The sequence below is a fragment of the Talpa europaea genome (assembly GCF_964194135.1).
Source record: "Talpa europaea genome assembly, contig: HAP1_SCAFFOLD_117, whole genome shotgun sequence".
Lineage (NCBI taxonomy): Eukaryota > Metazoa > Chordata > Mammalia > Eulipotyphla > Talpidae > Talpa > Talpa europaea.
Genome location: NW_028168002.1, coordinates 11,513 through 147,484, shown reverse-complemented (window position 1 = coordinate 147,484; position 135,972 = coordinate 11,513). Strand labels below are relative to the sequence as shown.

Below are 135,972 nucleotides of genomic sequence, written 5' to 3'. Positions count from 1 at the left end.
GATTTTTGACAGAAAACTTTTGTGTTCTCAAGTGACTTGCCATGAAATATTTTGGTTAACTTAAGTGTCAGTTGTGCACCTGTGTGGCACCAGGCTTTAGTTATTTTGATATATAAAATTGTTTCTTGTTGTGAAAACAAACTGAGTCAATTTGGGTATATTGATACCTCATAGACAGTATTCTCATAAAATTGTTTCACCTTTTCAACATAAATGTACACAAATAAGATTATTCTGAAATACATAAGACTTCTTAAAAACCTAATAAGCCAGTCATTTCAAGCTAAATTTACTGAGGCTATAAAAAGGTATACTAATCTAGACCCTAAAAAGGACAAACAATTTAACGGTCTCTGTCTTCTTCATTAGTCAGCCTTGCTCTGACATCAGGTGCAAACTCCAGAGACTAAATCAAGGGCCTAAAATCCTTGTAACACTTTTAAACATGGCCTTCAAGGCCTACAGTAATATGGAAGGGACTAACTAGACTAAAAAGAAAGGGAGAAAGGCAAGAGAAGGGCCAGTCAATGGCAGTTGCCATTGTTAGTACCCTGACACCTCAGACTCACCCAAGGCCCCATGCGCCCTAGGGCATTTGGGACCTCAACCTCTTAATGGGCTACCAGCTTGCTTCCACTGCCTGCAACCAGGGCACCTCAGCTGCAAGAAGCTGTCCCCAGGGCCATGCCTTCTGTGCCATCACACAGGGCACGAAAAAAGGGACTGTCCCACTCTCCAGAGAGGGAGGGGCCAGCCCAAACCACGGGCCAGGATGGAGGACAGGCTTGACCGTCAGCTGCCTCTGACTATGAAGAACCGGGTGCAGGAGAAGATCTTCTCTGAAGAAGCCCAGAGGTGAGAGAGACTCCCCCGTTTACTGTTTATATGGACAAGCCTCGGGTGACCCTAAAAGTGCAGACATAAAAATCACCTTTTTGGTAATTAAGGGGCCACTTACTCTGCCTTACTCCAATTCTTTTGACTGACCTACTGGTCCATTGTCCCCCTCACTAGTACAGATGGCCAGCCTGAGCCAGGACACTTTACAACACTGCTACCTTGCTCACTACAAGGCTACCTGTTTATACATTTTTTTAGTTTTGTTTTCCTAACTTCCTCTATTAGGATGGAGAAAATTGTAACTAAATTCCAAACTAGCAGCCTCCACAGCCACTATTGGCTCTCCTAGCTGCTGCTACTAAACATAAAATGGTACTAAAGTCCTAGGTCTCACGAATTCTGTCATTTTGGCTACAGCACCTCCAGGTGTTTAGGGCACTAGCCCAACATTGCTCCTTAAAATCTCTAGTCTCAGTGGTAATACAAAATCACAAAACCCTGGACCTGCTTAGGGCTAAAGTAGGGGGAGTTTGTGCCCTCTTAAATGAAACATGTTGCTTTTGAATAAATACTTCTCACGAGGTAGAAAAAAATTAAAAATACTAAAAAAAAATATATGGATTGTGGATGATCTCAAAAGACAGGCAAGACAAGGGCTTAGCTGAACACAGACAATCTTTGATTCTATAAAAGGACAACTTCTGTCCTGGCTACTCCCTTTTCTCGTTCCCTTACTAATTCTCTTTATTGTTCTTTTGTTTGGGCCCTGCATCCTTAATACTCTCCTCGGAATCATCTCCGCTTGCCTGGAGGCCATCAAGCTCCAAATGGTCCTGCAAATAAAACCCAAAATAACGTCTCCAAGGTCCATCTTCCGGGGGTCCCTTAAATCATCATCCTACTGTGGAACCCTAACTGTCTCCCCACGTCGCCCACTCTCAGCAGGAAGCAGTCATTGATCACACCTACGTCCCTTTTCCCTAACTGCAGTTAGGGCTCCATTTGTAAAAGTGGGGAATGAGACAGGGCAAGCTAGGGTTATTAGGCAGTTTTAGGGACAGTGCAGGAGGGGACCTCTGAAGAATTTAGGGAGGCTTCAGAGATAAGGACAACCAAAGAAATATAACCAATTCCATTAGGAAAACAAACACTCCAGGACGACGAATAATATTAATACTGTTAACGGTGGTCCTGGTTTCCTTCAGGTGATAAAGTGAGGTGGAGACTGGAGAAATGGAGAGTGGTTTAATTTATGGTCACATTAGAAGGGCAGCTGTTTAACTTCAATGCAGGGATGCCCATCCAGAGGACTGGGCCATACATTTAAAGATGCAACTAATGGGGAAAGAGAAAGCTGTTAGATAAGGAATGGGAAGATCCCACACTCAGTAGCAAATTGAGTGAGACAGCCGAGAACTGACCAATCACAGAGAGACTGGGGCAGCTTTAGAATAATGAGGGAAAAAAGGTCTATATTCCCTGAGACACGACTCCACTTTGGCTTCCTTGCCACTCCCAGGCCTGGTTCCCTGGCCTGGGAGTCCCACTTTATTTCTGCTCTTTTTCTCCTCAATAAACTTTTTCTTCTTCTAAACAAACCTGCCTTTGCTTGCTTGCTTGCCTGAGCGTCTGCGAAGTTCCTGCTGCGGCTTCGTGAGACACCAGCCCGTGTGGGGTCTAGTGGCTGGGGCTCAGCGCTGCCCTGTAGCCTGGAATCCGTTCCTGGCTGGGAGACTAGGCCTGACAATTCCGGCATCACATCGAACGAGTCGCTCTCCCGCAGCGTGGAGTGCAAGGCGGGGGCAGGAGAGCCTCCCGGCACCCGTGACGGACACCTGGACCTAGCAAGTTGGGCGTGCCCCTGGGCAGGAGGCAGCGCGCTCCATCCTGGAAGGACCTGAGCCTCAGGAGCCAGTGCATGGAGTCACCATGGGGTGCCTTCTCCTGCGCCTGTTCTCTGTGACTCACAACACTATTTAATGTAGCATGTACGTTGCTTTCAATGAACAGTGTGTGTCCAAAACGATACGGTACAGCTGACGACCCCCAAGGGGCACAAAGCATTTCTACCTTCTGAACCTTCTGAGAGGACCTGTTGAGAAAGAGATCCATAGTGGTTTCTGGAAGGCAGCGTGGGAGTTCAGTTCCTGACAGGATTTAGTCTGCTTAGAGATGCCAGAGCAGAGTGGGTGGTGGGGGGAGGGTGAGAAACATCAGGGCTCCCTGAAGCAAGGCCCCAGGGTATGACTAGTGGTAGTTGTGTCCCTTTCCTGCAGGGATCACACACCCTCAGCACTTCCGATGGGGTCACCCTTGGGGGTGGGGCACCTGCCTGCCATGTTTTCCGGGAGTGGCGTTCTTGGCATACTTCTAAGTTCTCTGATAGCAGGCATTGCCTGTAGCCCCTCGTTTTCTCTGAAGAAGGAAATGTGGGTGGTGGGAGGGCTATCTAGGACTAGATGGAGGGGTTGAATCCTGCAATAAAATTAACCTAGTGAATTCTGGCAAGAGGGAAAATGATTTTGAGTGATTTGGGAAAGTTACCTTATCCTTCCCAAAAGATGAATAAAGATCAAATGTACCATACGGACATGTGTGTGCCCATTGTTTTTTCAATTAGAATGTGTTTATCATTTGTTGCAGATGCTTTTGCACACTACTAAGACATATAATTTTTGTGATGATATTTGTCATGGTAAAAGTTCTGAGTAGTGTCATGAGGATCGGGAGCTGAAGATGGGGTGTCCTTCGTGACTAGAATGTCCGTACCTTTGTCCCTAGTGGGCACCTGTTTGGGTTTTGCTGCTTTCATTCTGCAGAAATCGATGATCAAGGCCATGGGTGCTCCATTCTGGGGACCAACAGTCATTAGAAAAGCGGGGGACATGATCAGTTCATGGTTGGGCCATAGCCAAAGCCTGCACTCGGGGCCCAGGTGTGGGCTGCTGCTCCCTTCCACGCCGGGCCTCGTAATTCTGGAGTGAGACACCGTCTCTCCCACACATACTTATTTACTTTGCTCATTTATATCAGACAAAATGTTTCAGAATTAAAGCACAGTTGCTTATGCTGTCTTTCAACAGGAAATCTGATAGGGCCTCCCCCGTTGCGAAGCTGGCAGCCTCTGCAAAGCAGGTTAGTTTTCCTTCCTCCGGCAGGGGTCGAGGGGGGTTCCCACAAAACAAACAAACAAAAACAAATGTAGAAAAACAAACAAGGGAAAACAAACATAGACAAACAAAAACACAAACAAAAACTAACAAGACTAATAAAAACTAACAAAAACAAACTAATGAAAACAAACAATCAAAAACAAACAGAAACAAACAAACACAAACACTCACAAAAACAAGCAAAACCAAAACCAAATACAAACGCTAACAAAAATTAACAAAAACAAACACTAACAAAAACAAACAGAAACTAACAAAAACTAAAAAACAAACACAAACAAAAACAAACACAAACAAACAGAACAAAAACAAATAAAAACACACAAACACTCACAAAAACAAGCAAAAACAAAAACTAACAAAAACTAGCATAAACAAACAAATCAAACAAACAAAAACAAACACAAACAAAAACAAACAAACAAAACAAACACAAACAACAAAAACAAACAAACAAAAACAAACAGGCACACCAGGGTATTTCCACGGAGGGTGCCTTGATCAGCCTCTTTTAAAAAGCTCCTGGGCGATGAATTGGGCACCCGGAGGGACCCCAGGTACGGGGGAGGGGAGGGACCAGGGCCCACGGGAGGCGGGGTGCAGGGGGGAAGGAAGAAATAGAACGCTACATAAATGAACCCCCCCAAAGGTTAACAGACCTGAACACAATTGTTGATGGGAAGCAGACAGCAATTTGGCTTTAAAATCTTGTTTCAAATTCAGAAAACCCGGAAGGCAACTGAAGCCACAGGCACATCCCGGGGATTCCCGGCCAGGAAAGCCTGGTGCTAACTGTCAGCGCCTGATCATTATCAGCTGTTGCCAATTAAACTGAGAGGTTCGCTTCTTACTGTCCGTTTCCCTGGGGGCAGGAACACAGAAGGGGGATCTACCTTCTCTTGACAGAAGTGCCCGTTGCCCGCAGCCATCTAGGGCCTCTGGTCCACCACAGTGGCCTCGTAGCCACGCCAAGAATGAAGTACTCAGCTCATTTCCACCTTAGAGTTGAATAAACTGAGTCACAAAAAGACTGAGTAGCATCTCCTGGACTGTGACGGTGGAAATGAGAACCCATGAGGTGTGTCTCCAGGGTCTGGACTTATTTGTTCCCTGAGCCCTTCTTCACACTTCTCTTGTCTCTGCCTCTCCAGCCAAGATACCAGAATGTTGAATTTTAGTTCCTCCTCCTCACATGACTGTTTCCACCCTCGCTGCACCATAGAATCGCTTGGGGGGCGAGGGGTTTGAAAACAGTGAGGTATCACTGGGAGGCAAGACTGTGTTCACTCACAGGGCCTCTGGGTGTGAGTGGGGACGGTGGCAGTTGGGAGAGCACACGCCAGCTGAGTTCTCTCTTGGAAGCATTTCCCCTTGAGGCTTGAGTTCAGTTTTTAGGTTTCATCAAAGGGAATACATGTGCAATTCCTTTGTGAGAACTTTCATTCTGCAGTACGTTGCGGGCTTCTGTGGTGTGGGATAGCTTAGGGGGTTCAGCTTGCCTGAGTGCTCTCGGCAGAGCTGCTGTGGAAGGAGAAAGCACTGGCGGGGAGCTGACTGGGTGCGGAGCTCAGGACTCACCCAGTCAAGGTACTGGATGTGGTCATGGGATGATGAACTCCTGGCCCCACTTAGCCCAACTCAGAGGCTTCATGGAGAATTTCAAGGAGTGTTCTGTGGCCTTGAAGTGCTGAGCTACCCGTGCCTCTGGTCTGTAACCGTCCCCACAGAGACGGGGCTGGCGCTGACGCAGTGGTGGACATCAGTGTCATTGGCACTTCCCCCCCATGACCTCGCCAAGCCAGGGCCACGGCACACTGGAGCAACCAAGCACGGGGTGAGGGATCTTGTGTCACCCGCAGGCCGCGGACGGAGCGCACTATGTCAGTGAGGAGAGAGGATGCGTGGGGATGAGCTGTGTGGAAGGAGCTGCTGGGAGAGACTCTGAGTTGGGCTAAAACTTCAGCCCACGTGCCGCGGAGCCCAGACCTAAACAGGTGTCTACAGCTGCATAAGGACAAGCAGAACTTCAGCTCACCCGACTTTCTTACCAACATGGTTTACTCACATCTTTACAAATCTATTGCAAACTTTAATTTCTTACAAAATTTTGCATACTCCCAGCATTAGTTCAGTATTCCCAGACCATTTGACTACCTTGGCGACGTCACCCTTTCCCTGTAAAATTATGGTTATTCTTAATTATTTCTAACTTGCATATTAAAAGATTCTGAGAGTATTTTTCTCCTAGATTTCGTTATCTGATGTGAAATCTAGCTAAAGTTTTCTCCACTTTGGTTTTTGGACTACCGTTTCCTTGGTTTGAGAAACTTCTTTAGTGACACTGAGTGCTGTGTACAATCTGACTCCTCCTATGTGCCACAGAATGGCTCTGGGAATAAGGGTTCTGTTGGCTTTTAATTGAATCGCTTCTGTGTGAATTGCCTGTTAATCCTCAAGCACATTCATCGCTCACATCCTGGGTTAGCAGTGACTCGTTCACTGAGCTTGGTTGTACATACGTGACTGGTGCTTGGCTGAATATTTGTCCACATGGATGACACTCCCAGGCGGTCTGACCTGTGTCAATCCTCTAGTACGTTTCAAACGTACAACTGCTGCTGAAGACAACCTCGTTCTTTCTATGTACAGTGGGTGTTCTCTCAGGTCATCGAAGGTCAGGCCAATGACTGAAGGTTTTGATGTCATACGTGTGTATTCACGGCCACATACATGTGCATATGTCAAGTTAGGAAGACTAGAGGATCTTCCACATCAGTTGCAGTATCCCTTCAGTGTATGAGTCTTCTGGTGTGTTTCAACATTAAAGCTATGGTTGCCGTCTCTTAAATATAATGAATCATCATTGTATGTCATCTCAGGTCAGAATATTCACTAAAAGCACTCATGTTCTCTCCACTGTGGATTCCCTCATGTCGTCTAAGGGCAGAACACTGACTGAAGGATTTCCCACATTGATGACATTCATATGGTTTCTCTCCAGTGTGAGTTCCCCCGTGTCGTCGAAGGGCAGAACACTTACTGAAGGCTTTCCCACACAGGTGACATCCACACGGCTGTTCTCCAGTGTGCGTTCTTGCATGCTGCCTGAGGTTAGAGGACTGACTGAAGGCTTTCCCGCACAGGGGACATTCATACGGTTTCTCTCCAGTGTGAGTCAGATTGTGCTTTCTAAGGTCAGAGCTTCGAATGAAGGCATTCCCACAGATGCGGCATTCATAAGGTTTCTCTCCAGCGTGAGTCATCTCGTGCCGTCTCAGACTGGAGCAGGTACTGAAGGCTTTCCCGCACAGATGGCATTCACAGGCTTTACCTTGACTGTGAATGTGCTTGTGCTGATGAAGGCATGGCCGGCCACCAAGGGATTTCCGACACTGCTTGCTGATACAGGGTTTCTTTTCCGTGGGAGCCGATAAATGTTCGTTCAGTGTGGAGAACTAGGATGAATCTCCCATACTGTTACATTCAGAGGGAATCTGCTTTTGGGAAGGAGAGGAAAGGCTATTAATGGTTTTCCATATACATCCATACATTCATTATTTTATATATATATATATATAAAATCATTTAGTGATGCCTTCAATTAAAATCATTCCAGTGTTAATTCCTAACGAGTTGCATTTCCCTCCTGCACACGTTTTTGCAGCATCCTAACTGCAGCTTGTAGACTGATTTTGAAGGCGTCATTGTGTTTCAAAGAATAGGCAAAGGGGCCTCCCCAGTGGCCCAGCGGTTGAGCGCTGGGTTGCGAAGCTGCCCTTAGCCTCTGCTGCGCCGGTTCCATCCCCGGCTGCTCCCCGGCCACCAGAGGAGGGTCCCACATGGCGCGCAGACCTCTCCTGCCGCCCGCTGCTCCCCTCAGCAGTGTACTTCGGTCCTTCTGCCTGCTCTGCTCCCCGCTCTGGCTCTGGTGGATTCTCTCATCCTCCCACGCTTCTGACTGTACCAGTGCTTGTATAAATAAATAAATAAATCTTTAAAAAAAAAAACTAGGCAAAGACTAGGCATAGGAACAGTGTGTAGTTGTCCATATTTTTTTAATATCTTGGGTTATAATTTTGAGCTCATTAATTTTTTCACTAAACTCATACTATCCAAAACGTTTTGGATAGTATCTCAACTTAATGTACTTTAGGATAATAGATTCACTTATTAACATACTACTGCCATGTCTCTAATTTGAATGATTAGTGTCACTCCCCATGTGACTTACCATTGCCTTGATGGTAGATGCGTCCTTCCTGCTGATATGGACTCTCCTGGGTTCTAAAAAGGTCCCGGGGTTGGAACAAGACAAAACCTGCAGGCTGTGGATCTGCCCTGTAGATCTCAGACCCTGTAGATCTGAGCATCTGGTCAGGAGGGCAGGGAAGGGCAGGCGATCGCCGGGGGGGGGGGCGGGGGGACTTGGTGGCGCCCCCCCACCCCAGCAGGGCTAGTGGCAGAACGATGGGGAGGGGCATGGATGCTGCCCGCGCCTCCTCCCGCCCCTCCCCTAACTCCATCTCAGACCAGTGCATGGGAACAGGCTCAGCTCTCCTCGGCCCAGTCTCAGCTCCCTCTGGCCGGCACGGAGCAGGCTGCTGCCTGTTCCAAACGTGCAAACGCCAGCTTTTCTGACACACGTGGAGACGTTCCCATCGGCTCTGCAGATCACGCTGATGGCCCAGCGTCTTCCTGTATCATCTCTGTGCCCCAAAGAGGCGCAGCACAGACGCCAGCACACGGGGCCTGGGCCGGTCCTCCCAGGGAGCCAATGGCCGTCTCCCACGGGACTGTTCCCCGGGAGACGTGGAACATTGTCATCGACTGGAAAGATTTGTTCATTGGGATTAGGAAGCACATTGTCTCCTTCTGCTTCTATGCACCCCAGACACGGCCATAGCAGGGTCGGGGGTTCGGTTCTGCTCGTTGAGGACAAGCGTGGGCACAGCCTGGTGAACTCAGACCTCACTGCTCGGGTGACGTCTGCCCCGTCTCACTTCTAAATCCATCCCCTGTGTCAGGAGCCCTGGGGCGTGGATGGTTGAGCTTGGCCCCGAGGACGTGATTTCGCCTTCCAGTAATGATTCACCAGCTGACTGAGGGCTCTGCTCTGTGCCCTCAGCCAGGGGAGCGATTCACAGGCACCTGAAGTGTGTGTGGATGGATGGCTGCGGCGAGGCCGAGTGCCTTTCCTTTGAGGTGAAGGTCGGGCGCTGCAGAAGAGAATTTGCGCCGCTCTGCGGCAAAAGAAAGAGTAAAAATTGATGCTGAGCAGCAGTTATGGACATGAAGGCGCCATGGTGCCCCGGACTCGGCTCCACGCAGGCGCCTCCCTGCCCCACCTCCAGCACCGCTTTCTGGGTTCTCTGACGCCGACTGTCCCCTTGGGAGGGCGTGAGCGCCCGCTGGCCTCTGCAGCCCAAGCACCTGGAATCAGGTGGAGGAAGTGGGTGACTCACAGATAAAACAGAGGAGATGGCGCCCTCGGCCTGGGCCCACAGGCGCTGGGGCTACATCAGCCCGGCTCACAAAGATGCCTGGATTGGGGCCAAGATCCTGGTCTCTGGGGTAGCAGGACACCCAGTTTACTGCGCCTCAGGGTGCCACTGGCCCACACTCCTCTCTGCGGTACAGACGGGCGCACTGAGAACACCGTCACCCCCGAGCATCAGGTCCCACGAGGACATGGCCTGTGCTGTCACACTAACACTGCCAGGTGCCTGCTCAGCAGGCCGGGTCCCAACCCGACCCCACCCCCGTCCGGGCCCAGGCCAAGGAGATCACAGCTGTAACTGTGTAATGAGAGAAAGTCTGCATAACAGAGAAGAAGTGTTACTAACACAACACAACCAGAAGGACGCAAGGGTCGCCATGCCAACGGTAAGTGGGTGTGAGTCCTAATCATTCAAACTGCAGATCCGGCAATAAGGTAAGGTGCCTGCAGGAGTGTAATGGAGTTGGAATTAAGCACATTCTGGGGAAAAGTTTGGTAGTTTGAAATCAGTGAAGAAATTAAGCTCAAAATAAATGAGCTCAAGGCAAAACCTCCGTTCTAAAAATACAGTCAACTGCATCAACATTTCTCATGGTAGGAATATGATATCTCAAAGGATAATATTGTCTGCCTGCAGGTGAGTGACCCAGTATGTGTGCGAGATGAGACCTAGAGACTGTCACGCCCAGGTTGCTAGTGGACAAATGAAGGCAAGGACATAGGCTGGCAAACCACTAAGAGTCTTTTTTCTCTTCTCCCAAACAGCCACGTCTCACTCCAGAGGCTCCCGTTGGACACATTGACGTGGGTGACGAGTTTATTCACAGAGCTGAGTTCAATCAACGTGTTTTAATTCGCGTGGGACAGAAGCCTCATATCACAACAGGGCAGGGAAAATCACTCCGCAAAGAATTGTCCTTTCAACCACACAAACAATTTCACACTAGAGGAAAATTACGTGAGTGCCACGAGTATGGGGAGCTCCTTCGTCCTTACCTTCACCTCAAGAAACACAAGACAATGCACACTGGAGAAAAAAACATGTAACTGTCATTGAGGTGGGCACAAATGTTTGCAAAGCTCTGACCTTAGAAGCCACAATAACACCCAGACCCGACGACGAGGTGCAGACCACACGCACGCCATTCGCGTGAGAAAGTGTTCAGCCACAGCTCTTACTGTGAACAGCAAGAGAAAACTCACACTGTGGAGAAACCCTCTAAATGCCGTGCATGTGAGAAGGCGTTCAGTCCTTTTTTACCTTAGAAGCCACGAAAAAATCCGCCCTGCAGAGAAGCAGGATGCCTGTCCACAGGGCGGGAAATCCTTCAGCCAAAGCTCTGGCCTTAGCCAGCACAACAGAATTCATAGTGGAGAAACACTACACAAGCGTAGCAAACCTAAAAGCAGCATGGAAAACTCTCCAGCGAAATTGTACGCAGGAAAAAAGGACATCAGTGAGCACAAGGCAGTGGCTGAGGATGTTGAATGTAAAAATTTCTAAGAAATTGAACCTTTTCAAAACAATGCAAGCTGTTGCAAATGCAGCTCAAGGCTGGCGTGAGGTCATCTCCGGGCAACCCCTCTGTGAGGCTTCCTCCCCAGGAGACGCGCAGCCCTTGCTGCATCTCTCCTTCCTCCAAACCCGCGTCCACCCTTAGCAGCCCGGCCCTCCTCCGGCCGCCCCGCCGCCCCCTCTCACTCTCCAAGCCTTAGAGGCAATTTTTAGCCCATCAGGCCAGGGGCAACATTCACCAAGTCTTGTTTAAAGATGTTGGTGGCACCTGAGCATCTGTCTCCGGCCCTGGGGGCAGCCTGGAGCCACCTCAAAGAGCAGCACCGTGTTCCCGGCCTGAGAAAGCTCCTTGGCTTCGGTCCCGCTTCTGACTGGAGATAAATGGAGGCAGAGTCACTTCTAAGGCCACACGTCACATCTCGCTCAGGGAGCCCTGCCTGGCCGAGCCACAGAGGCGGTGCCCCGCGCAGTCCTGCAAATTGTACTCAACTAAGACAAAGCCCCCAAACTACCAGCTCCCCTGGGAGCGGCTGGAAACGACACACACAGTGTAGCTGCGCGAGCGGGGCTCCTGGGAATCGCTCTCCTGGATGAGCTGCCGCCTAAGGGCGGGTGGGGGTGGGGAGCACCAGGGACTCTGAAGGGCAGCCTCAGAGCATGACCCTTGACACCTTTCTGGGGGGCGTCGTCACCCCAAATCTGCACCTGGGCAGGGACCCCGAGGGGGAGGAGCACTGGGCCTGAGTGCCCTGGGCTTGGGCGAGGGAGGGTCTCTCTGGCTTCCCTGTGGGGTGAAGCAGAATCGGGTCCAGCCTGGGCTTCACTGTGTGAATCTGGGGGAGTCCCTGGGGTGGGCCCAGGGCGTGCGGAAGGCGCCCTGCCCCGGCCCCCCACCCCGCGCTGACATGTGGCCGGGGTGGTGGTGGCCAAGGGATCGTCGGGCACCTTCCCCCGCTTGTTTTGACCCGAACACGAATCAGTTTCCTGCTCTTTGTAAAGTCTTTGAAAGTGAAATTTGTGTCGGTCTTGACCTTCCACGCGTCGCCCGTCGCGAGTGCGTTGGCACACATCCCCCCACACACACTCATTTGCACACAAGAGTGTGTTACTGAGAGTGAAGAGGAGCTGTTGAGACACCGTCTTATTAGAGTCCAGCCCCCAGCAGGAGGCTGCCCGGTGCTGGCCGCCCCAGGCTGGGCAGGGGAAGGACAGGGCGGCTCCCGCGGCCGCGGCTCCAGCTCTCTGGAGGCCCGGGGGCAGCCAGCTCATGGGTGAGCCCCAGGGCACGCCCAGGAATCCTCGTGGTCTGTCTCCCCCGCTGTCACGGGGTCCCCGTTGCTCAGGACGTCGGGGTTGAGGAGCCGGGGTGGGAGGGAAGGGGCGGGACGACAGCCGGGCGCAGCCATCTCGCGGCTGCAGCAGGAGAGCCCAGCGCCGGACAGGCCCGCTCTGAGCTCCGGGCCAGGCTAGTGAGGACACAGCGCCCCCCTTCCCCAGGGCCCCACTTTTCGTCGGCTCGTCATGCCCAGGACCTGTCATAGCAACCAGCCGCCTCCCTCGCCCACCACCCACACAGCACAGGGGGCAACGGAAGAGGAAAGTCAGGGGACACACCTGGGCCCACCCAACGCTGCCCCATCCCCAGCGACCCCACTCCTGGGACAGGCCCGGGCTGCTCCAAATACCTGTAGGCCCGGCCCGCGCCCCGTTTATAGCCCCTGGCCCCGCTCGCCCTGAAGCCCCAGAACCCCCCCCGGGTCACCAGCCTGCTGGGCAGCGCTGGGCGTGGCCCTTCCGGGCCGGCATCTCCAGGGGAGTCTGGCGCCGGGTGACCCTCTCCGTGGACACGCAGGACCCCTCAGCCCTCGGCGTCCAGGGCGCCCTGAGAAAGCGTGGTGGGGCTTGGGCTGACCTCTGCCTTCGCCCCCCGTCCGTCATGAGGCGCCTGCTGGGACGTGTCCACCCGGGCGCACCCTGGAGACCCAGGGTCTGGGGGCGGGGGCCGCAGTGGGGCCCGGGCAGAGCCGACGCTGCTTCCCACCAAGGGAAGCCCGAGAGGACACGGGGCCTCGGCCAGAATTCACGGAGTTGGGGTCGTTCATTTTCTGAAGCATCGAGAGATCAAAGTGACCCACTGCCAGTGGTGCGGACCCAAGGGCCGCCTGCCCACCACCCTTCCTTCCAGCGAGCGCCCACGGGGGACAGCCCAGCCACAGATCTCCCCAACCTGAGCCCTCCACGGAACAGCGGCAGCCCAGCCGCCCTGTGCCCCACCCAGTCACACCCCGGTTCTGAGGGCGAGAGCCCGGGGCCAGGCCTGGCAGCAGGTGCCAGAGGTCACGCCCTGGGGCCTCTCCAGGGAGCTCAGGGCCTCCCTCCCTCAATCACTGCCCCTCACCCCTGGTTTGGGGATTGTGCATCCAGGCGTCCCCCAGGGCCATGTGGCCACACCCAGCACCTCCGGCTGCAGGGGCCTCCCGGGGGCCTTGGTGGACACTGAGTGGATCCTGTCTGTCCCGGCCAGCGCCCGCCCCACTGTGAGGATGGCGGGGCCCCGAGGGGCGCTGTCTCCCCAACACCCGTTCTGCATCTTCCCACCTCGCAGGCCCAGGCCAGGCCCTCGGCTCGGCGTCCGGACCTCCTGGGTCCCGATCAGAGAAACCTCGTCACGTCTGTCTTGAGCTGTGCAGCTTCCCTTGAAGATATTTTTTAATCCCGAATCCTTGGGAATGAATGATGTAGCCGCCTGTGTCCATCCCGCGGGATGCTCCTGAGTGCAGCGGGGCCTCCTGCAGCTCCCCGAGAGTCTGCTCCTGCCCTTTGCGCCCCGGCCAGAGGAGTCACCCCAGCCCCACAGGTGTCCGGAGCCAACTCCGGGCTTCTCTGACTCTCTCCTGTCCCTGCCAGCTCGTGCTGATGCTGCTCTGACATGCGGGGGCAGGTGGGGTGACGCCAGTGGAGGGTCCGAGCCGCAATTTGTCCTCCCCAGCCCTATTCGGGTCCCGAGCCCGGGACGCTGAGGGGGTCGGAAGGGGCCTGATGACTGTCCCTGTCCAGCCGTGGGCAGCTGGGGCCCGAAGTGCCTCGTCAGGCCCCACCTGTGCCAGGTCGGGGCCCGGCAGACGGGAGGCGGGGAGGGGTCACACGGCGCCTGACTCCCGGGGGAGATGGAAGGGCCACGCCCAGCACTGCCCAGCAGGCCGGTGACCCTGGGGGGCGGGGGCGGGGCCTCGGCCCGGGGCGGGGCCAGGGGCTATAAAAGGGGCCCGGGCCGGGCCTGCAGGTCATTCGGAGCCAGCGGTCCCGATGCCCGCATCGTCCAGCGGCTCTTCCTGACCCCGGCAGGGTAGACTCCGGACCTCGCCGCGAATTGGAGCTTCAGCCTCAGGACTGGACGCGCTCGCAGCCTCTGGACCAGGCGCGGGGACCAGGAGCGCTGACCTGCCTTCCACCGAGACAGACGCTCGTCCCTCCGGCCAGGCGCGCGCGGCATGGCTCCGGGGCCTGCGGAGACGACCGGCTGCCAGGGCCGCCTCGGGCGCCGGCTGGGGCCCGGCCAGGTGGGGGCCGGTCTGCGCAACCTGGGGAACACCTGCTACGCCAACGCGGCCCTGCAGTGCCTGACCTACACGCCCCCGCTGGCCGGCTACCTGCTGTCCCGGCCGCGCGCGCCCTCCTGCCCCCGGCGGCTGTCCTGCACGCTCTGCGCCATGCGGGCGCACGTCTCCCGCGCCCTCCTGCACCCCGGAGAGGTGGTGTCGCCCGTGAAGGAGCTGCTCGCCGGCTTCCATGCCTGCCGCCAGGAAGATGCCCACGAGTTCCTGATGGCCACCTTGGACGCCATGCAGGGCGGGTGTGTGAGCGAGCTGGCGGCCGCGCACCCACAGCCCCAGGACAGCACCCTGGTGCGGCGGCTCTTCGGGGGCTACTGGAGGTCCCAGATCCAGTGCGTGCGCTGCTGCGGAGTCTCCACCACGCTGGAGCCCTACCTGGACATCGCCCTGGACATCCAGGCCGCCGACAGCGTGGAGCAGGCTCTGCAGGACTTGGTGAAGCCGGAAAGCCTGGACGGCCCCGACGCGTACCACTGCGCTGCCTGTGGCCTCAGGGGGCCCGCCGCCAAGACGCTGGCTCTGCATGCCCCTCCCCAGGTCCTCATCCTCATGCTCAAGCGCTTCGGCGGCCCCACAGGCGGCAAGGTGGCCAAGCCCGTGCGCTACCCACAGCGCCTGGACCTGCAGGCCTTGCTGTCCGAGCAGAAGGCGGGGGCCCTGGAGTACGAACTCTATGCGGTGCTGGTGCACGCAGGCTGGGGGTGTCACCAGGGACACTACTTCTGCTACGTGAGGCCTGGGAAGGACCGGTGGTATCGCATGGACGACTCTGAGGTCACCTCATGCAGTGTCTCCTCCGCCCTGAGCCAACAGGCCTACGTGCTCTTTTACATGCAGAAGAAGGAACTGGACAGGGCCAGCGAGCAGGACTCCCCTGGCGGGCCACCCCCAACGCTGACCACCACAGGTGTGGACCCGCTTCCTCAGGCCCATCGGGAGCCTGTAGGAGACCGGCCTCCTGCGGTCCCCGAGCCCCAGGAGCCTGCGCGAGAGACCCCGACCCGGCCGGTCACCTTGGACCAGTGGAGAAAGCGTCAGGAGCACGAGCGACCCAAGCCTGCCCTCAAGCTCAGGGAGGTGGACCGTGCCCTGCCCGCTGACGCGGTTGTGATCCACCGGCCCAGACAGCCCACGGGGACCAGAGCGGGCCCTGCCCAGCACGACACTGGCCTGCCGCAGCTTTCAGCCTGGGCACATGCTGCTCAAGGGCCAGCCCCCGTGGGCAGAGCCCCTGGCATGGGAGGAAGAACCAGAGCCACCAAGGGGAAGAACAGGAAGGCCCAGAGGGTCCTGCTTGCCTTCTAGACATGGACACCCATCTCCGGTTGTCCAGGCCAATGTGACAAGAGCACATGAACACCCAGCATCCTGCGTGTCCCATGGGAGGCCCACCCCGCCAGAGCCACCCAGACCCAGTGCTCCTCACCCTCAGCACCTTGGACATGACCCCGGAATGCTCCTTCCCCTGCCCAGCAGGAATGTGTTTCTCAAGCGCTCCCCAGCTCCGTGTGGGCCAGGTGCAGGGGCACAATGGAATCCCACTCCTGGCACGGGGTTCCCTAGTTTTGGTCGCCCCTGATCCTCCAACTGTGGCGGGGGAAGAAAGGGCAGAGCCCCGGGCTGGGCACAGGTGGCCCACACAGCACACTCAGCATTGTCTTAGGATGAGTTTTGCTGCAAAGCTACTCAGCTGTCCCCAATGGAAACCTGTTCTGCATCCAACGAGTCGCTCTCCCGCGGCGTGGAGTACAAGGCGGGAGCAGGAGAGCCTCCCAGCACCCGTCACGGACACCTGGACCTAGCAAGTTGGGCGTGCCCCCTGGCAGGAGGCAGCGCGCTCCATGTTGGAAGGACCTGAGCCTCAGGAGTCAGTGCATGGAGTCACGATGGGGTGCCTTCTCCTACGCCTGTTCTCTGTGAACTCACAACACTGTTTAATGTAGCATGTACATTGCTTTCAATTAACAGTTTGTGTCCAAAACGATACGGTACAGCTGACGACCCCCAAGAGGCACAAAGCATTTCTACCTTCTGAACCTTCTGAGAAGACTTGTTGAGAGAGAGATCCATAGTGGTTTCTGGAAGGCAGCGTGGGAGTTCAGTTCCTGATAGGATTTAGTCTGCTTAGACATGCCAGAGCAGAGTGGGTGGTGGGGTGAGGGTGAGAAACATCAGGGCTCCCTGAAGCAAGGCCCCAGGGTATGACTAGTGGTAGTTGTGTCCCTTTCCTGCAGGGATCACACACCCTCAGCACCTCCGATGGGGACACCCTTGGGGGTGGGGCACCTGCCTGCTGTGTTTTATGGGAGTGGTGTTCTTGGCATACTTCTAAGTTCTCTGATAGCAGGCATTGCCTTTAGCCCCTCGTTTTCTCTGAAGAAGGGAGTGTGGGTGGTGGGAGGGCTATCTAGGACTAGATGGAGGGTTTGAATCCTGTGATAAATATAACCTAGTGACATCTGGCAAGAGGGAAAGTGATTTTGAGTGATTTGGGAAAGTTACCTTATCCTTCCCAAAAGATGAATAAAGATCAAATGTACCATAGGTGACTTGTGTGTGCCCATTGTTTTTTTAATCAGAATGTGTTTATCATTTCTTGCAGATGCTTTTGCCCGCTACTAAGACATATAATTTTTGTGATGATATTTGTCATGGTAAAAGTTCTGAGTAGTGTTGATACCGGAATTGTCAGGTCTAGTCCTCCAGCCAGGAACGGATCCCAGGCTGCAGGGCAGTGCTGAGCCCCAGCCGCTAGACCCCCCAGGGTTGGTGTCTCACGAAGCCGCAGCAGGAACTTCGCAGACGCTCAGGCAAGCAAGCGAGAAGAGGCACGTTCGTTTATAGAAAGAAAAAGTTTATTGAGGAGGAAAAGAGCAGAAATAAAGTGGGAACCAGGCCTGGGAGGGGCAAGGAAGCCAAAGTAGAGTCGTGTCTTAGGGAATATGTACCTTTTTTTCCCTCATTATTCTAAAGCTGCCCCAGTCTCTTTGTGATTGGTCAGTTCTCGGCTGTCTCACTCAATTTGCTACTGAGTGGGGATCTTCACATTCCTTATCTAACAGCTTTCTCTTTCCCCATTAGTTGCATCTTTAAATGTATGGCCCCGTCCTCTGGATGGGCATCCCTGCATTGAAGTTAAACAGCTGCCCTTCTAATGTGACCATAAATTAAACCACTCTCCATTTCTCCAATCTCCGCCTCCCTTTATCACCTGAAGAAAACCAGGACCATCATTAACAGTATTAATATTATTCGTGGTCCTGGGGTGTTTGTTTTCCTAATGGAATTGGTTCTATTTCTTTGGTTGTCCTTATCTCTGAAGCCTCCCTAAATTCTTCAGAGGTCCTCTCCTGCACTGTCCCTAAAAACTGCCTAATAACCCTAGCTTGCCCTGTCTCATTCCCCCCTTTTACAAATGGAGCCCTAACTGCAGTTAGGGAAAAGGGACTTAGGTCTGATCAATGACTGCTTCCTGCTGAGAGTGGGCGACGTGGGGAGACAGTTAGGGTTCCACAGTAGGATGATGATTTAAGGGACCCCGGAAGATGGACCGTGGAGACGTCATTTTGGGTTTTATTTGCAGGACCATTTGGAGCTTGATGGCTGTGGCCGGGCTGTCCCCCGTGGGTGCTCACATGAAGGAAGGGGGTGGGCAGGCGGCCCTGGTCCGCACCCCTGGCAGTGGGTCACTTTGAACTATCGAGGCTTCAGAACATGAATGACCCGATCATCGTTAAATCTGGACGAGGCCCCGCGTCCTCTCGGGCTTCCCTTGGGGGGAAGCATTGTCGGCTCAGCCCAGCCCCACTGCGAACCCCGCCACTAGAGCCGCGAGCCCTCAGGAATCCGGAGCGTGTCCCCCTCACCACAGGGCTCCCGGGGGGGCCCTTCGGCGCCCATCCCAGCAGGCGCCTCATGACCGTCGGCGGGTGAAGCCAGAGGTCAGCCCAGGCCCCACGGAGCTTTCTCGGGTCGCCCTGGACGCCGAGAACTGCGTAGGTCGTGGGTGTCCACGGAGAGGGTCACCAGGCGTAGGACTACCCAGGAGATGCGGGTCCGGAGGGGCCACGCCCAGCGCTGCCCAGCAGGACAGCTACCCGGAGTGGGGCGATGCAGGGCTTCTGGGTGGGCGGGGCCAGGGGCGATAAAGGAGGCTCGGGCCGGGCCTGCAGGTATTTAGAGAGGGGGGTCGCTGGGGATGGGGCAATGTTCGGTGGGCCCAGGTGTGTCCCCTGACTTTCCTCTTCCATCGCCCACTGTGCTGCGGGGGTGGTGGGTGAGGGAGGCGACCAGTCGCTATTACAGGCCCTGGGCATGACGAGCCGACGAAATGCAGGGCCCTGGGGAAGAGGGGGCGCTGTGTCCTCACTCACCCGGCCCGGAGCTCGGAGCGGGCCGGGCCGGAGCCAGGCTGTCCTCCCACCACCCACATTCCCTCCCACCACCCACATTCCCTTCTTCAGAGAAAACGAGGGGCTACAGGCAATGCCTGCTATCAGAGAACTTAGAAGTATGCCAAGAACGCCACTCCCGGAAAACATGGCAGGCAGGTGCCCCACCCCCAAGGGTGACCCCATCGGAAGTGCTGAGGGTGTGTGATCCCTGCAGGAAAGGGACACAACTACCACTAGTCATACCCTGGGGCCTTGCTTCAGGGAGCCCTGATGTTTCTCACCCTCACCCCACCACCCACTCTGCTCTGGCATCTCTAAGCAGACTAAATCCTATCAGGAACTGAACTCCCACGCTGCCTTCCAGAAACCACTATGGATCTCTCTCTCAACAAGTCTTCTCAGAAGGTTCAGAAGGTAGAAATGCTTTGTGCCCCTTGGGTTCCTCAGCTGTACCGTATCGTTTTGGACACAAACTGTTCATTGAAAGCAACGTACATGCTACATTAAACAGTGTTGTGAGTTCACAGAGAACAGGCGCAGGAGAAGGCACCCCATGGTGACTCCATGTACTGGCTCCTGAGGCTCAGGTCCTTCCAGGATGGAGCGCGCTGCCTCCTGCCCCGGGGCACGCCCAACTTGCTAGGTCCAGGTGTCCGTCACGGGTGCCGGGAGGCTCTCCTGCTCCCGCCTTGTACTCCACGCTGCGGGAGAGCGACTCGTTGGATGCAGAACAGGTTTCCATTGGGGACAGCTGAGTAGCTTTGCAGTAAAACTCATCCTAGGACAATGCTGAGTGTGCTGTGTGGGCCACCTGCGCCCAGCCCGGGGCTCTGTCCTTTCTTCCCCCGCCACAGTTGGAGGATCAGGTGCGTCCAAAACTAGGGAACACCATGCCAGGAGTGGGATTCCATTGGGCTCCTGCACCTGGCCCACACTGAGCTGGGGAGCGCTTGGGAATCCCATTGCTGCTGGGCAGGGGAAGGAGCAATCCGGGGTCCTGTCCAAGGTGCTGAGGGTGAGGAGCACTGGGTTTGGGTGGCTGTGGCGGGGTGGGTCTCCCCTGGGACACGCAGGATGCTGGGTGTTCATGTGCTCTTGTCACATTGGCCTGGACGACCAGAGATGGGAGTCGGTGTCTAGAAGGCAAGCAGGACCCTCTGGGCCTTCCTGATCTTCCCCTTGGTAGCTCTGGTTCTTCCTCCCATGCCAGGGGCACTGCCCATGGGGGCTAGCCCTTGAGCAGCATGTGCCCAGGCTGAAAGCTGCGGCTGGCCAGTGTCGCGCTGGGCAGGACCCGCTCTGGACCCCGCGGGCTGCCTGGGCCGGTGGATCACGACCGCGTCGGCGGGCAGGGCACGGTCCACCTCCCTGAGCTTGAGGGCAGGCTTGGGTCGCTCGTGCTCCTGATGCTTTCTCCACTGGTCCAAGGTGACCGGCCGGGTCGGGGTCTCTCGTGCAGGCTCCTGGGGCTCGGGGACCGCAGGAGGCCTGTCTCCCACAGGCTCCCGATGGGCCTCAGGGAGCAGGTCCACACCTGTGGTGGTCAGCGTTGCGTGTGGCCCACCAGGGGAGTCCTGCTCGCTAGCCCTGTCCAGTTCCTTCTTCTGGATGTAGAAGAGCACGTAGGCCTGTTGGCTCAGGGCAGAGGAGACATTGCAGGAGGTGACATGAGAGTCGTCCATGCGATACCACCGGTCCTTCCCAGGCCTCACGTAGCAGAAGTAGTGTCCCTGGTGACACCCCCAGCCTGCGTGGACCAGCACCGCATAGAGTTCGTACTCCAGGGCCCCCGCCTTCTTCTCGGACAGCACGGCCTGCAGGTCCAGGCGCTGTGGGTAGCGCACGGGCTTGGCCACCTTGCCGCCTGTGGGGCCGCCGACGCGCTTGAGCATGAGAATGAGGACCTGGGGAGGGGCGTGCAGAGCCAGCGTCTTGGCGGCGGGCCCCCTGTCGCCACAGGCAGCGCAGTGGTACGCGTCGGGCCCGTCCAGGCTTTCCGGCTTCACCAAGTCCTGCAGAGCCTGCTCCACGCTGTTGGCGGCCTGGATGTCCAGGGCGATGTCCAGGTAGGGCTCCAGCGTGGTGGAGACTCCGCAGCAGCGCACGCACTGGATCTGGGACCTCCAGTAGCCCCCGAAGAGCCGCCGCACCAGGGTGCTGTCCTGGGGCTGTGGGTGCGCGGCCGCCAGCTCGCTCACACACCCGCCCTGCATGGCGCCCACGGTGGCCATCAGGAACTCGTGGGCATCTTCCTGGCGCCAGGCATGGAAGCCGGCGAGCAGCTCCTTCACGGGCGACACCACCTCCCCGGGGTGCAGGAGGGCGCGGGAGACGTGCGCCCGCATGGCGCAGATCGTGCAGGACAGCCGCAGGGGGCAGCAGGGCACGCGCGGCCGGGACAGCAGGTAGCCGGCCAGCGGGGGCGTGTAGGTCAGGCACTGCAGGGCCGCGTTGGCGTAGCAGGTGTTCCCCATGTTGCGCAGCCCGGCCCCAACCTGGCCGGACCCCAGCCGGCGACCGAGGCGGCCCTGGCAGCCGGTCGTCTCCGCAGGCCCCGGGGCCATGCCGCGCGCGCCTGGCCGGAGGGACGAGCGGCTTCTTGGAGGGGAGGCAGGTCAGCGCTCCCGGGTCCGCGCGCCTGCTCCAGAGGCTGCGAGCGCGTCCAGTCCTGAGGCCGAAGCTCCGAGTCGCGGCGAGGTCCGGAGTCTACCCTGCCGGGGTCAGGAAGAGCCGCTGGAGGATGCGCGCTTCAGGACCGCTGGCTCCGAATGACCTGCAGGCCCGGCCCGGGCCCCTTTTATAGCCCCTGGCCCCGCCCCGCGACGAGGCCCCGCCCCCGACCCCCACAGGTCACCGGCCTGCTGGGCAGCGCTGGGCGTGGCCCTTCCGGGCCAGCAGCTCCCCGGGGAGTCCGGCGCTGGGTCACACCCCCCCGACTCCAGTCTGCGGGGCCGGACCTGGCACAGGTGCAGTCTGACGAGGCACTCAGCGCCCCAGCTGCCCACGGCTGGACAGGGACAGTCATCAGGCCCCTTCCAACCCCCTCAGCGTCCTGGGCTCGGGACCCGAATAGGGCTGGGGACGACAAATTGCGGCTCGGACCCTCCACTGGCGTCACCCCACCTGTCCCCGCATGTCAGAGCAGCATCAGCACGAGCTGGCAGTGACAGGAGAGAGTCAGAGAAGCCCGGAGTTGGCTCCGGACACCTGTGGGGCTGGGGTGACTCCTCTGGCCGGGGCGCAAAGGGCAGGAGCAGACTCTCGTGGAGCTTGCAGGAGGCCCCGCTGCACTCAGGAGCAGCCCGCGGGATGGACACAGGCGGCTACATCATTCATTCCCAAGGATTCGGGATTAAAAAATATCTTCAAGGGAAATTGCACACTCAAGACAGTCGTGACGAGGTTTCTCTGATCGGGTCCCAGGAGGTCCAGACGCCGAGCCGAGGGCCTGGCCTGGGCCTGCGAGGTGGGAAGATGCAGAGCGGGTGTTGGGGAGACAGAGCCCCTCGGGGCCCGCCATCCTCACAGTGGGGCGGGCGCTGGCCGGGACAGACAGGATCCACTCAGTGTCCACCGCGGTCCCCGGGAGGCCCCTGCAGCCGGAGGTGCTGGGTGTGGCCACATGGCCCGGGGACGCCTGGAGCCACAAACCCCGCCCCAGGGGGTTGGGGCAGTGATGGAGGGAGGGAGGCACAGCGCTCCTTGGAGAGGCCCCAGGGCGTGACCTCTGGCACCTGCCTCTGGGAGTGGCCCCTGGGATATTGCCCTCAGAACCGGGATGTGGCTGGGGGGATGTGGGGGGGTTGGGCTGCCGCCGTTCCGTGGAGGGCTCGGGTTGGGGGGAGCTGTGGCCGGGGCTGTCCCCCCGTGGGCGCTGGCAGGAAGGAAGTGGGTGGGCAGGCAGCCCTTGGGTCCGCACCCCTGGCAGTGGGTCACTTTGATCTCTCGAGGCTTCAGAAAATGAACGACCCGAACTCCCTGAAATCTGGCCGAGGCCCCGCGTCCTCTCGGGCTTCCCTTGGGGGGAAGCAGCGTCGGCTCTGCCCAGACCCACTGCAGCCCCCACCCCTAGACCCGTGCGCGCTCAGGAATCCGGAGCGTGTCCCCATCACCCCGGGGCTCCGGGGTGCGCCCAGGTGCGCCCGTCCCAGCAGGCGCCTCATGACCGTCAGGGGGTGAAGACAGAGGTCAGCCCAAGCCCCACCGCGCTTTCTCAGGGCGCCCTGGACGCCTAGGGCTGGGGGTCGTGGGTGCCCACGGAGAGGGTCACCCGGCGCCAGACTCCCCAGGAGATGCGGGTCTGGAGGGGCCACGCCCAGCGCTGCCCAGCAGGCTGGTGACCCGGGAAGGGGGGGTCGGGGGCTTCAGGGCGAGCGGGGCCAGGGGCTATAAAGGAGGCGCGGGCCGGGCCTGCAGGTATTTGGATCAACCCCGGCCCGTCCCAGGAGGGGGGTCGCTGGGGATGGGGCAGCGTTGGGTGGCCCAGGTGTGTCCCCTGACTTTCCTCTTCCATCGCACCCTGTGCTGCGGGGGTGGTGGGCGAGGGAGGCGGCCAGTCGCTATGACAGGTCCTGGGCATGACGTGCCGACGAAAAGGGGGGCCCTGGGGAAGGGGGGCGCTGTGTCCTCACTAGCCCGGCCCGGAGCTCGGAGAGGGCCTGGCTGGCGCCGGGCTGTCCTGCTGCAGCTGCGAGATGGCTGCGCCCGGCTGTCGTCCCGCCCCTTCCCTCCCACCCCGGCTCCTCAACCCCGACGTCCTGAGCCACGGGGACCCCGTGACAGCGGGGGAGACAGACCCCGAGGATTCCCGGGCGTGCGCTGGGGCTCCCTCAGGGGGCTGGCTGCCCCCGGGCCTCCAGAGCGCTGGAGCCGCGGCCGCGGGAGCCGCCCTGTCCTTCCCCTGCCCAGCCTGGGACGGCCAGCACCGGGCAGCCTCCTGCTGGGGGCTGGACTCTAATAAGACGGTGTCTCACCAGTTCCTCTTCACTCTCAGTAACACACTCTTGTGTGCAAATGAGTGAGTGTGGGGGGATGTGTGCCAACGCACTCGCGACGCGTGGAAGGTAAAGCCCGACACAAATTTCACTTTCAAAGACTTTACTAAGAGCAGGAAACTGATTCGTGTTCGGCTCAAAACAAGCGGGGGCAGGTGCCCGACGATCCCTCGGCCACCACCACCCCGGCCACATGTCAGCGCGGGGTGGGGCGCCGGGGTAGGGCGCCCTCCGCACGCCCTGGGCCCACCCCAGGGACTCCCCCAGATTCACACAGTGAAGCCCAGGCTGGTCCCGATTCTGCTTCACCCCACAGGGAAGCCAGAGAGACCCTCCCTCGCCCAAGCCCAGGGCACTCAGGCCCAGTGCTCCTCCCCCTCGGGGTCCCTGCCCAGGTGCAGAGTTGGGGTGACCACGCCCCCAGAAAGGTGTCAAGAGACCTGCCCCAAGGCCGCCCTTCAGCTTCCCTGGTGCTCCCCACCCCCACCCGCCCTGCGGTGGCAGCTCCTCCAAGAGAGCGATTCCCAGGAGCCCCCATTGCGCTGTGACACTATGTGTGTCGTTTCCAGCCGCTCCCAGGGAGCTGGTAGTTTGGGGGCTTTGTCTTAGTTGAGTACAATTTTCAGGACTGCCCGGGGCACCGCCTCTGTGGCTCGGCCGGGCAGGGCTCCCTGAGCGAGCTATGACGTGTTGCCTCCATTTATCTCCAGTCAGAAGCGGGTCCGACGCCAAGGACCTTTCTCAGGCCGGGAACACGGTGCTGCTCATTGTGGTGGCTCCAGGCTGCCCCCAGGGCCAGAGACAGATGCTCAGATGCCACCCACATCTTTAAACAAGACTTGGTGAATGTTGCCCCTGGCCTGATGGGCTAAAAATTGCCTCTAAGGCTTGGAGAGTGAGAGGGGGCGGCGGGGCGGCCGGAGGAGGGCCGGGCTGCTAAGGGTGGACGCGGGTTTGGAGGAGGAGACATGCAGCAAGGGCTGTGCGTCTCCTGGGGAGGAAGCCTCACAGAGGGGTTGCCCGGAGATGACCTCACGCCAGCTGTGAGCTGCATTTGCAACAGCTTGCATTGTTTTGAAAAGGTTAAATTTTCTACAAATTTCTTCATTCAACATCCTCAGCCACTGCCTTCAGCTCACTGATGTCCTTTTTTCCTACGTGCAATCTCGCTGGAGAGTTTTCCATGCTGCTTTTAGGTTTGCTACCTCATTGTTAGAATCTCAGTGTTGACCAAATGTAGGGAATTCCTTCAGTTTTCCCTTCCTCCATGACACCGGGGTGTTTGGAATCGCCTCACCCAGACGCCTGTCAGAGATGCTCCGTGAATCAACAATTTCTGTTGATCTTACATGGGACAGTCCCCCAGTCTGAACTGTCTGTCGGGACTCTTCGTCCTGCTTCAAAGACTCTTTTATACCCGGAGGTGTTTTATCCTCTTCTTGCTGTTTGAACCTTTGCTCCTTCGATGGCTTTTCTTGAGCACGTCAGGCTGGCAGGTGGCTGAATCTTCGTTCACAGTGATTGTGAGACTAGCGTTTCTCCCGAGCGGAGCTTGCCCAGGACGGAAATAATTTTGGAAGAATGAGGTGCTCCCTGCACAAGTCCTCCAGACATGTCAAAGATTGGAGCTGTTGGTGACACCGTCCCCACAGCTCTGCTTGCAGCGTGCCTGCACCTGCGATGTCAGGTTGGCGAGCGGCACCCTGACAGCACATCTGTGCATGTGCGAAACCACCGGTCACTGCTCTGACCTGGGAGAACTCACCTGCAAACCTGACCTCTTGACGGCAGAGTGTGGGAGTGGGAGGATCCTCCCTGCTCACCCCAGGAGTGCAGTGCTGATTCATGCAGGGTGAGAGCCCTTGGAGGGTTAAATACTCCTGCTGGGACTGGATTTTGCTTCTGCTTTATCATGCACTGTCCACCAGGCAGGTGACTTCCTGCAGGCCTGAGAGACTCTCCCTTCAGGGTTGGGTCCCCTGGTGTCGCCAAATGGCTCAGCGGTGGCTGAAGGCTCTCCCGCCCAGCAGACACGCGTGCGGCCGCTCTCCAGGGTGGGTCTCTCATGGCTTCTAAGGTGAGCGCGTTGACTGAAGGCTTTCCGCAGCGGCGGCCCTCGTGGGGTTTCTCGCCTGCGTGTGTTCTGCTGGGGCGCCGGAGCTCAGAGCCGTGATGGAAGGCCTCCCCGCAGAGCAGACGCTTGTGTGGTGTTTCTCCACTATGAATTCTGTTGTGCTGGCTAAGGCCAGAGCTTTGGTTGAAGGATTTCCTGCCCTGTAGACAGGCATCCTGCTTCTCTGCAGGGCGGATTTTCTCCTGGCTTCTAAGGTAAGAAAAATGACTGAACGCCTTCTCACATGCGCGGCATTTAGAGGGTTTCTCCACAGTGTGAGTTTTCTCTTGCTGTTCACAGTAAGAGCTGTGGCTGAACACTTTCTCACGCGAATGGCGTGCGTGTGCTCTGCTACCTCGTCGTCGGGTCTGGGTGTTATTGAGGCTTCTAAGGTCAGAGCTTTGCAAACATTTGTGCCCACCTCAATGACAGTTACATGTTTTTTTCTGCAGGGTGCGTTGTCTTGTGTTTCTTGAGGTGAAGGTAAGGACGAAGGAGCTCCCCATACTCGTGGCACTCACGTAAATTTCCTCTAGTGTCAAATTGTTTGTGTGGTTCAAAGGACAGGTCTTTGCGGAGTGATTTTCCATGCCCTGTTGTGATATGAGTCTTTTGTCCCACGCGAATTAAAACACATTGATTGAACTCAGCTCTGTGAGTAAACTCGTCACCCACGTCAATGTGTCCAACGGGAGCCTCTGGAGTGAGATGTGACTGTTTGGGAGAAGAGAAAAAAGACTCTTAATGGTTTGCCAGCCTATGTCCTTGCCTTCATTTGTCCACTAGCAACCTGGGCGTGACAGTCTCTAGGGCTCGTCTCCAACACGTACTGGGTCACTCACCTGCAGGCAGACAATATTATCCTTTGAGATATTATATTCCTACCATGAGAAATGTTGATGCAGTTGACTGTATTTTTAGAACTGAGGTTTTGCCTTGAGCTCATTTATTTTGAGCTTAATTTCTTCACTGATTTCAAACTACCAAACTTTTCCCCAGAAAGTGCTTAATTCCAACTCCATTACACTCCTGCAGGCACCTTACCTTATTGCTGGATCTGCAGTTTGAATGATTAGGACTTACACCCACTTACCGTTGGCATGGCGACCCTTGTGTCCTTCTGGTTGTGTTGTGTTAGTAACACTTCTTCTCTGTTATGGAGACTTTCTCTCATTACACAGTTACAGCTGTGATCTTCTTGGCCTGGGCCCGGGCGGGGGGGGGGTGCTGGGGAGGTGGGTTTTGGGGTTGGGACCTGGCCTGCCGAGCGGGCACCTGGCAGTGTTAGTGTGACAGCAGAGGCCGTGTCCTCGTGGGACCTGATGCTCGGGGGTGACGGTATTCTCAGCGCGCCCGTCTGTACCGCGGAGAGGAGTGTGGGGCAGTGGCGCCCTGAGGCACAGTAAACTGGCTGTCCTGCTACCCCAGAGACCAGGATCTTGGCCCCAAGCCCAGGCATCTGTGTGAGCCGGGCTGATGTAGCCCCAGCACCTGTGGGCCCAGGCCGAGCGCGCCATCTCCTCTGTTTTATCTGTGAGTACCCACTTCCTCCACCTGATTCCAGGTGCTGGGGCTGCAGAGGCCAGCGAACGCTCACGGCCTCCCAAGGGGACAGACGGTGTCAGAGAACCCAGAAAGCGGTGCTGGAGGCGGGGCAGGGAGGTGCCTGCGTGGAGACGAGGCCGGGGCACCATCGTGCCTTCATGTCCATACCTGCTGCTCAGCATCAATTTTTACTCTTTCTTTTGCAGCAGAGCGGCGCAAATTCACTTCTGCAGCCCCCGACCTTCCCCTCAAAGGAAAGGCACTCGGCCTCCCAGCAGCCGTCCATCCACACACACTTCAGCTGCCCGTGAATTGCTCCCCTGGCTGAGGGCACAGAGCAGAGCCCTCAGTCAGCTGGTGATCATTACTGGAAGGCGAAATCCCATCCTCGGGGCCTAGCTCAACCATCCAACCCCCGGGGCTCCTGGACACAGGGGATGGATTTAAAAGTGAGACGGGGGCAGACGTCACCCAGCAGCGAGGCCTGAGCGTGCCAGGTCGTGCCCACGCTTGTTACTCAACGAGCACAACGAACCCCGCCCCCCTGCCATGGCCGTGTCTGGGGTGCATAGAAGCAGAAGGAGACAATGTGCTTCTTAATCCCAATGAACAAACCTTTCCAGTCGATGACAATGTTCCACGTCTCCCAGGGAACGGTCACGTGGGCGACGGCCGTTGGCTCCCTGGGGGGACCGGCCCAGGCCCTGTGTGCTGACATCTGTGCAACTCGTTAGGAATTAACACTGGAAAGATTTTAATTGAAGGGCATCACTAAATGATTTTATATATATATATAAAAAATAATGAATGTATGGATGTATATGGAAAACCATTAATAGCCTTTCCTTTCCTTCCCAAAAGCAGATTCCCTTTGAATGTAACACTATGGGAGATTCCCCTTATTGCTCCACACTGAACGAACATTTATCGGCCCCCATGGAAAAGAAACCCTGTATTAGCAAGCAGTGTCGGAAATCCCTTGGTGGCCGGCTATGACTTCATCAGCACAAGCACATTCACAGTCAAGGTAAAGCCTGTGAATGCCATCTGTGCGGGAAAGCCTTCAGTACCTGCCCCAGTCTGAGACGGCATGAGATGACTCACACTGGAGAGAAACCTTACTAATGCTGCATCTGTGGGAACGCCTTCATTCAAAGCTCTGACCTTAGAAAGCACAATCTGATTCACACTGGAGAGAAACCGTATGAATGTCAGCTGTGTGGGAAATCCTTAAGTCAGTGTTCTGCCCTTAGACAACACGAGGGAATCCACCATGGAGAGAACATGAGTGTTTTTAGTGAATATTCTGACCTGAGATGACATACAATGATGATTCATTATATTTAAGAGACGTCAACCATAGCTTTAATGTTTAAACACACCAAAGACTCATACATTGAAGGGATACTGCAACTGATGTGGAAGATCCTCTAGTCTTTCTAACTTGACATATGCACATGTATGTGGCCATGAATACACACGTATGACATCAAAACCTTCAGTCATTGGCCTGACCTTCGATGACCTGAGAGAACTCCTACTGTACATAGAAAGAATGAGGTTGTCTTCAGCCACATTTGTACGTTTGAAACACACTAGAGGCTTGACACAGGTCAGACCGCCTGGGAGTGTCATCCATGTGAACAAATATTCAGCCAAGCACGAGTCACTTAGGCACAAGAAAGCTCAGTGAATGAGTCACTGCTAACCCAGGATGTGAGCGATGAATGTGCTTGAGGATTACCAAGCAATTCACACAGAAGCGATTCAATTAGAAGCCAACAGAACCCTCATTCCCAGAGCCATTCCGTGGCACATAGGAGGAGTCAGATTGTACAGAGCACTCAGTGTCACGAAAGAAGGTTCTCAAACCAAGGAGACGGTAGTCCAAAAACCAAGGAGGAGAAAACTTCAGCTAGATTTCATATCAGATAAGGAAATCTAGGAGAAAAATACTCTAAGAATCTTTTAATATGCAAGTTAGCAAATAATTAAGAATAGACATAATTTCCGAGGGATAGGGTGAAATCGCCAAGATAGTCAAGTGGTCTGGGAATACTGAACCGATGCTGGGAGTATGCAGAATTTTGTAAGAAATTAAAGTTTGCAATAGATTTGTAAAGATGTGAGTAAACCGTGTTGCTAAAAAAGTCTAGTGAGCTGAAGATCTGCTTGTCCTTATGCAGCTGTAGGCACCTGTTTAGGTCTGCGCTCCTTGGCACGTGGGCCTAACTTTTAGCCCAACTCAGAGTCTCTCCCAGCAGCTCCTTCCACACAGCTCATCCCCACACATCCTCTCTCCTCACTGACATAGCGCTCTCTGTCCTGGCCTGCGGGTGACACAAGATCCTTCACAGGTGCCTGGTTGCTCCAGTGTGCCATGGCCCTGGCTTGGCGAGGTCATGGGGGGGGCAGTACCAATGACACTGATGTCCACCACTGCGTCAGCACCAGCCCCGTCTCTGTGGGGACAGTTGCAGGCCAGAGGCAGGGGTAGCTCAGAACCTCCAGGCCACAGAACACTCCTTGAATTTCTCCATGAAGCCTCTGAATTGGGCTAAGTGGGGGCGGGAGTTCATCGTCCCATGACCACATCCAGTACCTTGACTGGGTGAGTCCTAGCTCCGCACCCAGTCAGCTCCCCGCCAGTGCTTTCTCCTTCCACAGCAGCTCTGCCAAGAGCTCTCAGGCAAGCTGCACCCCCTAAGCTATCACACACCACAGAAGCCCGCAACGTACTGCAGAATGAAAGTTCTCACAAAGGAATTGCACATGCGTCCCCTTTGAACAAACCTGAAAACTGAACTCAAGCCTCAAGGGGAAATGCTTCCAAGAGAGAACTCAACTGGTGGGTGCTCTCCCCAACTGCTACCGTCCCCACTCACATCCCGAGACCCTGTGAGTGAACAGTCTTGCCTCACAGTGATAAGCCACTGTTTTCAAACACCCCCCCCCAAAGCGATTCTATGGTGCAGCGAGGGTGGAAACAGTCATGTGAGGAGGAGGAACTAAAATTCAACATTCTGGTATCTTGGCTGGAGAGGCAGAGACAAGAGAAGTGTGAAGAAGGGCTTCAGGGAACAAATAAGTCCAGACCCTGGAGACAGACCTCATGGGTTCTCATTTCCACCGTCACAGTCCAGGAGATGGTACTCAGTCTTTTTGTGACTCAGTTTATTCAACTCTAAGGTGGAAATGAGCTGAGGGCTTCATTCTTGGCGTGGCTACGAGGCCACTGCCGTGGACCAGAGGCCGCAGATGGCTGCGGGCAACGGGCACTTCTGTCAAGAGCAGGTAGATCCCCCTGCTGTGTTCCTGCCCCCAGGGGAATGGACAGTAAGAAGCGGACAGTAAGAAGGGAACCTCTCAGTTTAATTGGCAACAGCTGATAATGATCAGGCGCTGACAGTTAGCACCAGGCTTTCCTGGCCGGGAATCCCCGGGATGTGCCTGTGGCTTCAGTCGCCTTCCGGGCTTTCTGAATTTGAAACAAGATTTTAAAGCCAAATTGCCTCTGCTTCCCATCAACAATTGTGTTCAGGTCTGTTAACCTTTGGGGGCGTTCATTTATGTAGCGTTCTATTTCTTCCTTCCCCCCTGCACCCCGCCTCCCGTGCGCCCTGGTCCCTCCACTCCCCCGTACCTGGGGGCCCTCTGGGTGCCCATTCGTGCCCAGAAGCTTTTTAAAAGTGCCTGATCAAGGCACCTGCCATGGAAATACCCGGGTGTGTCCGTTTGTTTGTTTTTGTTTGTTTGTGTTTGTTTGTTTGTGTTAGTTTTTGTTTGTGTTTGTTAGTTTTTGTTTTTAGTTTTTGTTAGTTCTTTTAGTGTTTGTTTGTGGTTTTGTTTGTTTTTGCTTTTGTTTGTTTTTGTTTGTTTGTGTTTGTGTTTCTTTTTGTTAATTTTTGTTAGTGTTTGTTTTTGTTTGTTTCTGTTTTTTTCTGTTTGTTTGCTTTTGTTTGTTTTTGTGAGTTTGTTTTTGTTAGTTTTTGTTAGTGTTTGTTAGTTTTCGTTAGTTTTTGTTGGTGTTTGTTTCTGTTTGTTTTTGTTAGTTTGTATTTGTTAGTTTCTGTTTATTTTTGTTTGTTTTTGTTATTTCTTGTTAGTGTTTGTTTTGTTTTTGTTTGTTTATGTTTGTTTGTTTCTTTAATTTTTGTTAGTGTTCGTTTTTGGTTTTGTTTGTTTTTGTGAGTGTTTGTTTCTGTTTTTGTTGGTGATTGTTTTCGCTCATTTGTTTTTTTTTTTTGTATGTTTTGTGAGAAATTCCCCGCCCCCCCGTTGGAGGCCAGGGATCTAACCAGCGCTGCAGAGGCTGCGGGCTGCACCTTGGGGGAGGCCCCATCAGATTCCCTGTTGAAAGACAGCGTAAGCTACTGTGCTTTAATTCTGAAACTTTTCTGTCTGATATAAATGAGCAAAGTAAATAAGTATGAGTGGGAGAGACGGTGTCTCACTCCAGAATTACGAGGCCCGGCTTGGAAGGGAGCAGCAGCCCACACCCGGGCCCTGAGTGCAGGCTTTGGCTATGGCCCGAACAATGATCTGATCACTTCCCCCGCTTTTCTAATGACTGTTGGTCTCCAGAATGGAGCACCCATGGCCGTGATCATCGATTTCTGCAGAATGCAAGCAGCAAAACCCAAACAGGCCAACTAGGGAGGAAGGTGCAGACATTTGAGTCACGAAGGACACCCCATCTTCAGCTCCCGATCCTCATGACACTACTCAGAACTTTTACCATGACAAATATCATCACAAAAATTACATGTCTTAGTAGCGGGCAAAAGCATCTGCAAGAAATGATAAACACATTCTGATTAAAAAAACAATGGGCACACACATGTCACGTATGGTACATTTGATCTTTATTCATCTTTTGGGAAGGATAAGGTAACTTTCCCAAATCACTCGAAATCACTTTCCCTCTTGCCAGATGTCACTAGGTTAATTTTATCGCAGGATTCAATCCCTCCATCTAGTCCTAGATAGCCCTCCCACCACCCACACTCCCTTCTTCAGAGAAAACGAGGGGCTACAGGCAATGCCTGCTATCAGAGAACTTAGAAGTATGCCAAGAATGCCACTCCCATAAAACACAGCAGGCGGGTGCCCCACCCCCAAGGGTGTCCCCATCGGAGGTGCTGAGGGTGTGTGATCCCAGGGGAGCAGTGCCTCTGCAGGTGGGGGCCACAGGTACCACTAGTCATGCCCTGGGGCCTTGCTTCAGGGAGCCCTGGTGCTTCTCACCCTCCCCCCACCACCCACTCTGCTCTGGCATTTCTAAGCAGACTAAATCCTATCAGGAACTGAACTCCCACGGCGCCACCCAGAAACCACTATGGATCTCTTTCTCAACAGGTCCTCTCAGAAGGTTCAGAAGGTAGAAATGCTTTGTGCCCCTTGGGGGTCCTCAGCTGTATATACCGTATCGTTTTGGTCACACACTGTTAATTGAAAGCAACGTACATGCTACATTAAACAGTGTTGTGAGTTCACAGAGAACAGGCGCAGGAGAAGGCACCCCATGGTGACTCCATGTGTTATAGGGCATGGAGCGGGGCAGCCCAAACCCCGCAAACCTGCCTATTCTAAATGGGTTCTGCCATCCGCCGCATCAACACAAAACATAGGAGACTTTAATGGGAAGGAACTTTAATAAAACTAGGAAACAATACAGGAAAGGCAAACAGTCTAGTTTCTAAATGAAACACCCAAAGTTACCCGTCCCCTCGTGGGTAAAAGTCCATCCCTATGGGATCGGCCCAGAACAAGGCCCCAAAGCCTGCCACAAGTCTAAAGCATCTTCCAGTGGGGACCCACAGAAAAGGGTCACAAACAACTGGACAAGCCCGGAAGGAAAAGAGCAAAATCAACATCAAGATAAGAGCTGCCACTGTCACCTCCCCACGGGTCTCACCCACATCTGTGTCACCCAGTCCACGACCAAAGACAAGCGCAGTTTCTTCACGTGACTCTAGGCTCCATGAGCCTCCTCCAGGTCTCCTGGCTCCATCCTGCTTCCTTCCTTCCTCAGCCTCTTCTGCCAGTTCCTCTTCTCTTCCTGCTCAGCTCCACCCTCTCTTGTGTGGGGCAGGGAACCTCCCCCTTACCTGGGGACCACCCCGTTAACATGCAGTGGCTCCTGAGGCTCAGGTCCTTCCAGGATGGAGCGTGCTGCCTCCTGACCAGGGACACGCCCAACTTGCTAGGCCAGGTGTCCCTCACGGGCGCCGGGAGGCTCTCCTGCTCCCGCCTTGCACTGCACGCCTCGGGAGAGCGACTCCTTGGATGCAGAACAGCTTTCCATTGGTGTGGCGGCTCCTGAGAGCAATGTTACAATTGCCACAATTTCGCATTAATATTGGGTGGCTGTGCTGTTTTGGCACAATTAGCCCTCTGCCCCTGCGTGCTGGACTGGACAGTCAATGACGGGTAAGATCAGAAAGCAAGTTCTGACAACCTAAGACAGGCGCAGTCCCCGAGGGGATTTAATGGTTCCCACCTTTTCATCTATGGAAAATAACTGGAACAAACAGGCCTGGGAGTTGTTGAGGCACCACCAAAACATGTTGTTAATCATTACCAGTTACTAGCCTCATAGTGAAGGAATGCAATTATGGGAAACAGGTTCTATTACTTGTAGTAAACAATATAGCCAAACACAATTATGAGGATAAATAGTAAAATATAGGACATATAAAAATAGAATGATGATAAGAAAGTACAATCATAACAATGAATCAGAAGATCTAGAACAAACCTCCATCGAGGAGGGTAGAATATGAAATGTTCTTGATTTGTTCTTGATTTCTTGAAAAATAATAAGCAAAATGTAATGTTATGTGTCACGGCATTCACGTATACCTTGATAAATGATTAACCACATACTGTGCGAAACATAATGAAGCAATTACTGTAAAAATGTATAAAAAGAGAAGGCTGCTTTCAATAAATCGCACTCAGATTTTCACTCTCCCTTGAGTGTGTCTGTGTGTCATTCTTTCTTGTCCCAAGCCCTAATTCCTTCGACCACCTTTTGCTCGTTCTCACTCAACCCTGAGACTGTCTCGATCTCCCGCCACCGCTGAGCTGGTCTGTGGCACATTGGGGACAGCTGAGTAGCTTTGCAATAAAACTCATCCTAGGACAAGGCTGAGTGTGCTGTGTGGGCCACCTGCGCCCAGGCCAAGGCTCTGCCCTTTCTTCCCCGCCACAGTTGGAGGGTCAGGTGTGACCAAAACTAGGGAACCCCGTGCCAGGAGTGCGATTCCACTGGACCCATGCACCTGGCCCACACGGAGCTGGGGAGCGCTTGGGAATCTCATTGCTGCTGGGCAGGGGAAGGAACGTTCCCGGGTCATGCCCAAGGTGCTGAGGGTGAGGAGCACTGGGTTTGGGTGGGTCTGGCGGGGTGGGCCTCCCCTGGGACACGCAGGATGCTGGGTGTTCATGTGATCTTGTCAGCTCGGCCTGGATGACCGGATATGGGAGTCGGTGTCAAGAAGGCAAGCAGGACCCTCTGGGCCTTCCTGTTCTTCCCCTTGGTGACTGTGGTTCTCCCTCCCATGCCAGGGGCTCTGCCCACGGGGGCTGGCCCTTGAGCAGCATGTGCCCAGGCTGAAGGCTGCGGCTGGCCAGTGTCGTGCTGAGCAGGACCCGCTCTGGACCCCGCGGGCTGTCTGGGCCGGTGGATCACGACCGCGTCGGCGGGCAGGGCACGGTCCACCTCCCTGAGCTTGAGGGCAGGCTTGGGTCGCTCGTGCTCCTGATGCTTTCTCCACTGGTCCAAGGTAACCGGCCGGGTTGGGGTCTCTCGCACAGGCTCCTGAGGCTCGGGGACCGCAGGAGGCCGGTCTCCTACAGGCTCCCGATGGGCCTGAGGGAGCGGGTCCACACCTGTGTTGGTCAGTGTTGGGGGTGGCCCGCCATGGGAGTCCTGCTCGCTGGCCCTGTCCAGTTCCTTCTTCTGCATGTAAAAGAGCACGTAGGCCTGTTGGCTCAGGGCAGAGGAGACACTGCATGAGGTGACCTGAGAATCGTCCATGCGATACCACCGGTCCTTCCCAGGCCTCACGTAGCAGAAGTAGTGTCCCTGGTGACACCCCCAGCCTGCGTGCACCAGCACCGCATAGAGTTCGTACTCCAGGGCCCCCGCCCACTGCTCAGACAGCAAGGCCTGCAGGTCCAGGCGCTGTGGGTAGCGCACGGGCTTGGCCACCTTGCCGCCTGTGGGGCCGCCGAAGCGCTTGAGCATGAGGATGAGGACCTGGGGAGGGGCATGCAGAGCCAGCGTCTTGGCGGCGGGCCCCCCGTCGCCACAGGCAGCGCAGTGGTACGCGTCGGGCCCGTCCAGGCTTTCCGGCTTCACCAAGTCCTGCAGAGCCTGCTCCACGCTGTCGGCGGCCTGGATGTCCAGGGCGATGTCCAGGTAGGGCTCCAGCGTGGTGGAGACTCCGCAGCAGCGCACACACTGGATCTGGGACCTCCAGTAGCCCCCGAAGAGCCGCCGCACCAGGGTGCTGTCCTGGGGCTGTGGGTGCGCGGCCGCCAGCTCGCTCACACACCCGCCCTGCATGGCGCCCACGGTGGCCATCAGGAACTCGTGGGCATCTTCCTGGCGCCAGGCATGGAAGCCGGCGAGCAGCTCCTTCACGGGCGACACCACCTCCCCGGGGTGCAGGAGGGCGCGGGAGACGTGCGCCCGCATGGCGCAGAGTGTGCAGGACAGCCGCCGGGTCAGGAGGGCGCGCGCGGCCGGGACAGCAGGTAGCCGGCCAGCGGGGGCGTGTAGGTCAGGCACTGCAGGGCCGCGTTGGCGTAGCAGGTGTTCCCCAGGTTGCGCAGCCCGGCCCCCACCTGGCCGGGCCCCAGCTGGCGCCCGAGGCGGCCCTGGCAGCCGGTCGTCTCCGCAGGCCCCGGAGCCATGCCGCGCGCGCACCTGGCCGGAGGGACGAGCGTCTGTCTCGGGGGAAGCAGGTCAGCGCTCCAGGGCCCCACAATCCTGGTCCAGAGGCTGCGAGTGCGTCCAGTCCTGAGGCTGAAGCTCCGAGTCGGGGGAGAGGTCCGGAGTCTACCCTGCCGGGGTCAAGAGGAGCCACTGGAGGATGCGCGCGTCCGGACCACTGGCTCCGAATGACCTGCAGGACCGGCCCGCGCCCTTTTATAGCCGCTGGCCCCGCCCCGCGCCGAGGCCCCGCCCCCGACCCCCACCGGTCACCGGCCTGCCGGGCAGCGCTGGGCGTGGCCCTTCTGGGCTGGCATCTCCACGGGGAGTCGGCGCTGGGTGACCCCTCCCGGCCTCCTGTCTGCCGGGCCCGACCTGGCACAGGTGCGGCCTGATGAGGCACTCAGCGCCCCAGCTGCCCACGGCTGGACAGGGACAGCCATCAGGCCCCTTCCGACCCCCTCAGCGTCCGGGGCTCGGGACCCGAATAAGGCTGGGGACGACAAACAGCGGCTCGGACCCTCCACTGGTGTCACCCCACCTGTCCCCGCATGTCAGAGCAGCATCAGCACGAGCTGGCAGGGACAGGAGAGAGTCAGAGAAGCCCGGAGGTGGCTCTGGACACCTGTGGGCTGGGGTGACTCCTCTGGCCGGGGCGCAAAGGGCAGGAGCAGACTCTCTGGGAGCTCGCAGGAGGCCCCAGACTCTTAAGGGTCTCCACAGGGAGCTGTGCGGGAGGGAACGGGAGCGCTGCGCGATGTGCCGCGCGGAGAAGAGAGTCGCGCACCCGCGTGCGTTTCAGGGCACTTTATTAATAGACGAGACTCGGCCACAGCCCCCCCCCCCATGGCTGCGCTCCAGGAAGAGCCAAAGGCACAGGGAGCCCCCATCCCAGGCCGCAGACAGGAGCCTCGCGCTCGCGGCGGGTGAGCAGAGTCTGCAGTAAACCCACCCACGAGGGTGCGGGGCAGCGAGCTGTGGCGTCCCTGGGTCCCCGCCTGTCATGGGGCATCCTCGGGGCGCCTGCGGGCCAGGGTCCGTGGCCAGGGCGTCTCAGTCCCCATCGCTGTCCTCAGAGGAGGAAGACACCAGCAGATCCTCGTGGAGGACGCTGCGCGGGGCAGGCGGGGCGGCGCCCTCGGGGCTGGAGCGGGTGGGGGTGCTCTGCGGCGGAGGGGGCGGGGGGCAGGCGGCCTTGAACCTGCAGCTCCACTGGCCGTGCTGCCGTCTGCTGAGGACCAAGGTGAGGGCCGGGCGGGGCGGGCTGCAGGGCCGGGAGTCTGGGCGCTCGGGGCCATGGGCAGGGCGCGGGGGCTCAGCGCTGGGGGCTGGGGCCCCCTGGGTGGCCAGCGGGGCTGTGCAGGACCCATGTTCCGGGAGGCCTGGTGGGGGAGGCAGGGTTGGCTCAGGCCCCACGTCTGCGCCCTCACTGTCCTCCTGGGGGTGCTGGGCCGGGCCCAGCCGGGCTTTCTTCGGGGGCTTCTGTGGAGCAGGACTGGGGGCGGCTCTCTTGCCTGGGGCCTCGGGGCTGACGGAGGAGCCCTGGAGCCCCCACTTCAGGGCAGGCTGAGGGTCGGAGGCTGAGGGGACCTCGAGGAGATTGGGGTGTATCCAGGGGTGGGGGCCGGGAGCCAGGGCCTGATGCTGAGCGACACCCCACGGTGTGTCCAGAGCCGGGGGCCCATGGGAGGGTGCCCCGCCCTGCATCTCCCTCAGGGCGGCGGGTGAGAAGCCCCCCGGGGCGGGCCGGACGCTGGGACACCCCTGGACGCCGCTGCGTGTCTTCTGCGAGCTCGCGGGCGGCCGTCCCCAGGGCAGGTCCTGGCCGCGCTTCTGGGTGGGGTGGACGGGCAGGGGCCGGCTCGGGTGCTGTGGGGACACGAGGGAGAGGGACGTGAGCTCCCCCGCGCTCCGGTCAGCAGCGCAGCGCGCGGCGAGGGAACCACAGCGGCCCCGGCGCAGGGGTGGGCCGGGAGCAGGGACACTCACCCGCGCGTCGTCCCAGGGGGCTGCGGCTGCCCGCCCGCCCTGCGCCGGGCCTGGTGTGCTCCTGGGAGGCTTCTGCGGGAGGGCGCCCCGCTGCTGCTCCTGCCTGCGGGGAGAAACGCCGTTAAGCAGCGATACCTGCGCCCACGAGGGGGTGGGCAGTGTCCCCCCTCCATCCCCCCGCTCCCGGGACGGTCAGGAGGGCCCCGGCCACCACCACTGTCCTCCCGCCATGGAGCTTCTCCCCACTGCTAGGTGCCGCCGGTCTCCCTATGGACCACCTGAGCTGCCCCCCGTGCTGTCCACTGGTGCAGGTGCCCTTTGCCCCCCTCACCCGCGTGGGCCCCCAGGAGATCAGGGGCCCCTCAGCATGGAGGCCGGAGGATCCCGGCCTGTGGCGCTGCCCCCTCCACCTGTGCTGGCCCGGGCCTGGCTGTGCCCACAGGGGAGGGGTAGGTCACAGCGACCTTGACCGTGAGCTGGGGGACCCTCTAGCTGCCCGCATGTACCTACCTCAGTGCCCGTGCAACCTCCCGCACGGTCCGGCTGCCAGTCTAGGGCTTCCGTGCCAGGTGCCCGTACCACGGGTTCCGGTTCTCCTTGCCTTGCAGGGAGCCCAAAGCCTGGGGCACCAGGGCCCCCTGCCAGCACCTTATGGGGCACCTGAGGCTGGCGGCCTTGTGCTCAAAGGCTCCTCAGTCCTTACACTTCACCTGCGGGGAGGAGGACACGGGGTCAGGGCCTGGCATCACATGCAGGGGCAGGGATGGGGAGGGGGCTGTGGGGGGCAGGGCAGGCAGACTGGGGGCCTCCCCCAGGGTCTGAGGGAGGGGCTGGAGGGGAAGGGAGGGCGCAGGTGGCTGACCGCACTGGGCACAGGGGCGAGCGGGGGCCGCTGGTGCAGGGACAGGGGGAGGAGCTGACTGGGGGTGCGGGGCCGGCCCTGGGAGCGCCTGGCGGTGCTGGGGCGGGGGGGCCTGAGCTGTGCAGACAGCATGAGGGGCGCCTGCCGTGTCCTCGACCTGGCGGGCCCGACAAGGTCCTGAACTTACACGAGGATCCTCCTCCACTGTTGGGGGTGCTGTCTGCACCCCAGGTCCTGCCCGCGGGGCCAACCCTCTCTGGGTGCTCACCGGGCGGAGGACCCCAGCTGGGCTGGGCCTTCCCCTGGAGCTTTATCCCGCTGTCCCCGGGCCCGACGGTGGGTGACCTGGACAAGAGACAAGGCAAGTGTCAGTGGGCTCAGGAGCTCCCGCCTCCTCCGCCACAGCCTCTGCCTGGGGTGAGTCCTGGGCACCGGGGGCCACAGGACTTACCTCAGGGCCTCTCCTGCCCACCCTGGGGGCCCTCACAGCCCCTCATCCTGCACACACCGATCCAGGACTCACCACCGCCCTTCCCCGCCTTGTTCCAACCATCTCAGTGCACAGGTGCCCTTGAGTGGGAGCCCAGCCCAGGCGGCAGCACAGCAAGCCCTGCCACCCCACAACCCCCTTGGAGTCTGTGCCAGGGAGCCAGGAGGGTCCCCTGGCAAAGCTGACTCAGCCTCGGGGCACAGTGCTGGAGGGAAAACCCCTCCTGCCCCCACTGAAAACACTCCTCACCCCTCTATCACTGGCTGCGCCATCAGAGGACCCCCGAGAGGGGGAACTCACCTGAGGCCGTGGGGCTGCTCCGTGGGTCAGGAGATGCTCGGGTGGGGCTGGACCAGGTGCACTGTCGGTGGGCAGCGTCCTGGAGGCCGGAGCAGGTGGGACTGGGCAGGAGTGGTCCCAGGCCTGCCTTTTATGCTGTCCCCGGGGTCACGTGACCCAGCGGGTCTTCCCTCCCATCAATCACTGCCCCTCACCCCTGTGCAGGTGGTTGTGGCCACACCCAGCCCTTCCGGCTGCAGGTGCCTCCCAGGGGCCTGTGGTGGACAGTGAGTGGACTCCTGTCTGTCCCGGCCAGCGCCCCCAGCCCTGTGAGGATGGCGGGGGCCCCCGAAGGGCTCTGTCTCCCTGGGCCACCTGCTTCTATCGGGGAGTGCTCGTGGGTCGGTCAGTCCTGGGACTGTGACTCTTGCTACTGGAAAGACGCAGACCATCGTGGTGATGTCCCGGGAGACGTTCCCCTGGGTACCAGGGACGGTGTCAGGGGACAGCACTTCCCAGGCCTTGGCAAGATCATGGGGCCCTTTTAGCGAGTTTCCTTTGGCCTCGCGCAGCGACACAGTGTGTGTCGTTTCCAGCCGCTCCCAGGGGAGCTGGTAGTTTGGGGGCTTTGTCTTAGTTGAGTACAATTTGCAGGACTGCGCAGGGCACCGCCTCTGTGGCTCGGCCGGGCACGGCTCCCTGAGCGAGATATGACGTGTGGCCTTAGAAGTGACTCTGCCTCCATTTATCTCCAGTTAGAAGCGGGACCGAAGCCAAGGAGCTTTCTCAGGCCGGGAACACGGTGCTGCTCATTGAGGTGGCTCCAGGCTGCCCCCAGGGCCGGAGACAGATGCTCAGGTGCCACCAACATCTTTAAACAAGACTTGGTGAATGTTGCCCCTGGCGTGATGGGCTAAAAATTGCCTCTAAGGCTTGGAGAGTGAGAGGGGGCGGCGGGGCGGCCGGAGGAGGGCCGGGCTGCGAAGGGTGGATGCGAGTTTGGAGGAAGGAGAGATGCAGCAAGGGCTGCGCGTCTCCTGGGGAGGAAGCCTCACAGAGGGGTTGCCCGGCGATGACCTCACGCCAGCCGTGAGCTGCATTTGCAACAGCTTGCATTGTTTTGAAAAGGTTCCATTTCCTACAGATTTCTTCATTCAACATCCTCAGCCACTGCCTTCTGCTACACATTATTAAGCCACATTTCCCTGAGTGGGTATTTTCTCAAAATCTCACTGATGTCCTTTTTTCCTACGTGCAATCTCGCTGGAGAGTTTTCCATGCTGCTTTTAGGTTTGCTACCTCGTTGTTAGAATCTCAGTGTTGACCAAATGTAAGGAATTCCTTCAGATTTCCCTTCCTCCACGACACCGGGGGTGTTTGGAATCGCCTCACCCAGACGCATGTCAGAGTTGCTCCGTGAATCAAGAATTTCTGTTGCTCTTACACGGAACAGTCCCCCAGTATGAATTTCTGTCGGGACTCTTGGTCCTGCTTCAAAGACTCTTTTATACCCCGAGGTGTTTTATCCTCTTCTTGCTGTTTGAACCTTTGCTCCTTCGATGGCTTTTCTTGAGCACGTCAGGCTGGTAGGTGGCTGAATCTTATTTCAGGGATTGTGAGACTAACGTTTCTCCCGAGCGGAGCTTGCCCAGGATGGAAATACTTTACAAGAATGAGGTGCTCCCTGCACAAGTCCTCCAGACATGTTAAAGTTTGGAGCTGTTGGTGACACCGTCCCCACGGCTCTGCTTGCAGCGTGCCTGCACCTGCGATGTCAAGTTGGCGAGCGGCACCCTGACAGCACATCTGTGCATGTGCGAAACCACCGGTCACTGCTCTGACCTGGGAGAACTCACCTGCAAACCTGACCTCTTGACTGCAGATAAGGGGGTAGAAGGATCCTCCCTGCTCACCCCAGGACTGCAGTGCTGATTCATGCAGTGTGAGAGCCCTTGGAGGGGTTAAATATTCCTGCTGGGACTGGATTTTGCTTCTGCTTTGTACCGCACTGTCCACCAGGCAGGTGACTTCCTGCAAGCCTGGGAGACTCTCCCTTCAGGGCTGGGGCCCCTGGTGGCGCCGAAGGGAGGAGCGGTGGCTGAAGGCTCTCCCACCCAGTGGACATGAGTCCGGCCACTCTCCAGGGTGGGTCTCTCATGGCTTCTACGGTGAGCGCGTGGACTGAAGGCTTTCCCGCAGCGGCGGCCCTCGTGGGGTTTCTCTCCTGGGTGTGTTCTGCTGGGGCGCCGGGGCTCAGAGCCGTGATGGAAGGCCTCCCTGCAGAGGCCTTCATTTGTCCACTAGCAACCTGGGCGTGATGTGCACATGCACAGATGTGCTGTCAGTGTGCCGCTCGCCAACCTGACATCGCAGGTGCAGGCACGCTGCAAGCAGAGCTGTGGGGACGCTTGTGTGGTGTTTCTGCACTATGAATTCTGTTGTGCTGGCTAAGGCCAGAGCTTTGGCTGAAGGATTTCCCGCCCTGTGGACAGGCATCCTGCTTCTCTGCAGGGCGGATTTTTTCGTGGCTTCTAAGGTAAAAAAGGACTGAACGCCTTCTCACATACGCGGCATTTAGAGGGTTTCTCCACACTGTGAGTTTTCTCTTGCTGTTCACAGTGAGAGCTGTGGCTGAACACTTTCTCACGCTAATGGCGTGCGTGTGGTCTGCACCTCGTCGTCGGGTCTGGGTGTTATTGTGGCTTCTAAGGTCAGAGCTTTGCAAACATTTGTGCCCACCTCAATGACAGTTACATGTTTTTTCTCCAGTGTGCGTTGTCTTGTGTTTCTTGAGGTGAAGGTAAGGACGAAGGAGCTCCCCATACTCGTGGCACTCACGTAATTTTCCACTAGTGTGAAATTGTTTGTGTGGTAGAAAGGACAGGTCCTTGCTGAGTGATTTTCCATGCCCTGTTGTGATATGAGGCTTCTGCCCCACGCAAATTAAAACACGTTGATTGAACTCAGCTCTGTGAGTAAACTCGTCACCCACGTCAATGTGTCCAACGGGAGCCTCTGGAGTGAGACTTGGCTGTTTGGGAGAAGAGAAAAAAGACTCTTAGTGGTTTGCCAGCCTATGTCCTTGCCTTCATTTGTCCACTAGCAACCTGGGAGTGACAGTCTCTAGGGCTCGTCTCGCACACGTACTGGGTCACTCACCTGCAGGCAGACAATATTATCCTTTGAGATATTATTTTCCTACCGTGAGAAATGTTGATGCAGTTGACTGTATTTTTAGAACTGAGGTTTTGCCTTGAGCTCATTTATTTTGAGCTTAATTTCTTCACTGATTTCAAACTACCAAACTTTTCCCCAGAAAGTGCTTCATTCCAACTCCATTACACTCCTGCAGGCACCTTACCTTATTGCCGGATCTGCAGTTTGGATGATTAGGACTCACACCCACTTACCGTTGGCATGGCGACCCTTGCGTCCTTCTGGTTGTGTTGTGTTAGTAACACTTCTTCTCTGTTATGGAGACTTTCTCTCATTACACAGTTACAGCTGTGATCTCCTTGGCCAGTGGAGGGGTCCGAGCTGCTGTTTGTCGTCCCCAGCCCTATTCGGGTCCCAAGCCCATGACGCTGAGGGTGTCGGAGGGGGCCTGATGGCTGTCCCTGTCCAGCTCGTGGGCAGCTGGGGCGCTGAGTGCCTCGTCAGGCCACACCTGTGCCTGGTTGGGACCCGGCCGAGGGGAGACGGGGAGGGATAAGATCAGCCCTGGCTAGTCCCAGAGGGGGGTCAAGGAGGAGGGTCCCACATGGTGCGCAGACCTCTCCTGCCGCCCGCTGCTCCCCTCAGCGGTGTGCTTCGGTCCTTCTGCCTGCTCTGTTCCCTGCTCTGGCTCTGGTGAATTCTCTCACCCTCCCCCGCTTTTGACTGTACCCAGTGCATGTATAAATAAATAAATAAATAAATAAACAAATAAATAAATAAATAAATAAATAAATCTTTGGGGGGGGGGGAGAGAAAGATGCCCGAGAAGTGCGCAGGGACTCGCTCTGGTGACAGGGGGAGGGGAGGAGACACGTCTATGGCTGGGAAGTCGTCATGGATGACACCGCGGCCCGGAGAACCCCGCCCTTGCAAGCCGCTGGGCTCTGGAGGAAGAAGAGGAAGGAGACAAGGGCGTGGAGGAGGCCCGAATGGGGTCAGATTCCCAAGTGGTTCGTTTTCTCCGGGGCTGCTTGACGGGCCTCTCACAAGCACGAGGCCCGAGAACGTTCCCCCAGGGCCGTAGGTCCCCCAGCCACCCCCGCCCCGCGGAGCTCAGCATAAAGATCCTGCACCAGAAAGACCAGAAGCAACACCAGACAGGGTTTCAAGCCTATTTTAATCCTTACTTTCAAATCTCCTATAAGTGCTTTGTTCTGGAAGTTGTCCCTTCAGCTGCCATGTCTGTTGGCATCTCCACGGGCAGCGGGCGTCACGGCCTGAGGAGACTGTCTGTGTCTTCCACCCGGGAAGGGCGTGGTGCGAACGTTCTGCCATGAAAGTGGCCCGTGGGATACGCATGGCTCGGCCTGGAACTGGGGCTCAGCCTTAGGCTGCTTAGAGCAATCAAGTTCTCCCTTGCCCTCACCGCTGCCCGATGGAACGGGGGTCACAGAGGGCAGGAAAGCGTCCAGTTCCCGTGCAGCTGGTTTCAGCTTCTCCCTCCATGCAGCAGCTAATGGGAGCTGTGGGACAACCTGCGCCTTAGGGTTGGCCTGTGCCGCGCTGTCCAAATCCAGCCCGGCTTTGTGTTTTTGCATAAAGAGCCCTGGGTTTCCAGCCTTGCTAGTGTTCTGGAAGTGTGGGGCCTCCCCTGCAGGGGTGGGCCTGTAACCCCCCTGCTAAAGCACCCACCGTCCTCCACGAAGGCCCACCATGCTCTCTCCCACCCTGTCCACCCCCTCCCCCACAAGCCTGGGGTCTCTGGTTAGCTTTCAAGGGTTGGTTTTAAAGTGCGTCTTCATCCAGCTCTTTGTTTGGTTTCTCTATTCCACGTATAAGACAGCAGTGTTTTGGGGGGGGTAACGACACTAGGCCAAAGCCCGCCATCTGGACAGGGCAGCTGAGTAGTGACAACTGTGATCTCCTTGGCCTGGGCGGGGGTAGGGGGGGGTTGGGACCTGGCCTGCCGAGTGGGCACCTGGCAGTGTTAGTGTGACAGCACAGGCCGTGTCCTCGTGGGACCTGATGCTCGGGGGTGACGGTGTTCTCAGCGCGCCCGTCTGTACCGCGATGAGGAGTGTGGTGCAGTGGCGTCCTGAGGCGCAGTAAACTAGGTGTCCTGCTACCCCAGAGACCAGGATCTTGGCCCCAAGCCCAGGCAACTGTGTGAGCCGGGCTGATGTAGCCCCAGCACCTTTGGGCCCAGGCCGAGCGCGCCATCTCCTCTGTTTTATCTGTGAGTCACCCACTTCCTCCACCTGATACCAGGTGCTGGGGCTGCAGAGGCCAGCGGATGCTCACGGCCTCCCAAGGGGACAGACGGCGTCAGAGAACCCAGAAAGTGGTGCTGGAGGCGGGGCAGGGAGGCACCTGAGTGGAGCCCAGTCCAGGGCACCATCGCGCCTTCATGTCCATAGCTGCTGCTCAGCATCAATTTTTACTCCTTCTTTTGCAGCAGAGCGGCACAAATTCACTTCTGCAGCCCCTGACATTCACCTCAAAGGAAAGGCACTCGACCTCGCAGCCGCCGTCCATCCACAGACACTTCAACTGCCTGTGAATAGCTACCCGGGCTGAGGGCGCAGAGCAGAGCCCTCAGTCAGCTGGTAATTCATTACTGGAAGGCGAAATCCCATCCTTGGGGCCAAGATCAACCATCCACCCCCCAGGGCTCCTGGACACAGGGGATGGACTTAGAATTGAGACGGGGCAGACGTCACCCCATCAGCGAGGCCTCACCTTGCCAGGCCGTGCCCACGCTTGTTCCTCAACGAGCAGAACCGAACCCCCACCCCCCTGCCATGGCCGTGTCTGGGGTGCATAGAAGCAGAAGGAGACAATGTGCTTCCTAATCCCAATGATTAACCCTTTCCAGTCGATAACAATGTTCCACGTCTCCCAGGGAACAGTCCCGTGGGAGAGGGCCGTTGGCTTCCTGGGAGGACCTGCCCAGGCCCCGTGTGCTGGCGTCTGTGCTGCGCCTCTTTGGGGCACAGAGATGATACAGGAAGACGCTGGGCCGGCAGCATGCTCTGCAGAGCCTATGGGAACGTTTCCACGTGTGGAAGTAAAGCTGGCGCGTGCACGTTTGGAACAGACAACAGCCTGCTCCGTGCCGGCCAGAGGGAGCTGAGCCTGGGCCGAGGAGAGCCGAGCCTGTTCCCATGCACTGGTCTGAGATGGAGTCAGGGGAGGGGCGGGAGGGGGCGCGGGCAGCAATCGATGCCCCTCGCCATTATTCTGCCACCAGCCCTGCTGTGGGGGTGCCTCCAATTCCCCCCCCCCGCGATCGCCTGCCCCTCCCTGCCCTCCTGGCTAGATGCTAAGATCTACAGGGTCTGAGATCTACAGCACAAATCCACAGCCTGCAGCTTTTGCCTCGTTCCAACCCCGGGACCTTTTTAGAACCCAGGAGATTCCATATCAGCAGGAAGGACGCATCTGCAATCAAGGCAATGGTAAGTTTCATGGGGAGTGACACTAATCATTCAAATTAGAGACATGGCAGTAGTATGTGAATAAATGAATCTATTATCCTAAAGTACATTAAGTTGAGATTTAACTCTCAGCAAAAAGTTTTGGATAGTTGAGGCAGTGAAATAATTAATGAGCTCGAAATTATAACCCGAGATCTTAAAAAAATATGGACAACTACATACTGTTCCTATACCTAGTCTATGCCTAGTCTTTTTTATTTTTTTTAAAGATTTATTTATTTATTTATGCAAGCACTGGGCACAGTCAGAAGCGCGGGACAGGGAGAGAATTCACCAGAGCGATAGCGGGACGCAGAGCAGGCAGAAGGACCGAAGTACACTGCTGAGGGGAGCAGCGGGCTGCAGGAGAGGTCTGCGCGCCATGTGGGACCCTCCTCCTGTGGCCAGGGAGCAACCGCGGATCGAACCAGAGCTGCAGAGACTGCGGGCAGCTGAGCAACCCAGCGCTCAACCGCTGCGCCACCGGGGAGGCCCCTATGCCTCGTCTTTGAAACACATTGACGCCTTCAAAATCAGTCTACAAGCTGCAGTTAGGATGCTACAAAAACGTGTGCAGGAGGGGGATGCAGCTCATTAGGAATTAACACTGGAAAGATTTTAATTGAAGGGCATCACTAAATGATTATATATATATATGTATATATATTTAATAATGAATGTATGGATGTATATGGAAAACCATTACTAGCCCTTCTTCTCCTTCCCAAAAGCGATTCCCTTTGAATGTAACAGTATGGGACATTCCCCATAGTGCTCCACAGTGAACGAACATTTATCGGCTCCCACGGAAAAGAAACCCTGTATCAGCAAGCAGTGTCGGAAATCCCTTGGTGGCCAGCCATGCCTTCATCAGCACAAGCACATTCCCAGTCAAGGTAAAGTCTGTGAATGCCATCTATGCGGGAAAGCCTTCAGTACCTGCTCCAGTCTGAGAAGGCACGAGATGACTCACACTGGAGAGAAACCTTACGAATGCTGCATCTGTGGGAATGCCTTCATTCAAAGCTCTGACCTTAGAAAGCACAATCTGACTCACACTGGAGAGAAACCGTATGAATGTCAGCTGTGTGGGAAAGCCTTCAGTCAGTGTTCTGCCCTTAGACGACTCGAGGGAATCCACTATGGAGAGAACATGAGTGCTTTTAGTGAATATTCTGACCTGAGATGACATACAATGATGATTCATTATATTTAAGAGACGTCAACCATAGCTTTAATGTTTAAACACACCAAAGACTCATACATTGAAGGGATACTGCAACTGATGTGGAAGATCCTCTAGTCTTTCTAACTTGACATATGCACATGTATGTGGCCGTGAATACACACGTATGACATCAAAACCTTCAGTCATTGGCCTGACCTTCGATGACCTGAGAGAACTCCTACTGTACATAGAAAGAACGAGGTTGTCTTCAGCCACATTTGGAGCCGCGGCCGCGGGAGCCGCCCTGTCCTTCCCCTGCCCAGCCTGGTGCGGCCAGCACCGGGCAGCCTCCTGCTGGGGGCTGGACTCTAATAAGACGGTGTCTCACCAGCTCCTCTTCACTCTCAGTAACACACTCTTGTGTGCAAATGAGTGAGTGTGGGGGGATGTGTGCCAACGCACTCGCGACGCGTGGAAGGTAAAGCCCGACACAAATTTCACTTTCAAAGACTTTACAAAGAGCAGGAAACTGATTCGTGTTCGGCTCAAAACAAGCGGGGGAAGGTGCCCGACGATCCCTCCGCCACCACCACCCCGGCCACATGTCAGCGCGGGGTGGGGGGCCGGGGCAGGGTGCCCTCCGCACGCCCTGGGCCCGCCCCAGGGACTCCCCCAGATTCACACAGTGAAGCCCAGGCTGGACCCGATTCTGCTTCACCCCACAGGGAAGCCAGAGAGACCCTCCCTCGCCCAAGCCCAGGGCACTCAGGCCTAGTGCTCCTCCCCCTCGGGGTCCCTGCCCAGGTGCAGAGTTGGGGTGATTACGCCCCCAGAAAGGTGTCAAGGGTCCTGCCCCGAGGCCGCCCTTCAGCGTCCCTGGTGCTCCCCACCCCCACCCGCCCTGCGGTGGCAGCTCCTCCAGGAGTGCGATTCACACGGGCCCCCCCAGGATGGCCGGGTCCTTGGCCTCGGACACGCACAGACGGCGTCAGAAGGGGGAGACCCCGCGGGGGCCCTGGGGTCCTCTGGCTGCCGGAATGAGGGCCTGCCGGGGGCGGTTTTGGGCTCAGACTCTTAAGGGTCCCCACGGGGAGCTGTGCGGGAGGGAACGGGGGCGCTGCGCGATGTGCTGCTCGGAGAAGAGAGACGCGAACCCGCGTGCGTTTCAGGGCACTTTATTAATAGACGAGACTGGGGCGCAGGCCCCCGACGGCTGCGCTCCAGGAAGAGCCAAAGGCACAGGGAGCCCCCATCCCAGGCCGCAGACAGGAGCCTCGCGCTCGCGGCGGGTGAGCAGAGTCTGCAGTAAACCCACCCACGAGGGTGCGGGGCAGCGAGCTGTGGCGTCCCTGGGTCCCCGCCTGTCATGGGGCATCCTCGGGGCGCCTGCGGGCCAGGGTCCGTGGCCAGGGCGTCTCAGTCCCCATCGCTGTCCTCAGAGGAGGAAGACACCAGGAGATCCTCGTGGAGGACGCTGCGCGGGGCAGGCGGGGCGGCGCCCTCGGGGCTGCAGCGGGTGGGGGAGCTCTGCGGCGGAGCGGGCGGGGGGCAGGCGGCCTTGAACCTGCAGCTCCACTGGCCGTGCTGCCGTCTGCTGAGGACCAAGGTGAGGGCCGGGCGGGGCGGGCTGCAGGGCCGGGAGTCTGGGCGCTCGGGGCCGTGGGCAGGGCGCGGGGGCTCAGCGCTGGGGGCCGGGGCCCCCTGGGTGGCCAGCGGGGCTGTGCAGGACCCATGTTCCGGCTGGCCTGGTGGGGGAGGCAGGGTTGGCTCAGGCCCCACGTCTGCGTCCTCACTGTCCTCCTGGGGGTGCTGGGCCGGCCCCAGCCGGGCTTTCTTCCGGGGCTTCTGTGGAGCAGGACTGGGGGCGGCTCTCTTGCCTGGGGCCTTGGGGCTGACGGAGGAGCCCTGGGGCCCCCACTTCAGGGCAGGCTGAGGGTCGGAGCCTGAGGGGACTTCGAGGAGATTGGGGTGTGTCCAGGGGTGGGGGCCGGGAGCCAGGGCCTGATGCTGAGCGACACCCCGCGGTGTGTCCAGAGACGTGGGCCCAGGGGATGGAGCCCCGCCCTGCATCTCCCTCAGGGCGGCGGGTGAGAAGCCCCCCGGGGCGGGCCGGCCGCTGGGACACCCCTGGACGCCGCTGCGTGTCTTCTGCGAGCTCGCGGGTGGCCGTCCCCGGGGCAGGTCCGGACCGGGGCCGCGCTTCTGGGTGGGGTGGACGGGCAGGGGCCGGCTCGGGTGCTGTGGGGACACGAGGGAGACGGACGTGAGCTCCCCCGCGCTCCGGTCAGCAGCGCAGCGCGCGGCGAGGGAACCACAGCGGCCCCGGCGCAGGGGCGGCCCGGGTGCAGGGACACTCACCCGAGCGTCGTCCCAGGGGGCTGCGGTTGCCCGCCCGCCCTGCGCCGGGCCCGGGGTGCTCCTGGGAGGCTTCTGCGGGAGGGCGCCCCGCTGCTGCTCCTGCCTGCGGGGATAAACGCCATTAAGCAGAGATTCCTGAGCCCAAGAGGGTGTGGGCAGTGTCCCCCCTCCATCCCCCGGCTCCCGGGAAGGTCATGAACCCCCCGGCCACCCCACTGTCCTCCCGCCTTGGAGCATCTCCCCACTGCTGGGCGCCCACGGTCTCCCTATGGACCCCCCTGAACCCCCCTCCCCGTGCTGTCCACAGGTGCAGGTTCCCTTTGCCCCCCTCACCCGCGTGGGCCCCCAGGAGATCAGGGGCCCCTCAGCATGGAGGCCGGAGGATCCCGGCCTGTGGCGCTGCCCCCTCCACCTGTGCTGCCCGGGCTTGGCTGTGCCCACAGGGGAGGGGTAGGTCACAGCCACCTTGACCGGGAGCTGGGGGACCCGCCAGCTGCCCGCATGTACCTACCTCAGTGCCCGTGCAACCTCCCGCACGGTCCGGCTGCCAGTCTGGGGCTTCCGTGCCAGGTGCCCGTACCACGGGTTCTGGTTCTCCTTGCCTTGCAGGGAGCCCAAAGCCTGGGGCGCCAGGGCCCCCTGCCAGCACCTGATGGGGCACCTGCGGCTGGCAGCCTTGTGCCCAAAGGCTCCGCAGTCCTTGCACTTCACCTGCGGGGAGGAGGGACACGGGGTCAGGGCCTCACAGTCACATGCAGGGGAAGGGATCGGGGAGGGGGCTGTGGGGGGCAGGAGAGGCAGAGTGGGGGCCTCCCCCAGGGTCTGAGGGAGGGGCTGGAGGAGAAGGGAGGGCGCAGGTGGCTGACCGCACTGGGCATCGGGGCGAGCGGGGGCTACAGGTGCAGGGACTGGGGGAGGAGCTGACTGGGGGTGCGGGGCCTGCCCTGGAGCACCTGGCGGTGCTGGGGCGGGGGGGCCTGAGCTGTGCAGACAGCATGAGGGGCGCCTGCCCTGTGCTCGACCTGGTGGGCCCGACAAGGTCCTGAACTTACCCGAGGATCCTCCTCCACTGTTGGGGGTGCTGTCTGCTCCCCGGGTCCTGCCCGCGGGGCCATCCATCTCTGGGTGCTCACCGGGCAGAGGACCCCAGCTGGGCTGGACCTTCCCGCCATCGGACGGGCCGCCTGGAGCTTCATCCCGCTGTCCCCGGGCCCGACGGTGGCTGACCTGGACAAGAGACAAGGCAAGTGTCAGTGGGCTCAGGAGCTCCCGCCTCCTCCGCCACAGCCTCTGCCTGGGGTGAGTCCTGGACACCGGGGGCCACAGGACTTACCTCAGGGCCTCTCCTGCCCACCCTGGGGGCCCTCACAGCCCCTACCCCTGCACTTACCGACCCAGGACTCACCACCGCCCTCCCCCGCCCCGTTCCAACCATCTTGGTGCACAGGTGCCCATGAGTGGGAGCCCAGCCCAGGCGGCAGCACAGCAAGCCCTGCCACCCCACAACCCCCTTGGAGTCTGTGCCAGGGAGCCAGGAGGGTCCCCTGGCAAGGCTGACTCAGCCTCAGGGCACAGTGCTTGAGGGTAAACCCCTCCTGCCCCCACTGAAAACACCCCTCACCCCTCTATCACTGCCTGCGCCATCAGAGGACCCCCGAGAGGGGGAACTCACCTGAGGCCCCGGGGCTGCTCCGTGGGTCAGGAGATGCTCGGGTGGGGCTGGACCAGGTGCACTGTCGGTGGGCAGCGTCCTGGAGGCCGGAGCAGGTGGGACTAGGCAGGTTTGGTCCCAGGCCTGCCTTTTATGCTGTCCCTGGGGTCACGTGACCAAGCGGGTCTTCCCTCCCATCAATCACTGCCCCTCACCCCTGTGCAGGTGGTTGTGGACATACCCAGCCCTTCCGGCTGCAGGTGCCTCCCGGGGGCCTGTGGTGGACACTGAGTGGACTCCTGTCTGTCCCGGCCAGCGCCCGCGGCCCTATGAGGATGGCGGGGGCCCCCGAGGGGCTCTGACTCCCTGGGCCACCTGCTTCTATCGGGGAGTGCTCGTGGGTCGGTCATCCTGGGAATGTGACTCTTGCTACTGGAAAGACGGAGACCATCGTGGTGATGTCCTGGGAGACGTTCCCCTGGGTACCAGGGACGGTGTCAGGGGACAGCACTTCCCAGGCTTTGGAAAGATCATGGGGCCCTTTTAGCGAGTTTCCTTTGGCCTCGCGCCGCGACACAGTGTGTGTCGTTTCCAGCCGCTCCCAGGGGAGCTGGTAGTTTGGGGGCTTTGTCTTAGTTTAGTACAATTTGCAGGACTGCGCGGGGCACCGCCTCTGTGGCTCGGCCGGGCAGGGCTCCCTGAGCGAGATATGACGTGTGGCCTTAGAAGAGACTCTGCCTCCATTTATCTCCAGTCAGAAGCGGGACCGAAGCCAAGGAGCTTTCTCAGGCCGGGAACACGGTGCTGCTCATTGAGGTGGCTCCAGGCTGATCCCAGGGCCGGGGACAGATGCTCAGGTGCCACCAACATCTTTAAACAAGACTTGGCGAATGTTGCCCCTGGCCTGATGGGCTAAAAATTGCCTCTAAGGCTTGGAGAGTGAGAGGGGGCGGCGGGGCGGCCGGAGGAGGGCCGGGCTGCTAAGGGTGGACGCGGGTTTGGAGGAAGGAGAGATGCAGCAAGGGCTGCGCGTCTCCTGGGGAGGAAGCCTCACAGAGCGGTTGCCCGGAGATGACCTCACGCCAGCCGTGAGCTGCATTTGCAACAGCTTGCATTGTTTTGAAAAGGTTCAATTTCCTACAAATTTCTACATTTAACATCCTCAGCCACTGCCTTCTGCTCACTTATGTCCTTTTTTCCTACGTGCAATCTCGCTGGAGAGTTTTCCATGCTGCTTTTAGGTTTGCTACCTCGTTGTTAGAATCTCAGTGTTGACCAAATGTAAGGATTCCTTCAGATTTCCCTTCCTCCACGACACCGGGGGTGTTTGGAATCACCTCACCCAGATGCCTGTCAGAGATGCTCCGTGAATCAAGAATTTCTGTTGATCTTACACGGAACAGTCTCCCAGTCTGAACTGTCTGTCGGGACTCTTGGTCCTGCTTCAAAGACTCTTTTATACCCCGAGGTGTTTTATCCTCTTCTTGCTGTTTGAACCTTTGCTCCTTCGATGGCTTTTCTTGAGCACGTCAGGCTGGTAGGTGGCTGAATCTTAGTTCACAGTGATTGTGAGACTAGCGTTTCTCCCGAGCGGAGCTTGCCCAGGATGGAAATAATTTTAGAAGAAAGAGGTGCTCCCTGCACAAGTCCTCCAGACATGTCAAAGTTTGGAGCTGTTGGTGACACCGTCCCCACGGCTCTGTTTGCAGCGTGCCTGCACCTGCAATGTCAGGTTGGCGAGCGGCACACTGACAGCACATCTGTGCATGTGGGAAACCACCGGTCACTGCTCTGACCTGGGAGAACTCACCTGCAAACCTGACTTCTTGACTGCTGATAAGGGGGTAGAAGGATCCTCCCTGCTCACCCCAGGACTGCAGTGCTGATGCATGCAGTGTGAGAGCCCTTGGAGGGTTTTAAAATTCATGCTGGGACTGGATTTTGCTTCTGCTTTATCAAGCTCTGTCCACCAGGCAGGTGACCTCCTGCAGGCCTGCGAGACTCTCCCTTCAGGGCTGGGGCCCCTGGTGTCGCCGAAGGGAGGAGCGGTGGCTGAAGGCTCTCCCGCCCAGCGGACACGCGTGCGGCCACTCTGCAGGGTGGGTCTCTCATGGCTTCTAAGGTGAGCGCGTTGACTGAAGGCATTCCCGCAGCGGCGGCCCTCGTGGGGTTTCTCTCTTGCGTGTGTTCTGCTGGGGCGCCGGAGCTCAGAGCCGTGATGGAAGGCCTCCCCGCAGAGCAGACGCTTGTGTGGTGTTTCTCCACTATGAATTCTGTTGTGCTGGCTAAGGCCAGAGCTTTGGCTGAAGGATTTCCCGCCCTGTGGACAGGCATCCTGCTTCTAGGCAGGGCGGATTTTCTGTGGCTTCTAAGGTAAGAAAAATGACTGAACGCCTTCTCACATGCGCGGCTTTTATAGGGTTTCTCCACAGTGTGAGTTTTCTCTTGCTGTTCCCAGTGAGAGCTGTGGCTGAACACTTTCTCATGTGAATGGCGTGTGTGTGGTCTGCTACCTCGTCGTCGGGTCTGGGTGTTATTGAGGCTTCTAAGGTCAGAGCTTTGCGAACATTTGTTCCCACCTCAATGACAGTTACATGTTTTTTCTCCAGTGTGCGTTGTCTTGTGTTTCTTGAGGTGAAGGTAAGGACGAAGGAGCTCCCCATACTCGTGGCACTCACGTAATTATCCTGTAGTGTGAATTTGTTTGTGTGGTTGAAAGGACAAGTCTTTGCGGAGTGATTTTCCATGCCCTGTTGTGATATGAGGCTTCTGCCCCACGCGAATTAAAACACGTTGATTGAACTCAGCTCTGTGAGTAAACTCGTCACCCACGTCAATGTGTCCAACGGGAGCCTCTGGAGTGAGACGTGGCTGTTTGGGAGAAGAGAAAAAAGACTCTTAGTGGTTTGCCAGCCTATGTCCTTGCCTTCATTTGTCCACTAGCAACCTGGGAGTGACAGTCTCTAGGGCTCGTCTCGCACACGTACTGGGTCACTCACCTGCAGGCAGACAATATTATCCTTTGAGATATTATTTTCCTACCATGAGAAATGTTGATGCAGTTGACTGTATTTTTAGAACGGAGGTTTTGCCTTGAGCTCATTTATTTTGAGCTTAATTTCTTCACTGATTTCAAACTACCAAACTTTTCCCCAGAAAGTGCTTAATTCCAACTCCATTACACTCCTGCAGGCACCTTACCTTATTGCCGGATCTGCAGTTTGGATGATTAGGACTCACACCCACTTACCGTTGGCATGGCGACCCTTGCGTCCTTCTGGTTGTGTTGTGTTAGTAACACTTCTTCTCTGTTATGGAGACTTTCTCTCATTACACAGTTACAGCTGTGATCTCCTTGGCCAGTGGAGGGGTCCGAGCCGCTGTTTGTCGTCCCCAGCCCTATTTGGGTCCCAAGCCCATGACGCTGAGGGTGTCGGAGGGGGCCTGATGGCTGTCCCTGTCCAGCTCGTGGGCAGCTGGGGCGCTGAGTGCCTCGTCAGGACACACCTGTGCCAGGTTGGGACCCGGCCGAGGGGAGACGGGGAGGGATAAGATCAGCCCTGGCTAGTCCCAGAGGGGGGTCAAGGAGGAGGGTCCCACATGGCGCGCAGACCTCTCCTGCCGCCCGCTGCTCCCCTCAGCGGTGTGCTTCGGTCCTTCTGCCTGCTCTGTTCTCTGCTCTGGCTCTGGTGAATTCTCTCACCCTCCCCCGCTTTTGACTGTACCCAGTGCATGTATAAATAAATAAATAAATAAATAAATAAATAAATAAATAAATCTTTGGGGGGGGGAGAGAAAGATGCCCGAGAAGTGCGCAGGGACTCGCTCTGGTGACAGGGGGAGGGGAGGAGACACGACTATGGCTGGGAAGTCGTCGTGGATGACACCGCGGCCCGGAGAACCCCGCCCTTGCAAGCCGCTGGGCTCTGGAGGAAGAAGAGGAAGGAGACAAGGGCGTGGAGGAGGCCCGAATGGGGTCAGATTCCCAAGTGGTTCGTTTTCTCCGGGGCTGCTGACGGGCCTCTCACAAGCACAAGTCCCGAGAACGTTCCCCCAGGGCCGTAGGTCCCCCAGCCACCCCCTCCCCGCGGAGCTCAGCATAAAGATCCTGCACCATAAAGACCAGAAGCAACACCAGACAGGGTTTCAAGCCTATTTTAATCCTTACTTTAAAATCTCCTATAAGTGCTTTGTTCTGGAAGTTGTCCCTTCAGCTGCCATGTCTGTTGGCATCTCCACGGGCAGCGGGCGTCACGGCCTGAGGAGACTGTCTGTGTCTTCCACCCCGGAAGGGCGTGGTGCGAACGTTCTGCCATGAAAGTGGCCCGTGGGATACGCATGGCTCGGCCTGGAACTGGGGCTCAGCCTTAGGCTGCTTAGAGCAATCAAGTTCTCCCTTGCCCTCACCGCTGCCCGATGGAACGGGGGTCACAGAGGGCAGGAAAGCGTCCAGTTCCCGTGCAGCTGGTTTCAGCTTCTCCCTCCATGCAGCAGCTAATGGGAGCTGTGGGACAACCTGCGCCTTAGGGTTGGCCTGTGCCGCGCTGTCCAAATCCAGCCCGGCTTTGTGTTTTTGCATAAAGAGCCCTGGGTTTCCAGCCTTGCTAGTGTTCTGGAAGTGTGGGGCCTCCCCTGCAGGGGTGGGCCTGTAACCCCCCTGCTAAAGCACCCACCGTCCTCCACGAAGGCCCACCATGCTCTCTCCCACCCTGTCCACCCCCTCCCCCACAAGCCTGGGGTCTCTGGTTAGCTTTCAAGGGTTGGTTTTAAAGTGCGTCTTCATCCAGCTCTTTGTTTGGTTTCTCTATTCCACGTATAAGACAGCAGTGTTTTGGGGGGGTAAAGACACTAGGCCAAAGCCCGCCATCTGGACAGGGCAGCTGAGCAGTGACAGCTGTGATCTCCTTGGCCTGGGCGGGGGTAGGGGGGGGTTGGGACCTGGCCTGCCGAGCGGGCACCTGGCAGTGTTAGTGTGACAGCACAGGCCGTGTCATCGTGGGACCTGATGCTCGGGGGTGACGGTGTTCTCAGCGCGCCCGTCTGTACCGCGATGAGGAGTGTGGTGCAGTGGCGTCCTGAGGCGCAGTAAACTGGGTGTCCTGCTACCCCAGAGACCAGGATCTTGGCCCCAAGCCCAGGCAACTGTGTGAGCCGGGTTGATGTAGCCCCAGCACCTTTGGGCCCAGGCCGAGCGTGCCATCTCCTCTGTTTTATCTGTGAGTCACCCACTTCATCCACCTGATACCAGGTGCTGGGGCTGCAGAGGCCAGCGGATGCTCACGGCCTCCCAAGGGGACAGACGGCGTCAGAGAACCCAGAAAGCGGTGCTGGAGGCGGGGCATGGAGGCACCTGAGTGGAGCCCAGTCCGGGGCACCATCGCGCCTTCATGTCCATAGCTGCTGCTCAGCATCAATTTTTACTCCTTCTTTTGCAGCAGAGCGGCACAAATTCACTTCTGCAGCCCCCGACATTCACCTCAAAGGAAAGGCACTCGGCCTCGCAGCCGCCGTCCATCCACAGACACTTCAACTGCCTGTGAATAGCTCCCCGGGCTGAGGGCGCAGAGCAGAGCCCTCAGTCAGCTGGTGATTCATTACTGGAAGGCGAAATCCCATCCTTGGGGCCAAGCTCAACCATCCACCCCCCAGGGCTCCTGGACACAGGGGATGGACTTAGAATTGAGACGGGGCAGACGTCACCCCATCAGCGAGGCCTCACCGCGCCAGGCTGTGCCCACGCTTGTTCCTCAACGAGCAGAACCGAACCCCCGCCCCCCTGCCATGGCCGTGTCTGGGGTGCATAGAAGCAGAAGGAGACAATGTGCTTCCTAATCCCAATGATTAACCCTTTCCAGTCGATAACAATGTTCCACGTCTCCCAGGGAACAGTCCCGTGGGAGAGGGCCGTAGGCTTCCTGGGAGGACCGGCCCAGGCCCCGTGTGCTGGCGTCTGTGCTGCGCCTCTTTGGGGCACAGAGATGATACAGGAAGACGCTGGGCCGGCAGCATGCTCTGCAGAGCCTATGGGAACGTTTCCACGTGTGGAAGTAAAGCTGGCGCGTGCACGTTTGGAACAGACAACAGCCTGCTCCGTGCCGGCCAGAGGGAGCTGAGCCTGGGCCGAGGAGAGCCGAGCCTGTTCCCATGCACTGGTCTGAGATGGAGTCAGGGGAGGGGCGGAAGGGGGCGCGGGCAGCAATCGATGCCCCTCGCCATTGTTCTGCCACCAGCCCTGCTGGGGGGGTGCCTCCAATTCCCCCCCCCTGCGATCGCCTGCCCCTCCCTGCCCTCCTGGCTAGATGCTAAGATCTACAGGGTCTGAGATCTACAGCACAAATCCACAGCCTGCAGCTTTTGCCTCGTTCCAACCCCGGGACCTTTTTAGAACCCAGGAGAGTCCATATCAGCAGGAAGGACGCATCTGCAATCAAGGCAATGGTAAGTTTCATGGGGAGTGACACTAATCATTCAAATTAGAGACATGGCAGTAGTATGTGAATAAATGAATCTGTTATCCTAAAGTACATTAAGTTGAGATTTAACTCTCAGCAAAAAGTTTTGGATAGTTGAGGTAGTGAAAAAATTAATGAGCTCGAAATTATAACCCGAGATCTTAAAAAAATATGGACAACTACATACTGTTCCTATACCTAGTCTATGCCTAGTCTTTTTTATTTTTTTTTAAAGATTTATTTATTTATTTATGCAAGCACTGGGCACAGTCAGAAGCGCGGGACAGGGAGAGAATTCACCAGAGCGATAGCGGGACGCAGAGCAGGCAGAAGGACCGAAGTACACTGCTGAGGGGAGCAGCGGGCTGCAGGAGTGGTCTGCGCGCCATGTGGGACCCTCCTCCTGTGGCCAGGGAGCAACCGGGGATCGAAACAGAGCTGCAGAGACTGCGGGCAGCTGAGCAACCCAGCGCTCAACCGCTGCGCCACCGGGGAGGCCCCTATGCCTCGTCTTTGAAACACATTGACGCCTTCAAAATCAGTCTACAAGCTGCAGTTAGGATGCTACAAAAACGTGTGCAGGAGGGGGATGCAGCTCATTAGGAATTAACACTGGAAAGATTTTAATTGAAGGGCATCACTAAATGATTATATATATATATGTATATATATTTAATAATGAATGTATGGATGTATATGGAAAACCATTACTAGCCCTTCTTCTCCTTCCCAAAAGCGATTCCCTTTGAATGTAACAGTATGGGACATTCCCCATAGTGCTCCACAGTGAACGAACATTTATCGGCTCCCACGGAAAAGAAACCCTGTATCAGCAAGCAGTGTCGGAAATCCCTTGGTGGCCAGCCATGCCTTCATCAGCACAAGCACATTCCCAGTCAAGGTAAAGTCTGTGAATGCCATCTATGCGGGAAAGCCTTCAGTACCTGCTCCAGTCTGAGAAGGCACGAGATGACTCACACTGGAGAGAAACCTTACGAATGCTGCATCTGTGGGAATGCCTTCATTCAAAGCTCTGACCTTAGAAAGCACAATCTGACTCACACTGGAGAGAAACCGTATGAATGTCAGCTGTGTGGGAAAGCCTTCAGTCAGTGTTCTGCCCTTAGACGACTCGAGGGAATCCACTATGGAGAGAACATGAGTGCTTTTAGTGAATATTCTGACCTGAGATGACATACAATGATGATTCATTATATTTAAGAGACGTCAACCATAGCTTTAATGTTTAAACACACCAAAGACTCATACATTGAAGGGATACTGCAACTGATGTGGAAGATCCTCTAGTCTTTCGTACTTGACATATGCACATGTATGTGGCCGTGAATACACACGTATGACATCAAAACCTTCAGTCATTGGCCTGACCTTCGATGACCTGAGAGAACTCCTACTGTACATAGAAAGAACGAGGTTGTCTTCAGCCACATTTGTACATTTGAAACACTTGAGGTTTGACACAGGTCAGACCGCGTGGGAGTGTCATCCATGTGAACAAATATTCAGCCAAGCACCAGTCACGTAGGCACAAGAAAGCTCAGTGAACGAGTCACTGCTAACCCAGGATGTGAGCGATGAATGTGCTTGAGGATTACCAAGCAATTCACACAGAAGCGATTCATTTAAAAGCCAACAGAACCCTCATTCCCAGAGCCATTCTGTGGCACATAGGAGGAGTCAGATTGTACAGAGCACTCAGTGTCACGAAAGAAGGTTCTCAAACCAAGGAGATGGTAGTCCAAAAACCAAAGTGGAGAAAACTTCAGCTAGATTTCATATCAGATAACGAAATCTAGGAGAAAAATACGCTAAGAATGTTTTAATATGCAAGTTAGCAAATAATTAAGAATCTACATAATTTCCCAGGGAAAGGGTGACATCGCCAAGATAGTCAAGTGGTCTGGGAATACTGAACTGATGCTGGGATGATGCAGAATTTTGTAAGAAATTAAAGTTTGCAATAGATTTGTAAAGATGTGAGTAAACCGTGTTGCTAAAAAAGTCTGGTGAGCTGAAGTTCTGCTTGTCCTTATGCAGCTGTAGGCACCTGTTTAGGTCTGGGCTCCGCGGCACGTGGGCTGAAGTTTTAGCCCAACTCAGAGTCTCTCCCAGCAGCTCCTTCCACACAGCTCATCCCCACGCATCGTCTCTCCTCACTGACATAGCGCGCTCTGTCCTGGCCTGCGGGAGACACAAGATCCTTCACCCGTGCCTGGTTGCTCCAGTGTGCCATGGCCCTGGCTTGGCGAGGTCATGCGGGGGGCAGTAGCAACGACGTTGATGTCCACCACTTAGTCAGCACCAGCCCCGTCTCTGTGGGGACAGTTGCAGACCAGAGGCACGGGTAGCTCAGCACTTTCAGGCCACAGAACACTCCTTGAATTTCTCCATGAAGCGTCTGATTTGGGCTATGTGGGGGCGGGATTTCATCGTCCCGTATAACCACATCCAGTACCTTGACTCGATGAGTCCTGAGCTCCGCACCCAGTCAGCTCCCCACCAGTGCTTTCTCCTTCCAAAGCAGCTCTGCCGAGAGCACTCAGGCAAGCTGCACCCCTTAAGCTATTACACACCACAGAAGCCCGCACCGTACTGCAGAATGAAAGTTCTCACGAAGGATTTGCACATGTATCCCCTTTGAACAAAACTGAAAACTGAACTCAAGCCTCAAGGGGAAATGCTTCCAAGAGAGAACTCAACTGGCGGGTGCTCTCCCAACTGCCACTGTCCCCACTCATGTCCTGAGGCCCTGTGAGTGAACAGTCTGCCTCACAGTGATAAGTCACTGTTTTCAAACCCCCCCCAAAGCGATTCTATGGTGCAGCGAGGGTGGAAATAGTCATGTGAGGAGGAGGAACTAAAATTCAACATTCTGGTATCTTCGCTGGAGAGGCAGAGACAAGAGAAGTGTGAAGAAGGGCTCAGGGAACAAATAAGTCCAGACCCTGGAGACACACCTCATGGGTTCTCATTTCCACCGTCACAGTCCAGGAGATGTTACTCAGTCTTATTGTGACTCAGTTTATTCAACTCTAAGGTGGAAATGAGCTGAGGGCCTCATCTTGGCATGGCTAGGAGGCTACTGAGGTGGACTAGAGGCCCCAGATGCCTGCGGGCAATGGGCACTTCTGTCAAGAGAAGGTGGTTCCCGCTGCTGTGTTCCTGCCCCCAGGGAAATGGACAGTAAGAAGCGGACAGTAAGAAGCGAACCTCTCAGTTTAATTGGCAACAGCTGATAATGATCAGGCGCTGACCGGAAAGCACCAGGCTTTCCTGGCCGGGAATCCCCGGGATGTGCCTGTGGCTTCAGTCGCCTTCCGGGCTTTCTGAATTTGAAACAAGACTTTAAAGCCAAATTGCTGTCTGCTTCCCATCAACAGTTGTGTTCAGGTCTGTTAACCTTTGGGGGGTTCATTTATGTAGGGTTCTATTTCTTCCTTCCCCTCTGTACCCCGCCTCCCGTGCGCCCTGGTCCCTCCACTCCCCAGTACCTGGGTGCCCTCTGGGTGCCCATTCGTGCCCGGGAGCTTTTTAAATGAGCCTGATCAAGGCACCAGGCATGGAAATACCCGGGCGTGTCCGTTTGTTTCTTTGTGTTTGTTTGTTTTTGTTAGTTTCGGTTTGTGTTTGTTAGTTTTTGTTAGTTCTTTTTAGTGTTTGTTTTTGTTTTTGTTTGTTTGTGTTTGTTTTTGTTTGTTTGTTTTTTTAGTGTTTGTTTTTTGTTTGTTTCCGTTTGTTTTTATGAGTTTGTTTTTGTTTGTTTTTATTAGTGTTTGTTTTTGTCTGTTAGTTTTCGTTAGTTTTTGTTAGTGTTTGTTTCTGTTTGATTTTGTTAGTTTGTTTTTGATAGTTTCTGTTTATTTTTGTTTGTTTTTGTTATTTCTTGTTAGTGTTTGTTTTGTTTTTGTTTGTTTATGTTTGTTTGTTTCTTTAATTGTTGTTAGTGTTCCTTTTTGGTTTTGTTTGTTTTTGTGAGGGTTTGTTTCTTTTTGTTTGTTTCTGTCACGAAGGACACCCCATCTTCAGCTCCTGATCCTCATGACACTACTCAGAACTTTTACCATGACAAATATCATCACAAAAATTACATGTCTTGAGTTAGGGAGCAACATGGCGGCGAGGAGACACTGCGAGTAAGATCTCCCATTAAAAAAAAGTTAATAGGGAGGAAAAGCGGCAGGTCCCAGTGAGAACAGGGACACGGAAGATAAAGGGACGACTCCAGCAAACTGCCCGAAGATGAAAGTTGCCATAAAAGAGGACCAGAAGGGAGGAAAGCGCAGAACCCTCCTCCCCTTCCCCGCCCACAAAGTCAGCACTCTCCGACCGGCAGAGAGGAGGGAAACAACAAATCAAAACGGCCAACAAGAACAAAGGACGCAGCAAGCGGGACTGTGAGTGGAAAGGAACTATTTCAGCCACCACACCCCGTGAACGGGAGCTGTGGAGAACCCTGCAGGATCCGCCGCGGAGGTGAGCTCCAGGCGCCATTAAAGAGAGCCCCGCCCCCCAGGAGGAGGCCAGCCCTGGCCGCCCGGTAAGCTTGCACAGAAAGCGGCGCTCTGGAAAACCAGACACGGATCGGGATTGCGCGGAAAAGGGGCGTGGATCACGCTGAAAAGCAGTGCGGTTGAAAAGCAAACGCGGATCCGGATCGGATCGCAGCTGCCCAGGTCACTGCGCCTGCAACCTAGGCTTGCGGGGAGACGCGCGGTGGCCCTCCCTGAGTGAGCAGGAACCAGGCGCCCAGGCAGGGGAGCGGGATTCAAAAGGCGCCATTCCCGCGCCACTGATCTGGGCTACAGCCCGCATCCTGGAACTGAGGGCTTTGGAACTGAGACCCAAGGCACGAAATTAGGGGCGTGGGTTCCCCACGATGTTGGGGCACAAGGCAGACACAGCACCCCAAAGCCGGTGAGGTGTACCCTACCATCCCCGCTCTGTTCCCTGTCCCACGGGGTGGAAAATCAGCTCCCCAAGGGCTCTAGGAGAGATCTCTAGCGCCACCTAGCGACTTGAAGCCAGCAGACACTCCTGAAGGAGCCAGTGGCCAGCTGGGGAGTTAGCCCACACCGGGCCCCTTCCGACCAGTAGTCTGAGCCCACAGGGAGAGCGAGCACCCACAGCCGGGGCAGACCAGGCACGCAGAAGAGTGTGCCTGAGACCGGACCGCAGGGAGTGTGTCCCACATCACCACTTTAGGATAGGGACATTTATTCATTAAAGACTACCTGCAGAAGGCTTCCTCAGGAGCCAGAGGTGAGCAGGGGAAGTTCGCCCACGCCAGACCCCCTCTGGCCTGCAGTCCAAGCCCAGAGGGGGAGCAGGAACCCACCGCCGGGGCAGACCAGGCGCACAGGGGAGTGTGTCCCCACATCGGCATTTTAGAACAGGGACCTTTCTCCAGTAAAGACTGCTTGAAACTGACAGATGACTCCTGGAGGAACCAGAGGGGAGCAGAGAAGCCCACCCAAATGCCGGCCAGTCCCAACAACACAGTGTCCCAACGCATACGGCAAATTAGAAAACAGACAGTAGGGAGGAGAAGAACCACACGCCACCTAGCAACTCTCCAGAGAAAAAGCACACCACAAAAAGAAAACCAGCCCCCAGATTGCAACGACAATAACTTGGAAGAATTTCTGAGCCTTCCAGAAAGAGAATTTAAAATTGCCGTGATTAAAAAAACTGACAGAAGTCATAAAGGAAAACAATGATAAGGGAAAAATAATCAACGATCAGAAGAATGCAATTGAGTCCCTAGAGAGGGAAAACAATGGTCAGAAGAAAGAAATTGAGTCCCTAAAGAGGGAAGTAAAAGAAATGCAGGAGATCAAAGAATTAATGGAAGAACTAAAGAATTCTGGGAAAAGCAATGAAAGCAGAATAGATGAAATGGAAGACCGAATAAGTACTCTTGAAGACACAGAAAGAAAAAGAACCAAAACAGAAAAGGAAAGAGAAGTACGAAGGAAAAAGAACGAAGAAAGACTTCAGGAAATATCTGACTCCTTGAGGAAAGGAAATATAAGAGTTATAGGAATACCAGAATGAGAGGAGAGAGATGTAGGAACAGAGAAAATATTCAAAGAGATAATTGAAGAGAACTTCCCAAATGTGAAGAAGGAGCTGAAAATTGATATACAAGAAGCAAGAAGAACACCAAACTTCCACGACGAAAGGAAAAATACAGCAAGACACATAATAGTAAAGCTCCCAAGAATCCAGGACAAGGAAAAAATAATGAAGCTGGCAAGAGGGAAGAAACAGATAACATTCAAAGGAAAGCCAATCAGGCTGACATCAGACTTCTCCGAAGAAACACTACGGGCAAGGAGAGAGTGGAGGGACATAGTCAACAGACTCCAAGAAAACAAATGCCAACCAAGAATACTCTATCCCGCAAAGCTCTCCTTCCTCTTTGAAGAAAGAATATGGACCTTCCCAGACAAACAGAAACTCCAGAATTTCATTACAACTAAACCCCCACTCCAAAAAATACTACAAAACCTCAGAGGGACGAATAACAATGAAAGAAGGCCCCCCCCCAAAAAAAAAACTATTAAAAGAATAAATAATTAAAATCAAAGGAAAGACAATCACAATGGCAAATACAGATGCTAACATATCAATATTATTTCTAAATGTAAATGGACTAAACTCTTCAATAAAAAGACATAGAGTTGCAGCCTGGATTAAGAAACAAAACCCAACCTTTTGCTGTCTCCAGGAAACACATTTAGCTACAAAAGATAAAAATAGGCTCAAAGTTAAAGGATGGAAAACAATCCTACAAGCAAATGGACCAAAAAAGAAAGCAGGAACAGCTATACTTATATCAGATAAAACAGATTTCAAACTCAAAAAGATAAAAAGAGACCCCAATGGTCACTACATTATGATCAAGGGGACAATACTTCAAGAAGAAATAACACTCATTAACATATACTCACCAAACGAAGGAGCACCAAAATATATCAGACAACTGTTGTCCTCTCTGAAAACAGACATCGGAGAAAACACATACGTAGTGGGAGACTTCAACACACCACTATCAACAATGGATAGATCAACAAGACAAAAAATAAGTAAAGAAACCAAAGCTCTAAATAAGGACCTAGAGCAATTGGGCTTAACAGACATCTATAGAACACTAAACCCCAAAAAAACGGAGTACACATTTTTCTCAAGCGCACACGGATCATTCTCCAGGATCGATCACATACTGGGGCACAAAACAAACCTCAACAGATACACCAAGATTGAAATCATATCAACCATCTTTTCTGACCATGAAGGCATCAAACTAGAAATAAACCATAAAAAGAAGGCAAGGAACTTTCCTACCTCATGGAGATTAAAAACCACACTACTGGAAGACCACTGGACTAATGAGGAGATCAAAGAAGAAATTAAAAAAAATTTTGAATTGAACGACATAGAGGACACCAATATCCTAAATGTATGGGATGCAGCAAAAGCAGTAATAAGAGGAAAATATATAGCAATAGAAGCTCACATCAAGAAACAAGAACTCAAAGAAACAACCTAATCTCAAAGAAACAACCTAATCTCGAAGCTCAAAGATCTAGAAAAAGAACAACAAAAAAACCCCAAAACCAGTAGAAGAAAAGAAATAATAAAAACCAAAGCAAAAAAAATGAAATTGAAACTAAAAAAACAATCCAAAAGATCAATGAAACCAAGAGATGGTTCTTTGAAAAAATCAATAAAATAGACAAACCCCTAGCCAGGCTCACAAAGGAAAAAATGGAGAAAGCACAAATAAAAAGGATCATCAATGAAAGAGGAGAAATCACAACGGACACAGCAGAAATCAAAAGAATAATCAGTAACTACTATGCACAGTTATATGGAAACAAGTTTAACAATCTAGAGGAGATGGACAAATTCCTACAACTCTACAATCACCCAAAGCTAGATAAAGAAGAAATAGAACACCTAAACAGACCAATTACAATTAGCGAAATTGAAATGGTAATCAAAAACCTCCCCAAAAACAAAAGTCCAGGACCTGATGGATTTACAAATAAATTCTACCAAACATTCAGAGACGAATTAGTGCCTATCCTTCACAAACTCTTCCAAAAAATTGAGAAGGAAGGGACAATACCAAACACGTTCTATGAAGCCAACATTACACTAATACCAAAACCGAACAAGGACAACACAAAAAAGGAAAACTACAGGCCAATCTCCCTAATGAACACTGATGCAAAAATCCTCAATAAAATTTTAGCTATCAGAATCCAACAATGTATCCATAAGATAATTCACCACGACCAAGTAGGATTCATTCCAGGGACACAAGGATGGTTCAACATCCGAAAATCAATCAACGTTATCCAACACATCAACAAAAAGAAATATAAAAACCATATGATAATATCAATAGATGCTGAGAAAGCTTTCGACAAAGTGCAACACCCATTCATGATAAAAGCCCTTGAAATTCTTGGGATACAAGGAACATACCTCAACATCATAAAGGCCATCTATGACAAGCCAACAGCCAGTATCATTCTCAATGGTGAAAAGCTGAAAGCAATTCCATTAAGATCTGGAACAAGACAAGCATGTCCACTCTCACCACTGCTTTTCAATATAATACTGGAAGTCCTAGCCAGGGCAATAAGACAAGAGAAAGACATCCAAGGAATCCAAATAGGAAAAGAAGAAGTCAAACTATCACTATTTGCAGACGATATGATATTATACATAGAGAACCCCAAAAACTCCACAGAAAAACTAATTCAACTCATCAATCAGTTCAGTAAAGTGGCAGGATACAAAATCAACACGCAAAAGTCAGTAGCCTTCCTATACACAAACAATAAATCTGAAGAAGAAGAAATCAAAAAAACCATCCCTTTTGTTATTGAAACAAAAAAAATCAAATATTTGGGAATAAATCTAACAAAAGAGGTAAAGGACCTATACAAAGAAAACTATAAAACACTGTTAAAAGAAATAGAAGAAGACACAAAGAAATGGAAAAACATCCCCTGCTCATGGATTGGAAGAATAAACATTATTAAAATGGCCATCCTTCCAAAAGCAATATACAGATTCAATGCTATTCCAATGAAAATTTCAATGTCATTCTTCAAAGAAATAGAACAATTATTGATGAAATTCATATGGGATCACAAAAAACCCTGAATAGCCAAAGCTCTGAAAAAAAAGAAGGGAATGGAGGTATCACACTCCCAGACTTCAAACTATACTACAAAGCCATAATCATCAAAACTGCATGGTATTGGAACAAGAACAGACATACAGACCAATGCAATCGAATAGAAAATCCAGAAATAAACCCACAGATTTATGGTCAACTAATCATTGACAAAGGAGCAAAGACTATGCATTGGAGCAAAGAAAGTTTGTTCAATAAATGGTGCTGGGAAAACTGGGTCGCTACATGCAAAAGAATGAAGCTTGACCACTACCTCACACCATACACAAAAATCAACTCAAAATGGATTAAAGAACTAGACATAAGACCTGAAACCATAAAATATATAGAAGGAAATATAGGCGAAACACTACGTGATTTGCACCTCAAAGACATCTTTACAGACACATCACCCAAAGCAGTGATAGTGAAGGCAAAGATAAACAGCTGGGACTAAATCAAATTAAAGAGCTTTTGCACAGCAAAAGAGACAATAACAAAAACAAAGAGAAACCCCACCAACTGGGAGAACATTTTTGCACCCAACACTAATGATAAAGGACTGATCACAAATATCTGCAAAGAGCTGATGAGACTCAACAACAACAAAGAAAATAACCCAGTCAAAAAAATGGGCAGAAGAGCTAAAAAGAAACTTCTCTGAAGAGGAAATGCAAATGGCCAACAGGCATATGAAAAAATGTTCAACATCACTTGTAATCAGGGAAATGCAAATCAAAACTACCATGAGATACCATCTCACACCAGTGAGAATGGCACATATTAAAAAAACTAGCAACAACAAGTGTTGGCGAGGGTGTGGAGAAAAAGGAACTCTTCTGCACTGTTGGTGGGAGTGCAAACTGGTCCAACCACTGTGGAAAGCTGTGTGGAGATTTCTGGACCTACTAAACATAGAGCTTCCATATGATCCAGCAATTCCACTCCTAGGTATTTACCCAAAGGACACAGAAACATCAATTCCAAAGAACACCTGCACCCCTATGTTTATAGCAGCACTGTTTACAATAGCTAAGCTTTGGAAACAACCCAAATGCCCAAAAATAGATGACTGGATCAAGAAGATGTGGTACATATATACCATGGAATATTACTCAGCATTCAAAAAAGATAAACACATGCAATTTGCAGCAACATGGATGGCGCTGGAAGGGATCATGCTCAGCGAAATAAGCCAAAAAGAAAAAGAAAAATACCAGATGGTCTCACTCATAGCAGGAATCTAGAAAACTTAAATAAGGGACCAGGAAAATGAATAACTATAAGAAAGTGAAAATCAAAATCAACAAAAAACTATGAACCAGAGACACTTTTAGGGGGGCGGGGGCGGGAGGGGAGGGATTGGGGTCAGAATGGGGGGGCTGCAATTGTATGGGGAAAATAACAATAAAATTTATTATCTAAAAATAAAAATAAAAAAATAAAAAATAAATAAAACACATGCAGTGTTGTAAAACAGTATCTCAATAAACATAATAAACATTTAAAAATACAAAAAAAAATTACATGTCTTAGTAGCAGGCAAAAGCATCTGTTTGTTTGGTTTTGTTGTTTGTGTTTGTTTTTTGTTTTTGTTTGTGTTTTTTGTGTTTGCTTTTGTTTGTTTGATTTGGTTTTTATGTTAGTTTTTGTTTTTGTTTGTTTTTGTGAGCGTTTGTGTGTTTTTGTTTGTTTTTGTTCTTTTTGTTTTTGTTAGTGTTTGTTTTTGTTAATTTTTGTTAGTGTTTGTTTTTGGTTTTGTTTTTGCTTTAGATTGTTTTTGTTAGTGTTTGTTTTTGTTAGTTTTTGTTTGTTTGTGTTTGTTTTTGTTTGTTTATGTTTTTTTCGCTTGTTCGTTTTTGTACATTTGTTGTTGTTTGTTTGTTTTGTGGGAACCCCCTCCCCTCCCCCCGCCAGAGGCAGGAAAACTAACCTGCTTGCAGAAGCTGCCGGCTGGGCCACGGGGGAGGCCCCATCAGATTTCCTGTTGAAAGACAGCATAAGCAACTGTGGTTTAATTCTGAAACTTTTTGTCTGATATAAATGAGCAAAGTAAATAAGTATGTGTGGGAGAGACGGTGTCTCACTCCAGAATTACGAGGCCCGGTGTGGAAGGGAGCAGCAGCCCACACCCAGGTCTGAGTGCAGGCTTTGGCTATGGCCCAACAATGATCTGATCACTTCCCCCGCTTTTCTAATGACTGTTGGTCCCCAGAATGGAGCACCCATGGCCGTGATCATCGATTTCTGCAGAATGAATGCAGGAAAACCCAAACAGGTGCCCACTAGGGACGAAGGTCCGGACATTTGAGTCACGAAGGACACCCCATCTTCAGCTCCCGATCCTCATGAAACGACTCAGAACTTTTACCATGACAAATATCATCACAAAAATTATATGTCTTAGTAGTGGGCAAAAGCATCTGCAAGAAATTATAAACACATTCTAATTAAAAAAAACAATGGGCACACACACGTCCGTATGGTACATTTGATCTTTATTCATCCTTTGGGAAGGATAAGGTAACTTTCCCAAATCACTCAAAATCATTTTCCCTCTTGCCAGATGTCACTAGGTTAATTTTATCGCAGGATTCAATCCCTCCATCTAGTCCTAGATAGCCCTCCCTCCACCCACATTCCCTTCTTCAGAGAAAACTAGGGGCTATATAAATGCCTGATATCAGGCAATGAGCTGATATCAGAGAACTTAGAAGTATGCCAAGAACGCCACTCCCGGAAAACACAGCAGGCAGGTGCCCCACCCCAAGGGTGACCCCATTGGAGGTGCTGAGGGTGTGTGATCCCTGCAGGAGGGGGCCACAGCTACCACTAGTCATGCCCTGGGGCCTTGCTTCAGGGAGCCCTGGTGCTTCTCACCCTCCCCCCACCACCCACTCTGCTCTGGCATCTCTAAGGAGACTAAATCCTATCAGGAACTGAACTCCCACGCCGCCATCCAGAAACCACTATGGATCTCTTTCTCAACAGGTCCTCTAGAAGGTTCAGAAGGTAGAAATGCTTTGTGCCCCTTGGGGGACCTCAGCTGTACCGTATCATTTTGGTCACACACTGTTAATTGAAAGAAACGTACATGCTACATTAAACAGTGTTGTGAGTTCACAGAGAACAGACGCAGGAGAAGGCACCCCATGGTGACTCCATGTACTGGCTCCTGAGGCTCAGGTCCTTCCAGGATGGAGCGCGCTGCCTCCTGCCTGGGGGCACGCCCAACTTGCTAGGTCCAGGTGTCCTTCACGGGTGCCGGGAGCCTCTCCTGCTCCCGCCTTGCACTCCACGCTGCGGGAGAGCGACTCGTGGGATGTGATGCCGGAATTGTCAGGCCTAGTCTCCCAGCCAGGAACGGATTCCAGGCTGCAGGGCAGCGCTGAGCCCCAGCCACTAGACCCCCCACGGGCTGGTGTCTCACGAAGCCACAGCAGGAACTTCACAGACACTCAGGCAAGCAAGCAAGCAAAGGCAGGTTTGTTTAGAAGAAGAAAAAGTTTATTGAGGAGAAAAAGAGCAGAAATAAAGTGGGACTCCCAGGCCAGGGAACCAGGCCTGGGAGGGGCAAGGAAGCCAAAGTGGAGTCGTGTCTCAGGGAATATAGACCTTTTTTCCCTCATTATTCTAAAGTTGCACCAGTCTCTCTGTGATTGGTTAGTTCTCGGCTGTCTCACTTAATTTGCTACTGAGTGCGGGATCTTCACATTCCTTATCTAACAGCTTTCTCTTACCCCATTAGTTGCATCCTTAAATGTATGGCCCAGTCCTCTGAATGGGCATCCCTGAATTGAAGTTAAACAGCTGCCCTTCTAATGCGTCCATAAATTAAACCACTCTCCATTTCTCCAGTCTCCACCTCCCTTTATCACCTGAAGGAAACCAGGACCACAGTTAACAGTATTAATATTATTCGTGGTCCTGGAGTGTTTGTTTTCCTAATGGAATTGGTTATATTTCTTTGGTTGTCCTTATCTCTGAAGCCTCCCTAAATTTTTCAGAGGTCCCCTCCTGCACTGTCCCTAAAACTGCCTAATAACCCTAGCTTGCCCTGTCTCAGATGCAGAACAAATTTCCATTGGGGACAGCTCAGTAGCATTGCAGTAAAATTCATCCTAAGACAAGGCTTTGTGCTGTGTGGGGGCTGGCCACCTGCGCCCAGCCCCGGGCTCTGCCCTTTCTTCCCCCGCCACAGTGGAGGATCAAGTGCCTGCACCTGTGATGTCAGGTTGGCGAGCGGCACACTGACAGCCCATCTGTGTATGTGCAAAACCACCAGTCACTGCTCTGATCTGGGAGAACTCACCTGCAAACCTGACCTCTTGACTGCTGATAAGGGGGTAGAAGGATCCTCCCTGCTCACCCCAGGACTGCAGTGCTGATTCATGCAGTGTGAGAGCCCTTGGAGGGTTTTAAAATTCATGCTGGGACTGGATTTTGCTTCTGCTTTTTCATGCACTGTCCACCAGGCAGGTGACCACCTACAGGCCTGCGAGACTCTCCCTTCAGGTCTGGTTCCCCTGGTGTCGCCGAAGGGAGGAGCGGTGGCTGAAGGCTCTCCCGCCCAGCGGACACGCATGCGGATGCTCTCCAGGGTGGGTCTCTCATGGCTTCTAAGGTGAGCGCGTTGACTGAAGGCTTTCCGCAGCGGCGGCCCTCATGGGGTTTCTCGCCTGTGTGTGTTCTGCCGGGGCGCCGGAGCTCAGAGCCGTGATAGAAGGCCTCCCCGCCGAGCAGACGCTTGTGTGGTGTTTCTCCACTGTGAATTCTGTTGTGCTGGCTAAGGCCAGAGCTTTGGCTGAAGGATTTCCCGCCCTGTGGACAGGCATCCTGCTTCTCTGCAGGGCGGATTTTTTCGTGGCTTCTAAGGTAAGAAAAATGACTGAACGCCTTCTCACATGCGCGGCATTTAGAGGGTTTCTCCACAGTGTGAGTTTTCTCTTGCTGTTCACAGTGAGAGCTGTGGCTGAACACTTTCTCACGCGAATGGTGTGCGTGTGGTCTGCTACCTCGTCGTCGGGTCTGGGTGTTATTGAGCCTTCTAAGGTCAGAGCTTTGCAAACCTTTGTGCCCACCTCAATGACAGTTACATGTTTTTTCTGCTGTGTGCTGTCCGGGCCAGCCGCGCAAATCAATGCGGTACCCTGGGGAGGAAGCAGGGGCTTGGTATAGGACAGGGGTACGCGAGGAGTGGAGACAAAGCCAGGATCATCACCAGTCTCGTTTATTCAGGAATGTGTACAATGTTATATAGGGTTCAGAGGAGGAGGTCGCTCGTTATCTCAAACAGGGAGAGACCACCAATGGAAACAAGCCACAAGGAGCAAGCAGGGTGAAGGGGTGAGTCATCACAATAGGAAACTTGAAACCTTCACTGGAGCTAACATTCAGTACCTGCTTCAGGCAAGAACCCGGATGTTCAGGTCTGGGCCCCAGGTCTGGGCCCCGGCAGATCCTCCTTTTCTATTAATTCTAATGAGAGAGCAAAAAGACAAATCCCCTCGGGGACTGCGCCTGTCTTAGGTCGTGGGGAGTCACAGACGTGTGGCGATTTAGCACCTCAATCCTTTTGAGTCTGCCCCCGATCTTACCTGTCATTGGCTGACCAGTCCATCGCACAGGGGAAGGGGGTCTTATTTCTTCAGACTGAGCATAGGTCTGAGTAAGAGCCTCCCTTATGTCGCATCTCCAACTTATGGTAATGTACCTGAATGGGTTTTGCCTGAAGGGCCTGAATCTGTTGTCTTACAAAGGTGATTATTTTGTTAAAAATGTAAGGACCCACCACAACCAATATCAAAAGGGTTAATAGGGGACCCATGAGGGGAAGAAGGTAGGGTAAGAGTCCATTGAGACCAGTCCAGAGTGGATTTTCAGCTAGTTCCTGGCGTCTTCTTTCCAGGTCATCTTGTAATTGTCGGATTTTATTGTGGACGATTCCTGATTTGTTGGCGTAAAAACAGCATTTCTCTGTACAGTGCTTTAGTCAAGGACATCAGTTGGCCTGTGTCTCCGAAGCCGGCGAAGGCCGAGGAGAAAAGTAGCCCCTCAGCACAGAGGATGAGCCAGGAAGCGGTCACCATACTGTAACAAATCAAAAGTAAAAGATACCTCAGGGAGGTTGAGTGTCCCTGGGTTGGTGCTTGTGATCAATTTGTCTGACAAGCCGTTCAGGCAACCATTGGGCTGCATCATGAGTCTGTGAGAAGACACATACAGATCCCCTTCCCCAGATCAGAACTGGGTCAGGGCCGTACCAAGTATTGTCCAAAGGGTCCTTCCATTTTACCATTGCTAAATGATTTTGCCTTTCCGTATGCCAGAAACGATCGGCCGCACTTTTCGCCCGAGCGTCAAGCCTCAAGAAATTGAGGATGAACAGAGCATGGTTTAGCGTGTTGCGGGGGTTACCTTTAGAGGGGTACCAGGAACCATGTAAAATCTTTTGGATGGTGGTTTTTAACGAAAGATGGGCACGCTCAACTATGCCTTGTCCTTGAGGATTATAAGGGATGCTCGTGGTGTGGTGAATGGACAGGGTAGAGCAAAAATTTTTGAAGGCTTTTGCAGTGTAGCATGGGCCATTATCAGTTTTAATACGTTTTGGGATTCCCAAAATGGAGAAATAGTGGAGCAGGTGTGCAATAACATGTCTAGAGGTTTCACCTTTAAAGTCATTATCAACAACACCCGGGAAAATCTTAAGACCGTGTAAAGCCACACTGCCTCTGCCGATGATGAGGCCAAACATACCCTGTGGTAGAGGGCCATGAACCCCTGTCCTTAAGACCTGGGGCCCCATATCAGGGGTCAATATTGTATTGGAGGTGGCACAGAGGTCCAATCCTGCACTTCCTGGTGTTGCTCTGCGGAGTTTTGAAAAGGATTTGTGGGTGTCGCTGGAACTAAGGGGATTGCCCCAAGAGGTTGTTTCGGGGCCTGGGGCTGGCCCCTCTTCTCGTTTCCCGACTGGGACGGGAATTGCTGTCCCTGAGTGTCTGTTTTTGACCTACAGTCTCGTGCCCAGTGTTTGCGGCGCTTACAGCGGGGGCACAGCCCAGGGACCTTTTGCTGGGCTTGTGCGGGGTTCAAAGGACAAGCCTTTGAAAAATGGCCAGGTTTGCCACACTTGTAACAATTCCGCGAGGGATCTGTTTTTGACTTAATATAATTAGCCACAGTCTGACCACTAAATGCTGCCGCCATGGCCAAACCCTGTTGATATGAAGGGTCAATGTCAGCACAAATGCGGATGTAGTCAGAAACATCCGAGGTCTGTCTTTTCATGGGCCTGATAGCCTCTTGGCAAGCCAGAGTGGCATTTTCAAAAGCCAACTGCTTCACCAGGTCAGCAGTGGCAGCGGTGGAGCCTAGGGAGCGCTCTGCTGCGATCTGTAGATGGTCAACAAAATCAGAGAAGGACTCCCCAGTACCCTGTCTTATTTTAATCAGTGGGATTCCAGTATTGCTTTTGGCAGGAAGTTTGCGCCATGCTCTGGTGGCTGCAGAAGAGATTTGAGCAAAAAGGCCGGGATCAGCCACAAGTTGAGCTTCCGACGTAGCGAAATCCCCAGAGCCTGTGAGCATTTCAAAAGTCCATGGGTTTCCAGCCCGTTTATTTTCTCGGGCCAGGTCCCTACAGAGATCCTGAAATTCGGTTCTCCAAAGTAGATGATCTCCGCCGTCAAGGGCAGCCTTTACTAAAGTTTGCCAGTCTAGGGGAGTGAGCCACCCTTCTGCGATAGAATCAAGAATTGTGAGAGTGAAAGGGGCACTAGCACCATACTGGGTAACAGCGGTTTTTAATTCCTTTAAATGTTGAAAATTATGTGGCTGGTGATAGCGCTGGAGGTGGCCTTGAACATCTGGAGCTTCGATAACAGGAAAGACAGAAGCCACGGAAAAGGGCTTTTTGGGAGGTGGGAAAGCCGACAGAGTGGCGGGAGCCGTGGGGGGAGGAGATAAAATGGAGTCTGCGTCAACTCCGCCCCATAACGGCGGCTTTAAGGTGAGGTCGGCTTCAAGCCCGCCCCGTAACGGCGGCTTTGAAGTGGCCTCAGCATCACCGCTCCCCCGTAATGGCGGAGCGGGATCTGAGGTGGATGAAGAAGTTAATCGGATCTATTGAAGTTGAAGGGAAAGTTTATGATACGAGCCTGTAGGCGCATGCGCTCCTCAAGGTGGGCGATTTTGGTTTTAAGGTCGAGATTAGGGTCAGCGAGTTGTGAGGGCGCAGAGGCAACAGCAGCCGTGTAGTAAGGAGGAGAGTGGGGATTGTAACGTGCGGCCTCCTCCTCGAGGTTGCTCCAATCTGCTTCGCCCGCCTCAGGATCCTCCCCTTTTGCGATAGTGGGGCGAGGTTGCAAAGCAACTTTCATTTCGCTTTTCGAGTTAGGCAGTGGAAAAACTCCGTCCTCTACTTCAGACGAGCAAGGAGGGTTTGTAGCCACAGAAGTAAACTTGCTCAAAGAAGGATAAATTCTGTTTGTCTTTTCTATTTTGGGCCGGTCGGGAGAGGCCTTTCATTTTTCTCTAAGGGTTCTTTTTGTTCTTCTTTGGATGGATTGTCCTCCGCATCACTGTGAAAGGGAATTAAGTCCTCACAGTGATCTTTGGGGGCTGGGGCCCTGCCGTGCAGGGGAAGCACTTCTAAGCAGTTGTTCTGTTTCCCCCACCCTTTTCCATCTTTTTTGATTTATTGTGCACTTTTGAGGGAACCAAGGACACAGGTCTTGAACAAAATCAAAAAAGTGGAGTAGATCCTTTTTTGTGACCCTGACTCCTCGCGTCCTAAGTGCCTCTTTTAATTGCTTCACATATATTTCATGCTGGCTTATTGCCTGTCCCATGATTCAGACGCTGTACCTGAGCTTACCTTATCCACGAAGTAGCAGGGTCCCACGTTGGTAAGGCTTCCTCCTGAGCTAGCTAGCTTCCTTTTCGGGCGTCTTCTCCCTCTGTAAGTTCTTCCTCGTACCCGGGCCACACGCTGGGCGCCAAATGTCCGGGCCAGCCGGGCAAATCAACACGATACCTGGGAGAGGAAGCAGGGGCTTGGTATGGGACAGGGGCACGTGAGGAGTGGAGACAAAGCCAGGATCATCGCCAGTCTCATTTATTCAGGAATGTGTACAAGGTTATATAGGGTTCAGAGGAAGAGGTCTCTCGTTATCTCGAACAAGGAGAAACCACCAATGGAAACAAGCCACAGGAGCAAGCAGGGGGAAGGGGTCAGTCATCACAATAGGAAACTTGAAACCTTCACTGGAGCTAACATTCAGTACCTGCTTCAGGCAAGAACCCGGATGTTCAGGTCTGGGCCCCAGGTCTGGGACCCGACAGTGTGCGTTGTCTTGTGTTTCTTGAGCTGAAGGTAAGGACGAAGGAGCTCCCCATACTCATGGCACTCACGTAATTTTTCTCTAGTGTGAATTTGTTTGTGTGGTTGAAAGGACAGGTCTTTGTGGAGTGATTTTCCATGCCCTGTTGTGATATGAGGCTTCTGTCCCATGCGAATTAAAACACGTTGATTGAACTCAGCTCTGTGAGTAAACTCGTCACCCACGTCAATGTGTCCAACGGGAGCCTCTGGAGTGAGACGTGGCTGTTTGGGAGAAGAGAAAAAAGACTCTTAGTGGTTTGCCAGCCTATGTCCTTGCCTTAATTTCTCCACTAGCAACCTGGGATTGACAGTCTCTAGGGCTCGTCTTGCACACATACTGGGTCACTCACCTGCAGGCAGACAATATTATCCTTTGAGATATTATATTCCTACCGTGAGAAATGTTGATGCAGTTGACTGTATTTTTAGAACGGAGGTTTTGCCTTGAGCTCATTTATTTTGAGCTTAATTTCTTCACTGATTTCAAACTACCAAACTTTTCCCCAGAAAGTGCTTAATTCCAACTCCATTACACTCCTGCAGGCACCTTACCTTATTGCCGGATCTGCAGTTTGGATGATTAGGACTCACACCCACCGACCGTTGGCATGGCGACCCTTGCGTCCTTCTGGTTGTGTTGTGTTAGTAACACTTCTTCTCCGGTATGGAGACTTTCTCTCATTACACAGTTACAGCTGTGATCTCCTTGGCCTGGGACCGGGCGGGTGGGGGGTGCAGGGGAGGTGGGTTGGGGGGTTGGGACCTGGCCTGCGAGCAGGCTCCTGGCAGTGTTAGTGTGACAGCACAGGCCGTGTCCTCGTGGGACCTGATGCTCGGGGGTAACGGTGTACTCAGCATGCCTGCCTGTACCGCGGAGAGTAGGCGCAGTAAACTGGGTGTCCTGCTACCCCAGAGACCAGGATCTTGGCCCCAAGCCCAGGCAACTGTGTGAGCCGGGCTGATATAGCCCCAGCACCTGTGTGTCCAGGCCGAGAGCGCCATCTCCTCTGTTTTATCTGTGAGTCACCCACTTCCTCCACCTTATTCCAGGTGCTGGGGCTGCAGAGGCCAGCGGACGCTCACGGCCTCCCAAGTGCACAGATGGCGTCAGAGAACCCAGAAAGCGGTGCTGGAGGCGGGGCAGGGAGGCGCCTGCGTGGAGACGAGCCGGGGCACCATCGCGCCTTCATGTCCATAGCTGCTGCTCAGCATCAATTTTTACTCCTTCTTTTGCAGCAGAGCGGCGCAAATTCACTTCTGCAGCCCCCGAACTTCACCTCAAAGGAAAAGCACTCGGCCTCGCAGCGGCCATCCATCCACAGACACTTCAACTGCCTGTGAATAGCTCCCCGGGCTGAGGGCGCAGAGCAGAGCCCTCAGTCAGCTGGTGATTCATTACTGGAAGGCGAAATCCCATCCTCGGGGCCAAGCTCAACCATCCACCCCCCAGGGCTCCTGGACACAGGGGATGGATTTAGAAGTGAGACGGGGGCATACTTCACCCAAGCAGGGAGGCCTGAGTGCGCCAGGCCGTGCCCACGCTTGTTCCTCAACAAGCAGAACCGAACCCCCACCCCCTGCCATGGCCCTGTCTTGGGTGCATAGAAGCAGAAGGAGACAATGTGCTTCCTAATCCCAATGATTAACCCTTTCCAGTCGATAACAATGTTCCACGTCTCCCAGGGAACAGTCCCGTGGGAGAGGGCCGTTGGCTCCCTGGGAGGACCGGCCCAGGCCCCGTGTGCTGGCGTCTGTGCTGCGCCTCTTTGGGGCACAGAGATGATACAGGAAGACGCTGGGCTGTCAGCGTGCTCTGCAGAGCCTATGGGAACGTTTCCACATGTGTCAGAAAAGCTGGCCCGTGCACGTTTGGAACAGACAGCAGCCTGATCCGTGCCGGCCAGAGGGAGCTGAGCCTGGGCCGAGGAGAGCCGAGCCTGTTCCCATGCACTGGTCTGAGATGGAGTCGGGGGAGGGGCGGGAGGAGGCGCGGGCAGCAATCGATGCCCCTCGCCATTGTTCTGCCACCAGCCCTGCTGGGGGGGTGCCTCCAAGTCTCCCCCGCGATCGCCTGCCCCTCCCTGCCCTCCTGGCCAGATGCTGAGATCTACAGGGTTTGAGATCTACAGCACAAATCCACAGCCTGCAGCTTTTGTCTCGTTCCAACCCCGGGACCTTTTTAGAACCCAGGAGAGTCCATATCAGTAGGAAGGACGCATCTACCATCAAGTCAATGGTAAGTCACATGGCGAGTGACACTAATCATTCAAATTAGAGACATGGCAGTAGTATGTTAATAAGTGAATCTATTACCCTAAAGTACATTAAGTTGAGATTTAACTCTCAGCAAAATTTTTGGATACTTGAGTTTAGTGAAAAAATTAATGAGCTCAAAATTATATCCCGAGATATTAAAAAAATATGGACAACTACATACTGTTCCTATGCCTAGTCTTTGCCTAGTCTTGTTTTTTTTTAAAGATTTATTTATTTATTTATGCAAGCACCGGGCACAGTCAGAAGCGCGGGAGGGTGAGAGAGTTCACCAGAGCCAGAGCGGGGAGCAGAGCAGGCAGAAGGACCGAAGGACACTGCTGAGGGGAGCAGCGGGCGGCAGGAGAGGTCTGCACACCATGCGGGACACTCCTCCGGTGGCCGGGGAGCAGCCGGGGATCGAACTGGCACAGCAGAGTCTCCGGGCATCTTAGCAACCCAGCGCTCAACCGCTGCGCCACTGGAGAGGCCCCTATGCCTAGTCTTTGAAACACAGTGACGCCTTCAAAATCAGTCTACAAGCTGCAGTTAGGATGCTGCAAAAACGTGTGCAGGAGGGAAATGCAACTCGTTAGGAATTAACACTGGAAAGATTTAATTGCTGGGCATCATTAAACGATTTTATATATATATATAATAATGAATGTATGGATATATATGGAAAACCATTAATAGCCTTTCCTCTCCTTCCCAAAAGCAGATTCCCTCTGAATGTAACAGTATGGAAGATTTCCCTTATTGCTCGACACTGAAAGAACATTTATCGGCTCCCATGGAAAAGAAACCCTGTATCAGCAAGCAGTGTAGGAAATCCCTTGGTGGCCGGCCATGCCTTCATCAGCACAAGCACATTCACAGTCAAGGTAAAGCCTGTGAATGCCATCTGTGCGGGAAAGCCTTCAGTACCTGCTCCAGTCTGAGACGGCACGAGATGACTCACACTGGAGAGAAACCTTAGGAATTCCACATCTGTGGGAATGCCTTCATTCAAAGCTCTGACCTAGAAAGCACAATCTGACTCACACTGGAGAGAAATCGTATGAATGTCCCCTGTGCGGGAAAGCCTTCAGTCAGTCCTCTAACCTCAGGCAGCAAGCAAGAACGCACACTGGAGAACAAATGTATGGATGTCACCAGTGTGGGAAAGCCTTCAGTAAGTGTTCTGACCTTCGACGACACGAGGGAACTCACACTGGAGAGAAACCATATGAATGTCATCAAGGTGGGAAATCCCTCAGTCAGTGTTCTGCCCTTAGACGACACGAGGGAATCCACCATGGAGAGAACATGAGTGCTTTTAGTGAATTTTCTGACCTGAGATGACATACAATGATGATTCATTATATTTAGGAGACGTCAGCCATAGCTTTAATGTTGAAAAACACCAGAGGACTCATACATTGAAGGGATACTGGAACTGATGTGGAAGATCCTCTAGTCTTTCTAACTTGACATATGCACATGTATGTGGCCGTGAATACACACATATGACATCAAAACCTTCAGTCATTGGCCTGACCTTCGATGACCTGAGAGAACTCCTACTGTACATAGAAAGAAAGAGGTTGTCTTCAGCAGCAGATGTAAGTTTGAAAAACACTAGCGGATTGACACAGGTCAGACCGCCTGGGAGTGTCATCCATGTGAACAAATATTCAGCCAAGCACCATTCCCGTAGGCACAAGAAAGCTCAGTGAACGAGTCACTGCTAACCCAGGATGTGAGCGATGAATGTGCTTGAGGATTGCCAAGCAATTCACACAGAAGCGATTGAATTAAAAGCCAACAGAACCCTTATTCCCAGAGCCATTCTGTGGCACATAGGAGGAGTCAGATTGTACAGAGCACTCAGTGTCACGAAAGAAGGTTCTCAAACCAAGGAGACGGTAGTCCAAAAACCAAAGTGGAGAAAACTTTAGTTAGATTTCATATCAGATAACGAAATCTAGGAGAAAAATACTCTAAGAATCTTTTAATATGCAAACTAGAAATAATTAAGAATAACCATAATTTCACCGGGAAAGGGTGACGTCGCCAAGATAGTCAAGTGGTCTGGGAATACTGAACTGATGCTGGGAGTATGCAGAATTTTGTAAGAAATTAAAGTTTGCAATAGATTTGTAAAGATGTGAGTAAACCGTGTTGCTAAGAAAGTCTGGTGAGCTGAAGTTCTGCTTGTCCTTATGCAGCTGTAGGCACCTGTTTAGGTCTGGGCTCCGCGGCACGTGGGCTGAAGTTTTAGCCCAACTCAGAGTCTCTCCCAGCAGCTCCTTCCACACAGCTCATCCCCACGCATCCTCTCTCCTCACTGACATGTTGCGCTCCGTCTTCGGCCCGCGGGTGACTCAAGATCCTTCACCCCGTGCCTGGTTGCTCCAGTGTGCCGTGGCCCTGACTTGGCGAGGTCATGGGGGGGAAGTACCAACGACACTGATGTCCACCACTGTCATCGCCAGCCCCGTCTCTCTGGGGACAGTTACAGACCAGAGGCACGGGTAGCTCAGCACTTCCAGGCCACAGAACACTCCTTGAATTTCTCCATGAAGCCTCTGAGTTGGGCTAAGTGGGGGCGGGAGTTCTTCGTCCCATGACCACATCCAGTACCTTGACTGGGTGAGTCCTGAGCTCCGCACCCAGTCAGCTCCCCGCCAGTGCTTTCTCCTTCCACAGCAGCTCTGCCGAGAGCACTCAGGCAAGCTGAACCCCCTAAGCTATCCCAAACCACAGAAGCCCACAACGTACTGCAGAATGAAAGTTCTCACAAAGGAATTGCAAATGTTTCCCTTTGAACAAACCTAAAAACTGAACTCAAGCTCAAGGGGAAATGCTTCCGAGAGAGAACTCAGCTGGTGGGTGCTCTCCCCAACTGCCACCGTCCCCACTCACATCCTGAGGCCCTGTGAGTGAACACAGTCTTGCCTCCCAGTGATACCTCACTGTTTTCAAATCCCCCTCCACCGAGCGATTCTATGGTGCTGCGAGGGTGGAAACAGTCATGTTAGGAGGAGGAACTAAAATTCAACATTCTGGTATCTTGGCTGGAGAGGCAGAGACAAGAGAAGTGTGAAGAAGGGCTTCAGGGAACAAATAAGTTCAGACCCTGGAGATGTAACAGGGTGGTCCCCAGGAAAGGGGGAGGTTCCCTGCCCCAACCAAGGGAGGGTGGAGCTGAGCAGGAAGAGGAGAAGCTGCAGAAGAGACTGAGGAAGGAAGCAGGATGGAGCCAGAAGGAGACCTGGAGGAGGCGCATGGAGCCTAGAGATACGTGAAGAAACTGCGCTTGTCTTTCGGTTGTGGACTGGGTGACACAGATGTGGGTGAGACCCATGGGGAGGTGACAATGGAGGCTTTTATCTTGATGTTGATTTTGCTCTTTTCCTTCCGAGCTTGTCTGGTTATTTCTGACCCTTTGCTGTGGGTCCCCACTGGAAGATGCTTTAGACTTGTGGCAGGCCTTGGGGCCTTGCTCTGGGCCAATCCAATTTGGATGGACTTTTACCCACGAGGGGACGGGTAAATTTGGGTGCTTCGTTTAGAAACTAGACTCTGCCTTACCTGTATTGTTTCCTAATTTTATTAAAGTTCCTTCCCCTTAAGCGTCCTATGTTTTGTGTTGATGCGGCCGATGGCAGAACCCATTTAGAATAGGCAGGTTTGCGGGGTTTGGGCTGCCCCTCTCCCTGCTCTATAACAGAGACACACCTCATGGGTTCTCATTTCCACCGTCACAGTCCAGGAGATGCTACTCAGTCTTTTTGTGACTTAGTTTATTCAACTCTAAGGTGGAAATGAGCTGAGGGCTTCATTCTTGGCATGGCTACGAGGCTACTGCGGTGGACCAGAGGCCCCAGATGGCTGCGGGCAAAGGGCACTTCTGTCAAGACCAGGTAGATCCCCCTGCTGTGTTCCTGCCCCCAGGGAAATGGACAGTAAGAAGCGAACCTCTCAGTTTAATTGGCAACAGCTGATAATGATCAGGCGCTGACCGGAAAGCACCAGGCTTTCCTGGCCGGGAATCCCTGGGATGTGCCTGTGGCTTCAGTCGCCTTCCGGGCTTTCTGAATTTGAAACAAGATTTTAAAGCCAAATTGCCGTCTGCTTCCCATCAATAATTGTGTTCATGTCTGTTAATCTTTTGGGGGGTTCATTTATGTAGCGTTCTATTTCTTCATTCCCCCTGCACCCCGCCTCCCGAGCAACCTGGTCCCGCCCTCCCCCGTACCTGGGAGCCCTCTGGGTGCCCATTCATCATCGCCCATGAGCTTTTTAAAAGAGGCTGATCAAGGCACCCTCCATGGAAATACCCGGGCGTGTCCATTTGTTAATACCCGGGCATGTCCCTTTGTTATTGTTTGTTTGTTATTTTGCTTGTGTTTGTTTTGTTTGTTTGTTTGTTTTTGTTTGTGTTTGTTTTTGTTTGTTTGATTTGTTTGTTTATGCTAGTTTCCGTTTTTGCTTGTTTTTGTGAGTGTTTGTGTGTTTTTATTTGTTTTTGTTCGGTTTGTTTTTTTTTGTGTTTGTTATTTTCGTTTTTGTAAGTTTCTGTTTGTTTTTGTTAGTGTTTGTTTTTGTTAATTTTTGTTAGTGTTTGTTTTTGGTTTTGTTTTGCTTCTTTTTGTGAGTGTTTGTGTTTGTTTGTTTCTGTATGTTTTTGTTTGTTTGTTTTCATTAGTTTGTATTTATTAGTTTTTGTTTGTGTTTTTGTTTGTTTATGTTTGTTTTCGCTTGTTTGTTTTTGTACATTTGTTTTTGTTTGTTTGTTTTGTGGGAACCCCCCCATCCCCCGAGAGGCAGGAAAACTAACCTGCATTGCAGAGGCTGCCAGCTTCGCCACGGGGGAGGCCCCATCAGATTTCCTGTTGAAAGACAGCATAAGCAACTGTGCTTTAATTCTGAAACTTTTTGTCTGATATAAATGAGCAAAGTAAATAAGTATGTGTGGGAGAGACGGTGTCTCACTCCAGAATTACGAGTCCCGGCGTGGAAGGGAGCAGCAGCCCACACCTGGGCCCCAAGTGCAGGCTTTGGCTATGGCCCGAACAATGATCTGATCATGTCCTCCGCTTTTCTAATGACTCAATAAAATTTTAGCTATCAGAATCCAACAATGTATCCATAAGATAATTCACCACGACCAAGTAGGATTCATTCCAGGGACACAAGGATGGTTCAACATCCGAAAATCAATCAACGTTATCCAACACATCAACAAAAAGAAATATAAAAACCATATGATAATATCAATAGATGCTGAGAAAGCTTTCGACAAAGTGCAACACCCATTCATGATAAAAGCCCTTGAAATTCTTGGGATACAAGGAACATACCTCAACATCATAAAGGCCATCTATGACAAGCCAACAGCCAGTATCATTCTCAATGGTGAAAAGCGGAAAGCAATTCCATTAAGATCTGGAACAAAACAAGCATGTCCACTCTCACCACTGCTTTTCAATATAATACTGGAAGTCCTAGCCAGGGCAATAAGACAAGAGAAAGACATCCAAGGAATCCAAATAGGAAAAGAAGAAGTCAAACTATCACTATTTGCAGACGATATGATATTATACATAGAGAACCCCAAAAACTCCACAGAAAAACTAATTCAACTCATCAATCAGTTCAGTAAAGTGGCAGGATACAAAATCAACACGCAAAAGTCAGTAGCCTTCCTATACACAAACAATAAATCTGAAGAAGAAGAAATCAAAAAAACCATCCCTTTTGTTATTGAAACAAAAAAAATCAAATATTTGGGAATAAATCTAACAAAAGAGGTAAAGGACCTATACAAAGAAAACTATAAAACACTGTTAAAAGAAATAGAAGACACAAAGAAATGGAGAGACATCCCCTGCTCGTGGATTGGAAGAATAAACATTATTAAAATGGCCATCCTTCCAAAAGCAATATACAGATTCAATGCTATTCCAATCAAAATTTCAATGTCATTTTTCAAAGAAATAGAACAATTATTGATGAAATTCATATGGAATCACAAAAAACCCCGAATAGCCAAAGCTCTCCTGAAAAAAAAAAGAAGGGAATGGAGGCGTTACACTCCCAGACTTCAAACTATACTACAAAGCCATAATCATCAAAACTGCATGGTATTGGAACAAGAACAGACATACAGACCAATGGAATCGAATAGAAAATCCAGAAATAAACCCACAGATTTATGGTCAACTAATCTTTGACAAAGGAGCAAAGACTATGCATTGGAGCAAAGAAAGTTGGTTCAATAAATGGTGCTGGGAAAACTGGGTCGCTACATGCAAAAGAATGAAGCTTGACCACTACCTCACACCATACACAAAAATCAACTCGAAATGGTTTAAAGAACTAGACATAAGACCTGAAACCATAAAATATATAGAAGGAAATATAGGCGAAACACTACGTGATCTGCACATCAAAGACATCTTTACAGACACATCACCCAAAGCAGTGATAGTGAAGGCAAAGATCAACAGCTGGGACTACATCAAATTAAAGAGCTTCTGCACAGCAAAAGAGACAATAACAAAAACAAAGAGAAACCCCACCAACTGGGAGAACATTTTTGCACCCAACACTAATGATAAAGGACTGATCACAAAAATCTGCAAAGAGCTGATGAGACTCAACAACAACAAAGAAAATAATCCAGTCAAAAAATGGGCAGAAGAGCTAAAAAGAAACTTCTCTGAAGAGGAAATGCAAATGGCCAACAGGCATATGAAAAAATGTTCAACATCACTTGCCATCAGGGAAATGCAAATCAAAACTACCATGAGATACCATCTTACACCAGTGAGAATGGCACATATTAAAAAAACTAGCAACAACAAATGCTGGCGAGGGTGTGGAGAAAAAGGAACTCTTCTGCACTGTTGGTGGGAGTGCAAACTGGTCCAACCACTGTGGAGAGCTGTGTGGAGATTTCTGGACCTACTAAACATAGAGCTTCCATATGATCCAGCAATTCCACTCCTAGGTATTTACCCAAAGGACACAGAAACATCAATTCCAAAGAACACCTGCACCCCTATGTTTATAGCAGCACTGTTTACAATAGCTAAGCTTTGGAAACAACCCAAATGCCCAAAAATAGATGACTGGATCAAGAAGATGTGGTACATATATACCATGGAATATTACTCAGCATTCAAAAAAGATAAACACATGCAATTTGCAGCAACATGGATGGCGCTGGAAGGGATCATGCTCAGCGAAATAAGCCAAAAAGAAAAAGAAAAATACCGGATGGTCTCACTCATAGCAGGAATCTAGAAAACTTAAATAAGGGACCAGGAAAATGAATAACTATAAGAAAGTGAAAATCAAAATCAACAAAAAACTATGAACCAGAGACACTTTTAGGGGGGCAGGGGCGGGAGGGGAGGGATTGGGTTCAGAATGGGGGGGCTGCAATTGTATGGGGAATATAACAATAAAATTTATAAAAAAAAAATAAAATAAAATTAATCCTCCGTAGGCAAAAAACAAGAACAAAGAGATCTCTTGATTTTCATTTAAAACTTTTGGCCATGTGCATTAATTTTTAAGAAACAGTTATTTTTACCAATATTTGCAAAGACACTGAGAAACTTCGATTTAGTAAATTCCCCTTCTTTAGTAACAATTTTTTTGACATATTCATTTAATCAAGTTTTTAATATCCTTTTTATATCAAGCAGGTTTTTAATGACATAGAAGTTAGAATTCTTACATAGAACAAGTACCCAATTTTAACCCTTACTTAAAACCGAGGGTCCAACCAAAACCACAACAATTTTAAAGTTAAGCAGTTTGTACTCACTTTCTTAGACAAGAAAAACATTTTTAAGTTTGTATTTTTAAGTATTATCAATTGGCTTTACATTGTTTTAGTTTTGTTACACTGAGACTGTTATAGGACAGGGAGAGGGGCAGCCCAAACCCCGCAAAACTGCCTATTCTACATGGGTTCTGCCAGCGGCCGCATCAACACAAAACATAGGAGACTTGAATGGGAAGGAACTTTAATAAAACTAGGAAACAATACAGGTAAGGCAAAGAGTCTAGTTTCTAAATGAAGCATCCAGAGTTACCCATCCCCTCGTGGGTAAAAGTCCATCCAAATGGCATCGGCCCAGAACAAGGCCCCAAAGCCTGCTACAAGTCTAAAGCATCTTCCAGTGGGGACCCACAGAAAAGGGTCACAAACAACTGGACAAGCTCGGAAGGAAAAGAGCAAAATCAACATCAAGATAAAAGCTGCCATGGTCACCTCCCCCACGGGTCTCACCCACATCTGTGTCACCCAGTCCACGACCAAAAGGAAAGCGCAGTTTCTTCACGTGTCTCTAGGCTCCATGCGCCTCCTCCAGGTCTCCTGGCTCCATCCTGCTTCCTTCCTTCCTCAGTCTCTTCTCCAGCTTCTCCTCTTCCTGCTCAGCTCCACCCTCCCTTGGGTGGGGCAGGGAACCTCCCCCTTTCCTGGGGACCACCCTGTTACAAGACCAAGCACATTTTTAAGACAAAAGACATTTTTCTTTTTAGAATCATGTATGGGGAGGTGGCCATGGTGGCCATCAGGAACTCGTGGGCATCTTCCTGGCGCCAGGCATGGAAGCCGGCGAGCAGCTCCTTCACGGGCGACACCACCTCCCCGGGGTGCAGGAGGGCGCGGGAGACGTGCGCCCGCATGGCGCAGAGCGTGCAGGACAGCCGCCGGGGGCAGGAGGGCACGCGCGGCCGGGACAGCAGGTAGCCGGCCAGCGGGGGCGTGTAGGTCAGGCACTGCAGGGCCGCGTTGGCGTAGCAGGTGTTCCCCAGGTTGCGAAGCCCGGCCCCAACCTGGCCGGACCCCAGCCGGCGCCCGAGGCGGCCCTGGCAGCCGGTCGTCTCCGCAGGCCCCGGGGCCATGCCGCGCGCGCCTGGCCGGAGGGACGAGCGGCTTCTTGGAGGAGAGGCAGGTCAGCGCTCCCGGGTCTCCGCACCTGGTCCAGAGGCTGCGAGCGCGTCCAGTCCTGAGGCCGAAGCTCCGAGTCGCGGCGAGGTCCGGAGTCTACCCTGCCGGGGTCAGGAAGAGCCGCTGGACGATGCGCGCGTCAGGACCGCTGGCTCCGAATGACCTGCAGGCCCCGCCCGGGCCCCTTTTATAACCGCTGGCCCCGCCCCGCGACGAGGCCCCGCCCCCGACCCCCACCGGTCACCAGCCTGCTGGGCAGCGCTAGGCGTGTCCCTTCCGGGCCAGCAGCACCCCGGGGAGTCTGGCGCTGGGTAACCCCCCCCCCCCGCCTCCAGTCTGCGGGGCCGGACCTGGCACAGGTGCAGTCTGACGAGGCACTCAGCGCCCCAGCTGCCCACGGCTGGACAGGGACAGTCATCAGGCCCCTTCCGACCCCCTCAGCGTCATGGGCTCGGGACCCGAATAGGGCTGGGGACGACAAATTGCGGCTCGGACCCTCCACTGGCGTCACCCCACCTGTCCCCGCATGTCAGAGCAGCATCAGCTCGAGCTGGCAGGGACAGGAGAGAGTCAGAGAAGCCCGGAGTTGGCTCCGGACACATGTGGGGCTGGGGTGACTCCTCTGGCCGGGGCACAAAGGGCAGGAGCAGACTCTCGGGGAGCTCGCAGGAGGCCCCTCTGCACTCAGGAGCACCCCACGGGATGGACACAGGCGGCTACATCATTCATTCCCAAGGATTCGGGATTAAAAAATATCTTCAAGGGAAGCTGCACACTCAAGACAGTCGTGACGAGGTTTCTCTGATCGGTCCCAGGAGGTCCGGACGCCGAGCCGAGGGCCTGGCCTGGGCCCTCGAGGTGGGAAGATGCAGAACGGGTGTTGAGGAGACAGAGGCACTCGGGACCCGCCATCCTGACAGTGGGGCGGGCGCTGGCCGGGACAGACAGGATCCACTCAGTGTCCACCGCGGGCCCCGGGAGGCCCCTGCAGCCGGAGGTGCTGGGTGTGGCCACATGGCCCGGGGACGCCTGGAGCCACAACCCCCGCCCCAGGGGTGAGGGGCAATGATTGAGGGAGGGAGGCACAGCGCTCCCTGGAGAGGCCCCAGGGCGTGACCTCTGGCACCTGCTTCCGGGGTGGCCCCCGGGATATTGCCCTCAGAACCGGGATGTGGCTGGGGGGATGTGGGGGGGCTGGGCTGCCGCCGTTCTGTGGAGGGCTCGGGTTAGGGGGGCGCTGTGGCCCGGGCTGTCCCCCCGTGGGCGCTGGCAGGAAGGAAGTGGGTGGCAGGCAGCCCTTGGGTCCGCACCCCTGGCAGTGGGTCACTTTGATCTCTCTAGGCTTCAGAAAATGAACGACCCGAACTCCCTGAAATCTGGCCGAGGCCCCGTGTCCTCTCGGGCTTCCCTTGGGGAGAAGCAGCGTCGGCTCTGCCCAGCCCCACTGAAGCCCCCACCCCTAGACCCGCGCGCGCTCAGGAATCCGGAGCTTGTCCCCCTCACCCCGGGGCTCCGGGGTGCGCCCGGGTGCGCCCGTCCCAGCAGGCGCCTCATGACCGTCGGGGGGTGAAGACAGAGGTCAGCCCAAGCCCCACTGAGCTTTCTCAGGGCGCCCTGGACGCCTAGGGCTGGGGGGTCGTGCGTGCCCACGGAGAGGGTCACCCGGCGCCAGACTCCCCTGGAGATGCCAGCCCGGAGGGGCCACGCCCAGCGCTGCCCAGCAGGCTGGTGACCCGGGAAGGGGGGGGTCGGGGGCTTCAGGGCGAGCGGGGCCAGGGGCTATAAAGGAGGCGCCGGCCGGGCCTGCAGGTATTTGGATCAACCCCGGCCCGTCCCAGGAGGGGGGTCGCTGGGGATGGGGCAGCGTTGGGTGGCCCAGGTGTGTCCCCTGACTTTCCTCTTCCATCGCACCCTGTGCTGTGGGGGTGGTGGGCGAGGGAGGCGGCCAGTCGCTATGACAGGTCCTGGGCATGACGTGCCGACGAAAAGGGGGGCCCTGGGGAAGGGGGGCGCTGTGTCCTCACTAGCCCGGCCCGGAGCTCGGAGAGGGCCTGGCTGGCGCCTGGCTGTCCTGCTGCAGCCGCGAGATGGCTGTGCCCGGCTGTCGACCCGCCCCTTCCCTCCCACCCCGGCTCCTCAACCCCGACGTCCTGAGCCACGGGGACCCCGTGACAGCAGGGGAGACAGACCCCGAGGATTCCCGGGCATGCACTGGGGCTCCCTCAGGGGGCTAGCTGCCCCCGGGCCTCCAGAGCGCTGGAGCAGTGGCCGCGGGAGCCGCCCTGTCCTTCCCCTGCCCAGCCTGGGGCGGCCAACACCGGGCAGCCTCCTGCTGGGGGCTGGACCCTAATAAGAGGGTGTCTCACCAGCTCCTCTTCACTCTCAGTAACACACTCTTGTGTGCAAATGAGTGAGTGTGGGGGGATGTGTGCCAACGCACTCGCGACGCGTGGAAGGTAAAGCCCGACACAAATTTCACTTTCAAAGACTTTACAAAGAGCAGGAAACTGATTCGTGTTCGGCTCAAAACAAGCGGGGGAAGGTGCCCGAAGATTCCTCGGCCACCACCACCCCGGCCACATGTCAGCGCGGGGTGGGGGGCGGGGCAGGGCGCCCTCCGCACGCCCTGGGCCCACCCCAGGGACTCCCCCAGATTCACACAGTGAAGCCCAGGCTGGACCCGATTCTGCTTCACCCCACAGGGAAGCCAGAGAGACCCTCCCTCGCCCAAGCCCAGGGCACACAGGCCCAGTGCTCCTCCCCCTCGGGGTCCCTGCCCAGGTGCAGAGTTGGGGTGACCACGCCCCCAGAAAGGTGTCAAGGGTCCTGCCCCGAGGCCGCCCTTCAGTGTCCCTGGTGCTCCCCACCCCCACCCTCCCTGCCGTGGCAGCTCCTCCAGGAGAGCGATTCCCACGGGCCACCCCAGGATGGCCGGGTCCTTGGCCTCGGACACGCACAGACGGCGTCAGAAGGGGGAGACCCTGCGGTGGCCCTGGGGTCCTCTGGCTGCCGGAATGAGGGCCTGCCGGGGGCGGTTTTGGGCTCAGACTCTTAAGGGTCCCCACGGGGAGCTGTGCGGGAGGGAACGGGGGCGCTGCGCGATGTGCTGCTCGGAGAAGAGAGACGCGAACCCGCGTGCGTTTCAGGGCACTTTATTAATAGACGAGACTGGGGCGCAGGCCCCCGACGGCTGCGCTCCAGGAAGAGCCAAAGGCACAGGGAGCCCCCATCCCAGGCCGCAGACAGGAGCCTCGCGCTCGCGGCGGGTGAGCAGAGTCTGCAGTAAACCCACCCACGAGGGTGCGGGGCAGCGAGCTGTGGCGTCCCTGGGTCCCCGCCTGTCATGGGGCATCCTCGGGGCGCCTGCGGGCCAGGGTCCGCGGCCAGGGCGTCTCAGTCCCCATCGCTGTCCTCAGAGGAGGAAGACACCAGGAGATCTTCGTGGAGGACGCTGCGCGGGGCAGGCGGGGCGGCGCCCTCGGGGCTGCAGCGGGTGGGGGTGCTCTGCGGCGGAGGGGGCGGTGGGCAGGCGGCCTTGAACCTGCAGCTCCACTGGCGGTGCTGCTGTCTGCTGAGGACCAAGGTGAGGGCCGGGCGGGGCGGGCTGCAGGGCTGGGTGTCTGGGCGCTCGGGGCCGTGGGCAGGGCGCGGGGGCTCAGCGCTGGGGGCCGGGGCCCCCTGGGTGGCCAGCGGGGCTGTGCAGGACCCATGTTCCGGGAGGCCTGGTGGGGGAGGCAGGGTTGGCTCAGGCCCCACGTCTGCGTCCTCACTGTCCTCCTGGGGGTGCTGGGCCGGGCCCAGCCGGGATTTCTTCGGGGGCTTCTGTGGAGCAGGACTGGGGGCGGCTCTCTTGCCTGGGGCCTCGGGGCTGACGGAGGAGCCCTGGGGCCCCCACTTCAGGGCAGGCTGAGGGTCGGAGCCTGAGGGGACCTCGAGGAGATTAGGGTGTGTCCAGGGGTGGGGGCCGGGAGCCAGGGCCTGATGCTGAGCGACACCCCGCGGTGTGTCCAGAGACGTGGGCCCAGGGGAGGGAGCCCCGCCCTGCATCTCCCTCAGGGCGGCGGGTGAGAAGCCCCCCCGGGGCGGGCCGGCCGCTGGGACCCCCCTGGACGCCGCTGCGTGTCTTCTGCGAGCTCGCGGGTGGCCGTCCCCGGGGCAGGTCCGGGCCGGGGCCGCGCTTCTGGGTGGGGTGGACGGGCAGGGGCCGGCTCGGGTGCTGTGGGGACACGAGGGAGAGGGACGTGAGCTCCCCCGCGCTCCGGTCAGCAGCGCAGCGCGCAGCGAGCGAACCACAGCGGCCCCGGCGTAGGGGCGGCCCGGGAGCAGGGACACTCACACGCGCGTCGTCCCAGGGGGCTGCGGCTGCCCGCCCGCCCTGCGCTGGGCCCGGGGTGCTCCTGGGAGGCTTCTGCGGGAGGGCGCCCCGCTGCTGCTCCTGCCTGCGGGGATAAACGCCATTAAGCAGAGATTCCTGAGCCCAAGAGGGTGTGGGCAGTGTCCCCCCTCCATCCCCCGGCTCCCGGGAGGGTCATGAACGCCCCGGCCACCCCACTGTCCTCCCGCCTTGGAGCATCTCCCCACTGCTGGGCGCCCACGGTCTCCCTTTGGACCCCCCTGAACCCCCCTCCCCGTGCTGTCCACAGGTGCAGGTTCCCTTTGCCCCCCTCACCCGCGTGGGCCCCCAGGAGATCAGGGGCCCCTCAGCATGGAGGCCGGAGGATCCCGGCCTGTGGCGCTGCCCCCTCCACCTGTGCAGGCCCGGGCCTGGCTGTGCCCACAGGGGAGGGGTAGGTCACAGCAACCTTGACCGGGAGCTGGGGGACCCGCCAGCTGCCCGCATGTACCTACCTCAGTGCCCGTGCAACCTCCCGCACGGTCCGGCTGCCAGTCTGGGGCTTCCGTGCCAGGTGCCCGTACCACGGGTTCTGGTTCTCCTTGCCTTGCAGGGAGCCCAAAGCCTGGGGTGCCAGGGCCCCCTGCCAGCACCTGATGGGGCACCTGGGGCTGGCAGCCTTGTGCCCAAAGGCTCCGCAGTCCTTGCACTTCACCTGCGGGGAGGAGGGACACGGGGTCAGGGCCTCACAGTCACATGCAGGGGCAGGGATCGGGAAGGGGGCTGTGGGGGGCAGGAGAGGCAGAGTGGGGGCCTCCCCCAGGGTCTGAGGGAGGGGCTGGAGGAGAAGGGAGGGCGCAGGTGGCTGACCGCACTGGGCACCGGGGCGAGCGGGGGCTACAGGTGCAGGGACAGGGGGAGGAGCTGACTGGGGGTGCGGGGCCCGCCCTGGAGCACCTGGCGGTGCTGGGGCGGGGGGGCCTGAGCTGTGCAGACAGCATGAGGGGCGCCTGCCGTGTGCTCGACCTGGGGTCCCGACAAGGTCCTGAACTTACCCGAGGATCCTCCTCCACTGTTGGGGGTGCTGTCTGCACCCCAGGTCCTGCCCGCGGGGCCATCCAGCTCTGGGTGCTCACCAGGCGGAGGACCCCAGCTGGGCTGGACCTTCCCGCCATCGGACGGGCCCCCTGGAGCTTCACCCCGCTGTCCCCGGGCCCGACGGTGGGTGACCTGGACAAGAGACAAGGCAAGTGTCAGTGGGCTCAGGAGCTCCCGCCTCCTCCGCCACAGCCTCTGCCTGGGGTGAGTCCCGGACACCGGGTGCCACAGGACTTACCTCAGGGCCTCTCCTGCCCACCCTGGGGGACCTCACAGCCCCTCCCCCTGCACACCCCGACCCAGGACTCACCACCGACCTCCCACGCCCCGTTCCAACCATCTCGGTGCACAGGTGCCCGTGAGTGGGAGCCCAGCCCAGGCGGCAGCACAGCAAGCCCTGCCACCCCACAAACCCCTTGGAGTCTGTGCCAGGGAGCCAGGAGGGTCCCCTGGCAAGGCTGACTCAGCCTCGGGGCACAGTGCTTGAGGGTAAACCCCTCCTGCCCCCACTGAAAACACCCCTCACCCCTCTATCACTGCCTGCGCCATCAGAGGACCCCCGAGAGGGGGAACTCACCTGAGGCCCCGGGGCTGCTCCGTGGGTCAGGAGATGCTCGGGTGGGCAGCGTCCTGGAGGCCGGAGCAGGTGGGACTAGGCAGGTTTGGTCCCAGGCCTGCCTTTTATGCTGTCCCTGGGGTCACGTGACCCAGCGGGTCTTCCCTCCCATCAATCACTGCCCCTCACCCCTGTGCAGGTGGTTGTGGACATACCCAGCCCTTCCGGCTGCAGGTGCCTCCCGGGGGCCTGTGGTGGACACTGAGTGGACTCCTGTCTGTCCCTGCCAGCGCCCGCGGCCCTGTGAGGATGGCGGGGGCCCCCGAGGGGCTCTGACTCCCTGGGCCACCTGCTTCTATCGGGGAGTGCTCGTGGCTCGGTCATCCTGGGAATGTGACTCTTGCTACTGGAAAGACGGAGACCATCGTGGTGATGTCCTGGGAGACGTTCCCCTGGGTACCAGGGACGGTGTCAGGGGACAGCACTTCCCAGGCTTTGGAAAGATCATGGGGCCCTTTTAGCGAGTTTCCTTTGGCCTCGCGCCGCGACACAGTGTGTGTCGTTTCCAGCCGCTCCCAGGGGAGCTGGTAGTTTGGGGGCTTTGTCTTAGTTTAGTACAATTTGCAGGACTGCGCGGGGCACCGCCTCTGTGGCTCGGCCGGGCAGGGCTCCCTGAGCGAGATATGACCTGTGGCCTTAGAAGAGACTCTGCCTCCATTTATCTCCAGTCAAAAGCGAGACCGAAGCCAAGGAGCTTTCTCAGGCCGGGAACACGGTGCTGCTCATTGAGGTGGCTCCAGGCTGCTCCCAGGGCCGGGGACAGATGCTCAGGTGCCACCAACATCTTTAAACAAGACTTGGCGAATGTTGCCCCTGGCCTGATGGGCTAAAAATTGCCTCTAAGGCTTGGAGAGTGAGAGGGGGCGGCGGGGCGGCCGGAGGAGGGCCGGGCTGCTAAGGGTGGACGCGGGTTTGGAGGAAGGAGAGATGCAGCAAGGGCTGCGCGTCTCCTGGGGAGGAAGCCTCACAGAGCGGTTGTCCGGAGATGACCTCACGCCAGCCGTGAGCTGCATTTGCAACAGCTTGCATTGTTCTGAAAAGGTTCAATTTCCTACAAATTTCTACATTCAACATCCTCAGCCACTGCCTTCTGCTCACTTATGTCCTTTTTTCCTACGTGCAATCTCGCTGGAGAGTTTTCCATGCTGCTTTTAGGTTTGCTACCTCGTTGTTAGAATCTCAGTGTTGACCAAATGTAAGGATTCCTTCAGATTTCCCTTCCTCCACGACACCGGGGGTGTTTGGAATCACCTCACCCAGACGCCTGTCAGAGATGCTCCGTGAATCAAGAATTTCTGTTGATCTTACACGGAACAGTCCCCCAGTCTGAACTGTCTGTCGGGACTCTTGGTCCTGCTTCAAAGACTCTTTTATACCCCGAGGTGTTTTATCCTCTTCTTGCTGTTTGAACCTTTGCTCCTTCGATGGCTTTTCTTGAGCACGTCAGGCTGGTAGGTGGCTGAATCTTAGTTCACAGTGATTGTGAGACTAGCGTTTCTCCCGAGCGGAGCTTGCCCAGGATGGAAATAATTTTAGAAGAAAGAGGTGCACCGTGCACAAGTCCTCCAGACATGTCAAAGTTTGGAGCTGTTGGTGACACCGTCCCCACGGCTCTGTTTGCAGCGTGCCTGCACCTGCGATGTCAGGTTGGCGAGCGGCACACTGACAGCACATCTGTGCATGTGCGAAACCACCGGTCACTGCTCTGACCTGGGAGAACTCACCTGCAAACCTGACCTCTTGACTGCTGATAAGGGGGTACAAGGATCCTCCCTGCTCACCCCAGGACTGCAGTGCTGATTCATGCAGTGTGAGAGCCCTTGGAGGGTTTTAAAATTCATGCTGGGACTGGATTTTGCTTCTGCTTTATCAAGCTCTGTTCACCAGGCAGGTGACCTCCTGCAGGCCTGCGAGACTCTCCCTTCAGGGCTGGGGCCCCTGGTGTCGCCGAAGGGAGGAGCGGTGGCTGAAGGCTCTCCCGCCCGGCGGACACGCGTGCGGCCACTCTGCAGGGTGGGTCTCTCATGGCTTCTAAGGTGAGCGCGTTGACTGAAGGCATTCCCGCAGCGGCGGCCCTCGTGGGGTTTCTCTCTTGCGTGTGTTCTGCTGGGGCGCCGGAGCTCAGAGACGTGATGGAAGGCCTCCCCGCAGAGCAGACGCTTGTGTGGTGTTTCTCCACTATGAATTCTGTTGTGCTGGCTAAGGCCAGAGCTTTGGCTGAAGGATTTCCCGCCCTGTGGACAGGCATCCTGCTTCTAGGCAGGGCGGATTTTCTGTGGCTTCTAAGGTAAGAAAAATGACTGAACGCCTTCTCACATGCGCGGCTTTTATAGGGTTTCTCCACAGTGTGAGTTTTCTCTTGCTGTTCCCAGTGAGAGCTGTGGCTGAACACTTTGTCATGTGAATGGCGTGTGTGTGGTCTGCTACCTCGTCGTCGGGTCTGGGTGTTATTGAGGCTTCTAAGGTCAGAGCTTTGCGAACATTTGTTCCCACCTCAATGACAGTTACATGTTTTTTCTCCAGTGTGCGTTGTCTTGTGTTTCTTGAGGTGAAGGTAAGGACAAAGGAGCTCCCCATACTCGTGGCACTCACGTAATTATCCTGTAGTGTGAATTTGTTTGTGTGGTTGAAAGGACAAGTCTTTGCGGAGTGATTTTCCATGCCCTGTTGTGATATGAGACTTCTGCCCCACGCGAATTAAAACACGTTGATTGAACTCAGCTCTGTGAGTAAACTCGTCACCCACGTCAATGTGTCCAACGGGAGCCTCTGGAGTGAGACGTGGCTGTTTGGGAGAAGAGAAAAAAGACTCTTAGTGGTTTGCCAGCCTATGTCCTTGCCTTCATTTGTCCACTAGCAACCTGGGAGTGACAGTCTCTAGGGCTCGTCTCGCACACGTACTGGGTCACTCACCTGCAGGCAGACAATATTATCCTTTGAGATATTATTTTCCTACCGTGAGAAATGTTGATGCAGTTGACTGTATTTTTAGAACTGAGGTTTTGCCTTGAGCTCATTTATTTTGAGCTTAATTTCTTCACTGATTTCAAACTACCAAACTTTTCCCCAGAAAGTGCTTCATTCCAACTCCATTACACTCCTGCAGGCACCTTACCTTATTGCCGGATCTGCAGTTTGGATGATTAGGACTCACACCCACTTACCGTTGGCATGGCGACCCTTGCGTCCTTCTGGTTGTGTTGTGTTAGTAACACTTCTTCTCTGTTATGGAGACTTTCTCTCATTACACAGTTACAGCTGTGATCTCCTTGGCCAGTGGAGGGGTCCGAGCTGCTGTTTGTCGTCCCCAGCCCTATTCGGGTCCCAAGCCCATGACGCTGAGGGTGTCGGAGGGGGCCTGATGGCTGTCCCTGTCCAGCTCGTGGGCAGCTGGGGCGCTGAGTGCCTCGTCAGGACACACCTGTGCCAGGTTGGGACCCGGCCGAGGGGAGACGGGGAGGGATAAGATCAGCCCTGGCTAGTCCCAGAGGGGGGTCAAGGAGGAGGGTCCCACATGGCGCGCAGACCTCTCCTGCCGCCCGCTGCTCCCCTCAGCGGTGTGCTTCGGTCCTTTTGCCTGCTCTGTTCCCTGCTCTGGCTCTGGTGAATTCTCTCACCCTCCCCCGCTTTTGACTGTACCCAGTGCATGTATAAATAAATAAATAAATAAATAAATAAATAAATAAATAAATAAATAAATCTTTGGGGGGGGGGAGAGAAAGATGCCCGAGAAGTGCGCAGGGACTCGCTCTGGTGACAGGGGGAGGGGAGGAGACACGTCTATGGCTGGGAAGTCATCGTGGATGACACCGCGGCCCGGAGAACCCCGCCCTTGCAATCCGCTGGGCTCTGGAGGAAGAAGAGGAAGGAGTCAAGGGCGTGGAGGAGGCCCGAATGGGGTCAGATTCCCAAGTGGTTCGTTTTCTCCGGGGCTGCTGATGGGCCTCTCACAAGCACGAGGCCCGAGAACGTTCCCCCAAGGCCGTAGGTCCCCCAGCCACCCCCTCCCCGCGGAGCTCAGCATAAAGATCCTGCACCATAAAGACCAGAAGCAACACCAGACAGGGTTTCAAGCCTATTTTAATCCTTACTTTCAAATCTCCTATAAGTGCTTTGTTCTGGAAGTTGTCCCTTCAGCTGCCGTGTCTGTTGGCATCTCCACGGGCAGCGGGCGTCACGGCCTGAGGAGACTGTCTGCGTCTTCCACCTGGGAAGGGCGTGGTGCGAACGTTCTGCCATGAAAGTGGCCCGTGGGATACGCGTGGCTCGGCCTGGAACTGGGGCTCAGACTTAGGCTGCTTAGAGCAATCAAGGTCTCCCTTGTCCTCACCGCTGCCCGATGGAACAGGGGTCACAGAGGGCAGGAAAGCGTCCAGTTTCCGTGCAGCTGGTTTCAGCTTCTCCCTCCATGCAGCAGCTAATGGGAGCTGTGGGACAACCTGCGCCTTAGGGTTGGCCTGTGCTGCGCTGTCCAAATCCAGCCCGGCTTTGTGTTTTTGCATAGAGAGCCCTGGGTTTCCAGCCTTGCTAGTGTTCTGGAAGTGTGGGGCCTCCCCTGCAGGGGTGGGCCTGTAACCCCCCTGCTAAAGCACCCACCGTCCTCCATGAAGGCCCACCATGCTCTCTCCCACCCTGTCCACCCCCTCCCCCACAAGCCTGGGGTCTCTGGTTAGCTTTCAAGGGTTGGTTTTAAAGTGCGTCTTCATCCAGCTCTTTGTTTGGTTTCTCTATTCCACGTATAAGACAGCAGTGTTTTGGGGAGGTAACGACACTAGGCCAAAGCCCGCCATCTGGACAGGGCAGCTGAGCAGTGACAGCTGTGATCTCCTTGGCCTGGGCGGGGGTAGGGAGGGGTTGGGACCTGGCCTGCCGAGCGGGCACCTGGCAGTGTTAGTGTGACAGCACAGGCCGTGTCCTCGTGGGACCTGATGCTCCGGGGTGACGGTGTTCTCAGCGCGCCCGTCTGTACCGCGATGAGGAGTGTGGTGCAGTGGCGTCCTGAGGTGCAGTAAACTGGGTGTCCTGCTACCCCAGAGACGAGGATCTTGGCCCCAAGCACAGGCAACTGTGTGAGCCGGGCTGATGTAGCCCCAGCACCTTTGGGCCCAGGCCGAGCGCGCCATCTCCTCTGTTTTATCTGTGAGTCACCCACTTCCTCCACCTGATACCAGGTGCTGGGGCTGCAGAGGCCAGCGGATGCTCACGGCCTCCCAAGGGGATAGACGGCGTCAGAGAACCCAGAAAGCGGTGCTGGAGGCGGGGCAGGGAGGCACCTGAGTGGAGCCCAGTCCGGGGCACCATCGCGCCTTCATGTCCATAGCTGCTGCTCAGCATCATTTTTACTCCTTCTTTTGCAGCAGAGCGGCGCAAATTCACTTCTGCAGCCCCCGACATTCACCTCAAAGGAAAGGCACTCGGCCTCGCAGCCGCCGTCCATCCACAGACACTTCAACTGCCTGTGAATAGCTCCCCGGGCTGAGGGCGCAGAGCAGAGCCCTCAGTCAGCTGGTGATTCATTACTGGAAGGCGAAATCCCATCCTTGGGGCCAAGCTCAACCATCCACCCCCCAGGGCTCCTGGACACAGGGGATGGACTTAGAATTGAGACGGGGCAGACGTCACCCCATCAGCGAGGCCTCACCGCGCCAGGCCGTGCCCACGCTTGTTCCTCAACGAGCAGAACCGAACCCCCGCCCCCCTTCCATGGCCGTGTCTGGGGTGCATAGAAGCAGAAGGAGACAATGTGCTTCCTAATCCCAATGATTAACCCTTTCCAGTCGATAATAAGGTTCCACGTCTCCCAGGGAACAGTCCCGTGGGAGAGGGCCGTTGGCTCCCTGGGAGGACCGCCCCAGGCCCCGTGTGCTGGCGTCTGTGCTGCGCCTCTTTGGGGCACAGAGATGATACAGGAAGACGCTGGGCCGGCAGCATGCTCTGCAGAGCCTATGGGAACGTTTCCACGTGTGGAAGAAAAGCTGGCGCGTGCACGTTTGGAACAGACAACAGCCTGCTCCGTGCCGGCCAGAGGGAGCTGAGCCTGGGCCGAGGAGAGCCGAGCCTGTTCCCATGCACTGGTCTGAGATGGAGTCAGAGGAGGGGAGGGAGGGGGCGCGGGCAGCAATCGATGCCCCTCGCCATTGTTCTGCCACCAGCCCTGCTGGGGGGGTGCCTCCAAGTCCCCCCCCCCCGCGATCGCCTGCCCCTCCCTGCCCTCCTGGCCAGATGCTGAGATCTACAGGGTCTGAGATCTACAGCACAAATCCACAGCCTGCAGCTTTTGCCTCGTTCCAACCCCGGGACCTTTTTAGAACCCAGGAGAGTCCATATCAGCAGGAAGGACGCATCTGCAATCAAGGCAATGGTAAGTTTCATGGGGAGTGACACTAATCATTCAAATTAGAGACATGGCAGTAGTATGTGAATAAATGAATCTATTATCCTAAAGTACATTAAGTTGAGATTTAACTCTCAGCAAAAAGTTTTGGATAGTTTAGGTAGTGAAAAAATTAATGAGCTCGAAATTATAACCCGAGATCTTAAAAAAATATGGACAACTACATACTGTTCCTATACCTAGTCTATGCCTAGTCTTTTTTATTTTTTTTAAAGATTTATTTACTTATTTATGCAAGCACTGGGCACAGTCAGAAGCGCGGGACAGGGAGAGAATTCACCAGAGCGATAGCGGGACGCAGAGTAGGCAGAAGGACTGAAGTACACTGCTGAGGGGAGCAGCGGGCTGCAGGAGAGGTCTGCGCGCCATGTGGGACCCTCCTCCTGTGGCCAGGGAGCAACCGGGGATCGAACCGGAGCTGCAGAGACTGCGGGCAGCTGAGCAACCCAGCGCTCAACCGCTGCGCCACCGGGGAGGCCCCTATGTCTCGTCTTTGAAACACATTGACGCCTTCAAAATCAGTCTACAAGCTGCAGTTAGGATGCTACAAAAACGTGTGCAGGAGGGGGATGCAGCTCATTAGGAATTAACACTGGAAAGATTTTAATTGAAGGGCATCACTAAATGATTATGTATATATATGTATATATATTTAATAATGAATGTATGGATGTATATTGAAAACCATTACTAGCCCTTCTTCTCCTTCCCAAAAGCGATTCCCTTTGAATGTAACAGTATGGGAGATTCCCCATAGTGCTCCACAGTGAACGAACATTTAAGGCTCCCACGGAAAAGAAACCCTGTATCAGTAAGCAGTGTCGGAAATCCCTTGGTGGCCAGCCATGCCTTCATCAGCACAAGCACATTCACAGTCAAGGTAAAGCCTGTGAATGCCATCTATGCGGGAAAGCCTTCAGTACCTGCTCCAGTCTGAGACGGCACGAGATGACTCACACTGGAGAGAAACCTTACGAATGCTGCATCTGTGGGAATGCCTTCATTCAAAGCTCTGACCTTAGAAAGCACAATCTGACTCACACTGGAGAGAAACCGTATGAATGTCAGCTGTGTGGGAAAGCCTTCAGTCAGTGTTCTGCCCTTAGACGACTCGAGGGAATCCACTATGGAGAGAACATGAGTGCTTTTAGTGAATATTCTGACCTGAGATGACATACAATGATGATTCATTATATTTAAGAGACGTCAACCATAGCTTTAATGTTTAAACACACCAAAGACTCATACATTGAAGGGATACTGCAACTGATGTGGAAGATCCTCTAGTCTTTCGTACTTGACATATGCACATGTATGTGGCCGTGAATACACACGTATGACATCAAAACCTTCAGTCATTGGCCTGACCTCCGATGACCTGAGAGAACTCCTACTGTACATAGAAAGAACGAGGTTGTCTTCAGCCACATTTGTACATTTGAAACACTTGAGGTTTGACACAGGTCAGACCGCGTGGGAGTGTCATCCATGTGAACAAATATTCAGCCAAGCACCAGTCACGTAGGCACAAGAAAGCTCAGTGAACGAGTCACTGCTAACCCAGGATGTGAGCGATGAATGTGCTTGAGGATTACCAAGCAATTCACACAGAAGCGATTCATTTAAAAGCCAACAGAACCCTCATTCCCAGAGCCATTCTGTGGCACATAGGAGGAGTCAGATTGTACAGAGCACTCAGTGTCACGAAAGAAGGTTCTCAAACCAAGGAGACGGTAGTCCAAAAACCAAAGTGGAGAAAACTTCAGCTAGTTTTCATATCAGATAACGAAATCTAGGAGAAAAATACGCTAAGAATCTTTTAATATGCAAGTTAGCAAATAATTAAGAATCTACATAATTTCCCAGGGAAAGGGTGACATCGCCAAGATAGTCAAGTGGTCTGGGAATACTGAACTGATGCTGGGATGATGCAGAATTTTGTAAGAAATTAAAGTTTGCAATAGATTTGTAAAGCTGTGAGTAATCCATGTTGCTAAGAAAGTCTGGTGAGCTGAAGTTCTGCTTGTCCTTATGCAGCTGTAGGCACCTGTTTAGGTCTGGGCTCCGCAGCACGTGGGCTGAAGTTTTAGCCCAACTCAGAGTCTCTCCCAGCAGCTCCTTCCACACAGCTCATCCCCACGCATCGTCTCTCCTCACTGACATAGCGCGCTCTGTCCTGGCCTGCCGGAGACACAAGATCCTTCACCCGTGCCTGGTTGCTCCAGTGTGCCATGGCCCTGGCTTGGCGAGGTCATGCGGGGGGCATTAGCAACGACGTTGATGTCCACCACTTAGTCAGCACCAGCCCCGTCTCTGTGGGGACAGTTGCAGACCAGAGGCACGGGTAGCTCAGCACTTTCAGGCCACAGAACACTCCTTGAATTTCTCCATGAAGCGTCTGATTTGGGCTATGTGGGGGCGGGAGTTCATCGTCCCGTATAACCACATCCAGTACCTTGACTCGATGAGTCCTGAGCTCCGCACCCAGTCAGCTCCCCGCCAGTGCTTTCTCCTTCCAAAGCAGCTTTGCCGAGAGCACTCAGGCAAGCTGCACCCCCTAAGCTATTACACACCACAGAAGCCCGCACCGTACTGCAGAATGAAAGTTCTCACGAAGGATTTGCACATGTATCCCCTTTGAACAAAACTGAAAACTGAACTCAAGCCTCAAGGGGAAATGCTTCCAAGAGAGAACTCAACTGGCGGGTGCTCTCCCAACTGCCACTGTCCCCACTCACGTCCCGAGGCCCTGTGAGTGAACAATCTGCCTCACAGTGATAAGTCACTGTTTTCAAACCTCCCCCCCCAAAGCGATTCTATGGTGCAGCGAGGGTGGAAACAGTCATGTGAGGAGGAGGAACTAAAATTCAACATTCTGGTATCTTGGCTGGAGAGGCAGAGACAAGAGAAGTGTGAAGAAGGGCTCAGGGAACAAATAAGTCCAGACCCTGGAGACACACCTCATGGGTTCTCATTTCCACCGTCACAGTCCAGGAGATGTTACTCAGTCTTATTGTGACTCAGTTTATTCAACTCTAAGGTGGAAGTGAGCTGAGGGCCTCATCTTGGCATGGCTAGGAGGCTACTGAGGTGGACTAGAGGCCCCAGATGCCTGCGGGCAATGGGCACTTCTGTCAAGAGAAGGTGGTTCCCGCTGCTGTGTTCCTGCCCCCAGGGAAATGGACAGTAAGAAGCGGACAGTAAGAAGCGAACCTCTCAGTTTAATTGGCAACAGCTGATAATGATCAGGCGCTGACAGTTAGCACCAGGCTTTCCTGGCCGGGAATCCCCGGGATGTGCCTGTGGCTTCAGTCGCCTTCCGGGCTTTCTGAATTTGAAACAAGACTTTAAAGCCAAATTGCTGTCTGCTTCCCATCAACAATTGTGTTCAGGTCTGTTAACCTTTGGGGGGGTTCATTTATGTAGCGTTCTATTTCTTCCTTCCCCCCTGCACCCCGCCTCCCGTGCGCCCTGGTCCCTCCACTCCCCCGTACCATTCGTGCCCAGGAGCTTTTTAAAAGAGCCTGATCAAGGCACCAGGCATGGAAATACCCGGGCGTGTCCGTTTGTTTCTTTGTGTTTGTTTGTTTTTGTTAGTTTCGGTTTGTGTTTGTTAGTTTTTGTTTTTAGTTTTTGTTAGTTCTTTTTAGTGTTTGTTTTTGTTTTTGTTTGTGTTTGTTTTTGTTTGTTTGTTTTTTTAGTGTTTGTTTTTTGTTTGTTTCTGTTTGTTTTTATGAGTTTGTTTTTGTTTGTTTTTATTAGTGTTTGTTTTTGTCTGTTAGTTTTCGTTAGTTTTTGTTAGTGTTTGTTTCTGTTTGATTTTGTTAGTTTGTTTTTGATAGTTTCTGTTTATTTTTGTTTGTTTTTGTTATTTCTTGTTAGTGTTTGTTTTGTTTTTGTTTGTTTATGTTTGTTTGTTTCTTTAATTTTTGTTAGTGTTCCTTTTTGGTTTTGTTTGTTTTTGTGAGGGTTTGTTTCTTTTTGTTTGTTTCTGTCACGAAGGACACCCCATCTTCAGCTCCTGATCCTCATGACACTACTCAGAACTTTTACCATGACAAATATCATCACAAAAATTACATGTCTTGAGTTAGGGAGCAACATGGCGGCGAGGAGACACTGCGAGTAAGATCTCCCATTAAAAAAAAGTTTATAGGGAGGAAAAGTGGCAGGTCCCAGTGAGAACAGGGACCCAGAAGATAAAGGGACGACTCCAGCAAACTGCCCGAAGAAGAAAGTTGCCATAAAAGAGGACCAGAAGGGAGGAAAGCGCAGAACCCTCCTCCCCTCCCCCGCCCACAAAGTCAGCACTCTCCGACCGGCAGAGAGGAGGGAAACAACAAACCAAAACGGCCAACAAGAACAAAGGACGCAGCAAGCGGGACTGTGAGTGGAAAGGAACTATTTCAGCCACCACACCCCGTGAACGGGAGCTGTGGAGAACCCTGCAGGATCCGCCGCGGAGGTGAGCTCCAGGCGCCATTAAAGAGAGCCCCGCCCCCCAGGAGGAGGCCAGCCCCTGCCGCCCGGTAAGCTTGTGCGGAAAGCTGCCCGCTGGAAAACCAGACACGGATCGGGATTGCACGGAAAAGCGGCGTGGATCACGCTGAAAAGCAGTGCGGTTGATAAGCAAACGCGGATCCGGATCGGATCGCCGCTGCCCAGGTCACCGCGCCTGCAACCTAGGCTTGCGGGGAGACGCGTGGTGGCCCTCCCTGAGTGAGCAGGAACCAGGCGCCCAGGCAGGGGAGCGGGATTCAAAAGGCGCCATTCCCGCGCCACTGATCTGGGCTACAGCCCGCATCCTGGAAATGAGGGCTTTGGAACTGAGACCCAGGGCACGAAATTAGGGGCGTGGGTTCCCCACGATGGTGGGGCACAAGGCAGACACAGCACCCCAAAGCCGGTGAGGTGTACCCTACCATCCCCGCTCTGTTCCCTGTCCCACGGGGTGGAAAATCAGCTCCCCAAGGGCTCTAGGAGAGATCTCTGGCGCCACCTAGCGACTTGAAGCCAGCAGAGACTCCTGAAGGAGCCAGTGGCCAGCTGGGGAGTTAGCCCACACCGGGCCCCTTCCGACCAGTAGTCTGAGCCCACAGGGAGAGCGAGCACCCACAGCCGGGGCAGACCAGGCGCGCAGAAGAGTGTGCCTGAGACCGGACCGCAGGGAGTGTGTCCCACATCACCATTTTAGAACAGGGACATTTATTCATTAAAGACTACCTGCAGAAGGCTTCCTCAGGAGCCAGAGGTGAGCAGGGGAAGTTCGCCCACGCCAGACCCCCTCTGGCCTGCAGTCCAAGCCCAGAGGGGGAGCAGGAACCCACCGCCGGGGCAGACCAGGCGCACAGGGGAGTGTGTCCCCACATCGGCATTTTAGAACAGGGACCTTTCTCCAGTAAAGACTGCTTGAAACTGACAGATGACTCCTGGAGGAACCAGAGGGGAGCAGAGAAGCCCACCCAAGATGCCGGCCAGTCCCAACAACACAGTGTCTAATTTGCATACGGCAAATTAGAAAACAGACAGTAGGGAGGAGAAGAACCACACGCAACCTAGCAACTCTCCAGAGAAAAAGCACACCACAAAAAGAAAACCAGCCCCCAGATTGCAACGACAATAACTTGGAAGAATTTCTGAGCCTTCCAGAAAGAGAATTTAAAATTGCCGTGATTAAAAAACTGACAGAAGTCATAAAGGAAAACAATGATAAGGGAAAAATAATCAACGATCAGAAGAATGCAATTGAGTCCCTAGAGAGGGAAAACAATGGTCAGAAGAAAGAAATTGAGTCCCTAAAGAGGGAAGTAAAAGAAATGCAGGAGATCAAAGAATTAATGGAAGAACTAAAGAATTCTGGGAAAAGCAATGAAAGCAGAATAGATGAAATGGAAGAACGAATAAGTACTCTTGAAGACACAGAAATAAAAAGAACCAAAACAGAAAAGGAAAGAGAAGTACGAAGGAAAAAGAACGAAGAAAGACTTCGGGAAATATCTGACTCCATGAGGAAAGGAAATATAAGAGTTATAGGAATACCAGAATGAGAGGAGAGAGATGTAGGAACAGAGAAAATATTCAAAGAGATAATTGAAGAGAACTTCCCAAATGTGAAGAAGGAGCTGAAAATTGATATACAAGAAGCAAGAAGAACACCAAACTTCCACGACAAAAGGAAAAATACAGCAAGACACATAATAGTAAAGCTCCCAAGAATCCAGGACAAGGAAAAAATAATGAAGCTGGCAAGAGGGAAGAAACAGATAACATTCAAAGGAAAGCCAATCAGGCTGACATCAGACTTCTCCGAAGAAACACTACGGGCAAGGAGAGAGTGGAGGGACATAGTCAACAGACTCCAAGAAAACAAATGCCAACCAAGAATACTCTATCCCGCAAAGCTCTCCTTCCTCTTTGAAGAAAGAATATGGACCTTCCCAGACAAACAGAAACTCCAGAATTTCATTACAACTAAACCCCCACTCCAAAAAATACTACAAGGAGTCCTAAAGCCAGAACCTCAGAGGGACGAATAACAATGAAAGAAGGCCAAAAAAAAAACTATTAAAAGAATAAATAATTAAAATCAAAGGAAAGACAATCACAATGGCAAATACAGATGCTAACATATCAATATTATCTCTAAATGTAAATGGACTAAACTCTTCAATAAAAAGACATAGAGTTGCAGCCTGGATTAAGAAACAAAACCCAACCTTTTGCTGTCTCCAGGAAACACATTTAGCTACAAAAGATAAAAATAGGCTCAAAGTTAAAGGATGGAAAACAATCCTACAAGCAAATGGACCTAAAAAGAAAGCAGGAACAGCTATACTTATATCAGATAAAACAGATTTCAAACTCAAAAAGATAAAAAGAGACCCCAATGGTCACTACATTATGATCAAGGGGACAATACTTCAAGAAGAAATAACACTCATTAACATATACTCACCAAACGAAGGAGCACCAAAATATATCAGACAACTGTTGTCCTCTCTGAAAACAGACATCCGAGAAAACACATACGTAGTGGGAGACTTCAACACACCACTATCAACAATGGATAGATCAACAAGACAAAAAATAAGTAAAGAAACCAAAGCTCTAAATAAGGACCTAGAGCAATTGGGCTTAACAGACATCTATAGAACACTAAACCCCAAAAAAACGGAGTACACATTTTTCTCAAGCGCACACGGATCATTCTCCAGGATCGATCACATACTGGGGCACAAAACAAACCTCAACAGATACACCAAGATTGAAATCATATCAACCATCTTTTCTGACCATGAAGGCATCAAACTAGAAATAAACCATAAAAAGAAGGCAAGGAACTTTCCTACCTCATGGAGATTAAAAACCACACTACTGGAAGACCACTGGACTAATGAGGAGATCAAAGAAGAAATTAAAAAAAATTTTTGAATTGAACGACAAAGAGGACACCAATATCCTAAATGTATGGGATGCAGCAAAAGCAGTAATAAGAGGAAAATATATAGCAATAGAAGCTCACATCAAGAAACAAGAAAGAACTCAAAGAAACAACCTAATCTCGAAGCTCAAAGATCTAGAAAAAGAACAACAAAAAAACCCCAAAACCAGTAGAAGAAAAGAAATAATAAAAACCAAAGCAAAAAAAATGAAATTGAAACTAAAAAAACAATCCAAAAGATCAATGAAACCAAGAGCTGGTTCTTTGAAAAAATCAATAAAATAGACAAACCCCTAGCCAGGCTCACAAAGGAAAAAATGGAGAAAGCACAAATAAACAGGATCATCAATGAAAGAGGAGAAATCACAACGGACACAGCAGAAATCAAAAGAATAATCAGTAACTACTATGAACAGTTATATGGAAACAAGTTTAACAATCTAGAGGAGATGGACAAATTCCTACAACTCTACAATCACCCAAAGCTAGATAAAGAAGAAATAGAACACCTAAACAGACCAATTACAATTAGCGAAATTGAAATGGTAATCAAAAACCTCCCCAAAAACAAAAGCCCAGGACCTGATGGATTTACAAATGAAATCTACCAAACATTCAGAGACGAATTAGTGCCTATCCTTCACAAACTCTTCCAAAAAATTGAGAAGGAAGGGACAATACCAAACACGTTCTATGAAGCCAACATTACACTAATACCAAAACCGAACAAGGACAACACAAAAAAGGAAAACTACAGGCCAATCTCCCTAATGAACACTGATGCAAAAATCCTCAATAAAATTTTAGCTATCAGAATCCAACAATGTATCCATAAGATAATTCACCACGACCAAGTAGGATTCATTCCAGGGACACAAGGATGGTTCAACATCCGAAAATCAATCAACGTTATCCAACACATCAACAAAAAGAAATATAAAAACCATATGATAATATCATTAGATGCTGAGAAAGCTTTTGACAAAGTGCAACACCCATTCATGATAAAAGCCCTTGAAATTCTTGGGATACAAGGAACATACCTCAACATCATAAAGGCCATCTATGACAAGCCAACAGCCAGTATCATTCTCAATGGTGAAAAGCTGAAAGCAATTCCATTAAGATCTGGAACAAAACAAGCATGTCCACTCTCACCACTGCTTTTCAATATAATACTGGAAGTCCTAGCCAGGGCAATAAGACAAGAGAAAGACATCCAAGGAATCCAAATAGGAAAAGAAGAAGTCAAACTATCACTATTTGCAGACGATATGATATTATACATAGAGAACCCCAAAAACTCCACAGAAAAACTAATTCAACTCATCAATCAGTTCAGTAAAGTGGCAGGATACAAAATCAACATGCAAAAGTCAGTAGCCTTCCTATACACAAACAATAAATCTGAAGAAGAAGAAATCAAAAAAAACATCCCTTTTGTTATTGAAACAAAAAAAATCAAATATTTGGGAATAAATCTAACAAAAGAGGTAAAGGACCTATACAAAGAAAACTATAAAACACTGTTAAAAGAAATAGAAGAAGACACAAAGAAATGGAAAAACATCCCCTGCTCATGGATTGGAAGAATAAACATTATTAAAATGGCCATCCTTCCAAAAGCAATATACAGATTCAATGCTATTCCAATGAAAATTTCAATGTCATTCTTCAAAGAAATAGAACAATTATTGATGAAATTCATATGGAATCACAAAAAACCCCGAATAGCCAAAGCTCTCCTGAAAAAAAAAAAGAAGGGAATGGAGGTATCACACTCCCAGACTTCAAACTATACTACAAAGCCATAATCATCAAAACTGCATGGTATTGGAACAAGAACAGACATACAGACCAATGCAATCGAATAGAAAATCCAGAAATAAACCCACAGATTTATGGTCAACTAATCATTGACAAAGGAGCAAAGACTATGCATTGGAGCAAAGAAAGTTTGTTCAATAAATGGTGCTGGGAAAACTGGGTTGCTACATGCAAAAGAATGAAGCTTGACCACTACCTCACACCATACACAAAGATCAACTCAAAATGGATTAAAGAACTAGACATAAGACCTGAAACCATAAAATATATAGAAGGAAATATAGGCGAAACACTACGTGATTTGCACCTCAAAGACATCTTTACAGACACATCACCCAAAGCAGTGATAGTGAAGGCAAAGATAAACAGCTGGGACTACATCAAATTAAAGAGCTTTTGCACAGCAAAAGAGACAATAACAAAAACAAAGAGAAACCCCACCAACTGGGAGAACATTTTTGCACCCAACACTAATGATAAAGGACTGATCACAAAAATCTGCAAAGAGCTGATGAGACTCAACAACAACAAAGAAAATAACCCAGTCAAAAAAATGGGCAGAAGAGCTAAAAAGAAACTTCTCTGAAGAGGAATTGCAAATGGCCAACAGGCATATGAAAAAATGTTCAACATCACTTGTAATCAGGGAAATGCAAATCAAAACTACCATGAGATACCATCTCACCCCAGTGAGAATGGCACATATTAAAAAAACTAGCAACAACAAGTGTTGGCGAGGGTGTGGAGAAAAAGGAACTCTTCTGCACTGTTGGTGGGAGTGCAAACTGGTCCAACCACTGTGGAAAGCTTTGTGGAGATTTCTGGACCTACTAAACATAGAGCTTCCATATGATCCAGCAATTCCACTCCTAGGTATTTACCCAAAGGACACAGAAACATCAATTCCAAAGAACACCTGCACCCCTATGTTTATAGCAGCACTGTTTACAATAGCTAAGCTTTGGAAACAACCCAAATGCCCAAAAATAGATGATTGGATCAAGAAGATGTGGTACATATATACCATGGAATATTACTCAGCATTCAAAAAAGATAAACACATGCAATTTGCAGCAACATGGATGGCGCTGGAAGGGATCATGCTCAGCGAAATAAGCCAAAAAGAAAAAGAAAAATACCGGATGGTCTCACTCATAGCAGGAATCTAGAAAACTTAAATAAGGGACCAGGAAAATGAATAACTATAAGAAAGTGAAAATCAAAATCAACAAAAAACTATGAACCAGAGACACTTTTAGGGGGGCGGGGGCGGGAGGGGAAGGGATTGGGGTCAGAATGGGGGGGCTGCAATTGTATGGGGAATATAACAATAAAATTTATTATCTAAAAATAAAAATAAAAAAATAAAAAATAAGTAAAACACATGCAGTGTTGTAAAACAGTATCTCAATAAACATAATAAACATTTAAAAATACAAAAAAAAATTACATGTCTTAGTAGCAGGCAAAAGCATCTGTTTGTTTGGTTTTGTTGTTTGTGTTTGTTTTTTGTTTTTGTTTGTGTTTTTTGTGTTTGCTTTTGTTTGTTTGATTTGGTTTTTATGTTAGTTTTTGTTTTTGTTTGTTTTTGTGAGCGTTTGTGTGTTTTTGTTTGTTTTTGTTCTTTTTGTTTTTGTTAGTGTTTGTTTTTGTTAATTTTTGTTAGTGTTTGTTTTTGGTTTTGTTTTTGCTTTAGATTGTTTTTGTTAGTGTTTGTTTTTGTTAGTTTTTGTTTGTTTGTGTTTGTTTTTGTTTGTTTATGTTTTTTTTGTTTGTTCGTTTGTGTACATTTGTTGTTGTTTGTTTGTTTTGTGGGAACCCCCTCCCCTCCCCCCGCCAGAGGCAGGAAAACTAACCTGCTTGCAGAAGCTGCCGGCTGGGCCACGGGGGAGGCCCCATCAGATTTCCTGTTGAAAGACAGCATAAGCAACTGTGGTTTAATTCTGAAACTTTTTGTCTGATATAAATGAGCAAAGTAAATAAGTATGTGTGGGAGAGACGGTGTCTCACTCCAGAATTACGAGGCCCGGTGTGGAAGGGAGCAGCAGCCCACACCCAGGTCTGAGTGCAGGCTTTGGCTATGGCCCAACAATGATCTGATCACTTCCCCCGCTTTTCTAATGACTGTTGGTCCCCAGAATGGAGCACCCATGGCCGTGATCATCGATTTCTGCAGAATGAATGCAGGAAAACCCAAACAGGTGCCCACTAGGGACGAAGGTCCGGACATTTGAGTCACGAAGGACACCCCATCTTCAGCTCCCGATCCTCATGAAACGACTCAGAACTTTTACCATGACAAATATCATCACAAAAATTATATGTCTTAGTAGTGGGCAAAAGCATCTGCAAGAAATTATAAACACATTCTAATTAAAAAAACAATGGGCACACACACGTCCGTATGGTACATTTGATCTTTATTCATCCTTTGGGAAGGATAAGGTAACTTTCCCAAATCACTCAAAATCATTTTCCCTCTTGCCAGATGTCACTAGGTTAATTTTATCGCAGGATTCAATCCCTCCATCTAGTCCTAGATAGCCCTCCCACCACCCACATTCCCTTCTTCAGAGAAAACTAGGGGCTACAGGCAATGCCTGCTATCAGAGAACTTAGAAGTATGCCAAGAACGCCACTCCCGGAAAACACAGCAGGCAGGTGCCCCACCCCAAGGGTGACCCCATTGGAGGTGCTGAGGGTGTGTGATCCCTGCAGGAGGGGGCCACAGCTACCACTAGTCATGCCCTGGGGCCTTGCTTCAGGGAGCCCTGGTGCTTCTCACCCTCCGCCCACCACCCACTCTGCTCTGGTATCTATAAGGAGACTAAATCCTATCAGGAACTGAACTCCCACGCCGCCATCCAGAAACCACTATGGATCTCTTTCTCAACAGGTCCTCTAGAAGGTTCAGAAGGTAGAAATGCTTTGTGCCCCTTGGGGGACCTCAGCTGTACCGTATCATTTTGGTCACACACTGTTAATTGAAAGAAACGTACATGCTACATTAAACAGTGTTGTGAGTTCACAGAGAACAGGCGCAGGAGAAGGCACCCCATGGTGACTCCATGTACTGGCTCCTGAGGCTCAGGTCCTTCCAGGATGGAGCGCGCTGCCTCCTGCCTGGGGGCACGCCCAACTTGCTAGGTCCAGGTGTCCTTCACGGGTGCCGGGAGGCTCTCCTGCTCCCGCCTTGCACTCCACGCTGCGGGAGAGCGACTCGTTGGATGTGATGCCGGAATTGTCAGTCCTAGTCTCCCAGCCAGGAACGGATTCCAGGCTGCAGGGCAGCGCTGAGCCCCAGCCACTAGACCCCCCACGGGCTGGTGTCTCACGAAGCCACAGCAGGAACTTCACAGACACTCAGGCAAGCAAGCAAGCAAAGGCAGGTTTGTTTAGAAGAAGAAAAAGTTTATTGAGGAGAAAAAGAGCAGAAATAAAGTGGGACACCCAGGCCAGGGAAACAGGCCTGGGAGGGGCAAGGAAGCCAAAGTGGAGTCGTGTCTCAGGGAATATAGACCCTTTTTCCCTCATTATTCTAAAGTTCCACCAGTCTCTCTGTGATTGGTTAGTTCTCGGCTGTCTCACTTAATTTGCTACTGAGTGCGGGATCTTCACATTCCTTATCTAACAGCTTTCTCTTTCCCCATTAGTTGCATCTTTAAATGTATGGCCCAGTCCTCTGGATGGGCATCCCTGAATTGAAGTTAAACAGCTGCCCTTCTAATGCGTCCATAAATTAAACCACTCTCCATTTCTCCAGTCTCCACCTCCCTTTATCACCTGAAGGAAACCAGGACCACCGTTAACAGTATTAATATTATTCGTGGTCCTGGAGTGTTTGTTTTCCTAATGGAATTGGTTATATTTCTTTGGTTGTCCTTATCTCTGAAGCCTCCCTAAATTCTTCAGAGGTCCCCTCCTGCACTGTCCCTAAAACTGCCTAATAACCCCAGCTTGCCCTGTCTCATTCCCCCCTTTTACAAATGGAGCCCTAACTGCAGTCAGGGAAAAGGGACGTAGGTGTGATCAATGACTGCTTCCTGCTGAGAGTGGGCGATTTGGGGAGACAGTTAGGGTTCAACAGTAGGATGATGATTTAAGGGACCCCCGGAAGATGGACCGTGGAGATGTTATTTTGGGTTTTATTTGCAGGACCATTTGGAGCTTGATGGCCTCCAGGCAATTGGAGATGATTCCGAGGAGAGTATTAAGGATGCAGGGCCCAAACAAAAGAACAATAAAGAGAATTAGTAAGTGAACGAGAAAAGGGAGTAACCAGGACAGAGGTTGTTCTTTTATAAAATCAAAGATTGTCTGTGTTCAGCTAAGCCCTTGTCTTGCCTGTCTTTTGAGATCATCCACAATCCGTATATTTTTTTTTTAGTATTTTTATTTTTTTCTACCTCGTGAGAAGTATTTATTCAAAAGCAACATGTTTCATTTAAGAGGGCACAAACTCCCCCTACTTTAGCCGTAAGCAGGTCCAGGGTTTTGTGATTTCGTATTACCACTGAGACTAGAGATTTTAAGGAGCAATGTTGGGCTAGTGTTCTAAACATCTGGAGGTGCTGTAGCCAAAATGACAGAATTCGCGAGACCTAGGACTTTAGTACCATTTTATGTTTAGTAGCAGCAGCTAGGAGAGCCAATAGTGGCTGTGGAGGCTGCTAGTTTGGAATTTAGTTACAATTTTCTCCATCCTAATAGAGGAAGTTAGGAAAACAAAACTAAAAAATGTATAAACAGGTAGCCTTGTAGTGAGCAAGGTAGCAGTGTTGTAAAGTGTCCTGGCTCAGGCTGGCCATCTGTACTAGTGAGGGGGACAATGGGCCAGTAGGTCAGTCAAAAGAATTGGAGTAAGGCAGAATAAGTGGCCCCTTAATTACCAAAAAGGTGATTTTTATGTCTGCCACTTTTAGGGTCACCCGAGGCTTGTCCATATAAACAGTAAACGGGGGAGTCTCTCTCACCTCTGGGCTTCTTCGGAGAAGATCTTCTCCTGCACCCGGTTCTTCATAGTCAGAGGCAGCTGACGGTCAAGCCTGTCCTCCCATCCTGGCCCGTGGTTTGGGCTGGCCTCTCCCTCTCTGGAGAGTGGGACAGTCCCTTTTTTCGTGCCCTGTGTGATGGCACAGAAGGCATGGCCCTGGGGACAGCTTCTTGCAGCTGAGGTGCCCTGGTTGCAGGCAGTGGAAGCAAGCTGGTAGCCCATTAAGAGGTTGAGGTCCCAAATGCCCTAGGGCGCATGGGGCCTTGGGTGAGTCTGAGGTGGCAGGGTGCTAACAATGGCAACTGCCATTGACTGGCCCTTCTCTTGCCTTTCTCCCTTTCTTTTTAGTCTAGTTAGTCCCTTCCATATTACTGTAGGCCTTGAAGGCCGTGTTTAAAAGTGTTACAAGGATTTTAGGCCCTTGATTTAGTCTCTGGAGTTTGCACCTGATGTCAGAGCAAGGCTGACTAATGAAGGAGACAGAGACCGTTAAATTGTTTGTCCTTTTTAGGGTCTAGATTAGTATACCTTTTTATAGCCTCAGTAAATTTAGCTTGAAATGACTGGCTTATTAGGTTTTTAAGAAGTCTTATGTATTTCAGAATAATCTTATTTGTGTACATTTATGTTGAAAAGGTGAAACAATTTTATGAGAATACTGTCTATGAGGTATCAATATACCCAAATTGACTCAGTTTGTTTTCACAACAAGAAACAATTTTATATATCAAAATAACTAAAGCCTGGTGCCACACAGGTGCACAACTGACACTTAAGTTAACCAAAATATTTCATGGCAAGTCACTTGAGAACACAAAAGTTTTCTGTCAAAAATCCTTCACTCAGACCTTTAACACTTTCCTTTACCTTTTTTTCTTTCTTTTAAAACACAAGCACACCTCTACCCCCTTCTACCCCCTTATCTGCAGTCAAGAGGTCAGGTTTGCAGGTGAGTTCTCCCAGGTCAGAGCAGTGACCGGGGGTTTCGCACATGCACAGATGTGCTGTCAGTGTGCCGCTCGCCAACCTGACATCGCAGGTGCAGGCACGCTGCAAGCAGAGCTGTGGGGACGGTGTCACCAACAGCTCCAAACTTTGTCATGTCTGGAGGACTTGTGCAGGGAGCACCTCATTCTTGTAAATTATTTCCATCCTGGGCAAGCTCCGCTCGGGAGAAACGCTAGTCTCACAATCCCTGAAATAAGATTCAGCCACCTACCAGCCTGACGTGCTCAAGAAAAGCCATCGAAGGAGCAAAGGTTCAAACAGCAAGAAGAGGATAAAACACCTCGGGGTATAAAAGAGTCTTTGAAGCAGGACCAAGAGTCCCGACAGAAACTCATACTGGGGGACTGTTCCGTGTAAGAGCAACAGAAATTCTTGATTCACGGAGCATCTCTGACATGCGTCTGGGTGAGGCGATTCCAAACACCCCGGTGTCGTGGAGGAAGGGAAATCTGAAGGAATTCCTTACATTTGGTCAACACTGAGATTCTAACAACGAGGTAGCAAACCTAAAAGCAGCATGGAAAACTCTCCAGCGAGATTGCACGTAGGAAAAAAGGACATCAGTGAGCTGAAGGCAGTGGCTGAGGATGTTGAATGAAGTAATTTGTGGGAAATGGAACCTTTTCAAAACAATGCAAGCTGTTGCAAATGCAGCTCACGGCTGGCGTGAGGTCATCGCCGGGCAACCGCTCTGTGAGGCTTCCTCCCCAGGAGACGCGCAGCCCTTGCTGCATCTCTCCTTCCTCCAAACCCGCGTCCACCCTTAGCAGCCCGGCCCTCCTCCGGCCGCCCCGCCGCCCCCTCTCACTCTCCAAGCCTTAGAGGCAATTTTTAGCCCATTACGCCAGGGGCAACATTCACCAAGACTTGTTTAAAGATGTTGGTGGCACCTGAGCATCTGTCTCCGGCCCTGGGGGCAGCCTGGAGCCACCTCAATGAGCAGCACCGTGTTCCCGGCCTGAGAAAGCTCCTTGGCTTCGGTCCCGCTTCTGACTGGAGATAAATGGAGGCAGAGTCACTTCTAAGGCCACACGTCATATCTCGCTCAGGGAGCCCTGCCTGGCCGAGCCACAGAGGCGGTGGCCCGTGTAGTCCTGCAAATTGTACTCAACTAAGACAAAGCCCCCAAACTACCAGCTCCCCTGGGAGCGGCTGAAAACGACACACACAGTGTCGCTGCGCGAGGCCAAAGGAAACTCGCTAAAAGGGCCCCATGATCTTGCCAAGGCCTGGGAAGTGCTGTCCCCTGACACCGTCCCTGGTGCCCAGGGGAACGTCTCCCGGGACATCACCACGATGGTCTGCGTCTTTCCAGTAGCAAGAGTCACAGTCCCAGGACTGACCGAGCCACGAGCACTCCCCGATAGAAGCAGGTGGCCCAGGGAGACAGAGCCCCTCAGGGGCCCCCGCCATCCTCACAGTGCCGCGGGCGCTGGCAGGGACAGACAGGAGTCCACTCAGTGTCCACCACAGGCCCCTGGGAGGCACCTGCAGCCGGAAGGGCTGGGTGTGGCCACAACCACCTGCACAGGGGTGAGGGGCAGTGATTGATCGGAGGGAAGACCCGCTGGGTCACGTGACCCCAGGGACAGCCTAAAAGCCAGGCCTGGGACCACTCCTGCCCAGTCCCACCTGCTCCGGCCTCCAGGACGCTGCCCACCGACAGTGCACCTGGTCCAGCCCCACCCGAGCATCTCCTGACCCACGGAGCAGCCCCGCGGCCTCAGGTGAGTTCCCCCTCTGGGGGGTCCTCTGATGGCGCAGCCAGTGATAGAGGGGTGAGGGGTGTTTTCAGTGGGGGCAGGAGGGGTTTACCCACAAGCACTGTGCCCCGAGGCTGAGTCAGCCTTGCCAGGGGACCCTCCTGGCTCCCTGGCACAGACTGCAATGGGGTTGTGGGGCGGCAGGGCTTGCTGTGCTGCCGCCTGGGCTGGGCTCCCACTCAAGGGCACCTGTGCTCCGAGATGTTTGGAACGGGGCGGGGCAGGGCGGTGGTGAGTCCTGGGTCGGGGTGTGCAGGGGGAGGGGCTGTGAGGGCCCCCAGGGTGGGCAGGAGAGGCCCTGAGGTAAGTCCTGTGGCCCCCGGTGCCCGGGACTCACCCCAGGCAGAGGCTGTGGCGGAGGAGGCGGGAGCTCCTGAGCCCACTGACACTTGCCTTGTCTCTTGTCCAGGTCACCCACCGTCGGGCCCGGGGACAGCGGGATGAAGCTCCAGGGGGCCCCTCCGATGGCGGGAAGGCCCAGCCCAGCTGGGGTCCTCCGCCCGGTGAGCACCCAGAGAGGGATGGCCCCGCGGGCAGGACCCGGGGTGCAGACAGCACCCCCAACAGTGGAGGAGGATCCTCGGGTAAGTTCAGGACCTTGTCGGGCCCACCAGGTCGAGCACAGGGCTGGCGCCGCTCATGCTGTCTGCCAGCTCAGGCCCCCCCGCCCCAGCACCGCCAGGTGCTCCAGGGCGGGCCCCGCACCCCCAGTCAGCTTCTCCCCCTGTCCCTGCACCTGCGGCCCCCGCTCGCCCCGGTGCCCAGTGCGGTCAGCCACCTGCGCCCTCCCTTCCCCTCCAGCCCCTCCCTCAGACCCTGGGGGAGGCCCCCACTCTGCCTCTCCTGCTCCCCACAGCCCCCTCCCCGATCCCTGCCCCTGCATGTGACTGTGAGGCCCTGACCCCGTGTCCCTCCTCCCCGCAGGTGAAGTGCAAGGACTGCGGAGCCTTTGGGCACAAGGCCGCCAGCCCCAGGTGCCCCATCAGGTGCTGGCAGGGGGCCCTGGCGCCCCAGGCTTTGGGCTCCCTGCAAGGCAAGGAGAACCGGAACCCGTGGTACGGGCACCTGGCACGGAAGCCCCAGACGGGCACCCGGACCGGGCGGGAGGTTGCACGGGCACTGAGGTAGGTACCTGCGGGCAGCTGGCGGGTCCCCCAGCTCACGGTCAAGGTCGCTGTGACCTACCCCTCCCCTGTGTGCACAGCCAGGCCCGGGCCAGCACAGGTGGAGGGGGCAGCGCCACAGGCCGGGATCCTCCGGCCTCCATGCTGAGGGGCCCCTGATCTCCTGGGGGCCCACGCGGGTGAGGGGGGCAAAGGGCACCTGCACTTGTGGACAGCACGGGGGGGGTTCAGGGGGGTCCAAAGGGAGTCCGAGGGCGCCCAGCAGTGGGGAGAAGCTCCAAGGCGGGAGGACAGTGGGGTGGCCAGGGCCTTCCTGACCATCCCGGGAGCCGGGGGATGGAGGGGGGACACTGCCCACACCCTCTTGGGCTCAGGAATCTCTGCTTAACGGCGTTTCTCCCCGCAGGCAGGAGCAGCAGCGGGGCGCCCTCCCGCAGAAGCCTCCCAGGAGCACACCAGGCCCGGCGCAGGGCGGGCGGGCAGCCGTAGCCCCCTGGGACGACGCGCGGGTGAGTGTCCCTGCTCCCGGGCCGCCCCTGCGCTGGGGCCGCTGTGGTTCCCTCGCTGCGCGCTCTGCTGCTGACCGGAGCATGGGGGAGCTCACGTCCCTCTCCCTCGTGTCCCCACAGCACCCGAGCCGGCCCCTGCCCGTCCACCCCACCCAGAAGCGCGGCCCGGACCTACCCCCGGGACGGCCGCCCTCGAGCTCGCAGAAGACACGCAGCGGCGTCCAGGGGTGTCTCAGCAGCCGGCCAGCCCCGGGGGGCTTCTCTCCCGCCGCCCTGAGGGAGATGCAGGGCGGGGCTCCCTCCCCTGTGCCCCCCTCTCTGGACACACCGCGGGGTGTCGCTCAGCATCAGGCCCTGGCTCCCGGCCCCCACCCCTGGACACACCCCAATCTCCTCGAGGTCGAGGTCCCCTCAGCCTCCGACCCTCAGCCTGCCATGAAGTGGGGGCCTCTGGGCTCCTCCGTCAGCCCCGAGGCCCCAGGCAAGAGAGCCGCCCCCAGTCCTGCTCCACAGAAGCCCCCGAAGAAAGCCCGGCTGGGGCCGGCCCAGCACCCCCAGGAGGACAGTGAGGGCGCAGACGTGGGGCCTGAGCCAACCCTGCCTCCCCCACCAGGCCTCCTGGAACATGGGTCCTGCACAGCCCCGCTGGCCACCCAGGGGGCCCCGGCCCCCAGCGCTGAGCCCCCGTGCCCTGCCCACGGCCCCGAGCGCCCAGACTCCTGGCCCTGCAGCCCGCCCCGCCCGGCCCTCACCTTGGTCCTCAGCAGACGGCAGCACGGCCAGTGGAGCTGCAGGTTCAAGGCCGCCTGCCCCCCGCCCCCTCCACCGCAGAGCTCCCCCACCTGCTGCAGCCCCGAGGGCGCCGCCCCGCCTGCCCCGCGCAGCGTCCTCCACGAGGATCTCCTGGTGTCTTCCTCCTCTGAGGACAGCGATGGGGCCTGAGACGCCCTGGCCGCGGACCCTGGCCCGCAGGCGCCCCGAGGATGGCCCATGACAGGCGGGGACCCAGGGACGCCACAGCTCGCTGCCCCGCACCCTCGTGGGTGGGTTTACTGCAGACTCTGCTCACCCGCCGCGAGCGCGAGGCTACTGTCTGCGGCCTGGGATGGGGGCTCCGTGTGCCTTTGGCTCTTCCTGGAGCGCAGCCGTCGGGGGCCTGCGCCCCAGTCTCGTCTATTAATAAAGTGCCCTGAAACGCACGCGGGTTCGCGTCTCTCTTCTCCGAGCAGCACATCGCGCAGCGCCCCCGTTCCCTCCCGCACAGCTCCCCGTGGAGACCCTTAAGAGTCTGAGCCCAAAACCGCCCCCGGCAGGCCCTCATTCCGGCAGCCAGAGGACCCCAGGGCCCCCGCAGGGTCTCCCCCTTCTGTCGCCGTCTGTGCGGGTCCGAGGCCAAGGACCCGGCCATCCTGGGGGGGCCCGTGGGAATCGCTCTCCTGGAGGAGCTGCTACCGCAGGGCGGGTGTGGGTGGGGAGCACCAGGGACGCTGAAGGGCGGCCTCGGGGCAGGACCCTTGACACCTTTCTGGGGGCGTGGTCACCCCAACTCTGCACCTGGGCAGGGACCCCGAGGGGGAGGAGCACTGGGCCTGAGTGCCCTGGGCTTGGGCGAGGGAGGGTCTCTCTGGCTTCCCTGTGGGGTGAAGCAGAATCGGGTCCAGCCTGGGCTTCACTGTGTGAATCTGGGGGAGTCCCTGGGGTGGGCCCAGGGCGTGCGGAGGGCGCCCTGCCCCTGCCCCCCACCCCGCGCTGACATGTGGCCGGGGTGGTGGTGGCCGAGGGATCGTCGGGCACCTTCCCCCGCTTGTTTTGAGCCGAACACGAATCAGTTTCCTGCTCTTAGTAAAGTCTTTGAAAGTGAAATTTGTGTCGGGCTTTACCTTCCACGCGTCGCGAGTGCGTTGGCACACATCCCCCCACACTCACTCATTTGCACACAAGAGTGTGTTACTGAGAGTGAAGAGGAGCTGGTGAGACACCCTCTTATTAGGGTCCAGCCCCCAGCAGGAGGCTGCCCGGTGCTGGCCGCCCCAGGCTGGGCAGGGGAAGGACAGGGCGGCTCCCGCGGCCACGGCTCCAGCGCTCTGGAGGCCTGGGGGCAGCCAGCCCCCTGAGGGAGCCCCAGCGCACGCCCGGGAATCCTCGGGGTCTGTCTCCCCCGCTGTCACGGGGTCCCCGTGGCTCAGGACATCGGGGTTGAGGAGCTGGGGTGGGAGGGAAGGGGCGGACACCAGCCGGGCGCAGCCATCTCGCGGCTGCAGCAGGACAGCCCGCCGCCAGCCAGGCCCTCTCCGAGCTCCGGGCCGGGCTAGTGAGGACACAGCGCCCCCCTTCCCCAGGGCCCCCCTTTTCGTCGGCACGTCATGCCCAGGACCTGTCATAGCGACTGGCCGCCTTCCTTCGCGCACCACCCCCGCAGCACAGGGTGCGATGGAAGAGGAAAGTCAGGGGACACACCTGGGCCCACCCAACGCTGCCCCATCCCCAGCGACCCCCCTCATGGAACGGGCCGGGGTTGATCCAAATACCTGCAGGCCCGGCCCGCGCCTCCTTTATAGCCCCTGGCCCCGCTCGCCCTGAAGCCCCCGACCCCCCCTTCCCAGGTCACCAGCCTGCTGGGCAGCGCTGGGCGTGGCCCCTCCGGGCTGGCATCTCCAGGGGAGTCTGGCGCCGGGTGACCCTCTCCCTGGGCACGCACGACCCCCTAGCCCTAGGCGTCCAGGGCGCCCTGAGAAAGCTCAGTGGGGCTTGGGCTGACCTCTGTCTTCACCCCCCGATGGTCATGAGGCGCCTGCTGGGACGGGCACACCTGGGCACACCGCGGAGCCCCGGGGTGAGGGGGACACGTTCCGGATTCCTGAGCGCGCGCGGGTCTAGGGGTGGGGGCTGCAGTGGGGCTGGGCAGAGCCGACGCTGCTTCCCCCCAAGGGAAGCCCGAGAGGACGCGGGGCCTCGGCCAGATTTCAGGGAGTTCGGGTCGTTCATTTTCTGAAGCCTAGAGAGATCAAAGTGACCCACTGCCAGGGGTGCGGACACAAGGGCTGCCTGCCCACCCACTTCCTTCCTGCCAGCGCCCACGGGGGGACAGCCCGGGCCACAGCGCCCCCCTAACCCGAGCCCTCCACAGAACGGCGGCAGCCCAGCCCCCCCACATCCCCCCAGCCACATCCCGGTTCTGAGGGCAATATACCGGGGGCCAGTCCCAGAAGCAGGTGCCAGAGGTCACGCCCTGGGGCCTCTCCAGGGAGCGCTGTGCCTCCCTCCCTCAATCACTGCCCCTCACCCCTGGGGCAGGGGTTGTGTCTCCAGGCGTCCCCAGGCCATGTGGCCACACCCAGCACCTCCGGCTGCAGGGGCCTCCCGGGGCCCGCGGTGGACACTGAGTGGATCCTGTCTGTCCCGGCCAGCGCCCGCCCCACTGTGAGGATGGCGGGCCCCGAGGGGCTCTGTCTCCCCAACACCCGTTCTGCATCTTCCCACCTCGCAGGCCCAGGCCAGGCCCTCGGCTCGGCGTCTGGACCTCCTGGGACCCGATCAGAGAAACCTCGTCACGACTGTCTTGAGTGTGCAGCTTCCCTTGAAGATATTTTTTAATCCCGAATCCTTGGGAATGAATGATGTAGCCGCCTGTGTCCATCCCGCGGGCTGCTCCTGAGTGGAGCAGGGCCTCCTATGAGCTTCCCGAGAGTCTGCTCCTGCCCTTTGCGCCCCGGCCAGAGGAGTCACCCCAGCCCCACAGGTGTCCGGAGCCAACTCCGGGCTTCTCAGACCCTCTCCTGTCCCTGCCAGCTCGTGCTGATGCTGCTCTGACATGCGGGGACAGGTGGGGTGACGCCAGTGGAGGGTCCGAGCCGCAATTTGTCGTCCCCAGCCCTATTCGGGTCCCGAGCCCAGGACGCTGAGGGGGTCGGAAGGGGCCTGATGACTGTCCCTGTCCAGCCGTGGGCAGCTGGGGCGCTGAGTGCCTCGTCAGACTGCACCTGTGCCAGGTCCCGCCCCGCAGACTGGAGGGGCGGGGTGTGACCCAGCGCCGGACTCCCCGGGGAGCTGCTGGCCCGGAAGGGCCACGCCCAGCGCTGCCCAGCAGGCCGGTGACCGGTGGGGGTCGGGGGCGGGGCCTCGTCGCGGGGCGGGGCCAGGGGCTATAAAAGGGGCCCGGGCCGGGCCTGCAGGTCATTCGGACCCAGCGGTCCTGACGCGCGCATCGTGCAGCGGCTCTTCCTGACCCCGGCAGGGTAGACTCCGGACCTCGCCGAGACTCGGAGCTTCGGCCTCAGGACTGGACGCGCTCGCAGCCTCTGGACCAGGTGCGGGGACCCGGGAGGGCTGATCTGCCTCCCCTCCAAGAAGCCGGTCGTCCCTCTGGCTCATGCAGGTCACCTCATGCAGTGTCTCCTGTGCCCTGAGCCAACAGGCCTACGTGCTCTTTTACATCCAGAAGAAGGAACTGGACAGGGCCAGCGAGCAGGACTCCCCTGGTGGGCCACCCCCAACGCTGACCACCACAGGTGTGGACCTGCTCCCTGAGGCCCATCGGGAGCCTGTGGGAGACAGGCCTCCTGCGGTCCCCGAGCCCCAGGAGCCTGCGCGAGAGACCCCGACCCGGCCGGTCACCTTGGACCAGTGGAGAAAGCATCAGGAGCACGAGCGACCCAAGCCTGCCCTCAAGCTCAGGGAGGTGGACCGTGCCCTGCCCGCCGACGCGGTCGTGATCCACCGGCCCAGACAGCCCGCGGGGTCCAGAGCGGGTCCTGCCCAGTGCGACACTGGCCAGCCGCAGCTTTCAGCCTGGGCACATGCTGCTCAAGGGCCAGCCCTCGTGGGCAGAGCCCCTGGCATGGGAGGAAGAACCAGAGCCACCAAGGGGAAGAACAGGAAGGCCCAGAGGGTCTTGCTTGCCTTCTAGACACCGACACCCATCTCCGGTCGTCCAGGCCGAGGTGACAAGAGCACATGAACACCCAGCATCCTGCGTGTCCCAGGGGAGACCCACCCCGCCAGAGACACCCAAACCCAGTGCTCCTCACCCTCAGCACCTTGGACATGACCCCGGAATGCTCCTTCCCCTGCCCAGCAGCAATGGGATTCCCAAGCGCTCCCCAGCTCCGTGTGGGCCAGGTGCAGGAGCCCAATGGAATCCCACTCCTGGCACGGGGTTCCCTAGTTTTGGTTGCACCTGATCCTCCAACTGTGGCGGGGGAAGAAAGGGCAGAGCCCCGGGCTGGGCGCAGGTGGCCCACACAGCACACTCAGCATTGTCCTAGGATGAGTTTTACTGCAAAGCTACTCAGCTGTCCCCAATGGAAACCTGTTCTGCATCCAACGAGTCACTCTCCCGCAGCGTGGAGTGCAAGGCGGGAGCAGGAGAGCCTCCCAGCGCCCGTGACGGACACCTGGAGCTAGCAAGTTGGGCGTGCCCCCAGGCAGGAGGCAGCGCGCTCCATCCTGGAAGGACCTGAGCCTCAGGAGCCAGTGCATGGAGTCACGATGGGGTGCCTTCTCCTGCGCCTGTTCTCTGTGAACTCACAACACTGTTTAATGTAGCATGTACATTGCTTTCAATTAACAGTTTGTGTCCAAAACGATATGGTACAGCTGAGGGCCCCCAAGGGGCACAAAGCATTTCTACCTTCTGAACCTTCTGAGAAGACTTGTTGAGAGAGAGATCCATAGTGGTTCCTGAAGGCAGCGTGGGAGTTCAGTTCCTGATAGAATTTAGTCTGCTTAGAGATGCCAGAGCAGAGTGGGTGGTGGGGGGAGGGTGAGAAGCACCAGGGATCCCTGAAGCAAGGCCCCAGGGTATGACTAGTGGTAGTTGTGTCCCTTTCCTGCAGGGATCACACACCCTCAGCACTTCCGATGGGGTCACCCTTGGGGGTGGGGCACCTGCCTGCCATGTTTTCCGGGAGTGGTGTTCTTGGCATACTTCTAAGTTCTCTGATAGCAGGCATTGCCTGTAGCCCCTCGTTTTCTCTGAAGAAGGGAATGTGGGTGGTGGGAGGGCTATCTAGGACTAGATGGAGGGGTTGAATCTTGCGATAAAATTAACCTAGTGAATTCTGGCAAGAGGGAAAATGATTTTGAGTGATTTGGGAAAGTTACCTTATCCTTCCCAAAAGATGAATAAAGATCAAATGTACCATACGGACATGTGTGTGCCCATTGCTTTTTTAATTAGAATGTGTTTATCATTTGTTGCAGATGCTTTGCACACTACTAAGACATATAATTTTTGTGATGATATTTGTCATGGTAAAAGTTCTGAGTAGTGTCATGAGGATCGGGAGCTGAAGATGTGGTATCCTTCGTGACTAGAATGTCCGTACCTTTGTCCCTAGTGGGCACCTGTTTGGGTTTTGCTGCTTTCATTCTGCAGAAATCGATGATCAAGGCCATGGTTGCTCCATTCTGGGGACCAACAGTCATTAGAAAAGCGGGGGAAGTGATCAGATCATTGTTGGGCCATAGCCAAAGCCTGCACTCGGGGCCCAGGTGTGGGCTGCTGCTCCCTTCCACGCCGGGCCTCGTAATTCTGGAGTGAGACACCTTCTCTCCCACACATACTTATTTACTTTGCTCATTTATATCAGACAAAAAGTTTCAGAATTAAAGCACAGTTGCTTATGCTGTCTTTCAACAGGAAATCTGATGGGGCCTCCCCCGTGGCAAAGCTGGCAACCCCTGCAATGCAGGTTAGTTTTCCTGCCTCTCGGGGGATGGGGGGGGTTCCCACAAAACAAACAAACAAAAACAAATGTACAAAAACAAACAAGCGAAAACAAACATAAACAAACAAAAACACAAACAAAAACTAATAAAAACTAACTAATGAAAACAAACAAAAACAAACAGAAACAAACAAACACAAACACTCACAAAAAGAAGCAAAACAAAACCAAAAACAAACACTAACAAAAATTAACAAAAACACACACTAACAAAAACAAACAGAAACTTACAAAAACGAAAATAACAAACACAAAAAAAAACAAACCCAACAAAAACAAATAAAAACACACAAACACTCACAAAAACAAGCAAAAACAGAAACTAGCATAAACAAACAAATCAAACAAACAAAAACAAACACAAACAAAAACAAACAAACAAACAAAACAAACACAAGCAAAATAACAAACAAACAATAACAAAGGGACATGCCCGGGTATTAACAAATGGACATGCCCGGGTATTTCCATGGAGGGTGCCTTGATCAGCCTCTTTTAAAAAGCTCATGGGCGATGATGAATGGGCACCCAGAGGGCTCCCAGGTACGGTGGAGGGGAGGGACCAGGGTGCACGGGAGGCGGGGTGCAGGGGGGAAGGAAGAAATAGAACGCTACATAAATGAACCCCCCCAAAGGTTAACAGACCTGAACACAATTATTGATGGGAAGCAGACGGCAATTTGGCTTTAAAATCTTGTTTCAAATTCAGAAAGCCCGGAAGGCGACTGAAGCCACAGGCACATCCCGGGGATTCCCGGCCAGGAAAGCCTGGTGCTTTCCGGTCAGCACCTGATCATTATCAGCTGTTGCCAATTAAACTGAGAGGTTCGCTTCTTACTGTCCATTTCCCTGGGGGCAGGAACACAGCAGGGGGATCTACCTGGTCTTGACAGAAGTGCCCTTTGCCCGCAGCCATCTGGGGCCTCTGGTCCACCGCAGTAGCCTCGTAGCCATGCCAAGAATGAAGCCCTCAGCTCATTTCCACCTTAGAGTTGAATAAACTAAGTCACAAAAAGACTGAGTAGCATCTCCTGGACTGTGACGGTGGAAATGAGAACCCATGAGGTGTGTCTCTGTTATAGAGCAGGGAGAGGGGCAGCCCAAACCCCGCAAACCTGCCTATTCTAAATGGGTTCTGCCATCGGCCGCATCAACACAAAACATAGGACGCTTTAAGGGGAAGGAACTTTAATAAAATTAGGAAACAATACAGGTAAGGCAGAGTCTAGTTTCTAAATGAAGCACCCAAATTTACCCGTCCCCTCGTGGGTAAAAGTCCATCCAAATTGGATTGGCCCAGAGCAAGGCCCCAAGGCCTGCCACAAGTCTAAAGCATCTTCCAGTGGGGACCCACAGCAAAGGGTCAGAAATAACCAGACAAGCCCGGAAGGAAAAGAGCAAAATCAACATCAAGATAAAAGCCTCCATTGTCACCTCCCCATGGGTCTCACCCACATCTGTGTCACCCAGTCCACAACCGAAAGACAAGCGCAGTTTCTTCACGTATCTCTAGGCTCCATGTGCCTCCTCCAGGTCTCCTTCTGGCTCCATCCTGCTTCCTTCCTCAGTCTCTTCTGCAGATTCTCCTCTTCCTGCTCAGCTCCACCCTCCCTTGGTTGGGGCAGGGAACCTCCCTCTTTCCTGGGGACCACCCTGTTACATCTCCAGGGTCTGAACTTATTTTTTCCCTGAAGCCCTTCTTCACACTTCTCTTGTCTCTGCCTCTCCAGCCAAGATACCAGAATGTTGAATTTTAGTTCCTCCTCCTCACATGACTGTTTCCACCCTCGCAGCACCATAGAATCGCTTGGGGGAGGGGGATTTGAAAACAGTGAGGTATCACTGGGAGGCAAGACTGTGTTCACTCACAGGGCCTCAGGATGTGTGTGGGGACGGTGGCAGTTGGGAGAGCACCCACCAGCTGAGTTCTCTCTCGGAAGCATTTCCCCTTGAGCTTGAGTTCAGTTTTTAGGTTTGTTCAAAGGGAAACATGTGCAATTCCTTTGTGAGAACTTTCATTCTGCAGTACGTTGTGGGCTTCTGTGGTGTGGGATAGCTTAGGGGGTTCTGCTTGCCTGAGTGCTCTCGGCAGAGCTGCTGTGGAAGTAGAAAGCACTGGCGGGGAGCTGACTGGGTGCTGAGCTCCGGACTCACCCAGTCAAGGTACTGGATGTGGTCATGGGACGAAGAACTCCCGCCCCCACTTAGCCCAACTCAGAGGCTTCATGGAGAAATTCAAGGAGTGTTCTGTGGCCTGGAAGTGCTGAGCTACCCGTGCCTCTTGTCTGTAACTGTCCCCACAGAGACGGGGCTGGCGATGACAGTGGTGGACATCAGTGTCGTTGGTACTTCCCCCCCATGACCTCGCCAAGTCAGGGCCACGGCACACTGGAGCAACCAGGCACGGGGTGAGGGATCTTGTGTCACCCGCGGGCCGCGGACGGAGCGCAACATGTCAGTGAGGAGAGAGGATGCGTGGGGATGAGCTGTGTGGAAGGAGCTGCTGGGAGAGACTCTGAGTTGGGCTAAAACTTCAGCCCACGTGCCGCGGAGCCCAGACCTAAACAGGTGCCTACAGCTGCATAAGGACAAGCAGAACTTCAGCTCACCAGACTTTCTTAGCAACACGGTTTACTCACATCTTTACAAATCTATTGCAAACTTTAATTTCTTACAAAATTTTGCATACTCCCAGCATCAGTTCAGTATTCCCAAACCACTTGACTATGTTGGCGACTTCACCCTTTCCCGGTGAAATTATGGTTATTCTTAATTATTTCTAATTTGCATATTAAAAGATTCTTAGAGTATTTTTCTCCTAGATTTCGTTATCTGATATGAAATCTAACTAAAGTTTTCTCCACTTTGGTTTTTGGACTACCGTCTCCTTGGTTTGAGAACCTTCTTTCGTGACACTGAGTGTTCTGTACAATCTGACTCCTCCTATGTGCCACAGAATGGCTCTGGGAATAAGGGTTCTGTTGGCTTTTAATTCAATCGCTTCTGTGTGAATTGCTTGGCAATCCTCAAGCACATTCATCGCTCACATCCTGGGTTAGCAGTGACTCGTTCACTGAGCTTTCTTGTGCCTACGGGAATGGTGCTTGGCTGAATATTTGTTCACATGGATGACACTCCCAGGCGGTCTGACCTGTGTCAATCCTCTACTGTTTTTCAAACTTACATCTGCTGCTGAAGACAACCTCTTTCTTTCTATGTACAGTAGGAGTTCTCTCAGGTCATCGAAGGTCAGGCCAATGACTGAAGGTTTTGATGTCATATGTGTGTATTCACGGCCACATACATGTGCATATGTCAAGTTAGAAAGACTAGAGGATCTTCCACATCAGTTCCAGTATCCCTTCAATGTATGAGTCCTCTGGTGTGTTTCAACATTAAAGCTATGGCTGACGTCTCCTAAATATAATGAATCATCATTGTATGTCATCTCAGGTCAGAAAATTCACTAAAAGCACTCATGTTCTCTCCATGGTGGATTCCCTCGTGTCGTCTAAGGGCAGAACACTGACTGAGGGATTTCCCACCTTGATGACATTCATATGGTTTCTCTCCAGTGTGAGTTCCCTCGTGTCGTCGAAGGTCAGAACACTTACTGAAGGCTTTCCCACACAGGTGACATCCATACATTTGTTCTCCAGTGTGCGTTCTTGCTTGCTGCCTGAGGTTAGAGGACTGACTGAAGGCTTTCCCGCACAGGGGACATTCATACGGTTTCTCTCCAGTGTGAGTCAGATTGTGCTTTCTAGGTCAGAGCTTTGAATGAAGGCGTTCCCACAGATGTGGAATTCCTAAGGTTTCTCTCCAGTGTGAGTCATCTCGTGCCGTCTCAGACTGGAGCAGATACTGAAGGCTTTCCCGCACAGATGGCATTCACAGGCTTTACCTTGACTGTGAATGTGCTTGTGCTGATGAAGGCATGGCCGGCCACCAAGGGATTTCCTACACTGCTTGCTGATACAGGGTTTCTTTTCCATGGGAGCTGATAAATGTTCGTTCAGTGTCGAGCAATAAGGGAAATCTTCCATACTGTTACATTCAGAGGGAATCTGCTTTTGGGAAGGAGAGGAAAGGCTATTAATGGTTTTCCATATATATCCATACATTCATTATTATATATATATATAAAATCATTTAATGATGCCCTTCAATTAAATCTTTCCAGTGTTAATTCCTAACGAGTTGCATTTCCCTCCTGCACACGTTTTTGCAGCATCCTAACTGCAGCTTGTAGACTGATTTTGAAGGCGTCACTGTGTTTCAAAGACTAGGCATAGGGGCCTCTCCAGTGGTGCAGCGGTTGAGCGCTGGGTTGCTAAGATGCCCGGAGCCTCTGCTGTGCCAGTTCGATCCCCGGCTGCTCCCCGGCCACTGGAGGAGTGTCCCGCATGGTGCGTAGACCTCTCCTGCCGCCCGCTGCTCCCCTCAGCAGTGTCCTTCGGTCTTTCTGCCTGCTCTGCTCCCCGCTCTGGCTCTGGTGAATTCTCTCACCCTCCCGCGCTTCTGACTGTGCCTGGTGCTTGCATAAATAAATAAATCTTTAAAAAGAAAAAAAGACTAGGCAAAGACTAGGCATAGGAACAGTATGTAGTTGTCCATATTTTTTTAATATCTCGGGATATAATTTTGAGCTCATTAATTTTTTCACTAAACTCAAGTATCCAAAACTTTTTGCTGAGAGTTAAATCTCAACTTAATGTACTTTAGGGTAATAGATTCACTTATTAACATACTACTGCCATGTCTCTAATTTGAATGATTAGTGTCACTCGCCATGTGACTTACCATTGACTTGATGGTAGATGCGTCCTTCCTGCTGATATGGACTCTCCTGGGTTCTAAAAAGGTCCCGGGGTTGGAACGAGACAAAAGCTGCAGGCTGTGGATTTGTGCTGTAGATCTCAAACCCTGTAGATCTCAGCATCTGGCCAGGAGGGCAGGGAGGGGCAGGCGATCGCGGGGGAGACTTGGAGACACCCCCCCAGCAGGGCTGGTGGCAGAACAATGGCGAGGGGCATCGATTGCTGCCCGCGCCTCCTCCCGCCCCTCCCCCGACTCCATCTCAGACCAGTGCATGGGAACAGGCTCGGCTCTCCTCGGCCCAGGCTCAGCTCCCTCTGGCCGGCACGGATCAGGCTGCTGTCTGTTCCAAACGTGCACGGGCCAGCTTTTCTGACACATGTGGAAACGTTCCCATAGGCTCTGCAGAGCACGCTGACAGCCCAGCGTCTTCCTGTGTCATCTCTGTGCCCCAAAGAGGCGCAGCACAGACGCCAGCACACCGGGCCTGGGCCGGTCCTCCCAGGGAGCCAACGGCCCTCTCCCACGGGACTGTTCCCTGGGAGACGTGGAACATTGTTATCGACTGGAAAGTGTTAATCATTGGGATTAGGAAGCACATTGTCTCCTTCTGCTTCTATGCACCCAAGACAGGGCCATGGCAGGGGGGTGGGGGTTCGGTTCTGCTCGTTGAGGAACAAGCGTGCGCACTGCCTGGCGCACTCAGGCCTCCCTGCTTGGGTGAAGTCTGCCCCCGTCTCACTTCTAAATCCATCCCCTGTGTCCAGGAGCCCTGAGGGGTGGATGGTTGAGCTTGGCCCCGAGGATGGGATTTCGCCTTCCAGTAATGAATCACCAGCTGACTGAGGGCTCTGCTCTGCGCCATCAGCCCGGGGAGATATTCACAGGCAGTTGAAGTGTCTGTGGATGGATGGCCGCTGCGAGGCCGAGTGCTTTTCCTTTGAGGTGAAGGTCGGGGGCTGCAGAAGTGAATTTGCGCCGCTCTGCTGCAAAAGAAGGAGTAAAAATTGATGCTGAGCAGCAGCTATGGACATGAAGGCGCGATGGTGCCCCGGCTCGTCTCCACGCAGGCGCCTCCCTGCCCCGCCTCCAGCACCGCTTTCTGGGTTCTCTGACGCCATCTGTCCACTTGGGAGGCCGTGAGCGTCCGCTGGCCTCTGCAGCCCCAGCACCTGGAATAAGGTGGAGGAAGTGGGTGACTCACAGATAAAACAGAGGAGATGGCACGCTCGGCCTGGGCCCAAAGGTGCTGGGGCTACATCAGCCCGGCTCACACAGTTGCCTGGGCTTGGGGCCAAGATCCTGGTCTCTGGGGTAGCAGGACACCCAGTTTACTGCGCCTCAGGGCACCACCGCCCCACACTCCTCTCCGCGGTACAGGCAGGCGCGCTGAGTACACCGTTACCCCCGAGCATCAGGTCCCACGAGGACACGGCCTGTGCTGTCACACTAACACTGCCAGGAGCCCGCTCGCAGGCCAGGTCCCAACCCCCCAACCCACCTCCCCTTCACCCCCCCCCAGCCCGGTCCCAGGCCAAGGAGATCACAGCTGTAACTCTGTAATGAGAGAAAGTCTCCGTAACAGAGAAGAAGTGTTACTAACACAACACAACCAGAAGGACGCAAGGGTCGCCATGCCAACAGTCGGTGGGTGTGAGTCCTAATCATCCAAACTGCAGATCCGGCAATAAGGTAAGGTGCCTGCAGGAGTGTAATGGAGTTGGAATTAAGCACTTTCTGGGGAAAAGTTTGGGAGTTTGAAATCAGTGAAGAAATTAAGCTCAAAATAAATGAGCTCAAGGCAAAACCTCAGTTCTAAAAATACAGTCAACTGCATCAACATTTCTCACGGTAGGAATATAATGTCTCAAAGGATAATATTGTCTGGCTGCAGGTGAGTGACCCAGTACGTGTGCGAGACGAGCCCTAGAGACTGTCACTCCCAGGTTGCTAGTGGAGAAATGAAGGCAAGGACATAGGCTGGCAAACCACTAAGAGTCTTTTTTCTCTTCTCCCAAACAGCCATGTCTCACTCCAGAGGCTCCCGTTGGACACATTGACGTGGGTGACGAGTTTACTCACAGAGCTGAGTTCAATCAACGTGTTTTAATTCGCATGGGACAGAAGCCTCATATCACAACAGGGCATGGAAAATCACTCCACAAATACCTGTCCTTTCAACCACACAAACAAATTCACACTAGAGGAAAATTACGTGAGTGCCACGAGTATGGGGAGCTCCTTCGTCCTTACCTTCACCTCAAGAAACACAAGACAACGCACACTGTCGGGGCCCAGACCTGGGGCCCAGACCTGAACATCCGGGTTCTTGCCTGAAGCAGGTACTGAATGTTAGCTCCAGTGAAGGTTTCAAGTTTCCTATTGTGATGACTGACCCCTTCCCCCTGCTTGCTCCTGTGGCTTGTTTCCATTGGTAGTTTCTCCTTGTTCGAGATAACGAGAGACCTCCTCCTCTGAACCCTATATAACCTTGTACACATTCCTGAATAAATGAGACTGGCGATGATCCTGGCTTTGTCTCCACTCCTCACGTACCCCTTTCCCATACCAAGCCCCTGCTTCCTCTCCCAGGTATCGTGTTGATTTGCCCAGCTGGCCCGGACATTTGGCGCCCAGCGTGTGGCCCGGGTACGAGGAAGAACTTACAGAGGGAGAAGACGCCCGAAAAGGAAGCTAGCTAGCTCAGGAGGAAGCCTTACCAACGTGGGACCCTGCTACTTCGTGGATAATGTAAGCTCAGGTACAGCGTCTGAATCATGGGACAGGCAATAAGCCAGCATGAAATATATGTGAAGCAATTAAAAGAGGCACTTAGGACGCGAGGAGTCAGGGTCACAAAAAAGGATCTACTCCACTTTTTTGATTTTGTTCAAGACCTGTGTCCTTGGTTCCCTCAAAAGGGCACAATAAATCAAAAAAGATGGAAAAGGGTGGGGGAAACAGAACAACTGCTTAGAAGTGCTTCCCCCGCACGGCAGGGGCCCCAGCCCCCAAAGATCACTGTGAGGACTTAATTCCCTTTCACAGTGATGCGGAGGACAATCCATCCAAAGAAGAACAAAAAGAACCCTTAGAGAAAAATGAAAGGCCTCTCCCGACCGGCCCAAAATAGAAAAGAAAAACAGAATTTATCCTTCTTTGAGCAAGTTTACTTCTGTGGCTGCAAACCCTCCTTGCTCCTCTGAAGTAGAGGACGGAGTTTTTCCACTGCCTAACTCGAAAAGCGAAATGAAAGTTGCTTTGCAACCTCGCCCCACTATCGCAAAAGGGGAGGATCCTGAGGCGGGCGAAGCAGATTGGAGCAACCTCGAGGAGGAGGCCGCACGTTACAATCCCCACTCTCCTCCTTACTACACGGCCGCTGTTGCCTCTGCGCCCTCACAAGTCGCTGACCCTAATCTCGACCTTAAAACCAAAATCGCCCACCTTGAGGAGCGCATGCGCCTACAGGCTCGTATCATAAACTTTCCCTTCAACTTCAATAGATCCGATTAACTTCTTCATCCACCTCAGATCCCGCTCCGCCATTACGGGGGAGCGGTGATGCTGAGGCCACTTCAAAGCTGCCATACAGGGCGGGCTTGAAGCCGACCTCACCTTAAAGCCGCCGTTATGGGGCGGAGTTGACGCAGACTCCATTTTATCTCCTCCCCCCACGGCTCCCGCCACTCTGTCGGCTTTCCCACCTCCCAAAAAGCCCTTTTCCGTGGCTTCTGTCTTTCCTGTTATCGAAGCTCCAGATGTTCAAGGCCACCTCCAGCGCTATCACCAGCCACATAATTTTCAACATTTAAAGGAATTAAAAACCCCTGTTACCCAGTATGGTGCTAGTGCCCCTTTCACTCTCACAATTCTTGATTCTATCGCAGAAGGGGGCTCACTCCCCTAGATTGGCAAACTTTAGTAAAGGCTGCCCTTGACGGCGGAGATCATCTACTTTGGAGAACCGAATTTCAGGATCTCTGTAGGGACCTGGCCCGAGAAAATAAAGGGGCTGGAAACCCATGGACTTTTGAAATGCTCACAGGCTCTGGGGATTTCGCTACGTCGGAAGCTCAACTTGTGGCTGATCCCGGCCTTTTTGCTCAAATCTCTTCTGCAGCCACCAGAGCATGGCGCAAACTTCCTGCCAAAAACAATACTGGAATCCCACTGATTGAAATAAGACAGGGTACTGGGGAGTCCTTCTCTGATTTTGTTGACCGTCTACAGATTGCAGCAGAGCGCTCCCTAGGCTCCACCGCTGCCACTGCTGACCTGGTTAAGCAGTTGGCTTTTGAACATGCCACTCTGGCTTGCCAAGCGGCTATCAGGCCCATGAAAAGACAGACCTCGGATGTTTCTGACTACATCCGCATTTGTGCTGACATTGACCCTTCATATCAACAGGGTTTGGCCATGGCGGCAGCATTTAGTGGTCAGACTGTGGCTAATTATATTAAGTCAAAAACAGATCCCTCGCGGAATTGTTACAAGTGTGGCAAACCTGGCCATTTTTCAAAGGCTTGTCCTTTGAACCCCGCACAAGCCCAGCAAAAGGTCCCTGGGCTGTGCCCCCGCTGTAAGCGCCGCAAACACTGGGCACGAGACTGTAGGTCAAAAACAGACACTCAGGGACAACAATTCCCATCCCAGTCGGGAAACGAGAAGAGGGGCCAGCCCCAGGCCCCGAAACAACCTCTTGGGGCAATCCCCTTTGTTCCAGCGACACCCACAAATCCTTTTCAAAACTCCGCAGAGCAACACCAGGAAGTGCAGGATTGGACCTCTGTGCCACCTCCAATACAATATTGACCCCTGATATGGGGCCCCAGGTCTTAAGGACAGGGGTTCATGGCCCCCTACCACAGGGTATGTTTGGCCTTATCATCGGCAGAGGCAGTGTGGCTTTACACGGTCTTAAGATTTTCCCGGGTGTTGTTGATAATGACTTTAAAGGTGAAACCTCTAGACATGTTATTGCACACCTGC

At 54.1% G+C, this 135,972-nt stretch overlaps 5 protein-coding genes across 5 annotated transcripts; 2 read left to right on the top strand and 3 right to left on the bottom strand.

The window, feature by feature from the left end:
• Nucleotides 1–14,517: 14,517 nt before the first annotated feature.
• LOC311188024 (ubiquitin carboxyl-terminal hydrolase 17-like protein 6) lies at nt 14,518–15,945 on the top strand (the record flags this gene model as incomplete). The annotated part of the gene is made up of 1 exon (XM_084259798.1): nt 14,518–15,945. One exon carries the CDS (start codon nt 14,518–14,520, stop codon nt 15,943–15,945), a length of 1,428 nt encoding a protein of 475 aa, XP_084115924.1.
• A 4,225-nt stretch (nt 15,946–20,170) lies between these two features.
• On the bottom strand, nt 20,171–21,598 carry LOC311188023 (ubiquitin carboxyl-terminal hydrolase 17-like protein 6; the record flags this gene model as incomplete). The annotated part of the gene is made up of 1 exon (XM_084259797.1): nt 20,171–21,598. One exon carries the CDS (start codon nt 21,596–21,598, stop codon nt 20,171–20,173), a length of 1,428 nt encoding a protein of 475 aa, XP_084115923.1.
• Nucleotides 21,599–35,133: 13,535 nt separating this feature from the next.
• On the bottom strand, nt 35,134–36,611 carry LOC311188022 (ubiquitin carboxyl-terminal hydrolase 17-like protein 6; the record flags this gene model as incomplete). The annotated part of the gene is given in 2 exon segments (XM_084259796.1): nt 35,134–36,425; nt 36,428–36,611. Coding segments are annotated over 2 exon segments (1,476 nt in total).
• Nucleotides 36,612–37,683: 1,072 nt separating this feature from the next.
• Nucleotides 37,684–94,099, bottom strand: LOC311188021 (protein FAM90A27P-like; the record flags this gene model as incomplete). The annotated part of the gene is made up of 12 exons (XM_084259795.1): nt 37,684–37,794; nt 38,620–38,722; nt 39,199–39,267; nt 39,750–39,826; nt 40,272–40,350; nt 50,920–51,119; nt 51,461–51,635; nt 92,417–92,544; nt 92,665–92,767; nt 93,177–93,376; nt 93,717–93,891; nt 94,077–94,099. The coding sequence occupies 12 exons, from the start codon at nt 94,097–94,099 to the stop codon at nt 37,684–37,686; spliced, it is 1,443 nt and encodes a 480-aa protein (XP_084115921.1).
• Nucleotides 94,100–114,865: 20,766 nt separating this feature from the next.
• On the top strand, nt 114,866–120,376 carry LOC311188018 (protein FAM90A3-like; the record flags this gene model as incomplete). Its single annotated transcript, XM_084259794.1, has 7 exons — nt 114,866–114,873; nt 117,687–117,765; nt 118,211–118,385; nt 118,455–118,570; nt 118,726–118,925; nt 119,332–119,434; nt 119,555–120,376. 7 exons carry the CDS (start codon nt 114,866–114,868, stop codon nt 120,374–120,376), a joined length of 1,503 nt encoding a protein of 500 aa, XP_084115920.1.
• Between the last annotated feature and the right edge of the window lie 15,596 nt (nt 120,377–135,972).